This window comes from Tachyglossus aculeatus, unplaced genomic scaffold (assembly GCF_015852505.1).
Source record: "Tachyglossus aculeatus isolate mTacAcu1 unplaced genomic scaffold, mTacAcu1.pri scaffold_114_arrow_ctg1, whole genome shotgun sequence".
In the NCBI taxonomy this organism is placed as follows: domain Eukaryota; kingdom Metazoa; phylum Chordata; class Mammalia; order Monotremata; family Tachyglossidae; genus Tachyglossus; species Tachyglossus aculeatus.
In genome coordinates this window covers 1,662,804-1,798,171 of record NW_024044846.1, presented here as the reverse complement: position 1 = coordinate 1,798,171, position 135,368 = coordinate 1,662,804, and the positions used below count along the sequence as shown (strand labels likewise).

Sequence of the window (135,368 nt, the reverse complement as noted above, 5' to 3'; positions counted from 1 at the left end):
ATTTTAACACCCACTTATCTATGGTTTTCCATTATCCTTATCTCATAATGGTAAATACATTTGAATCATTTTCTCCTTGTAGTAAAAAGTCCTTAATGACAGAGATAGTGTCTTTTACCCCTGTTGTACTCTGGCAAGTGATTGGTACAAGGACGTTATTCACAATAGGCATTTGATCGATTGATTGTTATGATTATTGTTATTATTCTCTCCTTCTACTGCCCAGCCCGCACCCTCCGCTCCTCCACCACTAATCTCCTCACTGTACCTCGCTCTCGCCTGTCCCGCCATCGACCCCCGGCCCACGTCATCCCCCAGGCCTGGAATGCCCTCCCTCTGCCCATCCGCCAAGCTAGCTCTCTTCCTCCCTTCAAGGCCCTGCTGAGAGCTCACCTCCTCCAGGAGGCCTTCCCAGACTGAGCCCCTTCTTTTCTCTCCCCCTCGTCCCCCTCTCCATCCCCCCATCTTACCTCCTTCCCTTCCCCACAGCACCTGTATATATGTATATATGGTTGTACATATTTATTACTCTATTTATTTATTTATTTATTTATTTTACTTGTACATTTCTATCCTACTTATTTTATTTTGTTGGTATGTTTGGTTCTGTTCTCTGTCTCCCCCTTTTAGACTGTGAGCCCACTGTTGGGTAGGGACTGTCTCTATGTGATGCCAATTTGTACTTCCCAAGCGCTTAGTACAGTGCTCTGCACATAGTAAGCGCTCAATAAATACGATTGATTGATTGATTGATTGATTATTAATATAATTTATTTTGCAATTGTGTGTGAAAAATGACTAAATGTTGAGAAGCAGCATGGCCTAGTGGATAGAGCATTGTACTGGAGTCAGAAAGACCTGGGTTCTAATACCAGCTCTGCCACTTGTCTGCTTTGTGACCTTGGGCAAGTCACTTAAATTCTCTGTGCCTCGCTGTTCTCATCAGTAAAACAGGGAAAAAGACTGTGATTCCCATGTGGACATAGACTGTGTCCAACCTGATTATCTTGTATCAAACCCAGCACTTAGTACAGTATCTGACACATGGTAGCTGCTGAACAAATACCATAAAAAAATATGGGTGAGAATTACCTCTCAAGAGGGTCACAATCTAGAAATAAAGGGGGAAAAAGGACTGGCTCTTGACACATAAGGAGAAAATAGGACAATCAAAAACCGCACATTCAATATAAAAGACAAGAACTGGGAAAAGTACAGGATTAAACAAAAGTTGTAAGGTGTTTAGCTAGAAGAGCAGAGTTTCTGTCCTCACAGCTAAGAGTTTTATTCAGTGATGGCCCCAGCAGAGGCTTTCCCAACATTAATTCATTCACTCATTCAATCATATTTCATTCATTCAATCATATTTATTGAGCGCTTACTGTGTGCAGAGCACTGTACCAAGCACTTGGGAAGTACAAATCAGCAACATATAGAAACGGTCCCTGCTCCCTGCTCCGTGGAGACAGCCTGCTGCTGCTGTTACTGCTTCTTTTCCTCCCACCAAAATGGAGCAAGTCAGCTTGGAAAGGAGTCCCTGGAATGGTAGATGGGGTGTGGGGCAGCACATGTTCCCAGGGCAGCGGCTCACCTATCAGGTTGTTTGGGAGGCTGACATGCTTGCCACTTCTGCTTATCTTTTTGTAAACTCTTCTCAATCAGTGATATGTACTGAGCACTTACTGTATGCAAAGTACTTTACTAATTGTTATAAGCTATAAACTTCTGTATTCTTCTCTGTAGATTCTAAGCTCCTTGCAGGCAGGGATTATGTCTATAAACTCTATTGTACTGTATTAAAACTTTAGCTTGTTATGGGACAGGGACTGTGTCCAACACGATTTGCTTGTATCCTGCCTGGCATGTAGTAAGTGCCTAACAAATACCACAGTTATGATTATTATTATTTTCCCAAGCACTGAGTACAATGCTCTGCACACAGTAGGTTCTCAATAAATATAATTGACTGATTAGTTGATTGATTTCTTGTCTTTGCTTAATTTTGACTATTAAAACCCTGCCCCTTCCCAGTTCTGACTCACATCTCACTGAGTTAGGGTGGGGGTGAGACCAACATACGTACGGGAACTTCTGGGGTTAAGGTTCGTGAGAAATAGAACCACCTGAAGTATCTGACATAGTGGACAGGCTCGGTAGCAATCATAAAATTAGTCATTCAGTTAATTGTATTTATTGAGAGCTTACTGTGTGCAGAGCACTGTACTAAGCACTTGGGAGAGTACAATATAACAATAAACAGACACATTCCCTGCCCACAGTGAGATTACAGTTTAGAGGATGTGAGTTTATTAATAATAATAATAATAATAATAATAATAATAATAATAATGGCATTTATTAAGCACTTACTGTGTGCAAAGCACTGTTCTAAGCGCTGGGGAGGTTACAAGGTGATCGGATTGTCCCATGGGGGGCTTGCAGTCTTAATCCACATTTTACAGATGAGGTAACTGAGGCACAGAGAAGTTAAGTGACTTGCCCAAAGTCACACAGCTGACAATTGGTGAAGCTGGGATTTGAACCCATCACCTCTGACTTGAAAGCCCGTGCTATTTCCACTGGGTCATGCTGCTTCACAGATTTAGTGTTTACAGTCTAAATATCTGATTAACATGGACAGTGCTGGCACAGGCAACTTCTGAGTTGGCTACCCTGGATACCTGTTCTATCGCACAGCATAGCATTGTTTGCCAGGTTCCACCATACTCTCCACAACATATTACAACCCTACATATTACACAACAGCTAGGGACAAAGGTGTGTGGTAGGCACTGATGATGAGGATTATGGTACTTGTTAAGCACTTACTATATGCCAAGCAATGTTTTACTATGTAGATACGAGCTCTGCTCACAGTAAGCCCTCAGTGAATGCGATTGAATGAATAAATGAATATTATAGACAGTGTCTGTCCGACTTCCAGTCTAACTGCCCATTTTACAGATGAGGTACCTGAGGCCTAGGAGAAGGGAAGTTACTGGCCCAAAGTCACATAGCAGACATGTGGCACAGCTGGGATTAGAACCCATGACCTTCTGACTCCCAGGTCCGTGCTCTATCCACTAAGGCACACTGCTTCTCAAACCTGTACACAAAAACCAATGCACAAACTACCAGCATTCTATTCAATTACTTCTTGTTTCACAGTCCCTCTAGATTGTAAGCTCGTTGTGGATGGGGAACAAGTCTGTACTATTGTTATATTGTACTCTGACAAGCGTTTAGTACAGTGCTCTGCTCACAGTGAACAGTCAATAAATATGATTGACTGACTTACTGACAGTCCCTAAATAATCATATTACACAATTGTACTCTGCCAAATGTTTTGTGCAGTTCTCTGCACACAGTAAGTGCACAATAAATACCTTTATCAGATGGCTTACATTCCCTGTCCCACAAAGACCTCAAAGTCTGATTAAGTGTGGAGAACATGAATTTACTTCCCCATTTTACAGATAAGGAAATTAAGCCATGGAGAAATTAAGTAACTTGGCCAAAATCACAGAGCAGGTTAATGGTGGACCTGGGATTAGAATACAAATTCCTTGATTCCTAAACCCATGCTTTAACCACTACCCCACACTTTATGACCAGATTGAAATAATTCTGTCACTTGAGACAGGAGACTTGGCCATCTTCAATACTCTGGAGGTCTCGGCGCTGCTCCCTGAGCTTCTCTTGTACGTGATGTGCTGCAAAGACTCCTTGTGACCCCTAATCTTTCTTCTCCCTTGGGTTGAGTGTGCCACATGAAAATACATGAAACAATGCCCCTAACAGAGTTTGACCACCAGAATTCTACTTAATCCAATTTGAGTCTTTGCATGCATGAGGAGATATGGAAGAAAATTCCAGGGGAATTAGATGACTCGAGAATTAGAAAATAGGAAACTTTCTTTTAAAAGAGGATTTTCTTTTTTTAAAAAAAAGATGATTATGTGAAAGTAAGTTGAGGATAAATTCATAAAGATCTTCAAGTTTGCAAAAGTTTAGTAAAAACAAGACTGGAAACAACTTCAACTCTATGGAAAATATACGCATAAAAAAGAGCTTAAATGCATCAAGACAATTCTAGTTGGCAATATTTCTTGAAAAAATAGGTTATTTAAGGACAGAAACATGTCAGTTCATCTTCTTGAAAAGTACTTTTAACAGCCTTCCAGGCTTAACTGTTTAAGTACATTCTGGAAAAACAAATTTGTTGCATACCAAATTTTTTTTGCCCAACATAGAGCTCCAAGAGATTCAGTCCCCTGATGTCCCCAGCCCCAAATACTAACACCTCTGGTACATCTCTATTTAAACTCCAGTAATTCCTTTGTGGCCTTGAGGTACTCTTTTCCTCATTCAAAGGTGAGTGTTATGCTTGCAAGGAAATAATTGATACAAATTATGGTGGTTTATATTTTAAACCATAAAATGAACACAGGACATATCCAAAATTTTAATAAGGTGATCCTCAAAAAAGGGCAAATCAATAGTATTTACTGATCGCTTAGTGTGTGAAGAGCACTATGCTAAGCACTTGGGAGACACAATCTCTACCCTGACCAGGACCTGAAAATTCAATGGGATGGTGGGGGAGTTAAGGACTTAGAACAGTGTTTTGCACAAAGTAAGTGCTCAATAAATAACATTGAATGAATGAATATGAATTTCAGAGTAAAGGCCTTGTTCATGCCATGTGAGCACATATATCCGCTAAAATGCTACTGGTGGTGCATATGATTCAGCACAAAGGTAATTTCATATGTCACAGTGGTGCATTAGAAAAATATATTGTTTTTGCTTTTATTGGCATGGCTGGGATGACTTTATAGCCTGCATGAAGCTTTTTCTTAAAGTCTCGTGTTTTACTGATGTCTTTAAAAGGTTGCTTTAGTTACAATTTGGGGGATATTTTACAGCTTTGCATTTCTATGGCCTAAAAGAAAGAACACTGTACTCGGAATCCTCACTGTACCATTTGAATGTTGTGTCACTTTAGAGGAGTCACTTAGCTTTTCTATGCATATGCAAAATGGGGATAAAATTTCCATTCTCCCTCCCTCTTAGATTGTGAGCCCAATGTGTGACAGGGACTCTGTCCAATCTGATTATCATTTATCTATGCCAGTGTTTAGCACACTGTTTATCATACAGCAAACACTTGACAGGTACCATCACCATTACTATCACTAAATTCAGTTTGTTTTCATTAGTTATAGTTTTTATTGGTATAGATTTTTTACATTTAGGATTTATGTTTCTGTATTTTTCCTTTGTTTCTTACCCTTATTTTTAGCTTATTAGACTATGCACACTTTTTTCCTCCCTGCACTTATTCCGCTGACATTTTTATTGAAGGCCTCAAATTTCAGGATGATCTTGTGAATGAATGTTGGTTCTGGTGAACATCATCAGATTTTATTACTTAGGGAATGCGACTCAGGCATCCCTGCCCTTTGACCTTGATCTTTGGGTCATTGTCGTCTGGCAGATGATAGCCCTAATTACATCAGTCAACCAATCAGTGTCATTTAGTGAGTGCTTACTCTGTGCAAAGCACTGCACATTTGGGAAAGCACAACATAACTTGTAGACATGATCTCTGCCCTCAAGAAACATAGTTTAGGGGGATTTTACCATTTATTCTCCCTGTCCATCTGAGATGCTTGTCGGACTGCAGAATGAATCATTCAGCTTAACATACCAGACTCAGCTAGACTCCAAAAGCAAATCCAGCATACACAGCTTTGAAAGAGCAGTAAGAAACAGCCCCAAAACTCTCAGAGAATAACTGGCCCAAATATTGAGAAACTGTTTGCAGTGTTTATTTCTACCAATCCAGAACCAAAATCTGTAGAATTATAATTTGTTCCATTAATCTTTAACCTAATTCATTTCCCAAAAATTGTTTCATTATTTGTACAGGCTTGTTTCAGGCTCCAAAGTGCTAACTTTCCTTTAAAACATGGTTGTACTGAGAACAGAACAGAACTGTGAACAGAACTGTACTGAGAAGCAGTGTGGCTTAGTGGAAAGAGCACAGGCTTGGGAGTCAGAGGATGTGAGTTCTAATTCATTCATTCATTCAATCGCTGAGTGCTTACTGTGTGCAGAACACTGTAATAAGCCCCTGGAAAGTACAATTAATCCCGGCTCTGCCACCTGTCTGTTGCCTGACCTTGGAGAAGCCACATAACGTCTCTGTGCCTCAGTTACTTCATCTACAAAGTGGGAATTAAGACTGTGAGCCCCAAGTGGGACAACCTGATTACCTTGTATCTACTACAGTGCTTAGAACAGTCCTTGGCACTTAGTAAGTGCTTAACAAATACCATAGTTATTATTATCATTATTATTATTAGTAGTAGTAGTAATAATAATGATGATGTTTATTAAGTGCTTACTATGTGCTGAGCACTGTTCTAAAGCACTGGAGTAGTATTAATAGTTGTATTGTAGCAAAGGTTTTCCCATAGATTAATTTGTTATAAATTGGAGTCCATTCCAGAACTGCTGAAAAAGCAATGACATTCCCGTTTGTACTATAGATTGCTCATTTGTCATGAAATTTTAGTGAATCTTTGAGAGTGCAGAATTAGACCCGTTTTCTGCTGTATCAATGGTTTTTCAACTTTTTCAACTTCTTTGGTTTTTAAACCAGTTTCTAGAAATCTAACACTTTCTGAATACTCCTCTGTTCCCCTGGGGACACCACACTCTAATAGTCATAAATTCAGTCATATTTATCAATTCATCATCTTTCTGGAAAATTGCTACAAAATGTTTTAATCTGAAACAGTTTTGCTGTTGATGGGGAAGCCTTAACTCCATCTCTTCCATGCCTCAAAAACCTGACAGCGCATGTAGGCAAAGCTTTAACCAATAACCATTGACTGTGGAGTCCTTAATCTTAGCCCAGGGAGGATCAGTGTAGGTTAGCGAAAAGAGTCCAGGGTTGGGAGTCAGAAGTCTTGGGTTCTAACCCCTCTTCTGCCACTTAGCTGTGTGACTTTCAGTGAGTCACTTACCTTCTCTGGGCCTCAGTTCCCTCATCTGTAAAATGCGGATGAAGTCCATGAGCCCTATGTGGGACTCCCTGATTAACTTGCATGTACCACAGTGCTTAGAACAGTGATTTTCACATAGTAATTGCTTAACAAATGCCGTCATCATTATTATTGTTATTGTCAGCTATCTTCATGGGTAAGGCATCAAATAATATAGGTTGGACCCCAGGGGTGGTGAATTACTTGTAAACAGAAATGGGCCTGTGTAAAGATTTGTTGAAAATTACTGTCAAACATGGCTTAATGTACCTATTTTCTGGGACCACAAGCTCACTGCCTAGTGGAAAACCTGATGGTGTTCTCCTAATAGAAAGAGGCATCATGGCCTAATGGGTAAAGCACAAGCCTAAAAGTCAGATGGACCTAGTTTCTAATTCCACCCTTGCCACTTAGCTGCTGCATGACCTGGAGCAAGCCACTTAATTTCTCTGTGCCTCAAGTTAACTCATCTGTAAATGGTTGTTTTGGGACATGCACTGTGTCCAACCTGATTAGTTTGTATATACCCCAGTACTTAGTATAGTGGCTAGCACATAGTAAGTACTTAACAAATACTATTAAAAAAATGAAACCCATTTTCTATGTCTAGCTTCTTTACAGGGAACTCGGGTTGGAACTACTGCTCTCCATACCTGGAAAGGAAATAGCTCTTTGTTCCCTCTGCTGCTCTGGGAATTCTCTCATTTCTGCAAAGCCCCTCTGGGTTCAATTCAAGCACAGAGCATCAGAGCACTAGGGAGAAAGAGAAGAGGCACAGGGAGGAGTCAAGGAAAGAAAAAACTTCATGGAGAGGTAAGACTCTCAGCATCCAGGGAAGCGTTGAAGAGTTGTACGCACTGAGACCATGAATAAGTAAAGCTTTGTGAGTGAAGGTTTGTGACTTACATTCTGTGTTGTAGAAATTTTGTTGTTAAATGAAAGAATATAGTCTATGATGGCCGCCTGAGAAGCAGCAAGGCTTCTGGATAGAGCACAGGCCTGGGAGTCAGAAGGCATAGGTTCTAATTCCGGCTCTGCCCCTTGTCTGCTTTGTGACTTTAGGCAAGTCACTTCACTTCTCTGTGCCTCAGTTATCTCATTTGTAAAATGGGGATTGAAACTGTGAGCCCTACGTGGGACAGGGACTGTATCCAACCCGATTACTTGTATCCACCCTATTGCTTAGTACAGTGCCTGACACATAGTAAGCTCTTAACAAATACCATGATTATTATGTATGAATATGTCTATTCCTCATTAGTTTCTTTCCATCACAGAAACTTAAAACCCTGCCTCTGACCCCGATTTTCTCATCACTGTAGACAGCACCACCATCCTTTCATGTGCCTGTATCCTGAACCTGTAACCTTGACATATCCTTGACCCATCTCTCATTCAACCCACATATTCAGTCTTTCACTAAATTCTGTCTGTTCCTATCACTAAATTTTATCCGTTCCCCTCCATCTAAACTGCTACCATGTTACTCCAAGCAATTATCTTATCCTGTCTTGATTACTGTATCAGTCTCCTTGTTGACCTCCCTTCCTGCTTTCTCTCCCCACTCCAGTCCATACTTCACTCAGCTGTGTGGATCATTTTTCTACAAAAGCACCCAGCCCATGTTTCCACTCCTTGAGAATCTTCAGTGACTGCCTATCCACCTGACCATCAAACAGAAACGCCTTACCATTGACTTTAAAGCACTCAGTCACTTTGCCCATCCTAGTTAATCTCACTGCTCTCCAACCCAGCCCACACACATCTTCTCTTGCCAATCTACTCTCTGTAACTTGATCTTGTCTATGTAATCTCTGACATCTTGTCCTGCCTTTTGCCTGGCACATCCTCCCTCTTTAAATCTAACAGTGAAGCAGCATAGCCTAGGCAAAAAAGAACAGTCTCGGGAGTCAGAAGACTTGGATTCTAATCCCGGCTCTGCTAATTGCTCTTTCAGTTTGCTAGCTGTGTGACCTTGAGTAAATCACTTACCTTCACTGTGCCTCAGTTTCCTCAACTGTAAAATGGGGATTCAATGCCAGTTCACCCTCCCCCTTAAGATTGTGATCCCCATGAGGAACAGAGACTGTGTCCAACCTAATTGACTTGTACCTACCCTAGCACTTAGAACAAAGTTTTACACATAATGAGTACTTAACGAGAACCATAAAAACAAAAAAAGATTACTCTCCAAACCTTCATAGCCTTATTGAAGGCATAGCTTCTCCTAGAGGCCTTCCCTGACTAAGCCTTTATTTCCTCTTTTCCCACTCCCTTCTGTGTCACCCTGATTTGCTCCCTTTATTCACTCTCCTCCAGACCCACAGAACTTTAGTACATATCTGTAATTTATTTATTTACACTAATGTCTGCCCTGCCCTTTAGACTGCAAGCCCACTGTGGGCAGCAAATGCAACTACCAACTCTGTTTTATTGTATTCTCCCAAGAGCCCTGCACACAGTAAGTGCTCAGTGAATACAATTGACAATGAATACAGAATACAATGAATACAGAAAGATACTGAAATTGATTGACTCATTGTCTTTCTGTGAAACGTGTTCTTTCCTGCCTAGATGAACATTAAGTTTGGATATAATTGCATGAGACATGACTACTAGTCTTACTACAATATACATGCAATTATGGTCTCAAAGTCAATATCCATATTAATGCAAATCATGCTAGTCAGTTTGAATGGGGAGGAAACTAGTACCTGTAATAGGCTTAATTCACCCTCAATCAATAATTCACAATGGGCTGTACTAAATATGGGAGAATGTATACTTTTCCATTTTATTTATTTTTCTAAAATCCATCTTTTTTAAAAACAGATACATCGTCGTGAGATAATGGCCGATGGAAATGACACTTCAGTGTCAGAGTTTATTATTTGGGATTAACACAATTTCATCCTCTGTATCTTCCTCTTCATGTTCTTTCTAGTGGTTTATGTTGTCACTGTACTGGGCAGTTTCAGTATTATACATTAATTGCGGTAAGTTCCCAACATCATACATCAGTGTACCATATTCTGAGCCATTTAGGATGCTCCCGAGCTTCTTGGTGGAGAGAAGCGCAATATCCTTTGCTAGCTGAGCTGCCAAGTTCTGTTCTGTCATTGTCTTTGGGACCTCAGTGGGAATCTTGCTGGCTATGATGGCATATGGCTGTTATGTGGCCATCTGTAATCCCCTGCTCTATGCCATCTCTGTGTCCAATAGGGTCTGCATCCAGCTCATAGCTGCTTCCTATTTTGGGGGCTGTTTGTATGGCATGCTATTAACCTCTTTTTATTTAGTTAAGCCTTCTGTGGACTCAATGAAATCAGTCATTTCTGTTGCAATGTTCCCATCTTAATGGAACATTTGCTCTTACATTCACCTCATACAAATTATTTCTTCCATCTTTGCTGCCATCATTATATTGAGCACTGTCCTAAACGTAGTCTTACATATTAATTACCATCATGAGAATCCAGGAAAGTGATGGGAAACAGAAAGCTTTCTCTACCTGAACCTCCTACCTGACAGTCGTTATTCTGTATTATGGAACCCTCGCATTCACTTACATGCAGCCCAGTTCCAGCTACTCTTTGGAGCAGAATAAAGTTGTTTCTCTGTTCTATGCAGTAGTGATCTCCATGCTGAACCCTCTAATCTACACGCTGAAGAACAAGAATGTGAAAGGGGTAGTGATTACGATAATGGGAAAAAATGTTTATTCTTTGTAATACTAGATAATGACATTTTGATAATGAAACTGGGTTAGTACGCATTGTGTGACATTTTGGGATTTGGGGTCTGTTTTCAACCATAAATTGCTTTTGTGAGTTGTGGGTAGGGAACGTGTCTACCAACTATATTCAGTCAATCAATCAATAGTGTTAATTGAGCACTTAATATGTGCAGGACATTGTACTAAGGGCTTGGGAGAGTACAACACAATATTATAACAGACAAATTCCCTGCCCATAACAAGCATACAGTCTAAAGAGGGAGACAGACATTAATATAAACAAATTATTGGTATGTACATAAGTGCTGTCGGGCAGGGGGTTTATAATTGAAACAAGTAAGGTAGATGTAAACAGAAGTGGGAGAAAAGTAAGAGCTCAGTCAGGGAAGATCTCTTGGACGAGATGTGCCTTTAGTAAGGCTTTGAAGTGAGGGGAGAGTATTTGTCCTTAGAATAGGAAAAGGGAAGGTGTTCCAAGCCAGAGACAGAGCATGGGCAAAGGAGTGGTGGTGAGATTGATGAGATGGAGGTACACTGAGTAGTTGGGTGCTACAGGAGCAAAGTGTGAAGGCTGGTCTATGTAGGAGAGTAGCGAGATGAGGCAGAAGGGAGCAAGGTGACTGAATGTTTTAAAGGCGATGGTAAGAGGTTTCTATTTGAGGCAGAAGTGGATGGGCAACCACTGGAGGTTCTAACCCAGTGCTAAGTACAATGCCTGACACCTGGTAAGAACTTAACAAATACCATAAAAAATACTAATATACTGATTTGTGTTAAGGCAGTGTTTCACTCAGCTCAGTGTTCTGTTCCTCACATGGACTCCAGGATTCTTGGAGGATTCATATGAAAGTGGCCCTCCTTAACTATAGAGCCTAGGAGGATACCATCCAGTATTCATAGCTTTCATCGCTAAAACCCATTTCGTTTCCTGTTCCAATGCATTATCCAACCCCCTCTGATATTTTTTGGCCTATATAAATTCCTATCATAATTAATTTCTTATGCCTACTATCCCAGGTGTGAAGAATTTTTCCTTTTGTTCACTGTGAATGTCCCACTTTCAAATTTAATGTCTTGTTATCATGGAATTTAGTGAACAACACATTTCTTTTGTGCCCAAATCCTGCAGGTTTCAGTAAATTTGCATCATATTCATGCCCAATCTTTTTCTAGACAGAAGAGTCCTATTATTTTCCATTTCTTCTCAAGCAGATCAATCAAACCATCAGTGGTATTTATTGAACACTTTCTGTGCACAAGCATTGTACTATGTTCTTGTGAGAGGATAGGATGAAGGTTGGTGATGATGATGATGATGATGATGATGATGATGATGATAATAATAATAATAACAACAATGGCATTTGCTAGGCACTTACTATGTGCCAAGAACTGTTCTAAGGGCTGAGATAATCAGGTCATTCCATGTGATACTCACAGGCTTCCTCCCCATTTTGCAGATGAGGTATCTGAGGCCCAGAGAAGTTAAGTGACTTGCCCAAAGTCACACAGCTGACAAGTGGTAGAGGCATGATTAGAATCCATGACTTCTAACTCCCAAGTCTGTGCTCTTTCCACTAAGCCATGCTGCTTCTCCATATAGACTTGGTCTCTGCCTAGGCCGACCTTCAGATACTTCCACATCTTCCTCACAGCAGTCACCTCTATTGCCCTCTCTGTTCTATCTCCAGCTGCTTTATATTGTTTCTAAGGTATAGCATGCAGAACCATCCACAGATTTCCAGGTGCAGACAAATCATGCTTTTACAGAGGAGCAAAACTCATTCAACTCCTGCATTTTGAATCTCCTTTTTGAAACCTGGTCCTTGTTTTGTTTTTGGTTTTTTTGGCTGCTTCTGTATACAATATTAATGATTTAATACATGCAGCTATCATATCTCTCAGAGATCCCTGTTGATAGACCCCCACACTGGGTCTATCTGCCCCTTTCACACTGCCCAACCCATTTTCCACTCCCCAGTCCCCTATCCTCAATAGCTCAGCCCCCGGTAAGATGAAACAGTGGCCCTGCTGGAGCTTGTTGATTCTGTTTATAGTCACTTTTCCATCCATAGAAACCATTTAATTAACACCCCCCGTCCCCCACCAGGTTATCCAGCCTACCTTCCCATACATTCTGTTAGGTAATAGAGGCTGATCACGTGGAGCTTGTTCTCAAAGCTATAGCAACCAAAAATTCCCTTAATCAGAGCCAGTAGAGAAGAGAGAATTATTTGTTTTACTCTCCTCCACCCCTCCAAAAGAACTCTGAGGGCGTGGTTCTATCCAGGATCACTCTATACTGTGGTAAATGGTATGGGTAGTACAAAATGTTAATTGATCAGGGCCTTTGATTCCTGGGTAATGCGGTTTCTCCTTTCCACCTCAATGAATCTCTTACCTACTTTCAACAGGACTGTTGGCAGAATATTTTGAAATCACAGCTAGCACCCAACACTGAATTTGCTGTACAATCTAACAGGTGTGAAGAAGGCTGATACTTACTGCCAGTCTTGGCTATCACTTACACACAGATTCAGATTTCTGGGGCAAGAGTTACAGATTTCTGGGGCAAGAGTAATGAAGGTGGAGCTGATAATAATGGGAAAGATAAGAAGAGGAAAAGGTTTAAGAGGGAGGAAAGATGAGCAGTTAACCTCAAAGTGACAGCAGGTTACCATTTGGAGGTGTTCTGGAGGCAGGAAGAGACATGAGATCAGAAAGCAATTGAAAGTCCAGGACTGCAGAGGAATTAACGTTTCCTGAGGCAACACTTTCTGAATAAGAGTAGATGGGAGATGGGACAGTAGTTGAAGACAAACAGGATGGAGTCTAATTGTGGTCAAATGAGAGGCACAAGTGTTGAAGACTTTTCTTTGTCCCTCAGATGATTTTAGGCTGAGACTGGGCAACAGGATATATAAGAAAAAGCTACTGGGTTCCCCAGAGTGGATAGAATTGTAAGGGGCTCTAAAGGTAAAGGAATTATTTAAGTGAGAAGAGTAGGTGGGCCAGAAAAGGCGTTCATAGAGTATGTTAATGGAACCATTTTTGCCAGTCTGCCACTGGGGCTATGTGAAACCTGACTCAATCTTCTACAACTCATAGAATAGAAAACCTTTACTAACATCAGGCTTTTAGATGTCCCACATTAACTGTAATTCTCTAGACATAAGGATATATTTGTATTATCGGTTGACATGAGGTTCGATTCATAGGACAATTCTTCATTGACAGTTGCATCTCAAACACAGTTCACAAAAACATTTGCAGCTCACTAAGGTCTGTAACTGAAGCATGTTTCATTTTCCCAGGATTCTACAGATTGTGCTGTTCCTCCTTATTCTTCTCAGGATTGTGGCAATGACAGTGGTGATGAGAAGAGCTTAAGGTTCAGAGATATTTGGGAGCATTTTCAATGTTATTAAAATCGGACTTTTTCTATAACTTCATGGTTTGAAGCTCTACTTGATTTTAAATAAGTTCTAGGCCTTCATTGGGGATAGGAGGGAGATATGAAGTGACATTCTAATAAATATTAATGATTAAAAAGCTAATCAGCTAAAGTCAATAAAACAACACTGGAAACTTGTCTTCTTTATGAATCCCTCATTATAACAATGTCAGTGCATCATTATAGTTAAGGAAATCCTTTTCTTATCAGTCACCTGTTTAGGGGCCTCTTGAACATCCTTGTTCCTCAGGCTATAGATCAGAGGATTGAACATTGGGATCATAATTGTAGAACACAGACACCACTTTGTCCTGCTCTATGGAGTAACTGGATTTGGGCATCACATGAATGAAAGTGATGGTCCCATAGTACAGTGTGACAGCAGTGAGGTGGGAGGTGCATGTGGAGAAAGCTTTGTGCCTCCCTTCCTTTGAGTTCATCCTCAGGATTTTCAAGATAATATATACATAAGAAATGACTATGACAAGCATGGTGAACACTATTATTGATCCTGAGGAGACGGAAGGAATGATTCTAATAACCGAAATGTCCAAGCAATAAAGTTTCACTAAAGGAGACTAATCACAGAAAAAGTGGTTTATCTGATTAGGCCCACAGAAATTTATATTTAATAAGCAACTGGTAAATGTCCAAGCATTCACAAAACCACCTATGTAGGAATCAACTACCAGAAGGACACAGAATTTGTCGGACATTTTGACAGAGTAGAGCAGTGGGCTACACACAGCTTTGTATCGGTCATAAGCCATAGCAGCCAGCAAGAAGCACTCAGCCGTTCCAAATGTCACTATGTAAAATACCTGAACAACATAGCCAGCCAAAGGCGTGGTGTAGCCATGAGCCAAGAAGTCTCCAATCATTGCTGGTGTCACAGAGGAGGACTATCCAATATCAACTGCAGCCAAATGGTTGAGGAAGAAGTACATTGGGGTATAAAGTTTGGAACTGACCCTAATTAACATGATGATGCTGAGATTTCCCAGTAAGGTCACCATATAGATCCGGAGGAATGTCACAAAGAAGACGGCTCAAAGGGTGGCATCACTGGTTAACCCCAAAGAAATGAATTCTGTCATGGTGCTGTGGTTTCTGCCAGCCATGAGGTATTCTAGAAATAGATTCTGTTGAGACAAAAGGGGACTTTTCATTCAATGAGAAATCAGCGTGGTAATTTTTTGACTAATTCCCTTAAAAATGTCTCTCTACTGAAAGGTGTGTTAATTAGATTCAGGGAGATTGATCCTGACTAAGAGCCCTTTTCCTTGTCTCCCACTTCCTTCTGCATCACCCTGACTTGCTCCCTTCATTCTTCCCCCCTACCAGCCCCACCGAATTTATGTACATACCTGAAATTTATTTATTTATATTAAAGTCCATCTCCCCACCTCTAGACTCTAAGTTTTCTGTGGGCAGGGAATGTATCTGTATACTGTTGTATTGTACTCCCCCAAGAGCTCAGTAAAGTGCTCTGCACACGGTAAGCACTAAATAAATACGATTGAGTGAATGAATCATATTAGTTGTAGAGCAGCGTGGCAAAGTGGTTAGACCATGGGCCTGGGAGTCAGAAGGCCATGCGTTCTAATCCCAGCTCTGCCAATTGTCTGCTGTGTGACTTTGGCCTAGTCAGTTCACTTCTCTGTGCCTCAGTTGCTTCATCTGTAAAATATTGATTAAAACTCTGAGCCCTATTTGGGACTGTGACCAACCCAACTATTTCGTATCTACCCCAGTAATTAGAAGAGTGTCTGGCACATATTAAGTGTTTAACAAATACAATAAATATCATTATTATTCTCAGTATTATTAATACTTGAACACTTACTGTGTGCATTGTATTGAACTAAGTGCTTGGGAGAGTACAGTACAACAATATAACGGGCACATTTCCTACTCACCACAAGCTTACACACTAGAGAGAAATATGGAAAGAACCTGAATCAGTTCCAAAAAGCTCATGCATGTACTATGAAAGATGTCTGAAAACAAGATGAACTAGAGTTTATAATGAGGGATGGAGCCTAAAACAGACATTTGTGTGCCCAGGGCTCTTCCTGGTAGCTGAAGCGCTCAATAAATATGACTGGTGATGAAGACCCATAGGACAGAGTGACTGTGTTCAAATGAGAGGCACAGGGGTTGAAAGATTTTTCAACCCCTCAAATAATTTTATTCTGAGATTGGCCAAAAGCATCTATAAGAAAAAGCAACTGGGTTCCCCAAAGTGGGTAGAATTATAAGGGCCTCTAAAGCCAAAGGAATTATTTTAGTAAATGTCTTGCAAGAGCAGGGAAGCTTCAGTAAGGTGGGGAAATCACAGAAATAAATGATGATAATATTGGGTCTACTGAAGATTAATATAAATAAATAAAATTTATAAAATATAAATAAATAATGTGGTGTTCTGTGCATAGCAGGCACTTAATAAATATGATTAATTGATTGATTAAAAAATTTCCTAAATAGAGGCCTACTAGCCCAAGGACATGCAATCTCATAGACGTAGTCTTTGGATAAGCCAGCAGGCACAGATGACTACGTATTGATTACATGCCGTCATGGTCAAAAGAGAGCACTTAGTTGGTCCAAAGATAGTAGTGATAAAGAATTAGACAGCACACTCCATATATGAAATACTTTTCTTCTCCATAAGTTTGTTCTCAAGTAACTTAGAAGTGGTGGTTGAAGGACTTACCCACATCTGTGAAGGACAAGTGGCTAAGAGAAAAATAATGTTCCTCGAAAGGGTGACCATGTAAGTCTCTAGAAACAGCCCAAAGAGGGTGATTTGGGCCAGTAGATCATTTGTCAATCGAAAAAGAATGAATTCCATGACAGCAGTTTGATTTCCACCAGTCATTTATCAGCCATTTCTGTTTTGGGAGATAAAATTGGAGAATAAATTAGAACACAGCTGTACAGAAGGATATCCACGATTCACAGGAAAGGTTCTAGAAAGAATTCTGATTTTTAAAAAAGGAGACATTGTAGTAGAAAAAAAATCATTAAGATTAAGGTAACAATAATGACTTTAGAAAGAGAGATAAAGTTACAATCAATTAATGGCATTTATTGAGTGCAGTCCCTGTACGAAGTGCTTGGGAGAGTACACTGGAATGGGTATACATGATCCCAACCCTCAACACTTGTCTTATGCCGTCAAGTCATTTTCGACCCATAATAACACCACGGACACATCTCTTCCAGAATGCCCCGCTCTCCATTTGCAATCGTTCTGGTAGTGTATCCATACAGTTTTGTTGGTAAAAACACAGAAGTGGTTTACCATTGCCACCTTCCATGCAGTAAACTTGAGTCTCCTCCCTCGACTCTCTCCCATTCCACTGCTGCCCAGCAAGGGTGAGTTTTGATTTGTACCACTCATTCATTCATTCGATCGTATTTATTGAGCACTTACTTATGTGCAGAGCACTGTACTAAGCGCTTGGGAAATACAAGTCGGCAACATATAGAGACAGTCCCCACCCAACAATGGGCTCACAGTCTAGAAGGGGGAGACAGACAACAAAACAAAACAAGTAGACAGCTGTCAAAACCATCAGAATAAATAGAATCATAGCTATATGCACATCATTAATAATAATAATGGCATTTATTAAGCACTTACTATGTGCAAAGCACTGTTCTAAGCACTGGGGAGGCTACGAGGTGATCAGTTTGTCCCACGGGGGGCTCGCAGTCTTAATCCCCATTTGACAGATGAGGTAACTGAGGAAGAGAGAAGTTAAATGAGAAGCAGCATAGCTCAGTGGAAAGAGCACGGACTTTGGAGTCAGAGGTCATGGGTTCAAATGCCGGCTCTGCCAATTGTCAGCTGTGTTACTTTGGGCAAGTCACTTAACTTATCTGTGCCTCAGTTACCTCATCTGTAAAATGGGGATTAAGACTGTGAGCCCCACGTGGGACAACCTGATCACCCTGTAACCTCCCCAGCGCTTAGAACAGTACTTTGCACATAGTAAGAGCTTAATAAATGTCATCATTATTATTAATTGACTTGCCCAAAGTCACACAGCTGACAATTGGTGGAGCTGGGATTTGAACCCATGACCTCTGACTCCAAAGCCCGGGCTCTTTCCACTGAGCCATGCTGCTTCTAAGTGGCAGATTGCCTTCCACTTACTAGCCACTGCCCAAGCTAGGAATTGAATGTGTAGGCCTCTACTTGACTCTTCCTCCCGTAGCCAAGACAGCTGGAGTACTGGAAACTCTCCAGGTGCTTCCCTGAGAGGGGAACCCTCATCAGTGGCCCCAACAAAATACCCTTCGTGATTACCAGTTTAAATTTCCTGATGGTACTTATGCATTACATAAGTGGACAATTTCTCCCCACTGGAAGTATTTAACAATAGCATCAATTACTTTCTGTCAGGGATAGTTTTAAGTGAGAACTTGCATTAAGTCAGAGGAACAAATTAAGTAACATATTCAGCTTCCTGATTCCATAAATACGTTTCTTACATTTCAGTAATAATTACTGACATGAAATAAATTCCAGTTTTTCCAAGTAAAGTCTTAGAGGAGTAGAACGACTTTGAATATTTACGGTTCCTGCATCCGTGCATTCCAATGTCCATATCTCTTATTGGAGAAGCAGCGTGGCTCAGTGGAAAGAGCTCAGGCTTTGGAGTCGGAGTTCATGGGTTCAAATCCCGACTCTGCCACTTGTTAGCTCTGTGACTTTGGGCAAGTCACTTAACTTCTCTGGGCCTCAGTTCCCTCATCTGTAAAATGGGGATTAAGACTGTGAGCCCCCGTGGGACAACCTGATCACCTTGTAGCCTCCCCAGCGCTTAGAACAGTCCTTTGCCCATAGTAAGTGCTTAATAAATGCCATTATTATTATTATTATTTCCTGTACCATATTTCCTTTTTCTTTCCCATTTCTTTGGTTCCCAAAATCCCTTAGTTAATCCAATTCTCACTGTGGAATTTATCAGCTTTGCCTCCAGGTTCAGTGGAATTGAATTGCCTCAGCATTGCATAATTCAACTCACTAAATTTGTAGATATTTCGTTGAAATAAATGAAAAGCCCATGGACAATCATGTATACTCCCTGCTTTGGTAAACAAGATTAAGGCAACTTGCAATCAACACGATGGGAGCATTGACCTTTGAATTCATCCCCTTGACTGCCCTATTTATTAATAGATTCCCAAACCTGTCTAGCACACAGTCAGCATTTCTATTCATTTGATTTATGCAGGTATTAGTTATTGGAGAAACTTAACCTAATGGATCAATTAGGCACCTTAAACAATAAATAAACCTAAGAGATCAATTTCTGGGAATTTACAGAGCCTGCCTGAGTCATTGCAAGGCAGCATGGAATATTGGAGAAAGCACAAGCCTGGAAGTCAAAAGGTCATGGGTTCTAATTCCAGTTCTGTCACTTGTCAGCTGTGTGACCTTGGGCAAGTCACTTCACTTCTCTGTGTCTCAGTTATCTCATCTTTAAAATGGGGATTGAAAGTGTGAGCCCTATTTGGGACAGGGACTGTGTCAACCCGATTTACTTGTATCCACCCCAGCATCTAGTACAATGCCTGGCACATATAAATGCTTAACAAATATTCATTTATTTACTCATTCATTCAAGTGTATTTATTAAGTACTTACTGTATGCAGAGCAGTACACTAAGCACTTGGAAAGTACAATTCAGCAATTAATAAATACAATCCCCGTCCAACAAATGGCTCACAATCAAGAAGGGGGGGGAGACATAAAACACAACAAAACAAAGCAATTAGACAGGCAATATGGTAATTATTATTATTCCAGTCCCAGCTCCATCACTGATCTGCTGTGTGACCTTGGGTAAGTCACTTCACTTAGCTGTGGCTCAGTTACCTCATCTGTAAAATGGGGATTAAGACTGTGAGCCTTCCATGGGACAGAGACTGTGTCCCCAGCACTTAGTTCAGTGCCTGACACATAGTAAGGGCTTAACAAATACCATTATTATCATTAATATTTTATTTCACCTCAAGTTCTAAGAAGATTGAAAGAGAACCATTCAGACATGGGTATATTAGGTTCAGTGTTGCACTGGGACTGAATCCCAAAAACATAATGCTATCCCCAGTGTTATTCCCAGAATTAACAATAAAATGAATATCCTTAAGATCATGGAAAGGATGGGAATAAGCATCCTGAAAACGCTATGATATTTTTAACTGGTAACCAAGAAGATTATTTGCACAGGATATGAGAGGAAAGTATACTTCAATTTTGGTTAGAATGCTGGCATGCATTTAATCACCTTTAGCTCCTGGGCAGGCTGCTAGCTGTTTGTGCTTGTGTTTGGATCAATCAGTTTCCATGTCCGTGTCTTCTCCCAACTTAGATTGCAACCTCCTTTAAATAAGCAACCATGTCTGCTGATTTTCATTGTGTCTATCCCACTCCGAGGTGGAAGGTGCTCAAAGGAGGTACAGCTATGAAAGATATGAACAGTTTTATGAAGAGTATTACAAATAGTTTATTAGGTTCAATTTGAGAAATCCAATTTCAAGCAGCGCTCTGAATGTTGTAGGCACCCAATTAAACATCATCAATCAATTGATTGATTTTCCTTTCAAATCTTAGCAAGTCCTAAAAACCTGGGCTCCCAAACCAAGAGCAAAATGGAAATTTCTCACTGTTATCAGCCAATCTACTACTAATATTATTTCAATTTTTCTTTAAAAATATGTCATGGATCTGCACTTTCATCTCTACTTATACAAAATTTTCAAAGCTATTGTCAGAGATTCTATGAAAAATAATAAACTATATTAGTGAGCCCAGTATTGGGTAGGGATTGTCTCTATTTGTTGCCAACTTGTACTTCCCAAGCGCTTAGTACAGTGCTCCACACACAGTAAGTGTCCAATAAATACGATTGATTGATTGATATTAGGACAACAATTTTATATCATTCATTTTTATGAAGACTAACTAAAATATCTTTGTTCCTCAGGCTATGAATCAAGGAGTTCAACAATGGGATCATAGCCACACAGAGCGCAGACATCATCTTGCTTTGGGCTCTTCAATTATCAGAATTATCAGGTTGGAGGGGACAAGGTGATTGATTTCTTTAAAGCCTATAGAATGGAGTTTTTGTTTGATGCAGAAGTGGATGGGCAGTCACTGGAGGTTCTTGAGAAATGGGGAAACATGGACTGAACATTTTCGTAGAAAAGTGGCCTGGGGGCAGAGTGAAGTATGGAGTGGGCAGGGACAGGCAGCAAGGAGGTCATCAAGGAGGCTGATGAAGTAATCAAGGCAAAATAGGATAAATGCTTGGATTAACATGGTAGCAGTTTGGATGGAAAGGAAAGGGTGGATATTAGTGATGTTGTGAAGATTGAACTGATAGGATTTGGGGACACATTGAATACATGGGTGAATGAAAGAGATGAGGTTACAGGCTCATGAGACAGGGTAGATGGTGGTGCTAGCTACAGTGATGGGAAAGTCATGGGGAGGACAGGGATTGGCGAGAAAATAAGGATTTCTGTTGTGGACATGTTAAGTTTGAGGAATAGGTGGAACATCCAAGTAAAGAGATTCTGAGTGCAGGAGGACGTATGAGACTGCAGAGAAAGAGAAAAATCATGATTTAAAAAATACCATAATTAATATTATTCTTGGTAGCTCTCCCAACTGTGAGTGTTGACCTAATAACTCTGCTCATGAGGCCAATGAAATGGAATCAGTGTCATAAATCAGCAACATTTCCAATTCTAATATGGAGATTTCTTTCCATGAAAAGTAAAATAACATCTTTCCTAACAGAACTTCTTATAGATTGAGAGTTGAGACATCAAGAAACTAAGAGGTTGTTCTGCAAATTAATTTTAATTCATTTGAATCTCTTTGAGATAGGACTCCCCTATAAATCCCTTTATTACACCTCATCTATTATTCCTGACAATCAAAATCCCAATCAAACCCCTTCTTACCTCTGGTAAGAAGAGGAAAGAACTCCAGATGGATTGCAACAGGATGCAGCCAGTTGTATTTCATTTGCTACACTTAGGTATGCAATATTTGAAGCTCAGCTGCATTCCCAGGGCCACCTGAGTCACAAGCATATAAAGTCCCTTTTAGACTTTAGAAGAGCTGGGAATGATGTCATTTAAATTTTGTGTTTATTTGGCTTGCCAATATTTGATTGCAGTTTTAATTAAGCCTGAAATCAAAAGTTAAAAAAATACAAATTATTATTAACATGAAAAATATATTTGGTCATCAAGATAATTTGGTGCTGTGGTCTTTATCAGATGAACTTATATTTATTTATTTTGAGGGTTAGATAGGGAAGCGACACATGTTAGAATCAGTTATCCAGGTGGATTTTGGAGAATAATATCATTGGGGTTACAGCCAGCTAGAGCCTTTCCAAATTACCTTATTTTCCTGCATGGAGGAGGGAGGTGAGGCAAGTATATATATATAAGTGGACAAAGAATGCCTACCTTTCTAATACCCATTAACTATCAAACAAGAGCGTGGCTGCAATTCGAGTTCGGGGTAATTTCTTGCCCTGTTGGGCAACCCAGACTGGATGGGAGAACAGAAGGAGAGTGAAGGAAGCCAATTCTCCCCTCACACTCTAGAGTTACAAACATTTCTCCTTAACTCAGGGAAGCAAAATAAACTCCACTGGTGTGGCAAACATAGAGGCTGCTTCAGATATAATGACAGAGTGAGTGAAAGGAGCGGTGGGGAAGGGAAGACTATAAAACGAACTCCTTTGTGGAATGAGTATATTTTGGATACGTTCATTCATTCATTCATTCATTCCATCACATTTTCTGAACACTTACTGTGTGCCGAACATTGTACTAAGTTCTCAGAAAGTACAATACAGCAATAAAGAAAAACAATCCCTGCCCGCAATGGGTTACAGTTGCAGGTTAAGGCTTACAGTCGAGCTGGGGGAAACAGACATCAAAAAAAGTAAACAAGCATCAATATAAATACATAGAATTATGGATATATACATGTATACATAATTTCTTTGGGGCAGTAAGTGGAGAAGAGCAAAGGGAATGAGTCGAGGTGACGCAAAAGAGAAGGGGAACTGAGAAGAAGGGGGCTTAGTCTGGGAAGGCCTCTTGGAGAAGGTGTGCCTTCAGTAGAGCTTTGAAGCCAAAAAGAGTGATTGGTGGATTTTGAGGAGGAAGGGTGTTCCAGGCCAGAGGTAGGACTTGGGCCAGGGGTTGGTGGCGGAACTGGTGAGAACGAGGAACAGTGAGAAGGTTAGCACAAGAGGAGCAGAGTGTGTGGGCTGGGATGTATAAGAAGAGAAAGGAGATGAGGTATGAATCAATCAATCAATCAATCAATCAATCATCAGTTGTATTCATTGAGCGCTTACTGTGTAGAGAACACTGTACTAAGCGCTTGGGAAGTACAAGCTGGCAACATATAGAGACAGTCCCTACCCAACAGTGGGCTCGCAGTCTAGAAGGGGGAGACAGAGAACAAAAACGAACATACTAACAAAATAAAATAAATAGAATAGATAGGTACAAGTAAAATAAATAAATAAATAGAGTAATAAATATGTACAAACATATATACATATATACAGGTTCTGTGGGGAAGGGAAGGAGGTAAGAAGGGGCAAGGTGATGGAGAGCTTTAAAGGCAATAGTGAGGACTTTTTGTTTAATACGGTGGTGGATAGGCAACCACTGGAAGTTTCTGAGGATGGGGAGTGACATGCCCTGAACGTTTCCTTAGAAAGATAATCCGGCAAGCAGAGTGAAGTATGGACTGAAGTGGAGAGAGGCAGGAAGTTGGGCAGTCAGAAAGGAGGCTGACACAATAATCCAGTCGGGATAGGATGAGAGATTGTACTAATGTGGTATCGGTTTGGATGGATAGGAAAGGGCAGATCTTGGTTGATGTTATGAAGGTTCTCTGTCTCCCCCTTCTAGACTGTGAGCCCACTGTTGGGTAGGGACTGTCTCTATATGTTGCCAACTTGTCCTTTCCAAGCGCTTAGTACAGTGCCCTGCACACAGTAAGTGCTCAATACATAGGATTGATTGATTGATTGATTGATTGAAGCTGAGACTGACAAGATTTGGTGACTGTTGGATATGTGGGGTGAATGAGAGAGAAAAGTCAAGGATGACACCAAGTTATGGGCTTGTGAGATGGGAAGGGTGGTTGTGTCATTTACAGTGTTGGGAAAGTTAGGGAGAGGACTTGGTTTGGGAGGGAAGATAAGGAGCTCTGTCTTGGACATGTTGAGTTTGAGGTGGCAGGAGGACAACCAAGTACAAATGTCCTGAAGGCAGGAGATGTGAGCTTGGAGGAAGGGAGAGAGAACAGGGGAGGAGATTTAGATTTGGGTGCCATCCATATAGAGTTGATAGTTGAAGCCATAGGAGCAAATGAGTTCTCCAAGGGAGTAAGTATGGATGGAGAATATAAGGGGACCAAGAACTGAAACTTGAGGGACCCCTACAGTTAGGGGATGGGAGGGGGAGGAGGAGCCCAGAAAGGAGACTGAGAATGAATGGCCAGAGAGATAAGAGGAGAACCAGGAGAGGATGGAGTCAGTGAAGCCAAGGTTGGATAATGTATTGAGGACAAGGGGATGGTCCACAGTGTCGAAGGCAGCTGAGAGGTCAAGGAGGATTAGTATGGAGTAGAAGCCGTTGGATTTGTCAAGAAGGAGGTTATGGTGACCTTTGAAAGGGTGGTTTTAGTGGAGGAAGGGGACAGAAGCCAGATCAGAGGGGGTCCAGGAGAGAATTTGAGGAAAGGAGTTCGAGGCAGCAAGTGTAGTTGGCTCACTCAAGGAGTTTTGAGAGGAAGGGTAGGAGAGAGATGGGGTTAGATGGTTTCATCTAGATCAGGTCAGTTGTGAGCCCCCTAAGCAAACGAGTGTGAAAAGACTGCTAAAATCTAAACAAAAGGCAGAGCAAGAAGAGTGGTCCCAAATTATCACAGTCTCTCAATAAAGTGGGAAACATCAGAGCTAAGGGAGGACTTGAGAAGGAAATGGGGTCACAAGATTCTCAGAGCCAGTTCCGTAAATATCTATTTGGTGTCATAGATTATTAGTGTTGCCTCCTACGTATTCTGATTGGGAAGGCAATATTTAATATACTTTCCTCTGGGCTATTGCATCAGTTTCTAAAAACTACTTTTTTTAAGGCATTGTAAATCACTACAGTTGAAGAAGGAAATTTTTTAAAATGATATCTTACAACTTTGTCCACTCTCAGAGTCACACCTGGAGAGTTTCCAGTACTCAATCAGTCATGACTATGGGAGGGAGAGTCAAGCAGAGGCATATCCATTCCAATCCTAGCTTGGGCAGTGGCTAACAAGTTGTAAGGCAATCTGCTATAAGTTAACACTAAAGCCTGCTGTGCTGGGCAGCAGCCACATGGGAAAGAGTCGAGGGTGGATACTCAAGTTTACTGCTCAGAAGGAGGCAATGGTAAACTACTTCTGTAGTTTTATCAAGAAAACTCTTTGGGTACACTACCAGAACAATTGCAGATGGAGGTAGGACATGCTGGGAGAGATGTGCCTATTGTGCTGCTATGGGTTGGAGATAATAATAATGGTGGTATTTGTTTAGCGCTTGCTATGTGCAAAGCACTGTTCTAAGCGCTGGGGGCATGCAAGATGATCAGGTTTTCCCACTTGGGGCTCACAGTCTTAATCCCCATTTTACAGATGAGGTAACTGAGGCACAGAGAAGTTAAGTGGCTTGTCCAAGGTCACACAGCTGACAAGTGGTGGAGCCGGGATTCGAACCCATGACCTCTGACTCCCAAGCCCACGCTCTTTCCACTGAGCCACCCTGCTTCGACAGCACAAGACAAACAAGAAATATGTGCATAAGCAAAATAACTAGAGAGATTTGACAGTCACCTGGCAATGTAATATCTGTGTGCTCTGTAAGACACTGAAAAAATGTCTTTCCAACAATTTTAATTATTGGTTTACTTGGTAATTAGCCCCTCAGCAACCTTGTGGCACTCCAAGGCATGTGAGTGATCCTAGAGAAGCAGCGTAGCTTAGTGGAAAAAGCACAGGTTGAGAGTCAGAGTTTGTGGGTTCTAATTCCAGCTCTGCCATTTCTCAGCTGTGTGACTTTGAGCAAGTCACTTAACCTCTCTGTGCCTCAGTTACCTCATCTGTAAAATAAGGATCAAGACTGTGAGCCCAGCGTGGGACAACCTGATTACCTTGTATCTACCCCAGTGTTTAGAACAGTGCTTGGCACATAGTAAGTGCTTAACTAGTACCATCATTAGAATCATTTGTGACTTAGCCCCATGTGGAAACATAATCAACATTGGTATTTATTGAGCACTTACTGTGTGCAAATTGTTGTACTAAGTGCTTGTGTGAGTACAATGCAACAGAATTGATAGACACCTTTCCTGCCCACATCAAACACAACTGTCATAGGCTCTTGTAATTTCATCATTGAGCCAATCATTCTAATTCTGACATAAAGATATATTTGTATGGTTGGTTGACATGAGGTTCGATACATAGCACAATTCTTCATCACTGATAGCTTTATCTCAAACTCAAATTTAGCTTATGAAAACATTGTACTTCCCAAATGCTTTGTACAGTGCTCTGCACACAGTAAGTGCTCAATAAATATGATTGAATGAATTAACAGTTCACTAAAATCTGTAATTAAAGCATGGTTCATGCTACCAGGCTACCACAAGCTATGCTGTTACTCCGTCTTATTCTTCTCAGTACTGTAGCAATGACAGGTGTGGTGAGAAAGGACTGAAGATCCATTATTTTAGATAAATTTCAATGTAATCAAAATATAACTTTTCCTAAAAAATGAATTTTTTTCAAGATCTTGATGTTGAATAAAATTCTACACCAGGGTGGTGAGTGGGTGACAAGGGAGATCTGAAGGGACATTCATATGCATAGGATTGATTTGAAAAGGTCTTTATATAACTTCAATAAACAGACCCTGGGAATATCCCTCATTGTAACACTGCCAAATCGTCATCATAATTAAGAAAACCTTTTCCTGTTAATCACCTTTCTCAGGGCCTCCTTAACGTCCTCATTCCTCAGGCTTTAGATCAGAGGGTTCAACCTCGGGATCGTAATGGTGTAGAACACAGACGCCACTTTATTCTGATTGATTGAGTAACTGGATTTGGTCATCACATATATGAAAGTGATGGTCCCATAATACAGAGTGACAGCAGTGAGGTAGGAGGTACAAGTGGAGAAAGCTTTGTGTTTCCTGTCCCTTGAGTTCATCCTCATTATTGTCAAGATGATGTGTACATAAGAAATTGAAATGACAAATATGATGACCACTATTATTGGCCCCAAGAAGATAGAAGGAATGATTTTAATAACTGAAATGTCTGAACAAGAAAGTTTCAACAGTGGAGCAAGATCACAGAAAAAGTGGATTATCTGATTAGGCCCACAGAAATGTACATTTAATAAACAACTGGTAAGTGTCCAAGCATTCATACAACCATCTATGTAGGAAGTGACTATCATCAGGATGCAGACATTGTCGGACATTTTGCCAGAGTGCAGTACAGGGCTACAGATAGCCACATATCGGTCATAAGCCATAGCAGCCAATAAGAAGCATCCAGTTGTCCCAAGGGTCACCGCAGAACACAGCTGAGCAATACAATTGGCCAAAGGCATTGTGTAGAGATCAGCCAAGAAGCTTCCAAGCATTACTGACGTTACACAGGAGGAATACTCAATTTCAACAGCAGCCAAATGGCTGAGGAAAAACTACATTGGGGTATAAAGCTTGGAACTGACCCTAATTAACGAGATGATACTGAAGTTTTCCATTAAAGTCACAACATAAATCCCAAGGAATATCACAAAGATGATGGCCTGAAGGGTCGCATCTCCAGTTAACCCCCAAATAATGAATTCCATTACAGTGCTCTGGTTTCTTCCAGTCATGAAGTATTCTAGAAATAGTTTCTGTCGAAACAAAAGGGGACCTTTCATTAAACAACAGATCAACGTGGTAATTATTGGACAAATTTTCATAAAAAATATCTCTCTACTGTAAGGTGCATTCATTAGATTCAGGGAAATCAATCAATAGTATTTATTGAGCACTTACTTTGTGCAGGGTATTTTTCCAAGTATTTGGCGAGTAAAATAATACCAATATAACAGACATATTCCCTGCTCACAACGAGCTTACACTCTAGAGGGAAATATGGGAAGAACCTGAATCAGTTTCCAAGAAGTCATGCATGTACTATGAAACATATATAAACTAGATTTCATATTTAGGGATTGAGGTTAAAAGAGTCATTTACAAAGCCACGGCCCTTGCTGCTAGCTGAAGACCCATAGAATAGAGGGACCATGTTCAAATGAGAGGCACAGGTGTTGAAGGATTTTCTTTGTTCTTCGGATGACTTTATTCTGAGACTGGTCAACAGCATCTACAAGAAAAATCAACTGGATTCTCCAGAGTGGGTAGAATTATAAGGGACCCTAAGACTGAAGGAATTACTTTAGTAAACGTCTTGGGAGAGCAAGGAAGTTTCAGTAATGTGGGAAAATCACAGAAATAAATGATGATTACATTGGGTCCACTGAAGGATAATATAAATAAATCAAAACTCCTAAATATGGTGCTCCATGCACAGTAAGCACTTAAGAAAAATGATTGATTCATTTATTAAAATATTTCCTAAATAGGAGCCTACTACCATTAGGGTCTCTTAGACATAGTCGTTGGATAAGCCAGTGGGTGCAGATAGCTATGTATCAGTTACATGCCATCATAGTTAAAAGGGGGCATTTAGCCTGTCCACAGATTTTAGTGATAAGGAATTGGACAGCACAGTCCATATGTGAAATGCTTTTCTTCTCCAAAAGTTTTGTTCTCAAGTAATTTAGAAGTGGTGGTTGAGAACTTACATACATCTGTTGAGGATAAGTGGTTAAGGGAAAAAAAAGTTCCCCAACATGATGAACACATAGGTCATTAGACGCACCCCAAAGAGGATGATCTGGACCACTGAATCATTTGTTAATCCAAGAGGAATGAATTCCATGACCATAGATTGATTTCCACCAGCCATTTATCAGTCACCTCTGTTTTGGGAGATGAAACTGGTGAACACAGCATTAAAGAAGTGTATCTACAACTCATGGGAAAGCTTCCAGAAAGAATACATTTTTTTTAAAAAATGGAGACATTATAGTAGGAAAAAAGCCTCAGTAAAGATTAGATAAGAACAAATGAATTTAGAAAGCAAGATAAAGTTACAATCATTCAATTAATCGATGATATTTATTGAGTGCAGTCCCTTTACTAAGTGCTTAGGAGAGTAATAATAATAATAACGATGGCATTTGTGAAGTGCTATATGCCAAGCACTTTTCTTATGACTCCCAGGCCTGTATTCTTTCCATTAGGCCATGCTGCTTCCCAACATTGTCTAAAGGAAGTGTTATTCGAAGAAAAATTAATTTTGTGGCATCATAATTTCAGTACAGAGCACATCCCTGGGATGTAGACGTTAATTATAATGACTTTTTTCTTAACTAAAATGATACTTTTCTACAAGTTGTACCCAATTTTTCATTTCTTTCAAACTCACAATTAGAATGTGTCATCCAAACAACAATCACGTACTTTTTTTCTGACTGCCCATGAATTATCAATGGATTACCCCAAATTTTATTTAAAAATAATTATTCATACTTGGCCATTATCCTTATCACTGCCCCTTTCACATCCTTGTTCCTCAGAGTATAGATTAGGGGGTTCAGCATGGGGATCACCACTGTGTAGAACAGAGACACAATTTTATTCTGCTCTAAGGTGTGGCTGGAGCTGGGCTGCACATAAGTGAATGCGATGGTTCCGTAATATAGAATAACAGCCGTCAGGTGAGAGGTGCAGGTAGAGAAAGCCTTCTGTCTCCCACCGGTTGACTGGATCCTCGCAATGGCACAGAGGATGTGTATATAAGACACGATTATGGTTAGGACGGTGCTCAAAATAATGATGGCAGCAGAGATAGAAGAAATGATTTGAACCAGGTAAACATCAGAACAAGCAAGTTCTACTAATGGAGGGAAATCACAGAAAAAATGATTGATTTCATTGGATGTACAGAAGGCTAAACAAAGCACACAAATAGTAAATAGCACGCTATTTAAACAACCCCCGACATAGGAGGTAGCTATGAGCTGGACACAGACTTTATTGGACATGGAGATGGTATAGAGCAGGGGATTGCAGATGGCCACAAAACGGTCATATGCCATCATAGCCAATAGGATGCCTTCTGAGGTCCCAAAGACAAAGACAGAACAGAGCTGGGTAACACAGCCAGCAAAGGTTATTGTGTCTCTCTCCACTAAGAAGCCCTTAAGCATCTTTGGCGTGACAGTTGATGAATACCAAAAATCAATGAAAGCCAAATGGCTCAGAAAATGGTACATCGGCATGTGAAGTTGGGAACTGGCCCTGATTAACATGATAATGCTGAGATTACCCATGACTGTGACAACATAAACCACGAGAAACAATGTGAAGAGGAAGATCTGGAGGACAGGATCATCTGTTAATCCCAAAATAACGAACTCTCTCTTAAAAGTGTCATTTCCATCAGCCATTTTGTTCAAGATGAAGTCTCTGGAGGAAAAATATAGATTTTAGAAGCATTCCAGTTGTTCCAGCTCTCGCCTTCATACTTACCTTTCCCCTTCACCCACTACTTGCCAGCCTTAGTCCTACCTGCCAAGTATTGTAACCACTGCTAACTCTCAATCAGTGAGTGGTAATAATTGAGCACATACTGTGTGCAGAGCATTGCACTAAATACTTGTGAGAGCACCAGAAAATTAATAATAATAATAATAACGATATAGTTAGTAGACATGATTTCTGCTCTCAAGGGGTTTACAGTCTTTTGGGTAAGACAGACACTAAAAAAATTACGACCAAGGGAGGCAACAAAGAGTAAGTATCTGTTCATAAGTGCTGAGTGGATGGAGTGCCTAACAAAATGCTTTGAAGGAAAGGACCAAGGTGTAAAGACGAGGCAGGGGGGAAGGAGAATGTGCAGAGGTGGAGCAGCATGATTTAGTGTATAGAGCACAGGCCTGGGAGTCAGAAGGCCCTGGATTCTATTCCTGGACCTGTCACATGTTTGCTGTGTGACCTTAGGCAAGTTACTGGGCCTCAGTTACCTCATCTGTAAAATGGGGATTAAGAGTATGAGCCCCAAATGGGACAGGGAATGTGTCCAAACCGATTAACTTTTATCTACCCCAGTGAGTAGAATAATGTTTGCACATAGTAAGTGCTTAACAAGTATTATTATTATTATTATTATTATTATTATTATTATTATTATTATTATTATTATTATGTCATGGAAGTCCTCCTGGAAAAGAACTGAGGCCTGGGAGTTAGAAGGACATATGTTCTAATCCCAGCTTTGTCACTTGTCTCCTGTGTGGCCTTGGGATAGTCACTTCACATCTCTGTGCCTCAGTTCCCTCATCTGTAAAATGGATATTAAAACTTTGAGCCTCATGTGGGACAGGCTTTGTGTCCAACCTGATTTGCTTGTATCCGCACCTGCATTTAGTACAGTGCCTGGCACATAGTAAACACTTGACAAATACCACAATTAATAGTGCTTTGGTGGCCCGTTGAATATGAGGTGTGGAAGGAATTCCAGTAAAGAAAGAGCATGGGAGCAAAGGGCTGATGGAAAGGAAGACCAGATTGAGGCACAGTAAGTAAGTTGGTATTAGAAAAGCCAAGTGTGTGAGTTGAGCTGTAGTGGGAGAGGAGCAAGAATAGGTGGGAAGGAGAGAACTGTAGTGGACACTTTCTCCAGCTCCCCACCTTTTGCTCATGCCCTTCCCTCTGCCTGAAGCTACATTCCCTTTCCAATCTTTCAGGCCACAGCTCTCCTCAGCCTCAAAATCCTCCTGTTGACCCTCCACCTCCAGGAGGAATTCCTCCATTGGTTTTCTTCTCCCCAAGTTTTCTCTTCCCAACTAATAATCAATCAATCGGATTTAGTGAGTGCTTACTGTGTGCAGAGCACTGTACTACACATTTGGGAGGGAACAACAGAAGAGAGCTGGTAGACATGCTCCCTGCCCACAAGGAGTGTACAGTACAGAGGGCGAGACAGACATTAAAATTCATAAGTGCTGAGGGCCGAGGGTGAGGTGAATGAAGCTTAAAAATCCAAGTGCAAGGACAATGCAGAAGGGAGGGGAAGTAGGGAAAATAAGGGTTTAGTCAAGGAAGAGGTCTCAGGTCTTGGGAACTCAGCTGCTCATAGAATTTTGCACATATCAATCTACATAATTTAAGGACTTATATATTCCATTATCCATCTTTTCATTCTTTTTCTCTTCCTCACTTTAAACAATTTTTCATTCATCTCCCTCTCTATACTGTGATCTACCTGAGGGTGGGGATTGCATCTTTTGCATCCAACGTTCTCTTTCACATGCTTAGTACAGTGTTCCACACACTGTAGGTACTCAGTAAACCTCATAGACAGACTGATATAAATACATTCTTCACCCATTTGTAATATAAAATATATTAAAAATGGAGTTTAGAATTACAAATAATTGAAAAAAATGTATTAGCAGACAACAAAGTAAATGTACTGTTTAGAAATAACAGCTTTGTATTTCCTCTCTAGTAAAACTGACTAGCCTAATTTGGGTAAATACGGAGAGTGCTTTCATTTTTGTATAAAGACCAATAATACTATCTAGAAATTCAGTTGTCAGGCTAGCAGATAAAAGACAGAGAACGTAAGATGCCATTCAGAAAAAGCAGAGATCTTCAAAGTTTTGTCAAATTCTGCTGCAGTATTAACTACAGAATGTCATTCACTAGAGATTCCACACATGCTCTTTCAAACTAGGATTGCCTTCAGATGATAACAAAGAGAGACAGATCACAGAGTGCACTGTCACCAGGATGCAGAAAATGGTGTGGGTGTGGCAGGACAACCTTGCAAAATGCAAGGATTTTCATTTCACAACTTTGAAGAATTGCAATTTTAACATTTGATAATTGGACGATTAAAATTACTAGTAGACCACACATCACTTTTTAATGCTATCATATATACTCTTGAGATGTGCTCAATTGCAATGTTCAAAATGTTTCACAAGACTTCACTGTGCAGCCCTGTTTTCCCTGCATCAAACCCAGAGTGCTTTATACATTGGTAATGCAGCTCCAAAGAGGGTATAGCCAATTCCTTCCAAATTGAAGACAGGAAATGGCCACCCGCCGTAGAATGACATCCCTAATGGTGGCATCCTTAGGGTGGTATCACATGCACCCAGTTACCTACTCAATCACCACAACTCAGCAAAGGTCTCCTGATGGCTGGGAGTCTTTCTTCTCAGAAATGTATCTTCCTCATCCACTTCTCTCTGCCCAATCTTCTACCTGATCAAAACTAAAAGCAACAAGACTGGTGTTATCAAGATTGCCTATCTCTCCTCTATTCTCTGACTCCTTTTGCTAGACACTATCCCAATAGGGCTATTCAGAAGCAAGAGAGTAATGGCAGACAGAAAATGGAGTTGGAAGTTGGGCCAGAAAGCTATGCTTCTTTCTCAGCTACAGGGAGCAGTAATTCTGCCCTGAATGCCCTGTGAATGAGTGAGGTGTGGACAATGTGTTGCCACAGTGTGTCTCAGTGGAAAGAGCATGGGCTTGGGAGTCAGGGGACATGGGTTCAAATCCCAGCTCCACCAGTTGTCTGCGGTGTGACCTTGGGCAAGCAACTTAACTTCTCTGGGTCTCAATTACTTTATCTGTAAAAATGGGGATTGAGACTGTGAGCCCCACTTGGGACAACCTGATTACCTTGTATCTACCCCAGTGCTTAGAACACTGCTCAGTTTGTAGTAAGCACTTAACAAATACCATAATTATTTTTATCATTATTATTATTAGACTGTCCATGAAACAGTGAGTCTTCTGGTTTCCTGGAATATATACTTTAGACTTAGTTGAAATTCACCCACAAAAAATTCCTCCACAAAAGATGGAAAATATTAGTGTATTCACAGAATGTTATTTAGGTCAAGTATATTGGCTGTAATGATAATCTTACCCATTGTGCTCCTTGAGTGGGAGAAATGAGATGGCAAAGAGGCTCCTAATATTAGGTAGGTGACAATAGTTTCCTCACTACCTTCCACTACGGTTTCAGGATTGAGCCCTGTGGTTTATTTCAGACTCTACCTGAGTCAAGTTTGTTAAACCAAATGATTCATTACACAGTTTGACAACAATGAGCTTGACAGAAAGGATAAACGCCATAGAGGCCCCTTGTATGTAATGAAGTCTAATGTGGCAGGTAGTGGGACAAAAAGTGTGTCTGATCTCCTTATCTTGCATAGTTCCCAGAGTTTAGTACAATGCTTGCCATATCATAAGTGCTTAACAAATACCACAATTATATCATGTGGTTATCATTATTATTACTTATTAGACCAGAGTATAAGGACAGGGATACTGTAATGTCAGTCTCAGCAACCGGTCTCACTCACTTAATTTTATAATACTATCACATACTGAGAGAAATGGGCATTTACTGGAGCCAGTAATCGCATTGGTAGCCTGGAGTCCCAGAACCTTTTATAGTAGCTGTCATAGTAACAGGGCTTTCTGAGTTACTGCAATCTAACTGAACATTTACTTCAATAAAAGTCACAGAGACATAAGAGGAGTTAGGGAAGTAAACTAAAAGGAAAGATAGGAAACTAAATATAAAAGTACAACAGTATAAACTAGGATATTGTGTCAAAAATTGGAACTATCTGTTGCATTCGTGGTACTAAAGACTACTGGAGCTCCAGAAAGTATCTTATATTTAATGATATGAACCATAGAAGTCAAAGAAAACTATAATGATTGTATGATGCTCGGCATACAGTAAGTGCTCAATAAATATGATAGATTCATTGATAGATACTGTTATCAAAGAAGTTCATAAACTCTATAATTCATTTCAGATGTGCAGAAAATACTAAAGCAGTGGATTTTTCTAAAGCACACTCACTTGGTGACATTAACTGCTTTTGAACTGTACAAGATCCACTATCTCTATTATTTTTGCCACCGTTTGTGAGAATTCAATTCTGGAAATTAGTTCTCTAATCTGAAATCCAAATAGTCCCTTATAACCTAAGAAAGTCTTTAGAATTTTCATATTCTTGTCCTTTTTTATCACTTCATTAAAATCTGGGAAGACTGTGAGGGGCTGTGCCCAACCTGACCATCTTGTATTTACAACTAGTGCTTAGTACAGTGCATGGCACATAGTAAACACTAACAAGTGTCACAATAATAATAAAGTCTGCTACAGTGTTATGGCTTTAAAATCTAAAATCAACACTACTGAAAATAATTATTTAAAATCTCTTTGAAGTATGACACTCACCTTTGGAGCAGGAAAGAAACATCCCTGGATCACAAAGGGATTATTGGAGTATAAATAGCGCTTTATCATGTGTGCCATGAGCTTAGGGCATTTGGGAAATGTATCCCTTGGAGCTACAAGCCAGGGTTACATCTCTCAGTAGGACATCAAAAATGTCCTTTTTTCATATGTGGTAAAATTGAATGAAACTTAACACTGATGATTTGAGAGTTGGGGGCTAATCTATTTTGGTGATCATTCCTGGATCTTGCAAGAAGGTGAATTCAGGTCTTAGTTTAAGATGGTTTGGGGCCATTTCTGCTGAAGAAGGAAAAGAACAGATAAAAAATGCCAGCAAAATTAATTGTGAATGTTAGCTCAACTCTACCTCTAGAAACCTCATTGCTTTTTAAGGTTTTTGTTTTTCATTTCATTTTCCCAAAAGAAGCAAAAAATTATTCAATTGAAAGATTTTGAGACTAGAAGTCAAGTTCTAATCCCAGCCCTGCCACTGACCTGCTTTGTAACTTAAGAAAGAAAGCATTTAATCTCTGTAGATCTTAGTTTCCTTAACTGTAAAATGGGAATCAAATATCTGCCTTCCCTTCCTCTTAGTTTGTTACCTCTGAAAGGGACAATGACTGTGACCCCAACACTTTGTTCAGAGTATCCATCAGTGGTATTGAGCAATTTCTGTGTGCAGAACACTGTACTAAGCACTTGGAAGAGTACAGTATAAGAGAGTTGGTAGCTATGTTCCCTGGTCTAAAGGAGTTTCGAGTCTAGAGAGGAGCTTACAGGGACATAATAAATAAACTAAGTATTTACTCTTGCAGAAATGGAAATAAAAACTACCCATCTAGGCATAGGAGACTAAGTTAATATTTTTCCCATTATTCAAGTCTATCCACTAACCTGTTCCCATGTCAGGAATTCTCTCATACCCAATGTAAAGTCATCAATATATCTCCTCCCAGATAAATCTCTTTTTATCTTAGTGCGTTCCCCATGGTGTTGAATAACACTTATTCCTAGCCTGTCTTTTACTAAACTTTTGAAAATTTAAAGACTTGTTTTAACAGTATTTGTTAATTACAATGTGTCAAACACTGAGATAGACACAAGGTTATCAAATTAGACACAGTCCCTATCCAACATGGGGCTCACAGTCTAAGTAGGTATTGAATCCCCATTTTACAGATGAGGAAACTGAGGAATAAAGAAGTTATGTGACTTTTCCAAGATCACACAACAGGCAAGTGGCAAAACAGGGATTATAACCCAGGTCTTCTTAACTCCAAGGCCCATGCTTTCCCCATTAGGCCAGGCGGCTTTTCAAGACCTTTGTTAATTCATCGTCAACTTTACCTCCTAGTATCCATTTTTAACAACGTTTCCTCATATGTTCAATTTTGTAAACGTTTGCAACACTGACCACCTGCATGCTCTTGGCAATCTGGGTCCCTGTGGGTGGCAGGGGTGACAGTGCAAGAGGTGCTGTACAGACGATTAGCACTATGATCAATTCCTTTCCCACAGGTTCTTTCTCCTTCCTGACATCTCTATTTTTATCCTGGAGAGATACACTTTCCCTTGCCTTTCTGTTCCCCTTGCCTGGGGGAAGAATTGACACCACCAGTTAAAGTCTACGGCTATGTTTGATGGGTTCAGCCTGTAAAGACATAAATGGTAAACCGGGCTGCCCGACAAAGTGTGTTGCCTTAAATCCGGGTCTCATGAGCCTCGGTATGAATAGATCTCTGCCGAGGACTCCGTAAACATTTTCCATAATTTCCCAAGATAATTATTCAGTATGGGATAAGGGATTCAAGAAATGTCTAGGACACAGAATCCTTCCCACCCATGGCACCTCATTAAAAGCAGAACACACCCATAGCTACTGACTTTTTGATGTTCAGAATCTTTGCAGGCAGTGTCCTCAAAATAGCTTTTCCGAGGCTTCAAACCTGAACCTTCTCCCCCTTTTAGACTGTGAGCCCACTGTTGGGTAGGGACTGTCTCTATGTGTTGCCAACTTGTACTTCCCAAGCGCTTAGTACAGTGCTCTGCACATAGTATGCGCTCAATAAATACGATTGATTGATTGATTGATTGATTGATTGAACTGGACAATGAAAAGGAACACCCTCTCTCCTTGCAGCAATGTAAGGTCTTGTGTCTTCCCCTGCACTTAGTACAGTGCTTGACACAAAAGAAGCACTTACCAAATACCACAGTTTATCATCATCATTATTGTTATTAATAATAAGATCCATCAAATTGATGTGAGAGATTTTGTCCTATGATTTCAATTCTATGGTGAGCTACTTCACCAGTTGCTCCCTAAAACAGCCTTGTGGGCTCGATGGTCATTGAATGCTGGGTCTGTGGAATAGTAATTATAATTATGGTACTTGTTAGGAGCATACTATATGCCAAGAACAGTTCTAAGAACTAGGGTGGTGAACAGGTTGGACACAGTCCCTGTCCTAGATGGGGCTCACTCTCTTTACTCCCACTTTACAGATGAGGTCACTGAGGCCCAGAGAAGTGAAGTGACATCCAAAATCACACAGTGGACAAGTGTTGGAGCCGGGATTAGTTTCTATGCTCTATCCATTAAGTCAAGCCGCTTCGCTCTGGACTCTTTTGTCCTGAAGTCGAAGGACCCATGAACACTCATTCATTCAATCAATCAATCAGTGGCATTTATTGAGCACTTACCGATTACAGAGCACTGCTCTTTATGCTTGGGAAGTATAATTCAATACAACAGAGTTGGTAGATTCGTTCCACAAGAAGCTTACAGAATTCAGGGGGAGACAGACATTAAAATGGATTAGGGAAAGGGAAAATAGTAGCATGATAGGGGAAACAGTTGGCCCAACATTGATAGAAGCAGGCCTAGTGGATAGAGGGTGGGCCTGGGAGTCAGAAGGACCTGTGTTCTAATTCTGACTCAGCCACTTGTGACCTTGTGCAAGTCGCTTCACTTCTTTACACCTCATCTGTAAAATGGGGATTTGAGACTGAGTTCCATGTGGGATGTGGATTGGATCCAACCTGAACAAGCTTGTGCTTAGTACAGAGCTTGGCACATAGTAAGCTCTTAGACGCCATTAAAAAAAGTGGGCAACAAGCAGTGATGTCCTCACATGAAGTCAGTTTCCAAGATTTGAAGCAATACTCATCTTAACACGACTTTGTCAGGAGGAACATATGTGAAGAATGGATGGAAATAAGATACCCAGTTGTTGCATGCTGAGCAGTATTGAAGCAAGCAAAATAATGTACGTATGTAGGAAAAGCAACCAAGACAATGTGGTGTCACCAATGAAGACAGGAAAGTTGAAAGCTATTAGACAAGGCTGGTGCATTGCAATTCTTAAAAATAGCTCTTTTTGATGATTCTGACTGGTGCAGCCAACAACAATTGTGACAGCCTGACAAAGGGCTGTGTGTGTGTGACATTCTTCACATATGTTCCTCCTGACAAAGTCGTGTTAAGATGAGTATTGCTTCAAATCTTGGAAACTGACTTCATGTGAGGACATCACTGCTTGTTGCCCACTTTTTTTAATGGCGTCTAAGAGCTTACTATGTGCCAAGCTCTGTACTAAGCACAAGCTTGTTCAGGTTGGATCCAATCCACGTCCCACATGGAACTCAGTCTCAAATCCCCATTTTACAGATGAGGTGTAAAGAAGTGAAGCGACTTGCACAAGGTCACAAGTGGCTGAGTCAGAATTAGAACACAGGTCCTTCTGACTCCCAGGCCCACCCTCTATCCACTAGGCCTGCTTCTATCAATGTTGGGCCAACTGTTTCCCCTATCATGCTACTATTTTCCCTTTCCCTAATCCATTTTAATGTCTGTCTCCCCCTGAATTCTGTAAGCTTCTTGTGGAACGAATCTACCAACTCTGTTGTATTGAATTATACTTCCCAAGCATAAAGAGCAGTGCTCTGTAATCGGTAAGTGCTCAATAAATGCCACTGATTGATTGATTGAATGAATGAGTGTTCATGGGTCCTTCGACTTCAGGACAAAAGAGTCCAGAGCGAAGCGGCTTGACTTAATGGATAGAGCATAGAAACTAATCCCGGCTCCAACACTTGTCCACTGTGTGATTTTGGATGTCACTTCACTTCTCTGGGCCTCAGTGACCTCATCTGTAAAGTGGGAGTAAAGAGAGTGAGCCCCATCTAGGACAGGGACTGTGTCCAACCTGTTCATCACCCTAGTTCTTAGAACTGTTCTTGGCATATAGTATGCTCCTAACAAGTACCATAATTATAATTACTATTCCACAGACCCAGCATTCAATGACCATCGAGCCCACAAGGCTGTTTTAGGGAGCAACTGGTGAAGTAGCTCACCATAGAATTGAAATCATAGGACAAAATCTCTCACATCAATTTGATGGATCTTATTATTAATAACAATAATGATGATGATAAACTGTGGTATTTGGTAAGTGCTTCTTTTGTGTCAAGCACTGTACTAAGTGCAGGGGAAGACACAAGACCTTACATTGCTGCAAGGAGAGAGGGTGTTCCTTTTCATTGTCCAGTTCAATCAATCAATCAATCAATCAATCAATCGTATTTATTGAGCGCATACTATGTGCAGAGCACTGTACTAAGCGCTTGGGAAGTACAAGTTGGCAACACATAGAGACAGTCCCTACCCAACAGTGGGCTCACAGTCTAAAAGGGGGAGAAGGTTCAGGTTTGAAGCCTCGGAAAAGCTATTTTGAGGACACTGCCTGCAAAGATTCTGAACATCAAAAAGTCAGTAGCTATGGGTGTGTTCTGCTTTTAATGAGGTGCCATGGGTGGGAAGGATTCTGTGTCCTAGACATTTCTTGAATCCCTTATCCCATACTGAATAATTATCTTGGGAAATTATGGAAAATGTTTACGGAGTCCTCGGCAGAGATCTATTCATACCGAGGCTCATGAGACCCGGATTTAAGGCAACACACTTTGTCGGGCAGCCCGGTTTACCATTTATGTCTTTACAGGCTGAACCCATCAAACATAGCCGTAGACTTTAACTGGTGGTGTCAATTCTTCCCCCAGGCAAGGGGAACAGAAAGGCAAGGGAAAGTGTATCTCTCCAGGATAAAAATAGAGATGTCAGGAAGGAGAAAGAACCTGTGGGAAAGGAATTGATCATAGTGCTAATCGTCTGTACAGCACCTCTTGCACTGTCACCCCTGCCACCCACAGGGACCCAGATTGCCAAGAGCATGCAGGTGGTCAGTGTTGCAAACGTTTACAAAATTGAACATATGAGGAAACGTTGTTAAAAATGGATACTAGGAGGTAAAGTTGACGATGAATTAACAAAGGTCTTGAAAAGCCGCCTGGCCTAATGGGGAAAGCATGGGCCTTGGAGTTAAGAAGACCTGGGTTATAATCCCTGTTTTGCCACTTGCCTGTTGTGTGATCTTGGAAAAGTCACATAACTTCTTTATTCCTCAGTTTCCTCATCTGTAAAATGGGGATTCAATACCTACTTAGACTGTGAGCCCCATGTTGGATAGGGACTGTGTCTAATTTGATAACCTTGTGTCTATCTCAGTGTTTGACACATTGTAATTAACAAATACTGTTAAAACAAGTCTTTAAATTTTCAAAAGTTTAGTAAAAGACAGGCTAGGAATAAGTGTTATTCAACACCATGGGGAACGCACTAAGATAAAAAGAGATTTATCTGGGAGGAGATATATTGATGACTTTACATTGGGTATGAGAGAATTCCTGACATGGGAACAGGTTAGTGGATAGACTTGAATAATGGGAAAAATATTAACTTAGTCTCCTATGCCTAGATGGGTAGTTTTTATTTCCATTTCTGCAAGAGTAAATACTTAGTTTATTTATTATGTCCCTGTAAGCTCCTCTCTAGACTCGAAACTCCTTTAGACCAGGGAACATAGCTACCAACTCTCTTATACTGTACTCTTCCAAGTGCTTAGTACAGTGTTCTGCACACAGAAATTGCTCAATACCACTGATGGATACTCTGAACAAAGTGTTGGGGTCACAGTCATTGTCCCTTTCAGAGGTAACAAACTAAGAGGAAGGGAAGGCAGATATTTGATTCCCATTTTACAGTTAAGGAAACTAAGATCTACAGAGATTAAATGCTTTCTTTCTTAAGTTACAAAGCAGGTCAGTGGCAGGGCTGGGATTAGAACTTGACTTCTAGTCTCAAAATCTTTCAATTGAATAATTTTTTGCTTCTTTTGGGAAAATGAAATGAAAAACAAAAACCTTAAAAAGCAATGAGGTTTCTAGAGGTAGAGTTGAGCTAACATTCACAATTAATTTTGCTGGCATTTTTTATCTGTTCTTTTCCTTCTTCAGCAGAAATGGCCCCAAACCATCTTAAACTAAGACCTGAATTCACCTTCTTGCAAGATCCAGGAATGATCACCAAAATAGATTAGCCCCCAACTCTCAAATCATCAGTGTTAAGTTTCATTCAATTTTACCACATATGAAAAAAGGACATTTTTGATGTCCTACTGAGAGATGTAACCCTGGCTTGTAGCTCCAAGGGATACATTTCCCAAATGCCCTAAGCTCATGGCACACATGATAAAGCGCTATTTATACTCCAATAATCCCTTTGTGATCCAGGGATGTTTCTTTCCTGCTCCAAAGGTGAGTGTCATACTTCAAAGAGATTTTAAATAATTATTTTCAGTAGTGTTGATTTTAGATTTTAAAGCCATAACACTGTAGCAGACTTTATTATTATTGTGACACTTGTTAGTGTTTACTATGTGCCATGCACTGTACTAAGCACTAGTTGTAAATACAAGATGGTCAGGTTGGGCACAGCCCCTCACAGTCTTCCCAGATTTTAATGAAGTGATAAAAAAGGACAAGAATATGAAAATTCTAAAGACTTTCTTAGGTTATAAGGGACTATTTGGATTTCAGATTAGAGAACTAATTTCCAGAATTGAATTCTCACAAACGGTGGCAAAAATAATAGAGATAGTGGATCTTGTACAGTTCAAAAGCAGTTAATGTCACCAAGTGAGTGTGCTTTAGAAAAATCCACTGCTTTAGTATTTTCTGCACATCTGAAATGAATTATAGAGTTTATGAACTTCTTTGATAACAGTATCTATCAATGAATCTATCATATTTATTGAGCACTTACTGTATGCCGAGCATCATACAATCATTATAGTTTTCTTTGACTTCTATGGTTCATATCATTAAATATAAGATACTTTCTGGAGCTCCAGTAGTCTTTAGTACCACGAATGCAACAGATAGTTCCAATTTTTGACACAATATCCTAGTTTATACTGTTGTACTTTTATATTTAGTTTCCTATCTTTCCTTTTAGTTTACTTCCCTAACTCCTCTTATGTCTCTGTGACTTTTATTGAAGTAAATGTTCAGTTAGATTGCAGTAACTCAGAAAGCCCTGTTACTATGACAGCTACTATAAAAGGTTCTGGGACTCCAGGCTACCAATGCGATTACTGGCTCCAGTAAATGCCCATTTCTCTCAGTATGTGATAGTATTATAAAATTAAGTGAGTGAGACCGGTTGCTGAGACTGACATTACAGTATCCCTGTCCTTATACTCTGGTCTAATAAGTAATAATAATGATAACCACATGATATAATTGTGGTATTTGTTAAGCACTTATGATATGGCAAGCATTGTACTAAACTCTGGGAACTATGCAAGATAAGGAGATCAGACACACTTTTTGTCCCACTACCTGCCACATTAGACTTCATTACATACAAGGGGCCTCTATGGCGTTTATCCTTTCTGTCAAGCTCATTGTTGTCAAACTGTGTAATGAATCATTTGGTTTAACAAACTTGACTCAGGTAGAGTCTGAAATAAACCACAGGGCTCAATCCTGAAACCGTAGTGGAAGGTAGTGAGGAAACTATTGTCACCTACCTAATATTAGGAGCCTCTTTGCCATCTCATTTCTCCCACTCAAGGAGCACAATGGGTAAGATTATCATTACAGCCAATATACTTGACCTAAATAACATTCTGTGAATACACTAATATTTTCCATCTTTTGTGGAGGAATTTTTTGTGGGTGAATTTCAACTAAGTCTAAAGTATATATTCCAGGAAACCAGAAGACTCACTGTTTCATGGACAGTCTAATAATAATAATGATAAAAATAATTATGGTATTTGTTAAGTGCTTACTACAAACTGAGCAGTGTTCTAAGCACTGGGGTAGATACAAGGTAATCAGGTTGTCCCAAGTGGGGCTCACAGTCTCAATCCCCATTTTTACAGATAAAGTAATTGAGACCCAGAGAAGTTAAGTTGCTTGCCCAAGGTCACACCGCAGACAACTGGTGGAGCTGGGATTTGAACCCATGTCCCCTGACTCCCAAGCCCATGCTCTTTCCACTGAGACACACTGTGGCAACACATTGTCCACACCTCACTCATTCACAGGGCATTCAGGGCAGAATTACTGCTCCCTGTAGCTGAGAAAGAAGCATAGCTTTCTGGCCCAACTTCCAACTCCATTTTCTGTCTGCCATTACTCTCTTGCTTCTGAATAGCCCTATTGGGATAGTGTCTAGCAAAAGGAGTCAGAGAATAGAGGAGAGATAGGCAATCTTGATAACACCAGTCTTGTTGCTTTTAGTTTTGATCAGGTAGAAGATTGGGCAGAGAGAAGTGGATGAGGAAGATACATTTCTGAGAAGAAAGACTCCCAGCCATCAGGAGACCTTTGCTGAGTTGTGGTGATTGAGTAGGTAACTGGGTGCATGTGATACCACCCTAAGGATGCCACCATTAGGGATGTCATTCTACGGCGGGTGGCCATTTCCTGTCTTCAATTTGGAAGGAATTGGCTATACCCTCTTTGGAGCTGCATTACCAATGTATAAAGCACTCTGGGTTTGATGCAGGGAAAACAGGGCTGCACAGTGAAGTCTTGTGAAACATTTTGAACATTGCAATTGAGCACATCTCAAGAGTATATATGATAGCATTAAAAAGTGATGTGTGGTCTACTAGTAATTTTAATCGTCCAATTATCAAATGTTAAAATTGCAATTCTTCAAAGTTGTGAAATGAAAATCCTTGCATTTTGCAAGGTTGTCCTGCCACACCCACACCATTTTCTGCATCCTGGTGACAGTGCACTCTGTGATCTGTCTCTCTTTGTTATCATCTGAAGGCAATCCTAGTTTGAAAGAGCATGTGTGGAATCTCTAGTGAATGACATTCTGTAGTTAATACTGCAGCAGAATTTGACAAAACTTTGAAGATCTCTGCTTTTTCTGAATGGCATCTTACGTTCTCTGTCTTTTATCTGCTAGCCTGACAACTGAATTTCTAGATAGTATTATTGGTCTTTATACAAAAATGAAAGCACTCTCCGTATTTACCCAAATTAGGCTAGTCAGTTTTACTAGAGAGGAAATACAAAGCTGTTATTTCTAAACAGTACATTTACTTTGTTGTCTGCTAATACATTTTTTTCAATTATTTGTAATTCTAAACTCCATTTTTAATATATTTTATATTACAAATGGGTGAAGAATGTATTTATATCAGTCTGTCTATGAGGTTTACTGAGTACCTACAGTGTGTGGAACACTGTACTAAGCATGTGAAAGAGAACGTTGGATGCAAAAGATGCAATCCCCACCCTCAGGTAGATCACAGTATAGAGAGGGAGATGAATGAAAAATTGTTTAAAGTGAGGAAGAGAAAAAGAATGAAAAGATGGATAATGGAATATATAAGTCCTTAAATTATGTAGATTGATATGTGCAAAATTCTATGAGCAGCTGAGTTCCCAAGACCTGAGACCTCTTCCTTGACTAAACCCTTATTTTCCCTACTTCCCCTCCCTTCTGCATTGTCCTTGCACTTGGATTTTTAAGCTTCATTCACCTCACCCTCGGCCCTCAGCACTTATGAATTTTAATGTCTGTCTCGCCCTCTGTACTGTACACTCCTTGTGGGCAGGGAGCATGTCTACCAGCTCTCTTCTGTTGTTCCCTCCCAAATGTGTAGTACAGTGCTCTGCACACAGTAAGCACTCACTAAATCCGATTGATTGATTATTAGTTGGGAAGAGAAAACTTGGGGAGAAGAAAACCAATGGAGGAATTCCTCCTGGAGGTGGAGGGTCAACAGGAGGATTTTGAGGCTGAGGAGAGCTGTGGCCTGAAAGATTGGAAAGGGAATGTAGCTTCAGGCAGAGGGAAGGGCATGAGCAAAAGGTGGGGAGCTGGAGAAAGTGTCCACTACAGTTCTCTCCTTCCCACCTATTCTTGCTCCTCTCCCACTACAGCTCAACTCACACACTTGGCTTTTCTAATACCAACTTACTTACTGTGCCTCAATCTGGTCTTCCTTTCCATCAGCCCTTTGCTCCCATGCTCTTTCTTTACTGGAATTCCTTCCACACCTCATATTCAACGGGCCACCAAAGCACTATTAATTGTGGTATTTGTCAAGTGTTTACTATGTGCCAGGCACTGTACTAAATGCAGGTGCGGATACAAGCAAATCAGGTTGGACACAAAGCCTGTCCCACATGAGGCTCAAAGTTTTAATATCCATTTTACAGATGAGGGAACTGAGGCACAGAGATGTGAAGTGACTATCCCAAGGCCACACAGGAGACAAGTGACAAAGCTGGGATTAGAACATATGTCCTTCTAACTCCCAGGCCTCAGTTCTTTTCCAGGAGGACTTCCATGACATAATAATAATAATAATAATAATAATAATAATAATAATAATAATAATAATAATAATACTTGTTAAGCACTTACTATGTGCAAACATTATTCTACTCACTGGGGTAGATAAAAGTTAATCGGTTTGGACACATTCCCTGTCCCATTTGGGGCTCATACTCTTAATCCCCATTTTACAGATGAGGTAACTGAGGCCCAGTAACTTGCCTAAGGTCACACAGCAAACATGTGACAGGTCCAGGAATAGAATCCAGGGCCTTCTGACTCCCAGGCCTGTGCTCTATACACTAAATCATGCTGCTCCACCTCTGCACATTCTCCTTCCCCCCTGCCTCGTCTTTACACCTTGGTCCTTTCCTTCAAAGCATTTTGTTAGGCACTCCATCCACTCAGCACTTATGAACAGATACTTACTCTTTGTTGCCTCCCTTGGTCGTAATTTTTTTAGTGTCTGTCTTACCCAAAAGACTGTAAACCCCTTGAGAGCAGAAATCATGTCTACTAACTATATCGTTATTATTATTATTATTAATTTTCTGGTGCTCTCACAAGTATTTAGTGCAATGCTCTGCACACAGTATGTGCTCAATTATTACCACTCACTGATTGAGAGTTAGCAGTGGTTACAATACTTGGCAGGTAGGACTAAGGCTGGCAAGTAGTGGGTGAAGGGGAAAGGTAAGTATGAAGGCGAGAGCTGGAACAACTGGAATGCTTCTAAAATCTATATTTTTCCTCCAGAGACTTCATCTTGAACAAAATGGCTGATGGAAATGACACTTTTAAGAGAGAGTTCGTTATTTTGGGATTAACAGATGATCCTGTCCTCCAGATCTTCCTCTTCACATTGTTTCTCGTGGTTTATGTTGTCACAGTCATGGGTAATCTCAGCATTATCATGTTAATCAGGGCCAGTTCCCAACTTCACATGCCGATGTACCATTTTCTGAGCCATTTGGCTTTCATTGATTTTTGGTATTCATCAACTGTCACGCCAAAGATGCTTAAGGGCTTCTTAGTGGAGAGAGACACAATAACCTTTGCTGGCTGTGTTACCCAGCTCTGTTCTGTCTTTGTCTTTGGGACCTCAGAAGGCATCCTATTGGCTATGATGGCATATGACCGTTTTGTGGCCATCTGCAATCCCCTGCTCTATACCATCTCCATGTCCAATAAAGTCTGTGTCCAGCTCATAGCTACCTCCTATGTCGGGGGTTGTTTAAATAGCGTGCTATTTACTATTTGTGTGCTTTGTTTAGCCTTCTGTACATCCAATGAAATCAATCATTTTTTCTGTGATTTCCCTCCATTAGTAGAACTTGCTTGTTCTGATGTTTACCTGGTTCAAATCATTTCTTCTATCTCTGCTGCCATCATTATTTTGAGCACCGTCCTAACCATAATCGTGTCTTATATACACATCCTCTGTGCCATTGCGAGGATCCAGTCAACCGGTGGGAGACAGAAGGCTTTCTCTACCTGCACCTCTCACCTGACGGCTGTTATTCTATATTACGGAACCATCGCATTCACTTATGTGCAGCCCAGCTCCAGCCACACCTTAGAGCAGAATAAAATTGTGTCTCTGTTCTACACAGTGGTGATCCCCATGCTGAACCCCCTAATCTATACTCTGAGGAACAAGGATGTGAAAGGGGCAGTGATAAGGATAATGGCCAAGTATGAATAATTATTTTTAAATAAAATTTGGGGTAATCCATTGATAATTCATGGGCAGTCAGAAAAAAAGTACGTGATTGTTGTTTGGATGACACATTCTAATTGTGAGTTTGAAAGAAATGAAAAATTGGGTACAACTTGTAGAAAAGTATCATTTTAGTTAAGAAAAAAGTCATTATAATTAACGTCTACATCCCAGGGATGTGCTCTGTACTGAAATTATGATGCCACAAAATTAATTTTTCTTCGAATAACACTTCCTTTAGACAATGTTGGGAAGCAGCATGGCCTAATGGAAAGAATACAGGCCTGGGAGTCATAAGAAAAGTGCTTGGCATATAGCACTTCACAAATGCCATCGTTATTATTATTATTACTCTCCTAAGCACTTAGTAAAGGGACTGCACTCAATAAATATCATCGATTAATTGAATGATTGTAACTTTATCTTGCTTTCTAAATTCATTTGTTCTTATCTAATCTTTACTGAGGCTTTTTTCCTACTATAATGTCTCCATTTTTTAAAAAAAATGTATTCTTTCTGGAAGCTTTCCCATGAGTTGTAGATACACTTCTTTAATGCTGTGTTCACCAGTTTCATCTCCCAAAACAGAGGTGACTGATAAATGGCTGGTGGAAATCAATCTATGGTCATGGAATTCATTCCTCTTGGATTAACAAATGATTCAGTGGTCCAGATCATCCTCTTTGGGGTGCGTCTAATGACCTATGTGTTCATCATGTTGGGGAACTTTTTTTTCCCTTAACCACTTATCCTCAACAGATGTATGTAAGTTCTCAACCACCACTTCTAAATTACTTGAGAACAAAACTTTTGGAGAAGAAAAGCATTTCACATATGGACTGTGCTGTCCAATTCCTTATCACTAAAATCTGTGGACAGGCTAAATGCCCCCTTTTAACTATGATGGCATGTAACTGATACATAGCTATCTGCACCCACTGGCTTATCCAACGACTATGTCTAAGAGACCCTAATGGTAGTAGGCTCCTATTTAGGAAATATTTTAATAAATGAATCAATCATTTTTCTTAAGTGCTTACTGTGCATGGAGCACCATATTTAGGAGTTTTGATTTATTTATATTATCCTTCAGTGGACCCAATGTAATCATCATTTATTTCTGTGATTTTCCCACATTACTGAAACTTCCTTGCTCTCCCAAGACGTTTACTAAAGTAATTCCTTCAGTCTTAGGGTCCCTTATAATTCTACCCACTCTGGAGAATCCAGTTGATTTTTCTTGTAGATGCTGTTGACCAGTCTCAGAATAAAGTCATCCGAAGAACAAAGAAAATCCTTCAACACCTGTGCCTCTCATTTGAACATGGTCCCTCTATTCTATGGGTCTTCAGCTAGCAGCAAGGGCCGTGGCTTTGTAAATGACTCTTTTAACCTCAATCCCTAAATATGAAATCTAGTTTATATATGTTTCATAGTACATGCATGACTTCTTGGAAACTGATTCAGGTTCTTCCCATATTTCCCTCTAGAGTGTAAGCTCGTTGTGAGCAGGGAATATGTCTGTTATATTGGTATTATTTTACTCGCCAAATACTTGGAAAAATACCCTGCACAAAGTAAGTGCTCAATAAATACTATTGATTGATTTCCCTGAATCTAATGAATGCACCTTACAGTAGAGAGATATTTTTTATGAAAATTTGTCCAATAATTACCACGTTGATCTGTTGTTTAATGAAAGGTCCCCCTTTTGTTTCGACAGAAACTATTTCTAGAATACTTCATGACTGGAAGAAACCAGAGCACTGTAATGGAATTCATTATTTGGGGGTTAACTGGAGATGCGACCCTTCAGGCCATCATCTTTGTGATATTCCTTGGGATTTATGTTGTGACTTTAATGGAAAACTTCAGTATCATCTCGTTAATTAGGGTCAGTTCCAAGCTTTATACCCCAATGTAGTTTTTCCTCAGCCATTTGGCTGCTGTTGAAATTGAGTATTCCTCCTGTGTAACGTCAGTAATGCTTGGAAGCTTCTTGGCTGATCTCTACACAATGCCTTTGGCCAATTGTATTGCTCAGCTGTGTTCTGCGGTGACCCTTGGGACAACTGGATGCTTCTTATTGGCTGCTATGGCTTATGACCGATATGTGGCTATCTGTAGCCCTGTACTGCACTCTGGCAAAATGTCCGACAATGTCTGCATCCTGATGATAGTCACTTCCTACATAGATGGTTGTATGAATGCTTGGACACTTACCAGTTGTTTATTAAATGTACATTTCTGTGGGCCTAATCAGATAATCCACTTTTTCTGTGATCTTGCTCCACTGTTGAAACTTTCTTGTTCAGACATTTCAGTTATTAAAATCATTCCTTCTATCTTCTTGGGGCCAATAATAGTGGTCATCATATTTGTCATTTCAATTTCTTATGTACACATCATCTTGACAATAATGAGGATGAACTCAAGGGACAGGAAACACAAAGCTTTCTCCACTTGTACCTCCTACCTCACTGCTGTCACTCTGTATTATGGGACCATCACTTTCATATATGTGATGACCAAATCCAGTTACTCAATCAATCAGAATAAAGTGGCGTCTGTGTTCTACACCATTACGATCCCGAGGTTGAACCCTCTGATCTAAAGCCTGAGGAATGAGGACGTTAAGGAGGCCCTGAGAAAGGTGATTAACAGGAAAAGGTTTTCTTAATTATGATGACGATTTGGCAGTGTTACAATGAGGGATATTCCCAGGGTCTGTTTATTGAAGTTATATAAAGACCTTTTCAAATCAATCCTATGCATATGAATGTCCCTTCAGATCTCCCTTGTCACCCACTCACCACCCTGGTGTAGAATTTTATTCAACATCAAGATCTTGAAAAAAATTCATTTTTTAGGAAAAGTTATATTTTGATTACATTGAAATTTATCTAAAATAATGGATCTTCAGTCCTTTCTCACCACACCTGTCATTGCTACAGTACTGAGAAGAATAAGACGGAGTAACAGCATAGCTTGTGGTAGCCTGGTAGCATGAACCATGCTTTAATTACAGATTTTAGTGAACTGTTAATTCATTCAATCATATTTATTGAGCACTTACTGTGTGCAGAGCACTGTACAAAGCATTTGGGAAGTGCATCTAATATTGTTAATTGATTACATTCCTTCCGAAAGGGAAGTTCAATCCATTGCGCCTAAACAATTAAATAATTGAATTTGCCTCGCGGAATAAGTTTTATATGAAACTTTGGCTTTCTGTCCCCGGCTTCTCTCTCTCTCTCTCTCTCTCTCTCTCTCTCTCTCTCTCTCTCTCTCTCTCTCTCTCTCTCCCCGCGCCGATTACTGATTGTACCCATCCCCAGGCGACAGGTGACACTTGGTCACACCCTCGACCTCATCATTTCTTATCACTGCATTATCTCCACCTTCACCAACTCTGAAATCCCTCTATCTGAACATAACTTTCTCACCTGCCTCCTCTCTCTAACTTCTCCCCACTGTAAATCTGTATTACTACCCAACAGAGACCTCGGCTCTCTCGACCCCAACCATCTGTCTCAGCGCACTCATTCATTCATTCAATCGTATTTATTGAGCGCTTATTGTGTGCAGAGCACTGTACTAAGCGCTTGGAAAGTACAAGTTGGCAACATATAGAGACGGTCCCTACCCAACAACGGGCTCACGGTCTAGAAGGGGGAGACAGACAACAAAACAAAACATGTGGACAGCTGTCAAGTCGTCAGACCAAATAGAATTAAAGCTAAATGCACATCATTAGCAAAATAAATAGAATAATAAATATGTACAAGTAAAATAAACAGAGTAATAAATCTGTACAAGCATATATACAGGTGCTGTGGGAGGGGAAGGAGGTAGGGTGGGGGATAGGGAGGAGGAGAGGAAAAGGGGGCTCAGTCTGGGAATGTCTCTTGGAGGAGGTGAGCTCTCAGTAGGACTTCGAAGGGAAGAAGAGAGCTAGCTTGGCGGATGTTTGGAGGGAGGGCATTCCAGGGTAAGGGGAAGACGTGGGCCGCGGGTTGATAGCGGAACAGGCAAGAACTAGGTACAATGAGGAGGTTAGTGGCAGAGGAGCGGAGGGTGCGGGATGGGCTGTAGAAGGAGAGAAGGGAGGTGTGGTAGGAGGGGGCAAGGTGATGGAGAACATTGAAGCTGAGAGTGAGGAGTTTTTGCTTGATGCATACGTTGACAAAGAGCCACTGGAAATTTTTGAGGAGGGGAGTAACATGCCCAGAGCGTTTCTGCACAAAGATGATCCGGGCAGCAGTGTGAAGTATAGACTGAAGTGGGGAGAGACAGGAGGAAGTACCACCTCCTACAGGAGGCCTTTTCCAATTAATTTATATTCTCACCATGTCATTTCCTCCGAAAGGGTATTTCATCACTTCAGTGTCATCTAAGCATTTGGGGAACTCAAAGTCCCAGTTGCATTTGTGTACGTGTCTTTGAACTCCACTTTTTTCGGATAATTTATTTTAGAGTCTGTCCCCCTAGCTAAACTGTGAGATTGCTGATTGCAGGGATTATGCTTGGGAGTCAGAGGTCATGGGTTGTAATCCCGGCTCTACCACTTGTCAGCTGTGTGACTTTGGGTAAGTCACTTAACTTCTCTGTGCCTCAGTTCCCTCATCTCTAAAATGGGGATTAAGACTGTGAGCCCCACGTGAGACAACCTCATCACCTTGTATCCACCCAGCGCTTAGAACAGTGCTTCACACATAGTAAGTGCTTAACAAATGCCATTATTATTATCATTATTATTATTATTATTATTTCTATATTGTACCCTCCCAACTACTTCATATAGTGTTCTACATAAAATAGATGCTCAGTAAATACTATTAATTAATTGATTCATAAGGTGCTCTATCGTTCTTAGTGTGACCTGTGTGACAACAATATTTCAAATTTCCATTGGCTGTTTACTACATATTCTTCATCATCATCATCATCAATCGTATTTATTGAGCGCTTACTATATGCAGAGCACTGTACTAAGCGCTTGGGAAGTACAAATTGGCAACATATAGAGACAGTCCCTACCCAACAGTGGGCTCACAGTCTAAAAGGGGGAGACAGAGAACAAAACCAAACATACTAACAAAATAAAATAAATAGAATAGATATGTACAAATAAAATAAATAAATAAATACATAAATAGAGTAATAAATATGAACAAACATATATACATATATACAGGTGCTGTGGGGAAGGGAAGGAGGTAAGATGGGGGGATGGAGAGGGGGACGAGAGGGAGAGGAAGGAAGGGGCTCAGTCTGGGAAGGCCTCCTGGAGGAGGTGAGCTCTCAGCAGGGCCTTGAAGGGAGGAAGAGAGCTAGCTTGGCGAATGGGCAGAGGGAGGGCATTCCAGGCCCGGGGGATGACGTGGGCCAGGGGTCGATGGCGGGACAGGCGAGAGCGAGGTACGGTGAGGAGATCAGCGGTGGAGGAGCGGAGGGTGCGGACTGGGCTGTAGAAGGAGAGAAGGGAGGTGAGGTAGGAGGGGGCGAGGTGATGGAGAGCCTTGAAGCCCAGGGTGAGGAGTTTCTGCCTGATGCACAGATTGATTGGTAGCCACTGGAGATTTTTGAGGAGGGGAGTGATATGCCCAGAGCGTTTCTGGACAAAGATAATCCGGGCAGCAGCATGAAGTATGGATTGAAGTGGAGAGAGACACGAGAATGGGAGATCAGAGAGAAGGCTGATGCAGTAGTCCAGACGGGATAGGATGAGAGCTTGAATGAGCAGGGTAGCGGTTGGGATGGAGAGGAAAGGGCGGATCTTGGCAATGTTGTGGAGCTGAGACCGGCAGGTTTTGGTGACAGCTTGGATGTGAGGGGTGAATGAGAGAGCGGAGTCGAGGATGACACCAAGGTTGCGGACTTGTGAGACGGGAAGGATGGTCGTGCCGTCAACAGAGATGGGAAAGTCAGGGAGAGGGCAAGGTTTGGGAGGGAAGACAAGGAGTTCAGTACATATTCTTTTGCTCCCTTGCTTCTTAAGCTTGTGGAATATGAAATGCTTGCTTCTATTTCTCTCTTTATTGGGCTTTGATATTATTTCAGGAGTACAATGAATTTAATGGAACAGCACCTTCGGAAATTTGGGAATGGGTGGACCTATATGGTTGAAATGATAGAAAACTCGGCTGTTTGTGACTAGTCAAAACCAACAAAGAAAATATGAACACACAACTTTACTTCCTTCCTCCCTGCAAAAACACTAATGACTGATTTTCAGATGCTAAGAGCAATGAATACAATCTTTTTTTTAAAAATGGTATTTATTAAGCACTTGCAATGTGTCAGGCACTGTACTAAGCACTGGGGTAAGCACAAAATAATCAGGTTGGACACAGTCTCTATCCTGCATAGGACCCACAGTATTAATCCCTACTTTACAAATGAGATAACAGTGCAAAGAGATGTTAAGTGCCTTACCTGAGATACCACAGTAAACAAATGGTGGAGCCGTTATGAGGCCCCAGGTCCTTCTGACTCCCAGGTCCGTGCACTATCCACTGGGTCATGCTGTTTTTCCACTATGCCATGCTGCTTGAGTGTGAAGCTGAGAATCTCCAAATATAAAATACTGTAAGGGTTAGTAATTCCTTTAAATCAGGTTTTAGGTAAATAAATGTGAATAAATGTTCAAAAACACATTCACTCACTTTCTTTTCATTTTATTTCTATCCCTAAGCACTAACTTAGAGCAGAGTAAAGTGGCTTTCTGGCTCTCACCTTAGTTCACATGTCTGGGCAGGATAAAGCTCCTAATAGCTAAAAAAATGAAAGTGGGGAGGAGAGACAGACAGGAAGGGAATGAACTTGACAGTCCTCCAAATTGGAAGGAAATAATTTTGCCTCTTTAAGATCTTTGAGGTAATGACAATGGAGATGATTAGTTAACTGGGCAAGATCCAATTTTCCAACCTGGATTGTCCACCTACATTGTCCTTATTTTTTTAATGGAATTTGTTAAGCATTTACTATGTGCCAGGCACTGCGTTAAGTGCTGGGGTAGATATAAGCAAATCAAGTTGGACATAGCCCATGTAATCCACATTTTTCAGATGAGGTAATTGAGTACAGAGATAGGCCAAAGTCATACAGCAGAAACGTTTCTGAGCCGAGATCAGAACCCAGATCCTCTGGCTCCCAGGACTGTTCTCTTCCCACTAAGCCTGCTGCTTTTCCCTTGTCCTTTCCTTTCCCAACTCTCCCATCCCACAGTACTGAGATCTTTAGCCCAGGGTAGGTAGGACCACTGACTGGAACCTGCTATAGAGTGGAGCAGATGGCTGGGGTAGAAAGGAATAAAGAAGGTTTGTTGCTCCCAATCCAACAATTCAACTAGGCCCTTTCAATACACATACAAGACTACTGAAGCCATCTGAGAGTCCGTGTCTTTACTGACACTGATATTTCCTCAACATCCATCTCGTCTTCCCTTCTGGGTCCCTGTTAACCATCTCCTCCCGCATTCTTTTATCCCTACTGACAATTAACTCTGGGGAAGGGGACTTAGAAAAGAGAAGGAGATAGGTGTTCACTGAACAGAGTTTTCCATGTTTGCTTTTTTGAAATGAAATATTCTTTTGTACATTTTTTCTTCTAAAATTAAAGTTTTATATTGTATCTTAGTGTTCCACAGAGAAAATCCACAAGAAGAGCTTTTATATTTCGAAACTGTAGCACTTCCTCTTGCATTAAATCCTGTGGTGTTCTCCCCATCCCAGCAGGAAGCAGTATTTACAGACTCTACCCCTTGTTTCCCATCCAAACTGCCACCACCTTGGTCCATACATTTGTCATAACCTGATTTTATTATTCATTCATTCATTCAATCAATCAATCATATTTATTGAGCTCTTACTGTGTGCAGAGCACCGTACTAAGCGCTTGGGAAGTACCAGTTGGCAAAATGTAGAGATGGTCCCTACCCAACAGCAGGTTCACAGTCATCAGCTTCCTCCCAGATCCCACAGCCTCTAGTCTCTCCCCTTAGAAAGTCCATATTTCATTCTGTTGCCCAGGTCCCTTTTCAACATTATTCTGGGTATATCTCCCCACTCCTTTTAAGCCTCCTGTGACTACCCATTCCTCTTGGCTAAAAGTCACTCAACTAGCGCTCCCACCCCTGCTTATCCTTGTTCTCTCACAACATACTAGTTTGCTTATTTTGCTGTTCTCAAGCCAATCTATGCACTGTGCTTCCTACTTGTCTCAAGTGAATCTTCACTTCTGCCCTCTGCTCAGCCTGCAATTCCCTCCTGCCTTCAATTTATGACAGATTACTGATTTTTTTTTAATTTTCAAAAGCCCCCTAAAATCGTACTTTCTCCAGAAGATCTTCCCTAATCGATTTTTCATCTCCCTGCCCTATATCCCCCCTCTCAGGGTCACACTTGGAGAGTTTCCAGGTAATACTGTACCAGTCTCAGTTATGAGAGGGAGAGTCAAGCAGAGACCTATCCATTCCATTCCTAGCTTGGGGAGAGGCTAGTGAGTGGAACGTAATCTGCTACAAGTCAAAACTCACTCATGCTGGGCAGCAGTGGCATGAGAGAGAGTCGAGGGTGGAGACTCAATTTTACTGCATGGAAGGCGGCAATTGTAAACCACTTCCATATTTTTACTAAGTAAACTCTACGAATATACTATCAGAATGATTGAAGATGGAGAGTGGTGTGTTCTGGGAGAGATGTGTCCATGGTGTTGCTATGGGTCAGAAATGACATGACAGCATAAGAAAAGCCAAGCCCTATAACCCCCTCAAATATTACTTCAGATCTTCCACAGCAATTAAACACTTGGGTCCTCACAGCCTCCATTGCACTGATGAATTTTAGACTCTATTGTACTTTAAATTCTATTGCTTCCTTCTACCTATAATTTGTATTAGAGTCTATCTTCCCAAGTAAATTGTAAAGACCTTGAGGTCAGAGATCAGATCTTAGTACAGTGCTCTGCACAGAGTAAGCACTCGGTAAATATATTGACATATTCATTTTAAAAAGATATTTATGTGGCCATAAATATTTCAGGGAATTTACAATTAATATGAAAAATAGTAAGTGGATTGAGAACAGTCATATACATGTGATATACATGAACAAACAGGAAATAAATAGGAAATTTTTAATGTACTTGAATAACACTGAATATGTATTCTCAGAGACTGTAATATTATTGGATCCCAGAATGAAAAAAAAATAGTTCTTTATTTAGTAGGTTGCAATATCCTTTACCTGGTAAGAAGTAGTAAAGGAAACCACATGACTCAACAATTCATTACCACTAAAATGCTTAAATTAAAATAGGGACAATTTCCAGCCTAGAGTCTTTTTCAGGGCCTCTTTCACCTCTTTGTTACTCAGACTATAGATCAAGGGATTCAACATGGGGATCACCAAAGAATAAAACATGGACATTACTTTTATCTGGTATGCCGATAGGCTGGAGATGGGACATATGTACATGAAAATCAAAGTCCCACATAGAATGGACACAGCCATTAGATGGGAAGCACAAGTGGAAAAGGCTTTGCGTCTCCATTCAGTGGAATGGATCCTCAGGATGGCAGCCGCGATGTGTGCATAGGACAGGAAAATGGCCAGGATGGTGTTTACGATAATGATGGTGGCAAAGACGAAATGGACCGACGCTGCCATGTGGGTATCCGAGGAGGAGATGGCGTGGAGAGGAGGGATGTCACAGAAAAAGTGATTGATAATATTGGAGCCACAGAAGGACAACCTGAACAAGACACTGGTGTGTGCTATTGCATTGACAGAAGCACAGAAATATGAGCTGGCTATCAAAAGGATGCAGCTTTTCTTGGACATCAAAGTAGTATAAAGCAATGGTTTACAAATGGCAACAAACCTATCATAGGCCATTACAGCCAACAGGTAAAGTTCAGCACTAGCAGCTAGGGAGAACAAGAAAAACTGGGTTACGCATTCTGCAAACGATATCACCTTTTTAGCCAGAAGGTAGTTGACCATCATTTTAGGGGCAATGATAGAAGAATAACTGACATCTAAGAGAGACAGATTACTGAGGAAAAAATACATGGGGGTGTGAAGCTGGGAACTCATTTTGATCAACAAGACAATGGTTAGATTCCCCCACCACAGTGAAGAGATAAATGGCCCAAAATAACAGAAATATGACAAACTGTAAGTCTGGGTGGTCCATAAATCCCAAAAGAATAAACTCAGTCACTGGTGCAGTTCTTCTCTTCCATTTATTCTGTCACGCCCCTTGGAACTAGGAAGAAGCAGTTTATCATTAGAATGGAACCAAATCAGCCAGAGTTTACCCTAATGAAGCTGCCTGTGAGCTCTCATTGGTGTTAACAGAATGTCCTTGCTGAGGTTATGCATCTCCCCTGAAAATCATATCAGCAACTGTATGCTTTAAGAAACAAGAATTGTGTTTGATTCATATGATTTAACCATATGCAGGCTGGTATCTTCCTGCCTGCTCTCTTCGGTATCAGCTATCCTCCACAATTACTGTCTTTGGACCTTTCTTTGCCTCAAAGGAAAACTATATTTAGAATAAATACCTAGCTTGCATTGCAAAACCTCTAGGGAATAATTGAGACTTTACTGTACTCCCAGATACTCTTGTAAGGCATCTTATGAAAAATAGCTGGAACCTGGGATCTGACCCACAGCAAGTGACAGAGAGCAGGAGGAGGGAAATACAAGCTGCTAGTGTCTGCTACTGTCACTACAAACCCAGCCATCAGAATTGGGAAAGCACATTCTGGAGTGGCAGGGGAAGACTTGGCTATTGTGAGCACCAACTGCACTAATAATAATAATAATTGTAGTATTTGTTAAGTGCTTACTATGTGCCAGGCACTGTTCTAAGCGCTGGGGTGGGTACAAGCAAATTGGGTTGGACATGGTCCCTTTCCCATGTGGGGCTCACAGTCTCATCCCCATTTTTCAGATGAAGTAACTGAAGCACAGAAAAGTTAAGTGATTTGCTCAAGACCACACAGTAGACAAGTGACAGAGCTGGGATTAGAACCCATGACCTTCTGACTCCTGGACCCAAGCTCTATCCACTACCCCATGCCACAGTGTCTGCAGCATAAAGCAGGAGGGAAGGAGGCAGGGAAGTACAGTGTTCTATATACAGTAAGCACTCAATAAATACAACTGAATGAATGAATGAATGAAAGGAAGCTCTCCGCGTGCAGCTCAAAACCATGATCTCCAAATAAAAGTAATCCCAAAAGTAGGATTGGAGAGATCTGCTGGCTGAGAGACAGAGCCTGGCTACAAAGCTTGAAGACACACTTACACACTTACACACACACAAAGAGAGAGAGAGAGAGAGAGAGAGAGAGAGAGAGAAAATAAACTCAGTCCTGTCATAATGGAGGGAGGTTGCTTTCTTGCAAACTCTGGGTTAAGGAAAACTCAAATTGTAGTATTTACTGTGGCAGGCACTGCGTGGGGCACATTTTCTTCCAGCACCATGGTATGCTGAATTTAACAGACTCACATTGTTGGAAGAACATTTTCTAGTTCCTTAGCAATGTTCTAGGCAAAACACACAGTGAAAACGTGCTGTAGCAGAAATGAGTGCAAAGAAAAACACCCAAATGCACAAAGAAAAAGTTAAAAAAAAAACATGAACAAACACCCAGAGAGAGAAAAACATGTGGACACACAAGAATGTGCAAATACCCAATGACAGATGCACAGAGATACAAACAGAAAAGCACACAAAAAGATACATGGACACCCACCCACAGGAGAACAAACATGGACACAAAAACCAAGAGAGAGACACGTTTAAAATTCACAGGGAGAGGCTCACACATTAAACAATCTATGGAGAGATGCTGAGAAATGTCCAAGGACATGCATGAACACACACAGGTAGACGTACTTAAGCACACACAGAGATACACACATTCGTAACTGTGGGGAAATGCATATATCTCCATCCCACCCCACTACTCCCAGGAAAACACATAAGGACACACAAAACCACAAATAGGGTTGGCAACCAACAGACTCAAAAACATATAAAAATACAAATGTAGGGTAAATTATCAGGAAGCCAAAGAAAATCCCCAGTTCCAACACCTTCCTTCTTCAAACTTTTTTCTCCCTCTCATAATTAAACATAAATCAAATGCTGGAAGACATGGAGAAAGTGCAGGGGGAGAACTCATATCATGGAATATATATAAATATTCCAATCTCCTGAGGATATTGACCTCCTAGTTTAAAAATATGGATAAGGCATTAACTCTAAAGGAAGTTTCTTCACCCAAAGAGCTTGTACTTCTCTTTAAACAAACAGGGATTCCTACTCCACCTCACCAAATCCAACAAAATTCTATATACAAATATTATACACCGGACACCTTCTATTTATCAACATAAAAAATTGTTATAACTTTATCCTCACATGATCTGAATCCAGGAGGTAACTTGGTCCAAATAGATCCAAGCAGGCTTCAATTGCAATGGAGGAAAATTGAAACTAAAGGGATAAAAAAGCAATGGAGGTCCAATTCACAGATGGAAATGGAAGGATGTTCATTGCACTTCCGTTGGACATACGATGGTTTCCTCAAACTCAATAGGAAGATGATTCCTGCTTTATGCTCTGATTGGTGGAATTTTGTCACCAGGAGGAGCGGGAGGGAGTAAGTCCCTAAGGTAGCTCTGTACTCCAGATCTCATTCCAGGAACTCTTTAGAGTACCAGTTGTCCTTTGGGAGGATGGGAAAATGATTTACCTCTGATTTGCCATCTCATGAGATATGCTTGTATGTGGAAATGGGTTTTCTGAAGATCCCCCTTTTCCTTCTTTTAAATCAATCAACACAGCCAGAAAGCTAAAAGTATCTGAAAGCCTTACAGGAAACATAGCATTTGCAAGAAGATAGAATTAATGTAATATATAGTAATAATTATATAATATCAATTTAATATACCATAATTCTTTGTGATATAACTCTGATTAATTCAGAATCACCATTTTAGAGATTATGGAGGAAAAGAAAGAAGAGAAGGCAATTGTTTTGATAGTTTAAAAGCAAAATATACATACCAATTTCCCCTAAGTCAATCATCATCGTTTGTCAGGGTCAGGGTAGGCTTGGAGACACTTAGGTCTTCAAACACCACTAGAATTTCCCCCTGGCATGTCAGGGGTTCATGTCCAAGGTGCTGGATCTATATGCATATTCCACTCTGAAATCTTAAGCAAAGGTTTTTAACCCGAGAAGCAGGGTTGTGGCAGGAAATCTCTGTGTTCAGTAATCTGGATAATCTGCACTCCCCAAAGACCACTTTTGACAGCAAACATAGCATGGAAGAAAAATTTGACTTTTTTATTGATTTTTACAGTTCCTTGCAACTCCTTTCCCTATGAAACCTTCATATTGGAGTAAGACAAATGGGACCCAATGTTCACTTCAGAAGTTAATTTGTCTGCTCTGTGAACTAGTGCAAGTCATTTAATTTCTCTGCCTCACTTTCCATAACTGTAAAATAGGGATGAAGTATTGTTCTCCTTCCCTCTTAGATCAATCAATTATATTCATTGTGGTCTTACTTTAACAAAGTAAATGTTCAATAAATATGATTGATTGATTGATTGACTTAGGGAAAGCCTCTTGGAGGAGATGTGATTTTAATAAGACTTTGCAGGTGGGGAGAGTGTTGGTCTCTGGGTAATTAAAGTGGAGGGAGTTCCAAGCCAGAGGATGCAAACCCGGGTGCAAAGATCAGAGAGGCAACTTTACTGAAGGGTGAAAGGGAGAAAAGCCAGAATTAGGGATGGGAAAACAAGAATGAACAAATCATTATGGGAAAGTCAGTAAAGTCAGAGGCTGACATGGGGAACAAAGCAAGCCTTTATATTTAGTTTTATTGCTGGGCCTGTTCTAAAAACCAGTGCGCAAGTCTCTGTGGTTTCTCCTCTCCTCACTTCAGTTTCTGGTAATGGTTCAGGGTCTCAGAAATCTCCCTGAATGCTCAGAATGGAATGACTCCCATTCTCCCTAGAATTCTCTTGTTCTCTAAGAACTGATCATATGATTTTAAAATCAAAAGGACAAACTGATCATATTGCATCGACTCCAGTACTTAGCACAGTGCTAGGGACAGTAACTGGTAATTATTCTAAATAATAATATTAATAGTTATGGTATTTGTTAAGTACTTACTATGAGCAAAGTACTGTTCTGAGTGCTGGGGTAGATACAAGGTAATCAGGTTGGACACAGTCCCTGTCACACATGGGGTTCACAGTCTTAATCCCCATTTAAAATATGAGGAAACTGAGGCACAGAGAAGTTAAATGATTTGCCTAAGGTGGAGACAAGTGGTGGAGTCAGGATTAGAACCCATGTCTTCTGACTCCCAAGCCCATGCTCTTGCCAAGAGGCCATACTGCTTCCCTAGGCTGTGCTGCTTCCTCAAGAGCTAAGCAATTCTGTGGAGAGTACCATTACAGAAATGCAAACTTTCCGTATTAAAGGGCTAAATAGTATATTAGTGTTCAATCAACGTGGGTATCAATCAGTGATATTTATTGAATATGTGTTGTGTGCAGAGCATTGTACTAAACACTAGATACAGTACAATATAGGAGAGTAAAATGGAGAAGATAACCCACAGTTATCTTTTTGAAAAAGAATATTACTGATAACATTCAATGACTGAAGATTTTCCCGACGTTTGTCTTTTTCAAGGCTTCTTTAACTTCTTTGTTCCTCAGACTGTAGATCAGAGGGTTGCATATGGGGATCACCAGGGTGTAAAATACGGCCACCATCTTACCCTGTTCCACAGAGTTGGTGGAGGTGAGCCTGAAGTACGTGAAGAACAGGGTCCTGTACAATATTGAGACCACAGTGATATGAGATGTACAAGTGGAGAATACTTTGCATCTCCCTTCAGCAGAATGGATCCTCAGGATGGTAACCACAATGTAGACATAGGAAAGGAGAATGGATACGATGGTGATTATTTAAACCAATACAGAAAAGACACAATGGACCAAGTCAGCGATGTAGGTGTCAGAGCAGGAGATTGTATGGAGGGGAGGAATGTCACAGAAAAAAATGGTTGATGATATTAGAGCTTCCAAAGGACAAGCTGGTTAAAGAGCTAGTGTGCACAGCTGCACTCACACAGGAAAGCCGGTATGAGCTGGCAGCCAAAAGAATGCAGACTTCCTTAGAAGTCATCACCGTGTAAAGCAATGGGTGACAGATGGCAATGAACTGATCGTATGCCATTGCAGCTAAAAGGAACAATTCAGTATTTTCACAGAGAGAGAGAAAGAAAAACTGAACCACACACTCACCAAATGAAATGACCTTGGTTTCCAATACGTAGTTGATCAGAACATTGGAGACAATGCCAGAGGAATAGACTGCATCTAAGAGAGACAGGTTCCTGAGGAAAACGTACATGGGGCTGTGAAGCTGGGTACTGCTCACACAGATTTGGAGAAACATCAGAAACACAACGAGCTTCAATTCTGGCTGGTCTGTTAATCCCAAGAGAATGAACTGGGATGCCATGGTGCAGTTTCTCTCCTCAATTTCTGGGACTTTCATTTCCTGGAAATTCAAGAAAAAATAATTTACAGATAGTAGTCAAAATAAGAGCAATAATAATAATGAACTGTGGTTCTTCATAAGGACTTCCTATGTGCCAAGCACTGCGCTAAGCACTGGGGTAGATACAATTTAATCAGGTCAGACACAGTCCCTATCTCCCATAAAGTTCACAATCTAATATCTAAGAAGGAGGGAAAACAGGTATTTCATCTCTATTTAACAGTTGAGGGAACTGAGGCCCTGAGAAGTTAAGTGATTTGCCCAAGGTCACACAGCAGGCAAGTGACAGAGCTGGGATTAGATCCCAGGTCCCCTGACTGGAAATTGTCCATTGATGCAGTCACCATTCAATCAATCAATCAATCAATTTTGTATTTAATGAACGCTTACTATGTGTACTGGGGTAGAAACTATGTGCAGAGCACTGTATTAAGTACTTGGGAGAGCACAATACAACAGAATTAGCAGTATGTTCCCTGCCAGTCATTTATTTCAGCATTGAGAGCGATATCCCTAGCTAGGATCTGCTAGAATGAGCATCTAGAAATGAGAACAAATGAGCACCTAAGAGTGCAGCTTGTAATTAGTCAAGCAATCATTTGCATTTATTGAGCACCTACTCTGTGCAGAGCACTGTATTAAGTGCCTGGAAGAGTACAACACAGGAGAATTAGGGGATATGGTTCTGGCCCTTAAGGAGTTAACAGGTTCAAAAAGTCCTTGCTGTGCATTAGGGTTGTTCCAAGGAAATGAATCTTAATTTTCTAAATCGAAAATAGGCCTGCAGTAAAATGGAATGCATTCTGACTCTTTCTGTTATGTTGTTGGAAATGAAAAACAGTCTAAATATGAATGGGATTGAGGATACCAAGTTATTCCATTCTGATTATCTAATAGTGTAGGATAAAAGAGGAAGTCAGTTATATATAAAAGAGATAGAAAAGCAAAAAAAGAAATCCAATGAGTGCATGAAAACAGAATATTGTTCTCAAAAAAAATAATCACAGAGTGTTTCAGTGGAAAAATCTAAAAGGCTAAATAATCTGTCATTCAGGAAGTGGGGACCTGGTAGCTTCAAGCCCCTTAGCTTAGTGCTTGATCCCACGTAATATCCCAGATGAGCTTACCACACTTCATCCAATTAATCAATTGAGCAACAGTATTTATTGAGCATTTACTCTGCACAGAGTATTATACTAAACACTTGAGAAAGTACAATAGATTTGGTGGACCCAGTTTCTGCCCTCACTAACAATGATAACTGTGGTATTTGTTGAATGCTTACAACGTGTCACGAAGAGTACTAAGTGGTGAAGTAGACAAACACAAGATAGTCTAGTCAAACATAGTCCCTGTCCCACATGGAGATCACAGCCTAAGTAAGGAGAACAAGTATTGATTGCCTAGTTGGCAGATGAGGAAACTGACGCACAAAGAAGTGAAGTGATTTGCCCAATGTCAGAAAGCAGGCAACTGGCAAAGCCAGGATTAGAACTCAGGTTCTCTGACTCCAAGACCACTGCTCTTTCCACTAGGACATGCTTCTTGCTCAAGGTGTTCATAATCTAGTATACACTAGGCATTTTCAGTCACATTCACATTCTACTCAGATCCATGACAGTAATGTTTTTTTTTCCTGATTTAAATTTTTTTATGGTATTTGTTAAGTGCTTACTATGTGGCAAACACTGTTCTAAACCCTGGGATTGATATAAATTAATTAGGTCAAATTCAGTCCTTGACTCACAAGGTGCTCAGAGGCAAGTGGGAGGGAGACCAGGTATTGAATCCCAGTTTTACAGTTGAGGGAACTGAAGCATAGATGATTTAAGTGACTTGCCCAAGGTATTAGGGCAAGTAAGTGGTAGAATCAGGATTAGAACCCAGGTCCCCTGGCTCCCTGATCTGCGATTTATCCACTAGGCCATACTGCTTCCCAATTTGAGATGGGGTTGAGATTTTACAGTCCCAGGAACTCTGATAGACTCTTAGTTCATTGTGAACAGGGAATGTGTCTATCATACTGTACTCTCCCAGGTGCTTAGTTCAGTGCTCTGCACAAAGTAAGCACTCACTAAATAAAATTGAATGCATGAATTTAATTAATTATACCAGATAAAACCCAGGGTTTAGTGGCTGAGCCCCACCTGTCAAGAGAGAAATTTTATCCGGAGCCTATTATAGATAGTTTGATTAATCTTTATCCTTGTACCTACAATGGATCACCTATTTGCACATAAAGATCTTCACTCATTTCCTAAATTTCCTCTGGCTTTGCCCTTTCCTAGAAGGCAAAGACTGTGACAGCTGACTACAAGGAAGTACACTGTAAAAAACGATGCCCTTCACTGCCCTCCTTTTTCTACACAATCTCTCTACTTCTTTTGCCAAGAATAAAGTAGGGTTGCTCAATACTTCTGAGTCTGGCATTTTAAAGTCAATAGGGCTAATTTGCCCTTATTAACTGAGGTGAGAGGTTAAACTTTCTGTTCCACCAGTTTTGTTTCAGATCTTTCAAATTTTTTTATTGTAAATTGTCTTTGGAGATGGAGGAATGGACTAGATTACCTCACCAGCTCTCTTAAAGTTCTAAGATACCACAGGTGCTGTGTTCTTATCCACCCACTCAGTGGCTAATACCCATCTTTCACTTTTACATTATTACTTATTCTGCAAAGTGAAAACATTTCAAATCCAATAAAGGGGGGAAAATTGCATTTTCAAGGTAAAAATGGAACAAAAGGGAAAAATCATGAAGTTGTCCCACTGCACATACCCAATTTCTTCCTTCTGATCGGTAACTCTTGGTACAGTTGATGTTTGAGTGGAATATAGGCTGTGGTTGTGCTTACATTCATTGAGCAGCACGTGGAGACAAAATCCTTGTTGCATCCCTGTCTAATCCAGGGCCCATATAGGTTACTAAAATGAATGCTTCAAGACTAAATAATTGCATAGAGGTTGTTTTCTCATATTGTGGAAATATCTGGGTGTCATTTCAACTCCTTGCAATTACTCTTAAAATAAAAGCCTTGTTACTCAAGTGAACAGAATAGTAGATGGTGTTTATCAATTATGCTCCTGGGGTCTGAGTTAAACTATGACATTTGTTGGAAAGCAGTTTTTAAATCTAGTTCTAAAGGAATGGTAGCCTGTGGTAAATCAGCTTTCTGTCCATTCCACCCAAGGTAAACATGTACTGGGGAGATAATTTTCCAGTAAAGAGATAATTTTGCCATCTGCTCTATACAAACAAAGTCACTACCTGGTCTCTGTGGCTGTGCCAATTAGACAGAGGCACTTTTGGAACCAGGAGCTACTAGTCCTGCCTCTAGGACTCCAACTTCTACAAGTCACATTGGTTATCAGTGTGTCTGCTCCTCCCTCTTCTTCCCTTGGAAGTTGGTCTTCCCACCCTCTTACACCTTAGGATTCTCAGGGCAGAATTGCTGCTGGGAGAGTTGAAGGGGCATTTTAAATTATTTAGCAGTTATGTTCTGGAAGTATGTTCACTACCAGTTGGAAATGTAGCAGGAAGTGAATCTAACTGCTTTTCAGATGGAAAAATTTTGGTACTGACTTAAATGGCCATTCTGTATCTGAGACACACTTATAGCCCTAGGTAAGTGTCAGATATCCTGTATGTGAACCATACCTTTTGGGCTCTACTCTCCTCTTTATGTCAACACTTAATCTCCTTCTCCAGACCATAAGCTCATTATGGTCAAGGAATATGTCTGCTAATTCTGCTGTATTGTATTCCCCCAAGCACTTAGAACAGTACTCTGCACACAGTAAGAGTTCAATAAATATCATTGATGGATTAATGGACCTTACCTCTGCCCCAGACTTGCCTCAGTCATCCTCCTTTCAGAACTAATAGTAGTAGTAATGATGCTTATTAAGTTCTTAAGTGTGTGCAAACTACTATAACAAGTAATAACATTTATTGAGCACTTATTGTGTATAGAACACTATACTAAGTGCTTGAGAGAGTACAATACTGCAGAATCGATAGGCATGATAGACATAGAGAAGCAGCATGACATAGTGTTTAGAGCACAGGCCTGGGAGTCAGAACGATGTGGATTCTAATCCTGGCTCTGCCACTTGTCTGTTGTGTGATCTTGGTCAAGTAACTTTACTTCTCTGGGCCTCGGTTACATCATCTGTAAACTAGGGATTGAGCCTGTGAGCCCCACGTGGGACAGGGACTGTATCCAACCTGATTTTCTTATATCCATCCCAGGGCTTACTACAGTGCCTGGCGCATAGTAAGTGCTTAACAAATACCATTATTATTATTATGTTCCCTCTGCACACAACGAGCTTACAGTCTATCCCAGGCACTGTACAAAGTGCTGGGAGTTTACAAGTAAATCTTCTTAGACACAGTCCCTGTCCCACATCAGGCTCGTAGTTTCAATCCCCATTTTACAGATGAGGTAACCAAGGCCCAGAGAAGTGAAGTGACTTGCCCAAGGTCACAGAGCAGACAAGTGGCCGAGCTGGGATTAGAAACCATGTCCTTCTGACTCCCAAGGCTTTATCTATCTGCTAGGCAATGGTGCTTCTCACTTAATGTACTTAGTGCTGAGAAAGAATACACCGGTGTAAATTAGACAGGATCTCTACTGCCAGCTGTTTGACTGTAAGAGGGAGAATCAAAGTCTTCGAAGTTTCTTCAGAATAGGGATGGGGTTTCTTTTGTATTGCATGCTCCCAAGCACTTGATACAGCACTCTGCACACAGCAAGTGTTCAATAAATACCATTGCTGGATTGCTTAATGATTAATTAATTAAGGATTGGGATACAAAAAGACATCATCTCCATATTTTATTCATGCAAACATTCTTGCCAGCTATATCAAAAGCTCAAAATTCCAAAAAACGAAGTTAATATTATAGCCTTGGTATTTCCAGGCCCTCTCCAAATTCTCTCTCTGTTTATCATTTAGCGTCTAGACTGTGGCATTGTTTTATTGCTTAAAAAAGTGAAAAATCACTGTTCTCAGTAGGTTTTGTCTGCATGCAAATATTAATACATAGGACTATGAATCTTTTTCAAACCCAAACATGATCCAGTCACTCCACTGATAATCTAAAAGCCACCCTCTCCCACATGTGTATAAATGTGGGAGAGGGGTTGGTGTGCATACTTGCATCTGTGTGTTAGTAAAATGGTTTCATTCTTGCCAACTTCTGTTACACTGAAAGTTTTCTTCAACTAGGAGTGTAGCATTCTGTATTAAAAAATCTCTTGAAGCAGCATCGACTAGTGGCTAGAACACGGACATGGTAAACAGGACTTGGGAGTCAGAAGGACCTGGGTTCTAATTCTGGTTAGGCCACTTGTCTGCTTTGTGATCTTGGGAAAGTCACTTAACATATCTGAGCCTCAATTACCTCACCTGACAAATGGGGATTAAGACTGTGAGACTCATGAAGGACATTGACTCTGTCCATTCTGATTAACAAATACTAAAAAAAGAAAAAGAAAAAGTAATACCCATGGTGGAGGCAAGATCTTGATCTCTGAAGTTTTTTGCATTTTGTTGAGTAGAGGGAAAAATATTTTCAATCATTCAAAGTACATGCTATACAAATAATCACTATTTAAGTATCTTTAATAACAAATATGATTTAATACCATTAAATGTCATTTGAAAAAAACATAACAGTAGATGAAAAATTACTATTAATGAAAATGAGATGTTTCACAGTTGTTACAGTGCAAGGAAAATGGTGTAAATTTGTGGAAAATCACAACAATGAAGATATAGTACAATTAGATGTTTTAATTATGATACAATTCAGATTGCTTAGCTAGTGTCTCACCACAATATAAGCATATTGGAAAGGTGGGCAAGCCACACAGTTGGATCTGGTTTGGGGCAGGGATTGTGCCCACCAACTCTTTTGTATTTTACTCACCAAAGCATCTAGGACAGTGCTGGTGTAGTGGATAGACCACTGGCCTGGGAGTCAAAAAGTCATGAGTTCGAATCCTGACTCCATCACTTGTCTGCTTTGTGACCTTGGTCAAGTCACTTCACTTCTCTAGGCCTCAGTTACCTCATATGTAAAATGGCGATTAAGACTATGAGCCCCAGTTGGGACAGGGACTGCGTCTAACCCTATTTGCTTGTATCCACCCCAGGACTTAATATAGTGCCTGATACACAGTAAGTGCTTAACAAATGCCACAGTTATTATTATTATTATTAATAAATACGACTGACTGATTGGACAAGGGCATCAGGATCATCTTTCCCTCCTAAAAGCCTCTCTCCTTCTAGATTCTTATGGATATTACTTTACATGTAGGCAAGCAAATGACCCAATCTTGGCACTAGAAAGTACATGACAAATATTATTAAAAGTATGCTGTTCCAACAGTATAATATGCTAGCAGGATTTAGCAATTTGTGAAGAAGGCACAGAGTAGAGCACAAGGAACATGCTGCAGGTTAAAAATTACTGGCCACAGGTTCATTTATACCTACTCAAGTCATCTAAATGAATCAGTTTAATGACTGGGCTAAATTTGCGGCTTTTGGTCTGGGATGTGGGCTTCTATAACTAATCTTTCCCATCACCCCAGCTGGAGTCATGAGGTCCATTCATTTGGGTTTGGTGGAGATTGGAGAAGGGGAGATACTGTATTTAATCTTCCAGTGGCAGTTAAGACCTCTATATAATAATTGTGACATTTATTAAGTCCTTACTATGTGCCAAGCACTGTACTAAGTGCTGGGGTAGATACTAGATGATCAGGTCCCACATGGGGCTCACAGCAGACAACTGAAAGAGCTGGATATTAAACCCATTTATTCAATTCAATCGTATTTATTGAGTTCTTACTGTGTGCAGAGCACTGTACAAAGGTCTCAGAAAATATAACTCAGCAATAGAGACAATCCCTGCCCACAGTGGGCTTACAGACTAGTAGGGGGGAGACAGACATCACAACAAGTAAACAGGCATCAATATAAATAAATGTAATTATAGATGTACATGTACATAATAATAATAATAATAATCATGGTATTCATTAAGCGCTTACTATGTGCCAGACACTGTACTAAATGCTGGGGTAGGTACAAGAAAATCAGGTTAGACACAGTCCCTGTCCCACATGAGGCTCACATTATCAATCCTTATTTGCCAGATAAGGTCACTGAAGCCCAGAGAAGAGACGTTACTTGCCCAAGGTCACCCAGCAGACATATGGGTGAACTGGGATTAGAACCCATGACCTTTCGACTCCCAGGTCCATGCTCTATCCACTACACCATGTCACTTCTCTAATAGCATTGGTGCCAAACACTGTTCAAAGCGCTGGGGTAGATATAGTATAATCAGGTTGTCCCACGTGGAGCTCACAGTCTTAATCCCCATTTTACAGACGAGGGAATGGAGGCACAGAGAAGTGAAGTGACTGCCCAAAGTCACACAGCTGATAAGTGGAGGATCGGGATTAGAACCCACGTCCTCTGACTCCCAAGCCCGGGCTCTTTCCACTGAGCCACGCAGGAGGGTAGGTAAAGGGAGAGAGGGTTTACCACAAAAACAAGTAAATGGGCAACAATATGAATAAATTAATAGAATTATAGATATATATGTATATATGTAAGTGCTGAGAGATGAGGAGGTGGGTAAGAACAAAGGGAGCACGTCGAGGTGACATGGAATGGAGGGGGAGCTGAAGAAAAGTGGGGTTAGTCTGGGAAGGCCTCTTGGAGGAGGTGAGCCTTCAGTAGGGCTTTGGAGGTAGGTAGGAGTGATTGGTGGATTTGATGAGCGAGGGCGTTCCAGGCCAGAGGTAGGAGGTGGACCAGGGGTCGACAGTGCCTCAAGAGAGATCAAGACGTCAGAGGAGCAGAGTGTGCGGGCTGGGCTGTAGAAGGAGAGAAGAGAGGTGAGGTAAGAAGAGTCAAGGTGATGGAGAGCTTTGAAGCAATAGTGAAGAGTTGTTATTTGATATGGAGGTTGATGGGCAACCACTGGAGATTTTTGAGGAGGGGGGTGACATGTCCAGAAGGTGTCTATAGAAAGATAATCTGGGCAGCAGAGTGAAGTATGGACTGAAGTGGTGAGAGACAGGAGGATGGAAGGTTGGAAAGGAGGCTGATGCAGTAATTCAGTCGGGATAGGATGAATGATTGTACTAACATGGTACAAACCCATGACCTTCTGACTCCCAGGGCCAGGCACTATCCACCATGCCATGTTTCTTCCCTTGCCCATATCCCTGCCTGGCTTGCTGTTTGGTGAAAGCAGCAGCAGTAATAATCCCAGACCAGGCCCAATAATAAGAGAGGGTTAGAGGGAAAGTCTTATCCCCGCCTCAGCTGGAAAGAATCATTTATACCCAATTGCCTCACACAAAAAGGGAAGATTCTACCCAAAAACCAATTTTAAAGCCTTAGGGTACCACAGCTAACCTCAGTTCCCTGAATTGTGTGAAGATCAAAAAAGCTTCTTGTTCACTGAATCAACCCGCCAGGATATCTTTTAAGAACCAAATAATCTTCTCAGAGCTTCCTTCACATCCTTAGTCCTCAGGCTGTAAATCAGGAGGTACAGTATGGGGATCACCACAATGTAGAACACAGGCACGACTTTCTTCTGATCCATCGGGTACCTGGGGTTTGGCTGCAGAGTCCCATAGAACAGCATGATGGCAATCAAATGAGAGGCACAGGTGGAGATTGTCTCCCCTCAGTGGAGGAGATTCTCAGAATTGCAGAGAGGATACACAGATAAGAGATGAGAATCGTGACTGAAATTATGAGAATCAAAGTGAAAGAATTCAAGATTTGAGCCACTCGGGGTTGGAACAGGCAAGCTCCAGCAAAGGAGGCAAATCACAAGAGAAGTGACCGATTTCATTCGGCCCACAGAAGAACAAACTAAACAATGAACTTTCGAAAATCACAGCATTGACACAGCTGCCTACATAGAAAGCCACGACCAGCTGGACACTCCTTGTTGGACATGATGAGCGGGTAGAGCAGAGGCCTGCAGATGGCAAAGTAGTGATAAAACGCCATCACTGCTAGTAAGAATCAATCAATCAATCAATCAATCGTATTTATTGAGCGCTTACTATGTGCAGAGCACTGTACTAAGCGCTTGGGAAGTACAAATTGGCATCACATAGAGACAGTCCCTACCCAACAGTGGGCTCACAGTCTAAAAGGGGGAGACAGAGAACAGAACCAAACATACCAACAAAATAAAATAAGTAGGATAGAAATGTACAAGTAAAATAAATAAATAAATAAATAAATAAATAGAGTAATAAATATGTACAACCATATATACATATATACAGGTGCTGTGGGGAAGGGAAGGAGGTAAGACGGGGGGATGGAGAGGGGGGACGAGGGGGAGAGGAAAGATGGGGCTCAGTCTGGGAAGGCCTCCTGGAGGAGGTGAGCTCTCAGCAGGGCCTTGAAGGGAGGAAGAGAGCTAGCTTGGCGGAGGGGCAGAGGGAGGGCATTCCAGGCCCGGGGGATGACGTGGGCCGGGGGTCGATGGCGGGACAGGCGAGAGCGAGGTACAGTGAGGAGATTACTGGTGGAGGAGCGGAGGGTGCGGGCTGGGCAGTAGAAGGAGAGAAGGGAGGTGAGGTAGGAGGGGGCGAGGTGATGGAGAGCCTTGAAGCCCAGGGTGAGGAGTTTCTGCTTGATGTGCAGATTGATCGGTAGCCATTGGAGGTTTTTGAGGAGGGGAGTAATATGTCCAGAGCGTTTCTGGACAAAGATAATCCGGGCAGCAGCATGAAGTATGGATTGAAGTGGAGAGAGACACGAGGATGGGAGATCAGAGAGAAGGCTAGTGCAGTAGTCCAGACGGGATAGGATGAGAGCTTGAATTAGCAGGGTAGCGGTTTGGATGGAGAGGAAAGGGCGGATCCTGGCAATGTTGCGGAGCTGAGACCGGCAGGTTTTGGTGACGGCTTGGATGTGAGGGGTGAATGAGAGAGCGGAGTCGAGGATGACACCAAGGTTGCGGGCTTGTGAGACGGGAAGGATGGTAGTGCCGTCAACAGAGATGGGAAAGTCAGGGAGAGGACAAGGTTTGGGAGGGAAGACAAGGAGCTCAGTCTTCGACATGTTGAGCTTTAGGTGGCGGGCGGACATCCAGATGGAGATGTCCTGAAGGCAGGAGGAGATGCGAGCCTGGAGGGAGGGGGAGAGAGCGGGGGCAGAGATGTAGATCTGGGTGTCATCAGCGTAGAGATGATAGCTGAAGCCGTGGGAGCGAATGAGGTCACCAAGGGAGTGAGTGTAGATTGAGAACAGAAGGGGACCAAGCACTGAACCTTGGGGAACCCCCACAGTAAGAGGATGGGAGGGGGAGGAGGAGCCTGCAAAAGAGACTGAGAAAGAACGACCGGAGAGATAAGAGGAGAACCAGGAGAGGACGGAGTCTGTGAAGCCAAGGTCAGATAGTGTGTTGAGGAGAAGGGGGTGGTCCACAGTGTCAAAGGCAGCTGAGAGGTCGAGGAGGATTAGGACAGAGTAGGAGCCGTTGGATTTGGCAAGCAGGAGGTCGTTGGTTCCAAAGGTTACAGTCACAGTAAACTGAACAGCACAACCCCCAAAAGACATGGTTCTCGTCTCCTGCAGGAGGTTCTCCAGTATTTTGGAGTGACCCACGACGAATAGCACATGTCAGAGAGAGACAAGTGGCTGAGGAAATAGTACATAGGGGTATGTAATTGGGGGCTGGCCTGAATTAACATAATTATACCAAGGTTGCCCATCAAGGTGATCATGTAGATCAAAAAGGATGGCTTGTAAGTTTTGGTCATCAGTGAATCAAAAGAGAATGAATTCTGTTACCAAAGTGCCATTTCCAGCCACCGTTAGTGTCTTGTCTTTCATCTGTTGCAAGTGGAGAGTGGAGTTGCTGTCCTACCAGACTGGTAGCACAGTGATGACTATTTAAAAACGGGGAGAGAACCTGGAGTCAAAACAATTAAAAGTGTAATAGCCAGGTTCTCCACCACAGTAACAATATAGATGATCAGATTTTCAGTGACACTGGTCAGAATTAGACGGAAAGGGGTCGAATGAATTAATTTCATATTTTTCAGAAGAAAGGTCCCAGGCTTCATTAAGATCAAATACACATCACATCTGCGAATACCTAAACCACAAGTCTTTGAATCTTGCACTCCACTAATCCTAGTCTCAGGCACCCTACCCATTCCCATGACTACCATGAAAGAAGAAGTCTGAGATGACCAAAAGGAAAGGAAAACCTTACCCAATCATGAAAGTATTTTTTTATGGATTCTGAGAAAGTCCTTGAGAATTAAATACTAGGTGGCATTTGGGAACTGGATTGCTAGATAACTTGATACTTTTTTTTAACCTGGAAACCACAGAGAATCATTAAAGTGTTCTTATTATCTTGGGATTAAGTGTAATAAGAAAAACAAGAGGTAGGTAGGGGGTAGATATTGCTATTTCTATGCTGTGGAGTTGAAAAACTGAATCAGAGCAGGTGTTTATCATGACTTAGCTGGGAGTATTTCGTTTTCTCACGAAGTCCCCTAAATTCATTCATGACTTTTGCAATAAACCTCAGCTACATTGGTCTGAGAGGCAGACCTTGAATTATTTTGAGTTTACCTATCAGAGTTTTACTCTGTGCATAATCATCTTTATTTTAGCTCTCTTGTCCTGTATGGTCCTGAGGGGCCTGGGTAGGTGATCATTGCAGATTTTTCTATCCTTCCACTCTAGGTAGCCATTTACCCTTCTCCATTCTTCCATCTTACTTTTTCTCTTGGGTCTTCCCCTAATCCTGATCCCACTCACAGTGGTCTTCTATAAATCAGTCAATCAATCAATCCATTGCATGTCTTGAACATTTACTGTGTACTGAGCACTGTAGTAAGTGCTTGGGAAAGTACAGTACAATAGAGTACATAGACACGACCCCTGCTGTCTCTTCTCTCTTGGCCCATTCTATTTTGCTCAATCTCAACTCCTCTGGTTAATTCATTAGAACTTCCAAAAAGATCAATGTCAGCATACTTGCCTAACTGAATAAAATACCAACTAATTACCATTTGAACCCACTTTTCTCTATATTTTAAGCCATCCTACAGAGCAGACATCAAATCCTTCAAAGATGAGGTGAGAGAAGTGTTTGGAGATTGTTACAGTATATCAGTAATATTTCTTGAGCACCTATGAAGGTCAAAGTGCTGTACTAAGCACTTAGGAGAGGACTAAAGAATAGTACAATATTCGCTATGAACAAGTGTGTGTAGTTATGTAAGAACAATGAGAAGAAGCATGGCATAGTGGATAGAGCCTGGGTCTGAGAGTCAGACTATCATGGATTCTAATCCCAGCACCGCCATTGTCTGCTGTGTGATCTTGGGCAAGTCACTTGTTTCTCTGTGCTTCAGTTACCTCATCTGTAAAATGGGGATTGAGACTGTGAACCCCACATGGGGCACAGACTGTGTCCAACCTGATTTTCCTGAATCCAACCCAGCGCTTAGTACAGTGCCTGACACATAGTAATATCATCATCAAGTGTCATCTAGTCATTTCCAATTCATAGCAACTCTATGGATATATTTCCTCCAGAACTTCTTGACTTCTGTCTTAATCTGTAACCTTTCTAACGGTTCTTACATTATTATTGTTATGGTCTCTATCCATCTAGCTGCTAGTCTGCCTCTTCCACATTTTCTCTGGACTGTTCCTAGCATTAGTGTCTTCTCCAGAGAAGTCGTCCTCCTGAGTACTTGTCCAAAATATGCTAATCTAAGTTGAGCCATTTGGCTTTCCAAAGACCACTTTGGCTTAATTTGCTCCAAAATCCATTTGTTTGCTGTTTGGACAGTCCATGGCATTCACAAAAGCCTTCTCCAGCACCTTTTTCAACATAATTGATGCTCTCTCTATCCTGTTTTTTCACTGTCCAGCTTTTGGATCCTTACATTGTCATTGGAAACTCCATAAAATTAACAATTTGTATTTTCGTGGCAATTGTTCCACCAGCACATTTTGTGACTTTTTCCAGGCTCTTCATAGCATGTCTTTATTATTGATTACTCATCCCAGGAGAGAAAAATCGTCAAATATTTCAATCTCTCTATCCAGTGCAGATATATTAAAACTTCCAGTTGTCATGATCTCTGTTTTTTTTTGTAATTCAAATATAGGTCCATCTTTTTGCTCTGTTCCTTAATTTATAATAATAAGCCCTTGAAAACTTCATCACTTTCTGCTAGTAGGGTAGTATCATCAGCATAACGAAGGTGGTTTATATTCCTTCCTCCAATCTTTTCTCTCCATTCATCTTCATCCAGCCCAGCTACTCTCATTATGTATTTGGTATAGAAGACGAATAGATACGGTGATAAAATACATCCTTGTCTTACACCCTTACTAATGTGAAACCAATATTTTACTCCTTATTTTGTTCTTATTGTAGCCTGCTGTATGGATTACAGGTTCCATACTAATGCAATTAAATGATCCAGCATCCCCATTTTCCTTAATGTTCTCTAGGGTTTCTAGTGATCCACACAGTCGAAGGTCAGATAATAAATACAGTAATTATTATTAATCAGGTATCAGGTGTGATGAAACAATCACATAATCTGATTGAATTTTGATAGTTAAAGTGGTCCAAGTGGGGTGAAACTGTCCAGAGCAGATCGAAGTAACCAAGAGACAGTAGATGGTAGAGCACTTATTAAAGCCTCCAGCGCCAGAAGAGGCTCTTTCTTTCCACTTGAGGTTGGCTGTTGAGAAAAACACTAGGCCATTAATCTCCTCTGCAGCTCAGCATGAAGGCTAGATGATTCCTGGACTGTAAAAGCTCCTTCTGTAATCTGTAAACTCCTTGTGGGCAAGGAACATGTCTACCAACCCCTGTTCTATTGTTTTCTCTCAAGAACTTAGTACAGTGCTCTGCTTCAGTTCATCAATAAATCATATTTATTGAGCACTTACTTTGTGCAGAACACTGTACTAAGCGCTTGGGTGAGTACAGCTATACAATATAATAGGCACATTCCCTGCCCACAGTGAGCTTACAGTCTAGAGGGGGAGACAGACATTCATTTAAATGAATAAATGACAAATGTGTACATATGTGCTATGGGGCTGGGTGGGAATGAATAAAGGGTGGAAATCAGTGCAATGCAGAAGGGACTGGGAGAATAGGAAATGAGCGTTTAGACTGGGAAGCTCTTTTTGAAGAGATGTGACTATAATATTGCTTGAAGTCATGGAGATTAATTGTCTGTTGGACACGAAGAGGGTGGCCTTTCCAGGCCAAAGCCAGGAGGTGGGCGAGAGGTCAGTGACAAAATGAGGGAGACCGAGGTTCAGTAAATAGGTTGGCATTAGAGGAGTAAAGTGTGAGGACAGTAGCTAGGAGAGGTACGAAGGGGTATTGTGATTGAGTGGTTTCAAGCCTATGGTAAAGAGCTTCTGTTTGATGTGGAGATGGATGGGCAACTGCTAGAGGTTCTTGGCAGGGGTGAAACATGGACTGAGCATTTTTGTAGAAAAATGATCTGGACAGCAGAGTGAAGTATGGACTGGAATGGGGAGAGGCTGGATCCGAGGAGTTCAATGAGGAGGCTGATGTAGTAATCAAGATGGGATAAGAGAAGTGCTTGGATTAACGTGGTAACAGTTTGGATGGAGAGGAAAGGGCAGACTTCAGCGATTCTGTGAAGTATTGATTAATTTGACTGCATGGATGTGGCTAGAGCAGGGACCTGGGAATCAGAATGATCTGAGTTTTAATCCTGACTCTGCCCTTTGTCTGCTTTGTGACCTTGGGCAAAACACCTAACTTCTCTGTGCTCAGTTACTTCATTTGTACAATGGGGGTTAAGACTATGAGCCCCATGTGGAACATGGTTTGTGTCCATCCTGATTAACTTGTATCTACCCCAGCACATAGTAGAGTCCCTGGTACATAGCAAATACCATAAAAAAGTGATACCCATGGTGGAGACAAGGTCTTGATAATCTAGACTTCAGTGAGTACTTTTGCATTTTGTTGGGTAGAAGTAAAAATATTTTTAGTCATTCAAAAGATGCGGTGTACAAGTCATCACTATTTAAGTAGCCTTTAATAAAAAATACCATTTAATACCATTAAATACCATTTGAAAAAAGAAATAATAGATGAAAAATTCCCATTCATAAAAAATGAGATATTTCACAGTTGTTACGGTTAAATGTTGTATATCTGGGTTGAAATCACAACAATGAAACTATAGTACAATTAGATGTTTTAATTATATTAAAACAGTAAAACAGTATATCATACAGATTGCATAGATAGCATCTCACTGCTGTATAAGCACATTGGAAGGGTGAGCAAGCCCCACAGTAGGAGCTTGTTTTGGGCAGGAATCGTGTCTACCAACTCTATTGTCTTTTACTTACGCAGGCGTTTAGTACAGTGCTCTGCACACAGTAAGTACTCAATAAATACCAATGATTGATTGATTAGATAAAGGAATCAGAATAATCTTTTCCTCTTAAATGCCTCTCTCCTTCTAGATTCTTGTGGATCTTACTCTACATGTAGACTAGCAATGACCCAATCTTGGCAGTAGAAAGTGCATGACAAATATAATTGAAAGTGTGACATTACAGTGAGACAATACATTAACAGAATACTGTAATTTCAGAAGAAGACAGAAAGTAGAGCACAGGGCACGAGCTGCAGGGAAAAAAATGCTGGCCACAGGTTCACTTAGAAATACTCAAGTCATCCAAATGAATCAGTTTAATGACTGGGCTAAATTTGGGATTCTTTGTCTGAGATGTAAGGTTGTTCTGGTTCTTCTATACCTAATCTTCCTCATCACCCCAGCTGCAGTCATGACGGCAGTTCATTTGGGTTTGGTGGAGACTGGATAAGGGGAAGTACTGTGTTTACTATTCCAGTGTCTAGTAAGACCTTCATAATAATAACTGATAGTTGTTCAATGCTTACATAATAGAACCAATCACTTACAGACGTTCATATAAGCGCTGCGGCATTTGTTTAGCACTTACAGGGCCAAGCACTGTACTACGTGCTGTGGTATATACAAGATAAACAGGTCTCACGTGGAGCTCACTGACTAAGTAGGAGAGAGATCAGGTATTGCCTGGATTACCTTTCTACAGAAACGCTCTGGGCATATCATGCCCTTCCTCAAAAATCTCCAGCTGTTGCCTATCAACCTTTGCATGAAACAAAAACTCCTCACTATTGGTTTCAAGTCTCTCCATCACCTTGACCCCTTCTACCTCACCTCCCTGTTCTCCTTCTACAGCCAGCCCACACACTCCACTCCTCTGCTGCTAACCTCCTTACTATGCCTCTTTCTCACCTATTGCGCCATCGGCCCCTGGCCCGTGTCCTACCTCTGGCCTTGGAATGCCCTCCCTCCTCACATCTGCCCAACTAGCTCTCTTCCCCCCTTCAAAGCCCTACTGAGAGCTCACCTCCTCCAGGATGCCTTCCCAGACTGAGCCCCCCTTTTCCTCTGCTCCTCCTCCCCTCCCCATCACCCTTAATCCATCCTTCTGTGCTACCCCTTCCCCTCCTCACAACACTTGTGTGTATTTGTACATATTTATTATTCTACTCATTTTATTAATGTGTATATATCTATAATTCTATTTATCTGTTTTGATGCTATTGATGACTATCTACTTGTTTTGTTTTGTTGTCTGTTTCCCCCTTCTAGAATGTGAGCCTGTTGTTGGGTAGGGATTGTCTCTATCTGTTGCCGAATTGTACTTTCCAAGTGCTTAGTACAGTGCTCTGCACACAGTAAGCACTCAAAAAATATGATTGAATGAATGAACGAATGAATCCCCATTTTACAGAATAAAGCACAGAGAAGTTAAATTATTTGTGTAAGGTCACACAGCAGGTTATGTGGCTGAGATTAAAAGCCGGATTCTCTGGCCCCCAGGTCCATCTGCTATCCATTAGGCCATGCTGCTTCTGCATAATGGCATTAGAAACAGCAACCTAAGCTCCTTTAAGGGTTAATGGGATTGCTTTGATCACTTGGTGCGTCAAGTCTCTGGATCTCCCAGAGCTGAGCCTCAGAAGTGCTTGGGAGAAGATAATGCAAAGAGTTGGTAGACACATCCTGTACCAACACACTTGGCTGGCTTGCTGGTCAGTGAAATCGGCAGCAGTAATAATCCCAGACCAGACCCGGCATTAAGAGAGATTCTGAAAAAGTCAGAGGGAAGGTTTTATCCCATTCTCACCTGGAAATAATTATTTATACCCAGTTTCCTCACATACAAAGGGAAAAATCTTATGCATTATTGATTTTAAGGCCTTAGAGTACCAAAGCTAACCTCAGTTCCCTTAATTGTGTGAGGATCAAAAAACTTCTTCATTGCATCAATCAATCAGGACATCTTTTAAGAACCAATTTTCTTCTGAGAGCTTCCTTCACATCCTTGTTTCTCAGGTTGTAAATCAGAAGGTTCAACATGGGGATTACAACCATGTAGAACACAGACACCACTTTTTTTCTGATCCATTGAGTACCTGGAGTTTTGTTGCATATTAATAACCAATGCAGTCCTATAGAGCAGTGTGACAGTGGTCAGATGAGAAAGGGGGTCAGGTGGAGAAAGCCTTGTGTCTCTCCTCAGTGGAGGGGATTCTCAGAATTGCAGAGAGAATACACGGATAGGAGATGGCTATGAAGAGAATCTTGACCAAAATAATGAAAGTCGTAATGACAGGATTCAAGATTTGAGCCACTCAGGTGTCAGAACAGGAAAGGTTCAGCAAAAGGGGGAAATCACAGAAGAAGTGATTGATTTCATTCGGCTTACAAAAGGACAAACTGAACACTGAACTTTCAGAAACCATGGCATCGACAAAGCTCCCTCAATAGGAAGCCACGACCAGCTGGAAATGCACCTTGATGGACATGATGAGCAGGTAGATCAGGGGCCTGCAATCAATCAATCAATCAATCAATTGTATTTATTGAGCGCTTACTGTGTGCAGAGCACTGTACTAAGCGCTTGGGAAGTACAAGCTGGCAACATATAGAGACAGTCCCTACCCAACAGTGGGTTCACAGTCTAGAAGGGGGAGACAGAGAACAAAACCAAACATACTAACAAAATAAAATAAATAGAATAGATAGGTACAAGTAAAATAAATAAATAAATAGAGTAATAAATATGTACACACATATATACATATATACAGGTGATATGGGGAAGGGAAGGAGGTAAGATGCGGGGGATGGAGAGGGGGACGAGGGGGAGAGGAAGGAAGGGGCTTAGTTTGGGAAGGCCTCCTGGAGGAGATGAGCTCTCAGTAGGGCCTTGAAGGGAGGAAGAGAGCTAGCTTGGCAGATGGGCAGAGGGAGGGCATTCCAGGACTGGGGAAGGATGTGGACCTGGGGTCGATGGAGGGACAGGAGGGCAGAGTAGGTGCGAATGAGGTTGTCGTTAATGTAACTTGGTGATAACAAGGGCCTTTTCCCCGGGATGGCGGGGGGGAGAGTCAGTCAGGACCGGACCGTGAAGGGTGGTTGGGGGGCACTATAAGGAAGGTCGCTTAAGTGGGGGGGGGCGGTGTGGAAGCAAGGGGCGTCTATGGCGGCGCTCTGAGGAGAGGCGCCTTCTGGGAGCAGCGGGATCCATGTGGTGTGATGGCGGGCCTCTCGGGAACGGAGTCCCGGGCGTCTATGGGGGCGCTCTGAGGAGAGGAGAGGATCATTCCTGGCGCAGCGGGGGCCACGCGGTGTGATGGCGGGCGGGCGGGCGTACCTCTCAGGAATGGAGTCCCGGGCGTCCACGGCGGCGCGCTCTGAGGAGAGGATCCTTCCGAGAGCGGCAAGGCCGCGCGGTGTGATGGCGGGAGGGCCTCTCGGGAACGGAGTCCCGGGCGTCTATGGCGGCGCTCTGAGGAGAGGATCCTTCCGGGAGCAGCAAGGCCGCGCGGTGGGATGGCGGGCCTCTCGGGAACGGAGTCCCGGGCGTCTGCAGATGGCAGAGTAGCGATCAAACACCATCACTGTTAGTAAGAAGCACTCGCTAGTCCCAAAGATTGCAGCTAAAGCTAACTGAACAGCACACCCCCAAAAAGAAATGGTTCTCTTCCCCTGCAGGAGGTTTTTCAGCATCTTTGGAGTGACCGATGATGAATAGTACATGACAGAGAGACAAGTGGCTGAGGAAATCAATCAATCAATCAATCAATCGTATTTATTGAGTGCTTACTATGTGCACAGCACTGTACTAAGCGCTTGGGAAGTACAAATTGGCAACATATAGAGACAGTCCCTACCCAACAGTGGGCTCACAGTCTAAAAGGGGGAGACATAGGAAAGGAAATAGTACATAGTACATAGTACATAGTACTTAGCTTTGAAATACAAATTCCTTTTTTCCTTGCATTTTCAATCCTATTATCACCTACCTTTACCTCTGTTTGCCTGATTGCCTCCATCTTTGATAAACTGATGACTGAGTCTCTGATGGAACCTCCCGTAGTACATAGTACATAGTAAAAGGAAATAGTACATAGGGGTGTGTAATTGGGGGCTGGTCCGAATTAACATAATTATGCCAAGATTGTCCATCATGGTGGTCATGTAGGTCACTAGAAAGAGTCCAAAAAGGATGTCTTGTAAGTTTTGGTGATCGGTGAATCCAAAGAGAATGAATTCTATTACCAAAGTACCATTTCCAACTGCCATTACAATCTTGCCTTCCATCTGCTGCGAGTGGAGAGTAGAGTTGCTGTCCTTCCAGACTGGCAGCAGTGGCAACAACTCTTAAGAGGGGAGAGAACCGGACTTAAAATGATTATGTGTATAATGACCAGGTTCCCCACCACAGTAACAATATAGATGATCAGAAAAAGCACGAAAATGACCTGTAGCTCCCAGTCTTTGGTTAATCCTAACAGAATGAACATGGGAGCTATTCTTGTTTGCCATTTAATTCAAAAGGGTCATCTGCTAAAATAGAACTGAAGATGGAACACGTCTTAGCAACATGGAATCACTAGAATGAATAAAAAACCAAACCAAAACAGAGAAACCCGAACAATCCCACTCAGTTGATTGAAGCATGCTAAGGAATCAAATCCTTACGATTTGAAACCCTTACCATTCTTACACTCTGGCCTCAGATTCCACTTTATGCTTAATTGACTAACTCTGCCAGAATTACAGGGATTTTATTTGGCTTAGGAAAGTTTGGAGGTATGTTTTTCAAAGTAGTTCAACTGAGGCAACTGAGTGAAAATAAAGTATCCTAAATCAATATACCGAAATACTGAAAATAATGTCCTCTTTGAAATTCAGGAAAATATTTGAAATGAAATACATTTTTAAAAACTTAGCTTTGAAATACAAATTCCTTTTTTCCTTGCATTTTCAATCCTATTATCACCTACCCTTACCTCTGTTTGCCTGATTGCCTCCATCTTTGATAAACTGATGATTGAGTCTCTGATGGAGCCTCCCATCAGGAAACACAGGTGAATCTCAGTCTTGAGGATTCCAAATAATTGTTGGTTAATCCACTGGTTATAGCAGTGAATGAGCCAGAAGCAGTAAGAGAAGTATTGGTGCATCATTACCAAAGCGTAGAAATCATAGGTAGAGCTTGAAGAATACTGGTAAATTGAGTCTCAAATGTTTGTATGAGACAAGAGCTCATAAAACCATACAGATACACCAACAATTAATCCATACAGGAAATAACATTCTTTATTTTCTATGACTTAAAGTAAAATCCATAACAGAAATCTTGATAAATGTCTCCTCATATAATCACCTCGTGATGCTTGCTAAAGTAAACTAAGACACCCTAGTCTTTTCTCTGTCCATAGGTGGTAAGCATCAAATTATTTTCAATGACAATTTGTCAGAATTGGATTGAAAGAGGTTGAATTAATTTCATGTTTTTCAGAAGAAATAAAGGTCCCTAGTTTAATTTAGATCAAATACACATCACACATGGGAGTACATAACACAAGCCAAAAAATCTTGCAACCCACTAATCCTATTCACAGGCACCCTCCCAGTTCCCATGACCACCATGACAGAAGAAGTCTGAGATGATCAAATGGAAAGGAAAACCTTACCCAATCAGGAAAGTATTGTTTTTATTGATTCTGAGAGAGTCTTTGAAAATTAACATACTATATACTATTCTAGGTGGCATTTGGAGACTGAATCCCAAGATAATTTAATTATTTTTTTTATCCTGGAACCTGTAGAGAATCATTAAAGTATTCTTATTATCTTGGGATTAACTGTAATAAGAAAAACGAGGTAGGTGAGGGGTAGTTTTTTTTCTACTTCTATGTTGTAAAGTAGAAAAATGAATCATAGCAGATGTTTATCATCCTTCAGTCATCCTTCAGACGCCCGGGACTCCGTTCCCAAGAGGCCCGCCCACCCGCCATCACACCTAGTGGCCCCCGCTGCTCCCGGAAGGATCCTCTACCCAGAGCGCCCCCATAGATGCCCGGGACTCCGTTCCCGAGAGGCCCGCCCGCCCGCCATCACACCAAGTGGCCCCCGCTGCTCCCGGAAGGATCCTCTCCTCAGAGCGCCCCCATAGACGCCCGGGACTCCGTTCCCGAGAGGCCCGTCCGCCATCACACCTAGTGCCCTCCGCTGCTCCCGGAAGGATCCTCTCCTCAGAGCGCCGCCATAGACGCCCGGGACACCGTTCCCGAGAAGCCCGCCCGCCATCACACCGCGTGGCCCCCGCTGCTGCAGGAAGGATCCTCTCCTCCGAGCGCAGCCATAGACGCCCCCTGCTTCCACCCCAAGTTATCACCAAGTTACATTAATGACAACCTCATTCGCACCTACTCAGCCTTCCTGTCCCGCCATCGACCCCCGGCCCACGTCCTACCCCGGGCCTGAAATGCCCTCCCTCTGCCCCTCCGCCAAGCTAGCTCTCTTCCTCCCTTCAAGGCCCTACTGAGAGCTCATCTCCTCCAGGAGGCCTTCCCACACTGAGCCCCTTCCTCCTCTCCCCCTCGTCCCCCTTTCCATCCCCCGCATCTTACCTCCTTCCCTTCCCCACATCACCTGTATATATGTATATATATTTGTACATATTTATTACTCTATTTATTTATTTTACTTGTCCCTATCCATTCTATTTATTTTATTTTGTTAGTATGTTCGGTTTTATTCTCTGTCTCCCCCTTCTAGACTGTGAGCCCACTATTGGGTAGGGACTGTCTCTATATGTTGCCAGCTTGTACTTCCCAAGCGCTTAGTACAGTGCTCTGCACACAGTAAGCGCTCAATAACTACGATTGATTGATTGATTGATTGAGTACTTCGTTTTCTCATAAAGTCCCCTGAGTTCATTCTTGACTTTTGCAATAAACCTCAGATGCATTGGTCAATGAGGAAGATCTTGAATTTTCTTGAGTTTACCTATCAGAGTTTCACTTTGTGCATTATCATCTTTCTCTTAACTTTCCTGTCCTGTATAGTTCTACGGGGCCTGGGGAGGTGCTCAGTGCAGAGTTTTCTATCCTTCCAGTCTGTGGATATTCATTTACCCTCCTCCATTCTTCCATCTTTTTCTTTTGGGTCTTCCTCTAATCCTGATCTCCCTCACAGTGGTCTTCTATAAATCAGTGGATCAATCAATTGTATATCTTCAGCATTTATTGTGTACTGAGCACTGTAATAAGTACTTGGGAAAGTACAAGACAACAGCATAGATAGACATGACCCATGCTCTCTCTTCTTTCTTTTCTAATTCTATTATTCTCAATCTTTTTTTCCTGGTTAATTCATTAGAACCTCCAGAAAGATTGATGTCAAAATAACTGAATACAATTTGAACCCAAATTTCTCTATATTTTAAGCCACCCTGCAGAGCAGACATCACACCCTTCCAAGGTGTTGTGAGGGGAGAAGGTTCTTGAGATTTTTTATAATAAATCAATGGTATTTATTGAGCACATAGGAAGTTCAAAGTACTGTACCAAGCACCGGGGAGAGTATACAAGAAGAGTACAATATTAACTCTAAGCAAGTGTGGGAAGATGCATTAGAACCTTGAGCCCCAGGTATCAGGTGTGATGAAGCAATCACATCTGATTGAATTTTGATAGTTAAAGTGGTCGAGGTAGAGTAGACCTGCCCAAAGCAGATCTAAGCGGGCTCTCAATCACTTCGCCCCCTCCTACCTCACCTCCCTTCTCTCCTTCTACAGCCCAGCCCGCACCCTCCACTCCTCTGCCACTAATCTCACCGTGCCTCGTTCTCCCCTGTCCCGCCATCGACCCCCGGCCCACAAAAGCCCCCTGGCCTGGAATGCCCTCCCTCCCCACATCCGCCAAGCTAGCTCTCTTCCTCCCTTCAAGGCCCTACTGAGAGCTCACCTCCTCCAGGAGGCCTTCCCAGACTGAACCCCCTCCTTCCTCTCCCCCTCCTCCCCCTCTCCACCCCCACCGCCTTACCTCCTTCCCTTCCCCACAGCACCTGTATATATGTATATAGGTTTGTACATATTTATTACTCTATTCATTTTACTTGTACATATCTATTCTGTTTATTTTATTTTGTTAATATGTTTTGTTTTGTTCTCTGTCTCCCCCTTCTAGACTGTGAGCCCACTGTTGGGTAGGGACCATCTCTATATGTTGCCAACTTGTACTTCCCAAGCGCTTAGTACAGTGCTCTGCACACAGTAAGCACTCAATAAATATGATTGATTGATTGATTGTTTGATCTAAGTAACCAAGAGGCAGCAGATGGTAGAGCACCTATGAAAGCCTCCAGGGACAGAAGAGGCTCTTTTTTTCCACTGGGATAGTGGCTGTCGAGAAAAGCACTAGGCCATTTAGTTCCTCTGCAGCTCAGCGTGAAGGCTGGATGATGTTGGGAGGTTTCCTTCCTGGACTGTAATGGCTCCTCCTCTATTTTGTAAGCTCCTTGTGGACAGGGAACATTTCTACCAACTCCGGGTTGTATTTTTTTCTCTCAAGCACTTAGAACAGAGATCTGCACATGGTAAGTGCTCAATGAATAGAGAAGCAGAATGACATAGTGGATACAGCGTAAACCGGGGAGTCAGAAGGTCATGGGTTCTAAACCCGGCTCCGCCACTTGTCTGCTGTGTGATGTTGGGCAAGTCACTTCATTTCTCTGGGCCTCAGTTACCTCATCTGTAAAATCAGATTAAAACTGTGAGCCCCATGTCCAACCTGATTACCTTGTATCTACCCCAGTGCTGAGAACAATGCCTGACACATAGTAAGCACTTAACGAATACCATCATCATTATTATTATTTAAATATGATTGATTGGTTTGTGTATTTTCAATCTATCAATCAATCGTATTTATTGAGCATTTACTATGTGCAGAGCACTGTACTCCACGCTTTGTAGAATACAATATAACAAATGCATTCTCTGTCCACAATGAGATTACAGTCTAGAGGGGGAGACAGACATTCACATAGAATGAATTAATTACAGATATCTACATAAGTACTGTGGACCTGGGTGATGATGAATAAAGGGAGTGAGTCAGGACAATTCAGAAGGGAGTGGGAGAAAAGGAAATGAGGATTTAGGGAAGATCTTTTCTAAGTGATGTGCCTTCATTCAAGATTCAGGATGGAAAGTGGGGAGATTAATTGTCTATTGGAGGTGATGAGGGAGGGCATTGCAGGCCAGAGGCAGGATGTGGGCAAGAAGTCAGGAGTGAAAGGGGCAAGATTGAGGTACAGTGAGTAGGTTGGCATTAGAGAGTAAAGTGTGCATGTTGGTTTGTAGTAGGAGAGTATCAAGGTGAGGTAAGAGGGGGCATAGTGATTGAATGCTTTCAAGCCTATGGTAAAGATCTTCTGTTTGATGTAGAGATGCATTGACAACCACTCGGGGTTCTGGAGGAGAGGGGAATCATGGATTGAGCATTTTTGTATATAAATGATATGGACAGTAGAGTGAAGTATGGACTGAACAATAATAATAATAATAATAATAATAATAATGGTATTTTTTAAGCACTTACTATGTGCAGAGAACTGTTCAAAGCTCTGGGGAGGATACAAGGTGATCAGGTAACCCGCAACCTTGGTGTCATCCTTGACTCCGCTCTCTCGTTCACCCCTCACATCTAAGCCATAACCAAAACCTGCCAGTCTCAACTCCGCAACATTGCCAAGATCCGCCCTTTCCTCTCCATCCAAACCGCTACCGTGCTAGTTCAAGCTCTCATCCTATCCCGTTGGGACTACTGTATCAGCCTCCTCTCCGATCTCCCATCCTCCTGTCTCTCCCCACTTCAATCCATACTTCACGCCGCTGCCCGGATTGTCTCTGTCCAGAAACGCTCTAGGCATGTTACTCCCCTCCTCAAAAATCTCCAGTGGCTACCAATCAACCTACGCATCAGGCAGAAACTCCTCAACCTCGGCTTCAAGGCTCTCCATCACCTCGCCCCCTCCTACCTCACCTCCCTTCTCTCCTTCTACAGCCCAGCCCGCACCCTCTGCTCCTCTGGTGCTAATCTCCTCTCTGTGCCTCGTTCTCGCCTATCCCGCCGTCGACCCCCAGCCCATGTCATCCCACTGGCCTGGAATGACCTCCCTCCCCACATCCGCCAAGCTAGCTCTCTTCCTCCCTTCAAGGCCCTACTGAGAGCTCACCTGCTCCAGGAGGCAATCCCAGACTGAGCCCCCTCCTTCCCTTCCCCTTCCTCCCCCTCTCCACCCGCACCGCCTTACCTCCTTCCCTTGCCCACAGCACCTGTATATGTGTATATATGTTTGTACATATTTAATACTCTATTTATTTTACTTGTACATATCTATTCTATTGTGTTTTGTTAATATGTTTTGTTTTGTTCTCTGTCTCCCCCTTCTAGACTGTGAGCCCACTGTTGGGTAGGGACCGTCTCTATGTGTTACCAACTTGTACTTCTCAAACGCTTAGTACAGTGCTCCACACACAGTAAGCACTCAATAAATACGATTGATTGATTGCTCAGGTTGTTCTACGTGGGGCTCACAGCCTTAATCCCCATTTTCCAGATGAGGGAACTGAGGCCCAGAGAAGTCAAGTGGCTTGCCCAAAGTCACACAGCTGACAGGTGGCAGAGCTGGGATTAGAACCCATGACCTCTGACTCCCAAGCCTGTGCTCTTTCTACTGAGGTATGCTGCTGGGGAGAGACAAGAGACAAGGAGTTCAGTGAAGATACTGATGTAGTAATCAAGATGGGTTAGGAGAAGTGCTTGGATTAACGTAGTAACAGATTAGATGGAGAGAAAAGGGTGAATTTTAGTGACTTTGTGAAGGATTGATTGATTGGATTGGCTGGCTGGGGAGCAGCCTGGCCTAGTGGCTAGAGCACAGACCTGGGAATCAGGGCAACCTGAGTTCTAATCATGGTTCTGCACTTTGCTTTGTGATCTGGGGAAGACATTTAACTTCTCTATGCCTTGTTGCCTCATTTGTAAAATGGGGGGGTTAAGATTGTGAGCCCCACATGGGACATGGAATGTGTCCATCCTGACTAAATTGTACCTACCCAAGTGCATAGTACAGTGCCTGGAACATAGCAAGTACCAAAAAAAGTGAAAAAGTGATAGCCATGGCAGAGACAAGGTCTTGCTAATCTAGACTTCAGTGAGGTTTGTAATCGTGGTATTTGTTCAGTGCTAACTGTGTGCCAAGCATAGAACAAAGCACTTACAAACCTGTTTATAAAAACTGTTGCATTTGTTCAGCACTTACAGTGACAAGCACTGTACTAAAATAAACAGGTCTCACCTGGAGCTCACAGACTAAGAAGGAGGGACACCAAGTACTATATCCCCATTCTGAAGATGAGTGCATAGAGAAGTTAAGCAAATTGTCCAAGATCACCCAGCAGGGTATATGACTGAGATTAGAAACCAGATTCTCTGGCCTCCAGGCCCTTGAACTGTACACTAGGCAATGCTCCTTCCAAATAATGACATTGGATAAAGCCAGGCCTAACTCATTTAAGGGTTATGGGATTGCCTGGATCACTTTGTGTGTGAGCCTGCTCCCGGGAGTGCCCAGAGCTGAGCCACAGAATTATTCAATTGATCAATTTTAGTTTTTGAGTGCTTATTGTGTACAGAACAAATTAAGCCCTGATTATATGCTCATAATAAATCAATGGAATTTACTGAGCACTTCCTGTGTGCAGATCACTTTACTAAGCACTTACGAGAGATAAGTACAAAGACTTTGTAGACACATCCTCTGTCCTGGCTGGCTTGCTGGTCAGTGAAAGCAGCAGCATCAGTAATCCCATACCAGACCCAACATTAAGAGACTATGAGAAGGTCAGAGGGAAGGTCTTCTCTTCTCTTCACCTGGAAAGAATGTCCCACACGAAAAGGGAAGTATTTACAACCTTATTGATTTAGGGTGCCACAGCTAGCCTCAGTTCCATTAATTGTGTGAGGATCAAAAAATCTTCTTGTTCACTGCATAAATCAGTCAGGAAATCTTTTGAGTCAATATTCGTCTCAGCACTTCCTTCACATCCTTGTTCCTTAGGCTGTAAATCAGAGGGTTCAGCACGGGGATCACCACCATGTAGAACACAGACATCACTTTCTACTTATCCATTGAGTACCTGGAGTTTGGCTGCATATAAATTAACATCAGAGTCCCATAGAACAGTGTGATGGCGGTCAGATGAACAGCACAGGTGGAGAAAGCCTTGTGTTTACCCTCAGTGAAGGGGATTCTGAGAATTTCAGAGAGTATACGCAGATAAGAGATGGCTGTGATGGGAATCGTGACCAAAATGATGAAACTCGAAGTGATAGCTTTCAAGATATGAGCCACTCGGGGGTCAGAACAGGCAAGCTTTAGCAAAGAAGACAAATCACAGTAGAAATGATTGATTTCATTTGGCCCACAGAGGGACAAACTAAACACAGAACTTTCAAAAATCATGGCCTTGGCACAGCTTCCTACATAGGAGGCCACGACCGGCTGGAAATGCACCTTGTTGGACATGATGAGCGGATAGAGCAGAGGCCAGCAGATGGCAGAGTAACGATCAAAAGCCATCACTGCTAGTTAGAAGTATTAGTTGGTCCCAAAGGTTGCAGTCACAGCGGACTGAACAGCACAACCCCCAAAAGAAATGGTTCTCTTCCCTTGCAGGAGGTTCTCCAGCATCTTTGGAGTGACTGACGTCAGAGAGAGACAAGTAGCTGAGGAAACAGTACATAGGGATGGGCAACTGTGGGGCTGGCCTGAATTAACATTATTATGCCAAGGTTGCCCATCAAGGTGATCATGTAGATCATTAGAAAAAGCCCAAATAGGATGGCTTGTAAGTTTTGGTCATCAGTGAACCCAAAGAGAATGAATTCTGTTACCAAAGTGCCATTTCCAGCCTCCATTAGAGTCTTCCCTTTCATCTGTTGTGAAAGGAGAATGTAGTTGCTGTCCTTCCTTAGTGGTAGTGTGGCAAAGACTATTTAAAAGAGGGGAGAGACCTGGCATGAAAATAATTAATAGTGTAATGACCAGGTTCTCCCTTATGGTAACAATATAGATATGCAGAAAAGGCACAGAAATGACCTGCAGCTCCCTGTCTACGGTTAATCCTAACAGAAAGAATGTGAGAGCTATTGTTGTCTGCTATTTAATCCAAAAGGTTTATCTGAGATTATGAGAGGCAGAATGGCTTATTGGAAAGAGCACGGGCTTGGGAGTCAGAGGTTTGTGGGTTCTAATCCCGACTCCTCTACTTGTCAGTCACAACTTCTCTGTTCCTCAGTTTCCTCATCTGTAAAATGAGGATGAAGAATGTGAGCCCCACATGGGACTGCCTGATTACCTTGTATCTAACCCAGCGCTTAGAACAGAGCTTGGCCCATAGTAAGAGCTGAACAAATGCCACCATTATTATAATTTTTGTCTCCTAAAATAGAGCTGAAGATGGAACAAGTCTTATCCACATGCATGGAGTCACCAGAATGATTAAAAAAAAAAAAAAAACACAACAGAGAGACCCAAACAATCCCACTCGATTGACTGAAACGTTTTGAAGAATCAAATCCTTGCAATTCAAAATCCTTGCAATTCTTACACTCTGGCTTCAGATTCCACTTTATTCTTAACCAGCTAACTGTGCCAGAATTGCAGTGATTTTCCTTTAGCCTAGGAAAGTTTAGAGGAATGTTTTTCAAAGTAGCTCAGCTGAGGCAAGTGAATGAAAAGAAAATGTCCTGAGTCAAGATCTGTGTAATGCTGAAAATAATGTCCTGTTTGGAATTAAGGAAAATATTTGAAATGAAATACATTTTTTAAAACTTAGCTTTGAAATACAAATTCCTTTTTTCCATGCATTTCCCATCCTATTCTCACCTACTCTTACCTCTGTTTACCTGATTTCCTCCATCTTTGATAAACTGATTATGGAGTCTCTGATGCAGCCTCCCATCAAGATAAACAGATGAATCTCAGTCTTCAGACTTCGAAATAATTGTTGGTGAATCAACTGGTTATAGCAGTGAGTGAGCAAGAAGCAGTAAGAGAAGCAATGGTGCACCGTTGCTAAAATATATAACGTAGGTAGAGCATGAAAAATAATGGTAATGTAACTCTCACAGGTTTGTGTGAGAACAGAGCTCCTATGAACCTGAAGGTACACATCAAATTGATTCCTAAAGGAAATAACATTCTCTATTGTCTACAACTAAAGTTAAAATCCATAACAGAAATCCTGTTAAACATCTTGACCATGTAATCTCCTCGGGATGTTTGCTAAAGTCTCCCCTCTCTGCAGAAGTGGTGAACTTCCAATCACTTTCAGAGACATTGGTCACAATTATATGGAAAGGAATTGAATACATTTCATACTCTTCAGAAGAAAGAAAGGACCCAAACTCCATTTAGATCAAACACTCATCATACCCGGGAGTACATAAACCACAAGCTGTTGAATCTTGCACACCACTAATCCTATTCACAGACACCCTACCTATTCCCATGAATACCATGAAAGCAGAAGTCTGAGATGACCAAATGGAAAGGAAAATGTTACCCAGTCATCAAAGTATTGTTTTTATGGATTCTGAGAAAGTCTGAGAATTGAAGATATTTATACATACTCTACCAGGTGGCATTAGGGGATTGAATTCCTAGATATTTTGATAGTTTTTTTTTTGTCCTGCAAACCATAGAGAATCTTTAATTTGCTTTCATTATCTTGGGATTAAGTGTAATAAGAAAAACAAGAGGTAGGTATGGGAAGGATATTGCTATTCACATGTTGTGGAGTAGAAAAATGAAGCAGAGTAGGTGTTTAGCACCCATTAGTTAGGCATACTTCATTTTCTCACAACATACCTTGAGTTTATTCTTGACTTTGTAATAAACCTCAGGTACATTAATCAGTGAGGCAGAGCTTGAATTCTCTTGAGTTTACCTATCAAAGTTTCACTTCGTGCATTATCATCTTCCTCTTAGACCACTTTTTATGTATGGTTCTGAGGGGCCTGGGAAGGTGCTCAGTGCAGGTTTTTCCATCCTTCCCCTCTGTGGATATTCATTTACACATCAATTCTTCCATCTTACTCTTTCCCTTGGTTTTTCCTCTAATACTGATCCCCCTCACAGTGGTCTTTTATCAGTCTATCAATCAATCTATCAGTTGTATGTATTGAGCATTTACTGTGTACTGAGCACTGTAGTACGTTTTTGGGAAAATACAAGACAATAAAGTACATAGATAGGACCCCTGTCATCTCTTCTTTATTTGCATATTTTATTATGTTCAATTTCTTTTCCTCTGGTTAATTCATTTGAACCTCCAGAAAGCTTGTCAGAATAGTTGCCAAACTGAATAAAACTCCAACTACCATTTGAACCCAATTTTCTCTATAAGCAGTCCTACAGGACAGACATCACATCCTTCAAATGTGGGGTGAGAGAACGGTCATTAATTAATTATTATTATAATTAATAATGGTATTTATTGAGCACCTAGGAAGTTCAAAGTGCCATACCAAGCACTTGGAAAAGTATACAAAAAGAGTACAATATTAATTCTAAGTAAGTAAGAGCTGTGCTAGAACCTTGAGACGCGGGTATCAGGTGCAATGAAGCAATCGCATAATCTGATTGAATTTTGTTGGTTAAGGTGGTCAGGTGGGGTGAACCTGTCCAGAGCAGATCCATGTAACCAAGAGGCAGCAGATAATATAGTACCAATTAAATCCTCCAGGGTTAGAAGCGGTTCTTTTTTTCCTCTAGGGAGGTGGCTTTTGAGAAAAGCACTAGGCCATTAAGCCCCTTTCAGAGGTCAGCATGAAGGCTAGATGATGTTGGGAGGTTCCCTTCATGGACCGTAAAAGCTTCTCCTCTAGTCTGTAAACTCCTTGTTGTCAGAGAACATGTCTACCAATTCCTGTTGTATTGTTTTTTCTGAAGTGCAACATGGCTCAGTGGAAAGAGCACGGACCTTGGAGTCAGAGGTCATGAGTTCAAATCCCTGCTCTGCCAATTGTCAGCTGTGTGACCTTGGGCAAGTCACTTAACTTCTTTGTGCCTCAGTTACCTCGTCTGTAAAATGGGGATGAAAACTGTGAGCCCCACGTGAGACAACCCGATCACCTTGTAACCTCCCCAGCGCTTAGAACAGTGCATTGGACATAGTAAGAGCACTGAATAAATACCATCGTTATTACAGTGCTTTGCACACAGTAACTGCTTAATAAATAGAGAAACAGAATGGCATAGTGGATAGAGCATGGGCCAGGGAGTCAGAAGGTCATGGATTCTAATCCCAGTACCACCAGTTGTCTTCTGTGTGACCATGGGCAAGTCACATCCAAGCCGTGACCAAAACCTGCCGGTCTCAGCTCCACAACATTGCCAAGATCTGCCCTTCCCTCTCAATCCCAACCGCTACCCTGCTCATTCAAGCTCTCATCCTATCCCGTCTGGACTACTGCATCAGCCTTCTCTCTGATCTCCCATCCTCGTGTCTCTCTCCACTTCAATCCATACTTCATGCTGCTGCCCGGATTATCTTTGTCCAGAAACGCTCTGGGCATATCACTCCCCTCCTCAAAAATCTCCAGTGGCTACCAATCAATCTGCGCATGAGGCAGAAACTCCTCACCCTGGGCTTCAAGGCTCTCCATCACCTCGCCCCCTCCTACGTCACCTCCCTTCTCTCCTTCTACAGCCTAGTCCGCACCCTCTGCTCCTTCACCGCTGATCTCCTCACCGTACCTCGCTCTCGCCTGTCTCGCCATCGACCCCCGGCCCACGTCATCCCCCTGGCCTGGAATGCCCTCCCTCTGCCCATCCGCCAAGCTAGCTCTCTTCCTCCCTTCAAGGCCCTGCTGAGAGCTCACCTCCTCCAGGAGGCCTTCCCAGACTGAGCCCCTTCCTTCCCTTCCCCACAGCACCTGTATATATGTATATATGTTTGTACATATTTATTACTCTATTTATTTATTTATTTATTTTATTTGTACATATCTATTCTATTTATTTTATTTTGTTAGTATGTTTGGTTTTGTTCTCTGTCTCTCCCTTTTAGACTGTGAGCCCACTGTTGGGTAGGGACTGTCTCTATATGTTGCCAATTTGTACTTCCCAAGCGCTTAGCACAGTGCTCTGCACATAGTAAGCGCTCAATAAATACGATTGATGATAATGATGATGACTTCACTTCTCTGGGCCTCAGTTGCCTCATCTGTAAAATGGAGATTAAGACTGTGAGCCCCATGTGGGACAGGGACTGTGCCCAACCTGATTACCTTGTATCTACCCCAGTGCTTAGAACAATGCCTTACATATAATAAGTGCTTGATAGATACCATCATCATTATTATTATATAAGTGAAATTGATTGATTTATGCATTTTCAATCCATCAATCAATTGTATTTATTGAGCAGTTACTGTGTGCAAAGCATTGTACTATGCACTTAGGCGAGTATGACTGAACAATATAACAGACACAGTCCCTGCCCACATTGACATTACAGTCCAGAGGGGGAGGCCGACATTCATATAAATGAATAAATTACAGATTGTATATAAGTGCTGTGGGGGTATTTGGGGGTGAATAAAAAGAGCAAGTCAGGGCAATACAGAAGGGAGGGGGAGAAAATCAAATGAGGGTTTAGCCAGGAAAGATATTTTTGAAGAGATGTGCAATCAGTAAGGCCTGAAGGTGGGGAGATTAATTGCCTGTTGGTTATGAAGAGGGAGGACATTCCAGGCTAGAGGCAGTTCGTGAGCAAGAGGTCGATGGTAAAATGGGCAAGATAGAGTTACAGTTAGTAGGTTGGTACTAGAGAAGCAAAGTGTGCATGGTGGATTGTAGTAGGAGAGTAGCAAGGTGAGGTAGAAGACTATGGTGAAGAGCTCTGTTTGATGCACGGTGAATGGGCTGTCACTGGGGGTTCCTGAGGAGTGGGAAAACATGGATTTGTAGAAAAATGATCTGGGCAAGTGGAGTGAAGTATGGACTGAAATGGGGAGAGACAGGAACCCAGGAGGACAATGAGGAATCTGATGTGGTAATCAAGACGGGATAAGATAAGTGCTAAGATTAAGATAGTAACAGTTTGAGTCCAGAGGAAAGTATGGATTTTAGTGATGTTATGAAGGATTGATTGATTGGATTGCATGGGTGTGGAGCAGCCTGGCCTAGTGACTAGAACACGGACCTGGGAGTCAGAACGACCTGAGTTTTAATCCTGGCTCCTCTCTTTGTCTGCTTTGTAATCTTGGGCAAGACACTTAACTTCTCTGTGCCTCAGTTACCTCATTCATAAAATGGGGCTTAAGAATGTGAGCCCCATGTGGGGCATGGATTGTGTCCATACTGATTAACTTGTATTTACACCAGAGCATATAGTACAGTCCCCAGAACATAGCAAATACCACAAAAAATGAAAAAGCGAAACACATGGTGGAAATGAGATCTTGCTAATCTAGACTGCACTGAGGTTTTTGCATATTGTTCGGTGGAAGGAAAAATATTTTTAGTCATTCAAAAGACATGATGTATAAGTAAATCATTATTTAAGTTTTCTTTATTAACAAATACCATTTAATACCAATACCATTTTCCAAAACAGAGATAACAATAGATGAAAATTACCTATTAGTAAAAAATTAGATCTTTGACCGTTGTTACTGTTTAATGTCGTATATCTGGGTGGAAATCACATCAGTGAAAATATAGTATAAATAGATGTTTTAATGACAAAAACATTACATTATATTTATTGTCTAGCTAGTGTCTCACCACAATATAAGCACATGGAAAGGGTGAGCAGGCCCCACAGTTGGAGCTCGTTTGGAGCAGGAATCATGTTTACCAACTCTACTGTCTTTTACTCACCCAAGCGTTTAGTGCAGTGTTCTGCCCACTGTAAGAACTCAATAAATACTATTAATTGATTAGACAAAGTAATCAGAATCATCTTTTCCTCTTAAATATTTTTTTCCTTCTAGATTCTTATGGTTCTTGCTCTACATGTAGGCTAGCAATGACCCATTCTTGACATTAGAATGTGCATGACAAATATTCCTAAATATTACTAAAACTATGCTGTTCCAGTGGGGCAATACATTATTAGGATATAATAATTTCTGAAGAAGACAGAAAGCAGAGCACAGGGCACAAGCTGCAGGGAAAAAAATGCTGGCCACACGTTTACTTATAAAATACTCAAGTTCACAACGGATTTACAGTCTAGAGGCAGGGAGAGAGACAGCAATACAAATAAATAAATTACAGATATGTACATAAGTGCTGTGAGGCTGGGAGGGGTGAAGAACAAAGGGACCAAGTCAAGGTGATGCAGAAGGGAGTAGGAGAAAAGGAAAGAGGGGCTTAGTCTAGGAAGGCCTCTTGGAGGAGATGTGCCTTCAATACATGCTTCATACAGTGCTCTTCACATAGTAAGCGCTCAATAAATACGACTGAATAAATACAATTGAATGAATAAGGCACTGAAGGGTGGGGAGAGCAATTGATTGCCGGATTTGAGGAGGGAGGGTTTTTCAGGTCAGAGGCAGGATGTGGGCTAGGAATTGGAGGCAAGGTAAGTGAAACTGAGTCACAGTGAAAAGGTTAACGTTAGAGGAGTGAAGTGTCTGGACTGGGTTGTACATGGAGAGTAGTGAGGCGTATTGCATTTATTAGGCTCTGTCTTTTTCTCTTTGGTAATAGAACCTTCTCTCAATTTAGAGGCAATGAGGCCCAGTTCTAGCACTTGACATAATATCAATTGACCTCCTCTTATTGGACAACATGCCAACTCTGATAAATAGATCCCTGCATAGGGACCATACTTGATGTGACATTCCTAGTGTCGCCCAAATCTCCTCTTCTTGATAAACTCCTCTTCTTAAGAATCCTATCTCATTATTGACTTCCTTAATTTAGCTCTCCTAAGATTTGCATTGTTCATTTTTCACATCATTGGGATCTGCTTAGTCCCATCCTAAGATTTCCACATATGAGAAGATAAACATATAGCTACATTTATGGACTTTATGAAGTTTGGAAGAAGTCTTTCTAAGGTCTTTCCACCTTAACTGAAATATGATTAGGTGATTCCTAACAACAATGTTTATACAGCCTAATGAGAAATTCCTTAGGGGAATTCTATAAGAAATGCTGTAAAGGCATCTCAAAAGAAATATCATCTCTCACTCATCTGCTGATAAAGAGGACGTGATACCAAGAGCTATTATTCATGAATACAGGTTTTTTCTAATGCCATCAACAATGCTGCAGCATGTGCCAATGAAGTTTTGGAAGGGTAACTGGGAGTCTCTTTATATTGGGTAAGATCATTAATGCAACAGGGAAATTGTGAGGAAATCGCCTCTGAATTCAGATGTGCAAGTGACTATTTTCAGTAGAGGATTTGGTGTAAGAGACTGATTTTTCCCTGTAAATTCAAATTCCCTTTAGGAGACAGCTTCTCCTGGGACAGCACGGCCGGCAGCCCCTGGGCCGAGAAAGGAGGGGTTAGAGAAGACTTCCAAAGGATGAGGGCTCTCCGGCAATCTGTGGTGTGAATTCTGTGGGCGAGGAAATTTCAGGCTGATTCCATAACAGGGCTTTAACCACTGCCTTGGGTCTTCCCCTTCAAAACCTGCCTAGAGGTCATTTTTAGCCTCCAGCTAGAAAGCGGACCCAGACGTCCCCACGTCCAGGAAGAATGAGGCGAAGACACAGGCCGAGAGAGAGGGAGCTTCCGTGACTGGCGATGGGGTCGTGCGATTGTGTCTGCATCCGTGGCCGGTGGCCATCTCTGCAGCCCCATATTGCAGGGGGGCAGTAGAGGTGGCACAGTGAGCGAAGTGTGTAGGAAGAGGTGGGGTGTGGTTCTGAACTCCCTGCAGCACTGCCACTAAGTGTTCCCTGACTCTTCTGAGGGAGAGATTGCAGGGGGATGGTGACAGTCACGGGGAGGGATGGTCAGGGAGGAGGGCAATGTTTGGGGGCTCTTTCTCCCCCTGCTCCCCTCCCCCCACCCTCATGCCCTTTCCCTCCTTTGACTTCATCTCCTCTCACTACTCCCACACTGCCCCCTCCCCAAAATGAAGCCAGTGGTAGATAGAGCAGCAACTTCACAATTGTGGAGCACAGGCCTGTAGCCTGCCAGCTGGACCACCTTCCTCTGGAATTCTCTGGCAGCCATCCTGCAACACACTGGACTTGCCATTCCCCAACAGCCTTAGCTAAGACCACCCAAGCCACCATCACAGAATGTCCACCAGGGCCCTGGGTCCCTCTGGTCTCATACACATGGGGAAGAATGAATAAAAATGTCTTAGCCCCAGTCTCAGGCCTGTTGGTGGTCTTTTGTTTGTGGATTGGGTCTGTGCTGTCCTAACGGGTGGAGTCTGCTGATGGACAGGTCAGAAGCTCCTTTCACAACGAAGATTTAGGCAAGCCAATGAATGAGTCTACTACATTCTTCCTTGTAGCTGGCCAAGGGCTCTGCAGAGCAGGTAGACCTGAACCCCTAACCCTTTAAAGAAGTAGTAGGGCCTAGGAGATAAAATGAGGGCCTGGATTCTGATCCCAGCTCTGCCATTCCGCTGCTGCGTGGCCTTGGGCAATTCACTTCACTTCTCATCAGTTACCTCATCTTTGAAATGGAGATTAAGACTATGAACGCCATGTGGAAGAGGTACTGCATCCACCATGATCAGCTCGCATCTACCCCAGCGCTTACTACAGTACCTGGCACATAGTAAACACTTAAATATCAGCCATACAGATGTACACAGAGAATATGGTTCTGGACCCCAAGACCCTCCAACGGCTGCCCATCCACCCCCGCATCCAGCAGAAACTCCTCTCCTCTGAGCACCTGCCTGGCTTCATGTCATGAGCCTCATATTTGAGTCCGCCCGTTTGGGTCTTCATGGCCCAGTCAGGGGGAAGAATAATAAGAACAGGGTGACATACCCCGAAGGAGTGGGTCTGTCTGTGGGCACTTGGATCCAGCCCCAGAAAAATGAAACACACAAATGCATCGAGTCTTTCTACAAAACCTAGAACTTGAATGCATAAACATACAAAAGCTATGGCTTTAATGCAGAAAACATATACAAACTGTGAACACTGCAACCCAGGTGTTTAGTATGGTGCTAAATAGCTCAGGTATCAATACGTTTTTGCTCTTTTTAATGTTTACGTCAATTAAATGGCCATCAGGTGTGCACACCACACGAGTAGTATTCAAGAGCAGTAGAGTATTTTACTGCGCACCCATGGGGTGAGATGTACTGAACTGAGCATCTGAAGTAAAAAAAAAAGTGACACGTTCCTAAGATCAAAAGAGCTTCCATGCTGATGGGGGAGACTGACGTAAAAATATTTTCAAGTTATGGAGCTTAACCACTGAAAGCACAATGGGCTAAACATGTATACAAAAGAGCTGGGCCAAGCTCGTCAGACTCTGGGCTTCTAGAACATGTCATAACGGGCATAATCTAGGGGCAGAATGCATTTGATCTTTTCATTCATTCCTTCAATCGTATTTATTGAGTGCTTACTGTGTGCAGAGCACTGTACTAAGCACTTGGGATGTACATGTTGGCAATATATAGAGACAGTCCCTACCTAAAAGCGGGCTCACAGTCTAGAAGGGGGAGACAGACAACAAAACAAAACATATTAACAAAATAAAATAAATAGAATAAATTTATACAAATAAGATAAATAGAGTAATAAATATGTACAAACATATATACATATATACAGGTGCTGTGGGGAGGGGAAGGAGGTAAGGCAGGGGGGATGGGGAGGGGGAGGAAGGGGAGAGGAAGGAGGGGGCTCAGTCTGGAAAGGCCTCCTGGAGGAGGTGAGGTCTCAGTAGGGCTTTGAAGGGAGGAAGAGAGCTAGCTTGGCTTTTCCTAAAACTTTGGTTTAGGCAGTATGACCAAGTGGGAAGAGTCCGGACCTGGGAGTCAGAGGGCCTGGGCTTGAATCTCAGGTCTGTCACTTGCCTGCTGTGTGAACTAACTCCAACTCTAACCTTCGCTCTTGGATTTGGACCTGTTATTCACGCCACTCTCACTCCAACATTTATGATAAACATATACCATAAACCTCATCCTAATACTAGCCCTAGCCCTGGGAGTCAGAGGACCTGCATTTTAATCCCAGCTGTTCTTTACCTGCTATCTGACTTAAATCTAACCCCAGACTAGACTCCCTTTTGGGAGTTTGATAATGTTTGGGAATTTTGACCCTTCCCTTTCAGAGAAATGGCATGACTTAGTGGACAGAACAAGGACCGGGAGTCAGAAGACCATGTGTTCTAATCCGATCTCTGCCACTTGTCTGCTGGCTGACTTTAGGCAAGTTGCTTCACTTCTCTGGGCTTAAATTCCCTCATCTATAAAAGGGGAATTGAGACTGTGAGCCTTACATGGGACAGGGAGTGTGTTCAACCCAATTTTCTTGTTTCCACTCCAGCACTTCGTACGGTGCCTGGAACATTGGCCCTGAAGACCCAATGATGGAGTCAAATCTGAGGTTCACAGTATGAAGCCAGTGCCTCCCTTTTGTTGGCATATTTTTATTGTACATTCCGATGTCCCAGCCATCAAAAGACCCAAATGAAACTGCTCAAATCTGGAGTTTATGGCATGAAGCCAGATTCCCTTTTGCTGGCACTCAAATTTTTAAATTATTCTCCCCAGTGCACAGGTCATGAAGACCTAAATGGGAAGACTCAAATCTGGGGTTAATGGTATGAAGCCACAACCCTCTTTTGCCGGCACTCAAATTTTTAAATTATTTTCTTTGAAGCCCAGGCCATGAAGACCCAAATGGGAATACTCAAATCTGGGGGTTTTAGCCTGAGACCAGTCCCTACTATCTTTATTGTTGTTCCCAGTGCCTGGGCCACGAAGACCCAAATGGGAAAGTTCATATCTGGGATTCACGGCATAAAGACAAGACCCTTTAGCCAACATCCACATTTTATCTCTCCCCCTGGTACCTGGGCCATGAAGACTCAATAGGGGACTGAAATCTGGCGTGTATGGCATGGAGCCACACCGTCTTTTGCCAGCACTCATTTTTTTGTTTTTCCCAGTGCCCGGAACATGAAGACCCAAATGGGAAGACGTAAGTCTGGGGTTTGTGCCATGAAGCCAGTCCCCACTTTTGCCAGCATCCATGTTTTCATTGTTTTTCCTGGCACCTTGTCCATGAAGACCCAAATTGGAAAATTTAAATCTAGGGTTCATGGTATGAAACAAGTTTCCCCTTTGCTGGCAGCCATATTTTTTATTGTTGTTCCCAGCACGTGGTCCATGAAGACCCAATTGGAAAACTCAAATTGGGGCTTTGTGGCACGAAGCCAGTCCCCCCTTTTGTCGGCATCCATATTTTCACTGTTTTTCTTGGCACCAGGGTCATGAGGACCCAAATGGGAAGACTCAAACTGGGAGTTTGTGGAATAGAGCCAGCACCCTCTTTGGCCAGGATACATGCCATTATTGTTCTTCCCAGCGCCTGGGTCATGAAGACCCACATGGGAAGACTCAAATATAGGGTTTGTGGCATGAAGTGAGTTTCCCCTTTTGCCAGTTCCCATAATTGTAATTACTATTCCCAATGCCTGGGCCGTGAAGACCTAAATGGGAAGACTCAAATATGGGGTTTGCATCATGAAGCCAGTACCCATTTTGCTGGCATCCATATTTTTAGTCTTCCTCCTTGCACCTGGGCCATGAAAACCCAAATGGGAAGACTCATATCTGAGGCTTGTGGCATGAAACCAACCCCGTTTTCCCAGCACCCATACCTTTTTCACTCTTCCCAGAGCCTGGGCCATGAAGAACCAAATCCGGGATTTGTGGCATGAAGCCAGCTCTCCCTTTTCCCAGCACCCGATTTTAATTGTTCTTCCAGGCAGCAGGACACAAAGACCTAAATGGGAAGACTAATATGGGGTTTGTGGCATAAAGGCTGCTCCCTTTTTTAGTCATTCTGCCGAATGACCAGAGCTTGAAGGCTCACAGGGTCAGACAGACACATTGTCCGGCACAGCGGCCTTGCCCCTCGGTGCAGTGTGGAGGCTCAAGGGCCAGACAGGCACAACATTAGGCGGCACTGCCCCAGGGGAGCGCTCACAGTGTCACACAGGCACAACATCGCAGCAGCCCTCAGGGGCTTGGAGAGTCAGACAGGCCCATTGTCAGTCATGATGGTCCTGCCCCTTGGTGCTGTGCGAGGAGGTCACAATGTCACAAGGCACAGCATTGCCTGGCTCTGCCCCAGGGGGGCTCTCAGAGTGTCAGACAGGCACAGAATCATGGAAGCCCTGCCCCCAGGGGTCTCAGAGTGGCAGATGATCCCAGTATCAGTTGTGGTGGCCCTTCCCCTCAGTGTGGTGCAGGGGGCTCACAGTTCCAGACAGGTACAACGTTGCAGCAACTCTGCCCCAGGGGGATGCTCAGAATGTCAGATGGGAACAACATCCTGGTATCCCTTCCCTCAGGTGGCTCATAGAATCAGACAGGCCCATTGTCAGTGAAGGCGGGGCCCTGCCTTCGGTGTTGTGTTGGGGGCTCATGGTATCACACAGGCACAACTTCACTCTGGCCTAACCCTAACCCTAATCCTGCCCCCCAGGGAACTCACAATGTCAAATACTCATTCATTCATTCAATCGTATTTATTGGGTGCTTATTGTGTGCAGATCGTTGTACTAAGCACTTGGGAGAGTACAATGTAACAATAAGCAGAAGCATTCCCTGCCCACAATGAATTTACAGTCTAGAGATAAGATTACAGTGCCAGTGACAGATAGGTCTAACAACCTGACAGCCATGCCCCAGGCGGGTGCTCAGAGTGTCAGACAGGCATGACATCACTGCAGTCCTACCCCCAGGGAGCTCAGAGAGGCAGACAATCCCATTGTCAGTCTCAGCGGCCCTGCCTTTCGGTGTGGTGCTGGGGTGCGAGGGTGGGGGTGGTGGAGGGGTCACAGTGTCAGATAGACACAACCTTGAGGTGGGGTTCACAGTGTCAGAGAGGCGCATGGTTCCGAGGCATGAAGCCAGCCCCCTTTTGCTGACTCTAGTATTTTTAGCGTGCTCCCTGGCACCCGGACCAGGAAGATCCAAATGGGTACCATCAAAACCTGGGCATATGGCATGAAAGTACTCCTGCCTTTTGTCAGCACTCATGCTATTATTGTTCTTCCTGGTGCCTGGGCCATGAAGACCCAAATGGCAAGACTCAAATCTGGGGTTCTTAGCACTAAGTCACTACCCCCTTTTTCTGGCACCCAAATTTTAAAATTGTTATCTCTGTTGCCCATGGGAAGACTCAAATTTGGGGTTGATGGCATGAAGCCATTCCCTCCTTTTGCTGGCACCCCTATCCTTATTGTAGTTCTCTGTGCCTGGGCCATGAAGACCTAAATGGGAATATTCAAATCTGAAGTCCATGTCATGAAGCCAATACCCCCATCTTTATTGTTGTTCCCAATACCTGAGCCATGAAGACCCAAATGGGAAGACTTAAATCTGGGGTTCATGTAATGAAGCCAGTTCCCCCTTTTGCTGGCACCCATACCTTTATTGGTATTCCCAGTGCCTGGTCCATGAAGTCCCAAATGGGAAGATTCAAGTCTGGGGACTGTAGCATGAAGCTAATACCCCCTTATGCTGGCACCCATGACGTTACTATTCTTCCCAGAACATGGGACAAGAAGACTCAAATGGAAAGATTAAAATCTGGGGTTTGGGGCATCAAGCCACTACCCACTTTTGCTGGCACCAAAATTTTTAAATTATTCTCCCCAGTTCTGAGACCATGAAGATCCAAATGGGAAGACTCAAATCTGGGGTTCATGGCATGAAGCCACTACCCATTTTTGCTGGCACTAAATTTTTTAATTACTTTCCCTGCTGCCCAGGCCATGAAGACCCAAAAGGGATGACTCACATCTGGAGTTTGTAGCATGAATCCAATCCCCCATTTTGCTGGCATCCCTATCTTTATGGTTCCCAGTGCCTGAGTCATGAAGAACTAAATGGGAAGACTCAAAACCGGGGTTCTTGGCTTGAAGCCAGTCCTCCCAAACTTTTGCCGGCATTCATATTTTCATTGTTTTTCCAAACGCCTGGGCCATGAAGACGAAAATGGGAAGACACAAATCTGGGGGGTTTGGCATGAAGCCAGTTCCCCACTTTTCTGGCACCCATATTTTTAATTACTCTCCCCAGAATCCAGGCAGTGAAGACCCAAAAGGGAACACTGAAATTTGAGGTTCTTGGCATGAAGCCCGTCCTTTTCTTTTACTGGCACCCATATTTTCAGTGTTCTTCTCAGCACCTGAGCCATGAAGACCCAAATGGAAAAACTCAAATCTGTGGTTCTTGGCATGAAGTCAGTATCCCCATTTTTGCTGGCATTCATATTTTCGTTGTTCTTCCCAACACCTGAACCATGAAGGCCCAAACAGGAAGATACAAATCTGGGGGGTTTGGCATGAAGCCAGTCCCCCACTATTGCTGGCACTCATATTTTCATTGTCCTTCCTGGCACTTGGGTCTTGAAGACCCTAATGGGAAAGTTAAAATCTGTGGTTCTTGGCATGAACCCAGTTCCCACTTTTGCTGGCACTTGTATTTTCACTGTTCCTCCTGGCACCTGGGCCAAGAAGACCCGAATGGGAACATTGAAATCTGGGGTTTCAGGCGTGAATCCATTCCCCCCTTTAGCCGGAACCCATATTTTTATCATTCTTCCCGACACCTGGGACATGAAGAACGAAATGGGAACATTGAAATCTGGGGTTCATAGCATGAAGCCACTCCCGATTTTTGCTGGCACCCATATTTTCATCATTATTCCTAGAGCCTGGGCCATGAAGACAGAAAATGGGAAGACTTTAATGTGGGGTTTGGGATATGAAGCCAGTCCCCATTTTTGAGGGCACCCATGTTGTTGTTCTTCCTGAGTCCCGGGATGGGAACACCCAAATCTGGGGGTCATGACATCAAGCCAACCCCTTTTTTTCTGGCATCCAGATTTTTGATTGTTCTTCCCAGGGCACGGGACAAGAACATCCAAATTGGAAGACTAATCTGGGGTTTGTGACATAAGGCCAGCTCTTTTTTGCCACTACACATATTTTTAATCATTCTTCCCAGCACCTAGGCTCTAAAGGCTTAGAGTGTTACAAAGGCTATGGCCTTGCCCTCGAGGGATCACAGTGTCACACAGGAACAACGTCACAGTGACTCTGCTCTGGATGGGCTCATAGTGTCACCCGGGCAGAATATTTCTGTGGTAGTGCCGTCGGGGGCTACTCACAGTATCCGATGGGTCTGAAGTTGCAGCAGCCCTGGCCTGGGGGGCTACCAGTGTCACCAAGACACAATGTCACGGCGTCTCTGCCCTGGATGGGTTCACAGCTTCAGACCACTCCACAGTTGTGGCAGCCTTGCCCTCAGTAGTGGCGGGTGGGGAGGGTGCTGACAGCCACATTCACAGCCGGCCACCCTGCCCTCAGTGGCCCTGCCCTAAGGGGGTTCTCCATGTCTGATGGGTCCCAGGTTGTGGTGGTCCACCCTTAAGAGGGTTCACTGTGTGCAACGGGGAGCCTAGAACACTGGAGTGAGCACAATTGTACATTAAGAGTATTTAATAAGTGCAGTTGTGTGCTAAACCTTTGGGAGGATTCAGCACAAACACACACCATCACTATGCTTCATGAGTTTACAAGCAATCTGAACACAGAAAGTGTCTTGCCACTAAGCCAAGCTGCTTCTCCGAATACAGTGTTCTGAACACAGTAAGTGCCCAATATATACTATTGATTGACAAATGCAGAGGTGGATGGGCAACCACTGGAGGAGTGGGGAAACATGGACTGAATCCTTATTTTAGAATAATGATCCGAGCAGCAGAGTGAAGTATGGATTGGAGTGGAGAGAGGCAGCAGGCAGGAGGTCAGCAAGGAGGTTAAAGCAGTAGTCAAGGTGGGATAGGTTAAGGAATTGATAAAACATGTTAAGCATGTTGGATAGAGAAGAAGGGGTGGATTTTAGTGATGCTGTGAAGAGTGAACTGACAGGATATGATGACAGATTGAATAGGTGCATTCACTTATAAATGATTTATTTATATTGATGTCTGTCTCTCCCTCTAGACTGTAAGTTCATTGTGGGTAGGGTTCTTGTGTATCATTTCTGTTGTAATGTACTCTCTAGAGCGCTTAGTATAGTGCTCTGCCCACAGTAAGCATTCACTAAATACCACTTTTGGTGATGATGATGACAATGATGATGACTGAATGAGTGAGATGAGTTGTAGATAATGTCAAGGTTATGGGCTTGTGGGACAGGTGCTGTAGACAACATAATCATCTTCCCCATTCCACAAGCCCTCAACCTTGGCATTATTCTTGACTCCTCTTTCTCTTTGAAAAATTATGTTTAATTTGTCAGTTCTTGCTACCTAGTATTTCCAGAATCCAACCATTCCTCTGTATCTGAGGCACAGTGTCGCCTAGTGGAAGGAGCTCAGTACTGGCAGTCTGAGGACGTGGGTTCTAATCCCAGGTCATCCATTTGTCTGTCATGTGACCCTGGACAAGTCACTTCACAGTTTAGAGAAACAGCAAAGCCTAATGGAAAGAGCCCAGGGCTGGAAATCAGAGGACCTGGGTAATTATCCCAGCCCCGCCACTTGTCTGATGTGTAATCTTGGGTGAGTCAGTTGATTTCTCTGTGCCTCATTCCACTTTTGTAAATGAGGGTATAAAGGATTGAAAATGGGAATTCTCCCTCCTACTTAGACTTTAAGCCCCATGTGGTATGGGGCTGTGCCCTAGCTGATTATCTGCTTAACAAAGACTTCAGTCAGTACAATTAAATGGGTGGCACATAGGTGCCTGGTACATAGTAAACACTTAACAAATACAATAGAAAGGGGGGAGTAGACACTTCCACTATGGGGATAGGAAGTGGAAGATTCCACTGTGGCTTCCACTGAGAAGCAGTGTGTCCTAGCAGAAAGAGACCACAGTTGGGAATCAGAGGACCTGAGTTCCAATCCCAGCCCCATCCCTTGTCTTATGGGCAACGTTGGACAAGTCCCTTCATATCTCTTAGAGAAGCAGTGCAGCCTAACAGAAACAGCCCAGATTGGGAGACAGAGGACCTGGGTTCTAGTCCCACTTCCACCACTGCTATGTCTGCTATGTGACCTTTGGCAAACCATTTCACTTTCTGTGCCTTAATTTCCTAATCTGCAAAATGGGAACTCAGTCCCTGTTCTTCCTTTTGTTTAGACTATGAACACCCTGGACCTATTGGCCTTGTATTTAGCTCAGCACTTTGCATATAGCAAGCACTTAAAAAACACACTATTAGTAGTAGTAGTTGCAGTATTACAGTTTGAAGAGGTGGTCGGTGGGGCCTAGGAAAACTGCTGGAAATGCTGGGGGCGTGGGAAAGGATGAGGTAAGAATGAGGGGGAGTTGGGAGGGGAGGCCTTCAGCGATTGGTCAGGACGGGAAAGGCAGCCTGGTTGGGTGGAATGGAAGTGGTGACCTGCAACAATTGGATGGGTTGGGAGGGGCAGCCTACAGCGATTGGACTGGGTAGCCTTCAGTGATTGGACAGGGCGTTTGGGGGTGGCCTGCGGCAGATTGGTCAGCTCAGAAGTTTGCCTGCAGTGATTGGACGGAGCAGGCCAGGTGGCCGGAATGTCCAGGTGGTCCAGGGTAGATGAAGAGCTACTAACCCAGAGTTATGCTGGGCCAGTATAAGACAGGGGTAGGGCACGTGACCCTGCAGGGTGGTACCTGGCTGGTTTTCCTGGCTGGTGGGCTCAGGTCTGCTGGATGCTGGAGGTCCTGGGAAACACTAGGGATTGTGTCCAACAGCTAACCCGCAGGGTTTGAGAAGGGGGTGGGAGGACCCTATCTAGCATTCCATGGAATTTACTGAGTGCTTACTGTGTGTGGAGCACTGAATTGAGTGCTTTGTATAACAAAGGAGGTAGACATGTGCCCTGCCCCCAAAATCAATCAATTCACCCATCAATGGTATTTGTTGAGCTCTTACTGTGTGCAGAGCACTGTACTAAGCATTTGAGACAGTTCAGTAAAACAGAATCGATAGGCTTTTCCCTGCCAACAGAATCAATTAATCAGTCAATCAGTAGAATTTATTGTGTGGAGCACTCTACTAAGTGTTTGGGACAGGACAGCTTAACAGAGTGGGTAGACCTGTTCCCTACCCACAAGGAGCTGACAATCAATCAATCGTATTGATGGCACACCAATCGTGCACAGAGCACTGCGGAGCACTGTGCGAAGTACTTGGGAAAGGACAGCAATATAACTGACACATTCCCTGCCCACAACAGTCTATTGGGTGCAGAGCAATGTACTACTAGGGAGAGCACAAAAAAGTTAGTCAGTCAATAGTATTTATTGAATGCTTACTGTGTGCAGAGCACCATACTAAGTGACAGGGAAAGTACAATACAAGAATTAACAGGCACATTCCCTGCCCACAACGATCTTACAGTCTAGGGTGAGTAGACAAGATTCCTGCCCTTAGGGAGTTGACAATCTTCTGAGGGCAGAACACTGTGCTGAGCTCTTGGGAGAGGACAATAGAGTTAGTACATAGGATCCCTGCCCTCATGGAGCTAACAGTCTAGAAGGGAAGGTAGAAATTAAAAATGGATACGTGGATAAGTGCTGTGGGGCTGAGGGTGGGGTGAATGAAAAGGGTATAAATCTAAGTGCAAGGGTGACACAGAAGCGAGTAGGAGAAGAGGAAATCAGGCCATCAATCATATTTATTGAGTGCTTCCTATGTGCAGGGCAATTTACTAACCTCTTGGGAGAATATAACACAACAATATAACAGACACATTCCCTGACCATAACGAGCTTACAGATTGAGTGAGAGACAGACAGTGTTGTAAATAAATAAATCTCGGATATGTACATAAGTGCTTTGTACACTGGGATGTGGGATGAGTAAAGGGAGCAAGTCAGGGTGACCCAGAATGGAGAGGAAGAAAAGGGAAAGAAGGCATAGTTAGGGAAGGCCTCCTGGAGGACATGTGTCATCAATATAACTTTGAAGGGGCGAAAGTAATTGCCTGTTGGATATGAAGAGGGAGGATGTTCCAGCTCAGAGGTGGATGTGAGTAAGAGGCTGGCGGCAAGATAGACGAGATTAAGGTACAGTGAATAGGTTAGCAATAGGGGAGAAGAGTGTGTAGGCTGGGTTGCAGTAGGGGAGTTGTGAGGTGAGGTAGAAGGTGTCATTGAGTGCTCTAAAGCTGATGGTAAGGAGTTTTGGTCTGATGCGGAGGTAAATAAATGATGGTATTTGTTAAGCACTTACTGTGTGCCAGGCACTGTACTTAGTGCTGAGGTGGATAAAAACAAATCGAGTTATACACAGTCCCTGTTTCATGTGGGGCTCACAGTTTCAATCCTCATTTTACAGATGAGGAAACTGAGGCCCAGAGAAATGAAGAGACTTGTCCAAGGTCACACAGCAGACAGGTGGCAGAGCCAGGATTAGAACCTATAGCCTTCTGACCTCCAGGCCCATGCTGTATCCACTACACCACACTGGGCAACTTCTGGAGGTTCTTGAGGAATCGGGAGATGTGGACTGAATGTTTCTTTAGAAAAATGATCCAGGCACCTGAGTGAAGTATTAGCTAGAATGGGGAGAGACAGGAGGCAGGCAGGTCAGCAAGGAGACTGATACAGTAATTAAGGAAGAGGAAGAGGAACATCTCACTCTGCTCTGATGGGAAAATCTGACATGTAAGGTGCTGCAAAAGCATTCTTAGGGAAAACTTTTAGTTTTTGGGTTGGTCTGGATTATATTAAGCAATAATAATAATGAGTTCATAATGATTGTGTCAGTTAAAATAAAACCTTTATCATAATGTTTGTTGTTAAAACATCATCATGCCGTCCAAGAACAGTTGGGATCCACACTACTTCAAAACACACACTTTCCTTCATACCAGTTTTGCTGTCCCAGAGCTCCTGTGCTTTTGCCCACCACTGGTAGAATGAGAGGATAAAGATGAAAACTCTTGCAGGAACTAATTGTAAGGGGAATATGCATGAAGATTTTTCATCTGCTTGTATCCCAAACTCACTTGAGTAGGCTGGCTTTGAGACCCAGTTGAACATTAAAATGGGAAATATTGCATGCAGCAAACGTCTCCTTTTCCACCTCAAATACTCTGTAATCACTCAGGAAAAAGTGGAGGATGTTGCATGAAGCAAAGTTCTCCATTTCTTCTCTGCTATCTCAAAGAATTGGGAGGCCTTGAAAACCACAAGAGTATGAAGCAAATCACTTCTTTTATGCCGCAAATATGTCTTCCCCTCACTTGAGGAATTAGGTCTTAAAGACCCAGGAGAGAATTAAGTTCATTCAATTCATTTATTCAGTAGTATTTATGAGTGCTTACCATGTGCAAAGCACCGTCCTAAGCATTTGGAAAGTACAATTCAGCAACTGAGACAATTCCTACTCAACAACGGGTTCACAGTCTACAAGCTGGCGGGGGGGGCGGGGAGACAGACAACAAAACAAAACAAGTAGACAGACATCAATAGCATCAATAGAAATAAGTAGAATTATAGATATATACACATCATTAATAAAATAAATAGAATATTAAATATGTACATATATACACAAGTGCTGTGGGGCAGGGAGGGGTGTAGAACAGAGGGAGGGAGTTGAGGCATTGAGGAGGGGAGGAAGTGTGAGGTATTGCATAAAGCAAAATTCCCTTTTCCCCTTCTAACATTCTCTCTGCTTTCTTGAGTTAGGCCATGAAGACCTAGAAGTAGAATTACAGAGGAGATAGTGTAAGACGCAAAAATCTCTCCTTTTTCTCTTCTAACATTCTCTGCTTCCTTGAGGTGTTGAGGACCCAGGAGACAAGTTAGGGGAAGATATCACATGAAACAAATATGCTACCTTTTCCACATCAAAAATTCTTTGCTCACTTGAGTTAGGAAAAAATTTAGTAAACATTGCATAAAGGGCAACTCTGTTTTAACTCCCCAAATATTTTCTCCACTCTCAAGGAGATAGGCCCTAAGGACCAAGATAGAATTAAGATAGATATTTCATAAATCAAATCTTTCATTTTGCCCCTCAACTATTCTCTCTGTTCTCTTGAGGAGTTTGGCATTATGGACCCAATACAGAATTCAGAGTCAGATATGGAGTTAAACGAATCTCTCCTTTTCCTCAAATATTCTCACTGCTTGCTCAAGCCTTAAAGACCCAGAGGAGATGATTGAATGAATGAATGAATGAATGAGACACAAAACAACCTCTACCTTTATACCTGAAATATTCTCTCTGCACAGATTTCGTCCTAAAGAACCAACAGAAAATTTAGTAGATGATATTGCATGAAGCAAATCTCTCGTTTTCCTTCTCAAATGTTCTTTGCTTGTTTGAGGAGTTAGGTCTTAAAGACCCAGTGGGAGAACTGAGTTGGAGATGGAGCAGATGTTTTCTTATCCTTCTCTAAAATTCTCTCTGCTTGCTCAGCTATAAAACCAAGGAGAGAATTAAACGGGAGACATTGCATAAAGCAAATCTCTCCTTGTCCACCACAAATATTCTCCACGCTCTGGAGGAGTTAGGCCTTAAAAACCAAAGAGAACATTAAGACGTTAATATTGCACAAAGCAAATCCCTCCTTTTCCTCCCCAAATATTCTTGCCCTAAGAGTATAAGACAAATGAAGATGAAGGGGAGTTTGCTCTCGATGGAGCTAGGGAGAAGGGGGAGGGAGGGGTGTTCTTTAAGCTGCATCTTCTTATTCATTCATTCAATCGTATTTATTGAGCACTTACTGTATGCAGAGCACTGTATGAAGTGCTTGGGAAGTACAAATATTTATTTTACTTCTAACAACTAGTCAGCCCCACACCAACATTGCCTCTCCCTTCTCGACCATTTTCCCATACAGAGTGGAAAGGGTTAGTGTGTGAGATTACTAACTACTATGTGTAGATTATCTGTGATGATGTTCCCTTCCATTAAGAGGAACACTTAAACAGAAAGATAATAAGCTCTAAAATGTGTACCTGCTTATACCAAGAAAGGAGCATTTCACCATCAATGGTATGTGTTGAACCCTTACTTTGTGTAGAACATTGTACAGTCTGAAAGAGAATATTACAAGCACATTTGTCCTGTGAATGATCAGTGAGCAAATGAATAATATATTTGTTTATATTAATCATTCATTCATTCACTCAGTTGTATTTATTGAGTGCTTACTGTGTGTAGAGCACTGTACTAAGCGCTTAAGCACTGTCTAAGCACTGTCTCCCCTTCTAGACTGGAATCTCTTTGTGGCCAGGGAATGTGTCTATCTACTGTGCTGTACCTTACTCTCCCAAGTGGTTAGTACAGTGTTCTGTGCACAGGGTAAACACTCATGATTGATTGACTGATTGATTGAGTGAAGTCCAAATCTTGCTTCTCGCTTAATTCATTCAATCATTTACTTATTCATTCAATCATAATCATTGAGTGCTTACTGTGTGCACAGCACTGTACTAAGCTCTTGAGAGAGTACAATACAACAATAAACAGACATATTCCCTGCCCACAATGAGCTTACTGTCTAGGAGCAGGAGGAGGCAGACATTAATATCAGTAAATTACAGATATGTACATAAGTGCCGTGGGGCTAGGAGTGGGGAATAACAAAGGGAATAAGTCAGGGAGACGCAGAAGGTAGTGGGAAAAGAGGAAAGGGGGGTTTAGTCAGGGAAGGCCTCTGAGGGGAGATGTGCCTACAAGATGTGCCTCTTCTTCTCCCATTCCCCCAGACTCACCGGAAAAGGAGGAGGTGTCGGTTTCCTTCTCGTCCCCCAATGTCGCTTTCGCACTATCTCTCCTCCCCCTTCCCTTTCCTTCCCATCCTTTGAAGCCCACATTATTCGCCTCTACCACCCCCTCCAGATTCTTGTAGCGGTCATCTACCGCCCTCCCGGCCCCACTTCCAACTTCTTTAACGACTTTGACCCATTCCTCACCTTCCTTCTCTCCTTCTCCATGCCCACTCTGATCCTCGGAGACTTCAATATCCACATGGATATCCCTACCGACTCCTCTGCCGCCCGCCTTCTATCTCTCCTTGACGTTGCCAACCTCTTCCTCCACCCCACCTCACCCACTCACCAACTTGGTCATACCCTCGACCTCATCATCTCCTACCACTGCACTGTGTCCACCCTCACCAACTCTGTAATCCCTCTCTCTGATCATAATCTTCTCACCTGCCTCCTCACTCACACTCCTTTCCCCTGTAAATCCGTATTACTCCCTCACACAGATCTCTGCTCTCTGGACCCCACCCATCTTTCGGAGCACCTCACACCCCACCTCGCCGCCCTCTCCTCTCTACCCAGTCTTGATGATCAGATTACTGCTCTCAACTCTACCCTTTCTACTCAGCTAGACTCACTCGCTCCCCTTTCCCTTCGCCGCTCTCGCACAACTAACCCACAGCCCTGGATCACTGCCACTGTCCGCCTCCTTCGCTCTTATGCTCGAGCTGCCGAACGCTGCTGGCGAAAGTCTAAACACCATGCCAACCTCGTTCACTTCAAGTTTATCCTTTCCTGCCTTAACTCAGCCCTCTCCTCTGCCAGACAAAACTATTTCTCCTCCCTTATTGACACCCATGCCCATCACCTCCGCCAGCTCTTCCGTACACTCAACTCCCTTCTCAGGCCCCCGGTTCCTCCCCCTCCTCCTTCCCTCACCCCCAACGATCTGGCCTCCTACTTCATTAACAAAATTAAATCCATCAGGTCCGACCTCCCCAAAGTCTCTTCCCCCCTTTCTCCATCCCCCCGGCTCTCAACACTCTCTGCTACTCTCCCATCCTTCCCAGCAGTGTCTTCAGAGGAGCTCTCCTCCCTCCTTTCAAGTGCTACTCCGGCCACCTGTGCTTCTGACCCCATTCCCTCTCATCTCATTAAATCTCTCGCTCCATCCCTTCTCCCCTCCTTAACTTCCATCTTCAACCGCTCACTCTCCACTGGTTCCTTCCCCTCTGCCTTCAAACATGCCCATGTCTCTCCCATCCTAAAAAAACCCTCTCTTGACCCCACCTCACCTTCTAGTTATTGTCCCATATCCCTCCTACCATTCCTTTCCAAACTCCTTGAACGAGTTGTTTACACTCGCTGACTAGAATTCCTCAATAACAACTCTCTCCTCGACCTCCTCCAGTCTGGCTTCCGTCCCCTACATTCCACGGAAACTGCCCTCTCAAAGGTCACCAATGATCTCCTGCTTGCCAAATCCAACGGCTCCTACTCTGTCCTAATCCTCCTCGACCTCTCAGCTGCCTTTGACACTGTGGACCACCCCCTTCTTCTCAACACGCTATCTGACCTTGGATTCACAGACTCCGTCCTCTCCTGGTTCTCCTCCTACCTCTCCGGTCATTCTTTCTCAGTCTCTTTTGCAGGCTCCTCCTCCCCCTCCCATTCTCTCACTGTGGGGGTTCCCCAAGGTTCAGTGCTTGGTCCCCTTCTGTTCTCGATCTACACGCACTCCCTTGGTGACCTCATTCGCTCCCACGGCTTCAACTATCATCTCTACTCTGATGACACCCAGATCTACATCTCTGTCCCTGCTCTCTCCCCCTCTCTCCAGGCTCACATCTCATCCTGCCTTCAGGACATCTCCATTTGGATGTCTGCCCGCCACCTAAAGCTCAACATGTCGAAGACTGAACTCCTTGTCTTCCCTCCCAAACCTTGCCCTCTCCCTGACTTTCCCATCTCTGTTGACGGCACTACCATCCCTCCCGTCTCACAAGCCCGCAACCTTGGTGTCATCCTCGACTCCGCTCTCTCATTCACCCCTCACATCCAAGCCGTCACCAAAACCTGCTGGTCTCAGCTCCACAACATTGCCAAGATCCGTCCTTTCCTCTCCATCCATACTGCTACCCTGCTCATTCAAGCTGTCATCCTAACCCGTCTGGACTACTGCATCAGCCTTCTCTCTGATCTCCCATCCTCGTGTCTCTCTCCACTTCAATCCATACTTCATGCTGCTGCCCGGATTATCTTTGTCCAGAAAGGCTCTGGGCATATCACTCCCCTCCTCAAAAATCTCCAGTGGCTACCAATCAATCTGTGCATCAGGCAGAAACTCCTCACCCCCGGCTTCAAGGCTGTCCATCACCTCGCCCCCTCCTACCTCACCTCCCTTGTCTCCTTCTACAGCCCAGTCCGCACCCTCCGCTCCTCCACCGCTAATCTCCTCACCGTACCTCGCTCTCACCTGTCCCGCCATTGACCCCCTGCCCACGTCATCCCCCTGGTCTGGAATGCCCTCCCTCTGCCCATCTGCCAAGCTAGCTCTCTTCCTCCCTTCAAGGCCCTGCTGAGAGCTCACCTCCTCCAGGAGGCCTTCCCAGACTGAGCCCCTTCCTTCCTCTCCCCCTAGTCCCCCTCTCCATCTCCCCATCTTACCTCCCTCCCTTCCCCACAGCACCTGTATATATGTATATATGTTTGTACATATTTTTTTACTCAATTTATTTATTTATTTAATTTATTTGTACATATCTATTCTATTTATTTTATTTTGTTAGTATGTTTGGTTTTGTTCTCTGTCTCCCCCTTTTAGACTGTGAGCCCACTGTTGGGTAGGGACTGTCTCTATATGTTGCCAATTTGTACTTCCCAAGCGCTTAGTACAGTGCTCTGCACATAGTAAGCACTCAATAAATACGATTGATGATGATGATGAATAAGGCTTTGAAGTGGTGGAAGAGTGATTGTTTGTTGCATTTTAAAAGGAAGGGCATTCCAGGCCAGAAGCAGAACGTGGAGGAGGGATTGGCAGTGAAAGTGAAGTAGATTGACATAAGTACTAAGAACCAGCAGTTCAAAATTAACCATTGAATAAATGCATTCAGTGCTTGTTACAATGCTTGGTGTAAAGTGAGAGCTTAACGAATACCATAATTATTATTAGAGGCTTCTTCTCTCCCTCTCATCTTAATGGACATCAATCAGCCAATCAACCAATTGTATTTACTGAACATTTACTGTGTGCAGGACACTTGTTAGAGTTAAAACACAACAACATAACAGACACATTCCCTCCTAAGTCTTCTCTTGTAGAAATGAGGCGTGTGTGAAAATGCATACATTTCTCCAGTATCTAAGGAGACCTTCCCAAGCCCCAGGCTCCAGAGTTCCAAGAGTAGAGGAATCCAGGGCTGCACAGTTCTGAGCTTCTCCTTGCTTACTTCTCCTGCTTTTGTGATTCCTCCAAGCCTTGTATTCCTGTCCTGAGAAGGTCCAGGAAGAATAGTTATCATTGATAATGACAAAATAATGAGATGGGGTAACTGTACTGTATAGCAAGAGACTGGTCATTTTTCTATTGCTTTTGAGATATTCAGTCAATCAATCATATTTATTGAGGGTTTTCCACGTGCAGAACACTGTAAAGTGCTTGGGAGAGTATAATATGAATCACTAAGTACTTGAGAACAATGACCTTCTCCCTCTGTTGCTACCTCCATACCAGATCCACAGCACTTATTTCCATGTCTGACATTTATTTGTCTGTATTGATGGTGGTCTGACCCCTCTAGACTGTAAGCTCTTTTTGGGCAGGGAATGTGTCTGTTTATTGTTGTGTTGTACTTTCCTAAGCGCTTACTACAGTGCTCTGAACTTGGTAAGCTCTCAATAAATATGATTGAATGAATGAATGAATGAAAATAAGAGGGTTGGTAAACAAGTTCCCCATTTACAACAAGTTTTCATTCCAGATTAGTTAATTCACTATGGGTGAGTTAGAAGGAATTTAAATACTTTCTGATCATTGAAAACCAGAACATGGATCAGTTTTAAAACACTTATTTTGTTAATGTGAGTTGTGGTTAGTTAATATTAACGAATATTATGGCATTTGTTAAGTGTTTACAATGTTTTAGGCACTGGGGTGGATATAATAGAATCAGGTCAGATACCAGTCCATGTCCAAAATGGAGTTCAATGTCTAAAGCAATGAAAGAATAGGTATTTAATTCTCATTATACAAATGAGAAAACTGAGTCAAAGAGAAGTTAAGTGACTTGCCCAATGTCATCCAGCAGATAAGTGATGGCACTGAGATTAGAACCCAGGTCTCCCGACTCCAAAATCTGTGTTAGAGTCAAAGCTTCCATCCTTCCAAAGCACCTGTAAGGAGTCTACTGCTCCTTACATGTTTCATCACTGAAAATATTTCTCTAAAACATTTTTAAAAGCATCTTTCACATCGTTGTTCCTTAGAATGTAAATTACTGGATTCATCATAGGAATCACAATGGTATAAAATAGAGACATAACCATGCCATGCTCCAGATTGTAGCTTGAACTGGGTCTGACGTATGTGGCAAGTATTGTACTGTGATATATGGTCACTCCAGAGAGGTGGGAGGCACAGGTTGGAAAAGCCTGTGTCTCCCTTGAACAGAGTGGATCCTCAGGATGGCAGCCAGGATGTAGCTGTAGGAGGTGATCACAATCAGAGCGGTGAGCACCTCAATAGCGCTCACAAAATTGAAGAGTAACAGTTCGTTGATGTGTGTATCAGAACAGGAGAGGGATAAGAGTGGGGGGATATCACAGAAACAATGTCTGATTTCATTGGAGCCACAGAAGGATAAACTGAAGGTGGCAGCGGTATGTAAGATGCTATTTAGGAGGCCACCAATATAGGAGCAAATGATGAGTGACACATAGATTCTGGATGAAATAATGGCCATGTAGAGCAGAGGATTATAAATGACCATATAGCTATCATAAGCCATGGCAGCCAGAAGAAGACTCAGTGGTTCCAAAAGTTAGGAAGAAAAGCATTTGTGTGGCACAGCCAGAAAAAGAGATGGATTTATTTCCCAATAACAAATTCAGCAACATCTTGGGGTTGACAACTGAGGAGTAGCAGGCATCCAGAAAAGATAAGACACTCAGGAAATAGTACATGGGGTTGTGAAGCCGGGAGTCCATTCTAACCAGCCCAACTATTCCCAGGTTCCCCACAAAGTGAAAAGATCTATGGCTAGAAACAGCAAGAACATAATGATCTGTAGCTCCTAAGGATCTGGGAATCCCATCAGAACAAACTCAATTATAGTAGAGTCATTATGCATGCTCACTGCTACCATGTCCAATCTGTAAATTGTGCAGAATATTGAAATTGAGCTAAAATGAAATGATCATTTTATCATTTGTAAAATGATTTAGCCTTACATAGACATTTATCAACATTTATCAATGAAGTCAGTGTATTTATTCAAAGTATCAAATCTCTATTCTCTTCATAATCCTTCAGTGAAAATGACCCAATTCAGTAGACAGTTTTAGAGTAAACTATGGACTGGATTTCCTTGAAAGCACTATTTTGTCTAAATTTCAAGATGTTTTGCTAATTTCACCTTGACTTCAAACTTTCTTTGCTTAAACATTCCTTCTTCTTATCTATTCTCCACAAGCACAGAGAAATGGAAGCATAAGTAACCTAGGTGAGTTTGAATCCTAGAAAATTTAGATAAATGAGAATTTGAAAAAAATCACACAACTCCATTCCTTTCACAATAGATTTTGCACCTGAATGCTGCTTCTCTCCCTTAAGCCTCTCCAGGTTTTCCTTCATACAGTTGACATATCACCTTTTCTAAGTGGCATATGTAAGATATCATTCTCATCCTTCCAAATCACCGATATCTACCTATTTCTTCTTACATGAAAGAAAGCCCTCAGCATTTTCCTTCAAGGTTCTCCATCAGTTTATTCACTATCCACTCTTCTCCTGATACTCTGTCACTAATCTCCTCACCGTACCTCGTTCTCGCCTGTCCCGCCATCAACCCCCGGCCCACGTCATCCCCCGGGCCTGGAATGCTCTCCCTCTGCCCATCAGCCAAGCTACCTCTCTTCCTCCCTTCAAGGCCTTACTGAGAGCTCACCTCCTCCAGGAGGCCTTCCCAGACGGAGCCCCTTCCTTCCTCTCCCCCTTGTCCCCCTCTCCATTCCCCCCATCTTACCTCCTTCCCTTTCCCACAGCACCTGTCTATATGTATATATGTTTGTACATATTTATTACTCTATTTATTTATTTATTTATTTTAATTGTACATATCTATTCTGTTTATTTTATTTTGTTAGTATGTTTGGTTTTGTTCTCTGTCTCCCCCTTTTAGACTGTGAGCCCACTGTTGGGTAGGGACTGTCTCTATATGTTGCCAACTTGTACTTCCCAAATACTTAGTACAGTGCTCTGCACACAGTAAGCGCTCAATAAATACGATTGATTGATTGATACCCAGAAGCTAGTACTCTTCATTTTGTGACTATGAGAAACAGGATGTCTATGAGAAACAGTGTGGCTTAGTGGAAAGAGCATGGGCTTTTGGGTCAAAGGATGTGGGTTCAAATCCCACTCCGCCACTTGCCTGCTGTGTGGCTCAGTTACCTCATCTGTAAAATGGGGATTAAGACTGTGAAACCCACATGGAACAACCTGATTACCTTGTATCTACCCCAGCACTTATAACAGTGCTTGGCAAATGATAATGATAATAATAATAACAATAATGGTATTTGTTAAGCCATGCACAGTTCCAAGTGCTGGGGTAGATACAAGGTAATCAGGTTGTCCCATGTAACTGAGGCATGGAGAAACTAAGCGACTTGCCAAAAGTCACACAGCTGGTAAGTGGCAGAGCTGGGATTAGAACCCACGACCTCTGACTCCCAAGCCCGGGCTCTTTCCACTAAACCATGCTGCTTCTCGTAAGTGCTTAACAAATACCATTATTATGATGATGATTATTATCATCATTATTGTTATGTAATGCTCTAACTGTGCCTTGCTCACTCCTCTCTCACATCTGCCGCTCAAACCTTCCCTTCTTATTCATACTCCTCCTCCTGCAAATCCACTAAACCATGTATCTCCCTCTTGAAAAGTCACCGTTTATGGGAGACTTTACCAATATTCACCATCTAACTGGGAATGCCACCTCAATTCTAATGAATTAACATGACTATTATTATGTATCCATAATGTATCCATACATTATGTATGCAGTTATTTAATGGCTTTTGTTTTCTAATTTTACATCAATGTTCTTTACTCTTTTCCTGAATGTAATTTGACAATATGTGTCTGCTCATCTCCCATGGTTTGTAAGCTTCTCAAGGTCAGGAAATGTCTTTAAAGCCTATTGTATTTTCTCAAACACTTCGTTCAGTGCCAGTAAATGCTGAAGCTATCCTTATATTGCTACTGGTAATAATGATAATGATGATAATATCAATTTAACACTCTACCTCACTTAGCCCATGTGGACATAGTCTTGGCCAGACACTTCCTCTATACACTCCCAAAATACAAATATTACCGGAATCTGAAGTTTCCTAACCTCATCAAATCTGATCAATCAATCAATCAATCAATCGTATTTATTGAGCGCTTACTATGTGCAGAGCACTGTACTAAGCGCTTGGGAAGTACAAATTGGCATCACATAGAGACAGTCCCTACCCGATAGTGGGCTCACAGTCTAAAAGGGGGAGACAGAGAACAGAACCAAACATACCAACAAAATAAAATAAGTAGGATAGAAATGTACAAGTAAAATAAATAAATAAATAAATAAACAGAGTAATAAATATGTACAACCATATATACATATATACAGGTGCTGTGGGGAAGGGAAGGAGGAAAGACGGGGATGGAGAGGGGGACGAGGGGGAGAGGAAAGAAGGGGCTCAGTCTGGGAAGGCCTCCTGGAGGAGGTGAGCTCTCAGCAGGGCCTTGAAGGGAGGAAGAGAGCTAGCTTGGCGGATGGGCAGAGGGAGGACATTCCAGGCCCGGGGGATGACGTGGGCCGGGGGTCGATGGCGGGACAGGCGAGAGCGAGGTACAGTGAGGAGATTAGTGGTGGAGGAGCGGAGGGTGCGGGCTGGGCAGTAGAAGGAGAGAAGGGAGGTGAGGTAGGAGGGGGCGAGGTGATGGAGAGCCTTGAAGCCCAGGGTGAGGAGTTTCTGCCTGATGCGCAGATTGATCGGTAGCCATTGGAGGTTTTTGAGGAGGGGAGTGATATGTCCAGAGCGTTTCTGGACAAAGATAATCCGGGCAGCAGCATGAAGTATGGATTGAAGTGAAGAGAGACACGAGGATGGGAGATCAGAGAGAAGGCTAGTGCAGTAGTCCAGACGGGATAGGATGAGAGCTTGAATGAGCAGGGTAGCGGTTTGGATGGAGAGGAAAGGGCGGATCTTGGCAATGTTGTGGAGCTGAGACCAGCAGGTTTTGGTGACGGCTTGGATGTGAGGGGTGAATGAGAGAGCGGAGTCGAGGATGACACCAAGGTTGCGGGCTTGTGAGACGGGAGGGATGGTAGTGCCGTCAACAGAGATGGGAAAGTCAGGGAGAGGACAAGGTTTGGGAGGGAAGACAAGGAGCTCAGTCTTCGACATGTTGAGCTTTAGGTGGCGAGCGGACATCCAGATGGAGATGTCCTGTAGGCAGGAGGAGATGCGAGCCTGGAGGGAGGGGGAGAGAGCAGGGGCAGAGATGTAGATCTGGGTGTCATCAGCATAGAGGTGATAGTTGAAGCCGTGGGAGCGAATGAGGTCACCAAGGGAGTGAGTGTAGATTGAGAACAGAAGGGGACCAAGCACTGAACCTTGGGGAACCCCCACAGTAAGAGGATGGGAGGGGGAGGAGGAGCCTGCAAAAGAGACTGAGAAAGAACGACCGGAGAGATAAGAGGAGAACCAGGAGAGGACGGAGTCTGTGAAGCCAAGGTCCGATAGCGTGTTGAGGAGAAGGGGGTGGTCCACAGTGTCAAAGGCAGCTGAGAGGTCGAGGAGGATTAGGACAGAGTATGAGCCATTGGATTTGGCAAGCAGGAGGTCATTGGTGACCTTTGAGAGCGCAGTTTCCGTGGAATGAAGGGGACGGAAGCCAGACTGGAGGGGGGTCGAGGAGAGAGTTGTTGTTGAGGAATTCTAGGCAGCGCGTGTAGACAACTCGTTCAAGGAGTTTGGAAAGGAATGGTAGGAGGGATATGGGACGATAACTAGAAGGTGAGGTGGGGTCAAGAGAGGGGTTTTTTAGGATGGGAGAGACATGGGCATGTTTGAAGGCAGAGGGGAAGGAACCAGTGGAGAGTGAGTGGTTGAAGATGGAAGTTAAGGAGGGGAGAAGGGATGGAGCGAGAGATTTCATAAGATGAGAGGGAATGGGGTCAGAAGCACAGGTGGCCGGAGTAGCACTTGAGAGGAGGGAGGAGAGTTCCTCTGAGGATACCGCTGGGAAGGATGGGAGAGTAGCAGAGAATGTTGAGAGTCGGGGGGTTGGAGAAAGGGGGGAAGAGACTTTGGGGAGGTCGGACCTGATGGATTTAATTTTGTTAATGAAGTAGGAGGCCAGATCGTTGGGGGTGAGGGAAGGAGGAGGGGGAGGAACCGGGGGCCTGAGAAGGGAGTTGAATGTACGGAAGAGCTGGCGGGGCTGATGGGCATGGGTGTCAATAAGGGAGGAGAAATAGTTTTGTCTGGCAGAAGAGAGGGCTGAGTTAAGGCAGGAAAGGATAAACTTGAAGTGAACGAGGTTGGCATGGTGTTTAGACTTTCGCCAGCAGTGTTCGGCAGCTCGAGCATAAGAGCGAAGGAGGCGGACAGTGGCAGTGATCCAGGGCTGTGGGTTAGTTGTGCGAGAGCGGCGAAGGGAAAGGGGAGCGAGTGAGTCTAGCTGAGTAGAAAGGGTAGAGTTGAGAGCAGTAATCTGATCATCAAGACTGGGTAGAGAGGAGAGGGCGGCGAGGTGGGGTGTGAGGCGTTCCGAAAGATGGGTGGGGTCCAGAGAGCGGAGATCTCTGTGAGGGAGTAATACGGATTTACAGGGGAAAGGAGTGTGAGTGAGGAGGCAGGTGAGAAGATTATGATCAGAGAGAGGGATCACAGAGTTGGTGAGGGTGGACACAGTGCAGTGGTAGGAGATGATGAGGTCGAGGGTATGACCAAGTTGGTGAGTCGGTGAGGTGGGGTGGAGGAAGAGGTTGGCAGCATCAAGGAGAGATAGAAGGCGGGCGGCAGAGGAGTCGTTAGGGATATCCATGTGGATATTGAAGTCTCCGAGGATCAGAATGGGCATGGAGAAGGAGAGAAGGAATGTGAGGAAGGGGTCAAAGTCGTTAAAGAAGTTGGAAGTGGGGCCCGGAGGGCGGTAGATGACGGCTACAAGAATCTGGAGGGGGTGGTAGAGGCGAATAATGTGGGCTTCAAAGGAGGGGAAGGAAAGGGAAGGGGGAGGAGGGATAGTGCGAAAGCGACATTGGGGGGCGAGAAGGAAACCGACACCTCCTCCTTTTCCAGTGAGTCTGGGGGAGTGGGAGAAGAAGAGGCCTGCACTGCAGAGAGCAACAGAAGAGACCGTGTCGTCCGGCGACAGCCATGTTTCAGTTAGGGCGAGGAGGAGTAGAGAACTGGAAAGGAAAAGGTCCAGGATGAAAGGAATCTTACTTAAAACGGAGCGGGGGTTCCAGAGGCCACACTTGGCATCAGCTGTCGAGGGTGGGGAGGGAGGGGGAAGGGTGCGAGGGGTGGGGAGGGTTTGGATTGGGATGAGTTGGCGCGGGCCTGGGCGGGGAGAGTGGGAAGGGGGGTGGCGATGGGAAAGGAGAACTGGGATGGGGTGGGGGCGGGGAGAAGGGGAGGAGGGGGGCCGGGAGGGAGAAGCAGAGGACCTGCGCTGGTACAGAGGAATCCTTGGTAGGGGTTGAGGGGGAGCTGTCTTGGTGGGTGAGAGGGAGGGAAACAGCTGGGTGGGAGAGGGGAAGGGGAAGGTGAGGAATGGGAATGGCAGTCGGGAGCAAGGGAACTGAAAGTTCATGGTGAGGTCAGCAGGGCAAGTGACAGTACAGTGGGGGGTTAACAATTGAGATGCAGAAGCAATAAAACAGTAGCAATGATAAAAGTAGGCGATGGCATCACAGGGTGTAGTTGAGCAATCAATATGCTATGGCAATAATAGAATTGGCAAACAATGATGCCACAGAGAGCAGATACAAACTATTAAGAGCTGGAGTAGGGTGGGCCAGTTAAGGGGGGTCAGGGAGCAGAGATACCTGGGGAGGGGAGCGAACAGTCAACTAGCATGGGAGGGCTGAGGCGGTGTGAATGAGGTTGTCGTTAATGTAACATGTAACATGGTGCTAACAAGGTGCTATCAAGGGCTTTTTACCTGGGGGCGGGCGGGGGGGAGAGTCAGTCAGGACCGGACCGGGAAGGTGGGGGGATGAGGGGCACTTTACGGAAGGCCTCCGAAGTGGGGGGGTGGAAGCAGGGGGGGCGTCCGTGGGGGCGCTGAGATGGCGGGAGGGTGGGCGGCCGGGCCTCTCGGGAACGGAGTCCCGGGCGTCAATGGCGGCGCTCTGAGGAGAGGAGCCTTCCGGGAGCAGCAAGTCCTCGCGGGGTGATGACGGGCGGGCGGGCCTCTCGGGAACGGAGTCCCGGGCGTCTATGGCGGCGCTCTGAGGAGAGGATCCTTCCGGGAGCAGCAAGGCCTCGCGGTGTGATGGCGGGCGAGCCTCTCGGGAACGGAGTCCCGGGCGTCTCGCGGTGTGATGGCGGGCGGGCCTCTCGGGAACGGAGTCCCGGGCGTCGGCGGGGACGGTGGCCACGTCGGCTCCGGGCTGGGAGTAACACATTAACATTAATATTCATGCACAATCACACTAACTGCTTAATAAATTATATTATTACTACAACTACTACCACAATAAAAAATACCATAGAGGAATCATGGGAATGATCACAACCATTTATAAAAATCTCATCCTCGGCTCATAGCTCAATCAAATCTTCCAGATATTTGTTCATTCCTAAAACAAATCCGATTTACAAATCTTGCACTAGGCAAGTGTCATACCAATAAGGATACATGTTATCAACCTGAAAATCCATACAACCACACATAGCCTTGCTAAAGGATAATAATAATAATAGTATTTGTTAAGCCCTTACTATGGGCAAAGCACTGTTCTAAGCCCTGGGGAGGTTACAAGGTGATCAGGTTGTCCCACAGGGGACTCAGAGTTTTACTCCCCATTTTACCGATGAGGTAACTGAGGCCCAGAGAAGTTAAGTAACTTGCCCAAATTCACACAGTTGACAGTTGGCGGAGCTGAGATTTGAACCCATGACCTCTGACTCCAAAGCCCATGCTCTTTTCACTGAGCCATGCTGTGCCTTTCCTGGTAGCTAGGGAGAAACGTTGAGTACACACTGCCAATTTTTCTCTCCTTTGGCCTCTTTGCAGAGCTAGGTGTGGATGGAATAGCCTCATGTAGGAGAATAAAGGAAAAATGAATTGATATTTTCTGAATCCTGAGCCGAATAATGGTGTATGGGGCCTTTCAGTTTATGTGTAGCCCCCAAAATATGGGCCTAGAACCACCTCCACTAAGAGACTATTACTTTAACCTTCCCCACTTCTTTCTGTCCTTGATCTTTTCAGGCTCAGTGTCTTGGTGAAAACCCCTCCTCCCTCATCCACCTATTTCCTTCCCCTTTTTCCCCATAGTGGAGTGGAACTAGGAGACAGGGTTTGTTTGTTCCACGTTCAGGACTGGCAGGTGACCCCTTTCCCTGCTCTCAGGATCCTGAAGTCATTCTTTACTATTTCTTTTCCCCAGGTTTGAGCAGTTTCATGCCCCACAGTCTTTCAGGATCCAGTGCCGAGCCAAACACAGCATCTGATGCTCCCAGTGTTCAAATCAATCTGATTCTAAAATGTGAGATGTGAAGAAATCAGAATTTCCACTCAGAGTTATCTCTGGGGCTACATTTACTTTTTCTATGAGCTATAATAGGAAATGGTCTTATTCTCTGCTAAGAAATTCACCAACATTTTAGGGGCAATGGCTGTGGAATTACCTCGATTGACGAAAGCCATATGCCAGAGGAAAAAATACACTGGAGATTTTAGTCGGGAATCTATATTGGTAATCATGATTTTCCCAAGATTTTCTCTTGTTGTAATAAGATAGATGATTACAAACACCAGGAAGAGAGGAATCTGCCATTCTGGATGGTTTGAGATTCTTAAGAGAACAAACCCAGTCACATAGGTCAGGTTTCTTTCTGCCATATATTCTGTCTGCATCAGCTGCTTGAGAAAGAAAACAGAGGTGTCAGTACGCAAGTGTCTTCTGAGCAGGGTGATAGTTGTTTTTTAATGGTATTTATTAAGAGCTTACTATGTACTATTTGATAGTTCTACCATCAAATAATTATCAATTTCATTGGAGTAGAATAGTACTCTCCCATGTGTTTATTGATACTCTGGTCAAGTGCTTATCATAAAATATTTAATGTTAATATTGTATGAAATATCTGCATTTTCCCCCAGGATGAATGTTCCAATGCTTATCTGTATTTACATGTACGTAATATGTATATTTTGTATTGCATACATATCACATATTAGAGAAGCAAAATGGTCTTGTAGAAAGAGTAGGGGCCTGGGAGTCAGAGGACCTGAGTTCTAATCCCAGCTCTACCAATTGCCTGCTGTGTGAATTTGGGCAAGTCACTTAACTTCTCTGTGCCTGTTTCAACTGTTCTCCCTCCTAGACTGTGAGCCCCATGCAGGAAAGGAACTGTGTCCAACCTGATTAACTTGTATCTACCTCAACACGTAGTATCATTGTTGATACATAGTAAGTACTAAACAAATACCATAATTATTTATTGTATTTTTTTATTATGGTTACTCTACAACTTGATTAATCACTAAATTATGGGGAGTTTTGGAAAGAGTAGACTCTCCAACTCTAATACAGGAACTAGTTTCTATTCATAACATTGTTCCAGAAGAAAATTGAGAAGTAGCATGTTTTAGTGGAAACAGCACTAGAGTCAGAGGACCTGGTTCTAATCCTAGCTCTGTCAGTTGCTTGTTGTGTGACCTTTAGCAAGGCACTTCACTTCTTGGTGCCTCAATTTCCTCAACTGTAAAATCAGGATGAAATACTCATTTTCTCTCCTACTTAGAATGTGAGCCACATCCATTCATTCGTTCAATTGTAGTTTTTGAGCTTACCGTGTGCGAAGCACTGAACTAAGTGCTTGGGAGACTACAATATAACAACAGACACATTCCTGCCCACAATGAGCTCACAGTCTAAAGGGAGAAACAGACATTAATATAAATAAATTGATGGATAAATAAATCAATAAATAAAATAAAATAAGTCCCATGTGGGACATGGGCTGTATCCCACCTGATTAACTTGTATCTATCTCAGCCACTTAGAACAGTGTTTGACATACAGCAAGTGCTTAATAAATGTCATTTAAAAATTTGGTTCTGACACATTATTATGGCTTGAAGCACAAGTTTCAGGGACCAATTGATCAGTAAGTCTGAGGACTGCCAGCTCCACCTAAATCACCTGGATTTGTCCCAGTCAGTTCTAAGCAGAATTCAGTTCTAAGCAGAATGAAGTAGCACAATTAGCACTGGTCGAGGAGTCAGAGCACATGGGTTCTAATCCCAGCTCTGGCTCTTGCCTGCTGTGCTACCCACGGCAAGTCACTTCACTTTTTAGTGCCTCAGTTTGGGGCAAGAGTCACAGAACAGACAAGTGGTGGAGCTTGAATTAAAATCCAAGACCTGATTCCCAGGCTGGTGCTCTATCCACATTCTCTATAGTATTAAAGATACAAATTACTCAAAACCAGCAAGAATGTTCTTGGTTAATGTTGAATGAAGTATCTCCCTAAATGAACAACCAAAATGGTAACTTGGATAACTTTCTGGTTATCACAGGTTTTTTCTGAATTAAGTGAGTTGGTTTAGTGTGGAAAATAAGCCCAGTGGTCTAACCTACCTGTGGAGGAAAATCTGCTGTTCTTCACTCAGGTGGTTCTCATTGAAATGTTTCTGAGGGTTTTGTTTGCTCCCATTTCCCATGGGTTACACAGAATGCAAAGGATCTCAAGATGCAAAGAATCCTTTAAATGAGTGTCATCTCCAGAGGGAAGATGGAAATTGTTTCCAGAGGTCAGGTGGGACACCTCCCCTTCTCCCCGCAACCTCCCACCCTCCACCAGGAGGGAGGAGATGCAGCTCATCAGTGTGCAGGGCCTGTTTTTCTTCACTCAATCAATCAATCAATCGTATTTATTGAGCACTTACTGTGTGCAGAGCATGTATTAAGCGCTTGGGAAGTACAAGTTGGCAACATATAGAGACAGTCCCTACCCAACAGTGGGCTCACAGTCTAAAAGAAACGAGTCCTTCGAGCCGGAATCGAACCAGCGACCTAAGGATGACCGCGAAACAACCGCTACAGTCCTCTGCTCTACCAGCTGAGCTATCGAAGGCTTAAGGTAGCTCTCATTGAAATGTTGTTGGGGTTTTTGTTTGTTCCCATTTCCCATGGGATACACAGAATGCAAAGGATCTCAAGATGTAAAGAATCCTTTAAAGGAATGTCATCTCCAGAGGGAAGATGGAAATTGTTTCCTATTTAGACAATACTGCCCTGTAATATCCCAGCAAAAAAGATTCATAATCACTTAAAAGTTGTGCACCAGAGAATAATATTTTTGTGCTTTTTCAAGAAATTCCAAAGTACAAGGCCAAGTTGGAGAAAGGAGGGGGATTCAAGGGCAGTTTGGACAGTTGAGGCAATATCCCTTCTGGTGAGAAAAAAGTGGTTTCTTAGTCTGAATAGCTATTAACATAGAACAAATTAAGTCAACTATTGCTCAATTTTTGAATGTACATGTGTTGAGTTTAATATTTAAAGCAAATGGGTGTTATTGCCTTTGTTTTTTATGAGTTCAATAGTAATTGATAATAAATTATGATGATCCAGAGAAAGTGATGACTATGGGCCAACAAACTGAATAATTTGGATCAATAAATATTCCTTTTCCTCAATAACAAGTATGGTATTTTGGTTCCTTAATTAGTAACAATAATTTCATTATTTGTTAAGCCCTTACTATCTGCCAAGCACTGTATTAAGCCCTAGGGTAATTTCAAGATAATGAGGTCTCACATGGGGCTCAAAGTCTAAGTAGGAGTGGGAACAGGTATTGAATCCTCATCTTATAGATGAGGAAACTACAGCACAGAGAAATTAAGTGACCTGCCCAAAGTCTCACATCCGGTAAATGGTGGAGTCAGGTTAGGAATACAGGTCCTCTGACTCATAGGCTCATGCTCTTTCAACTAGGCCATGCTTGTCCCTTCTTCATTATGCTAGAAATTGGTTCAGCTTTACATTTCTCAAGTATGGGCACAGTCTACATTGACTAATTTGTTTGGGTGTCACATTCTGTTTGTGAAAAAGATAAGAAAAGTAAATGGCCTTCTGCAATGGATCAGTTTGAAATTTGGTTTCACTTTCAGATGAAATACCTGGCATTTCATATCTTAATGGGACAAAACAAACCTTCAGCTCCAAAGAAAGGTTTTGGGGTACGGTTCTATACAGAAAGAGGGGTATTGTGGGGACCTGCAGGGTTGTTCAGAGCATAGAAATTGGAAACCTATTAAATAAAGTTAATGGAGATTGGTCAAGTGCCATATTATGCAGTTTGTTATAGCTGTGACTTTTCTGCAGGGATTTGACAGGTAATAAAGTCCAAAATGGGAGTACTTGGCTGTAACCAAGGAGATATCCTGCAATGTTATTCATGATTTCTCTAACTAGGTACACAATTTTAGGTCAGTATTCCCCTGGAATTCATTTCTGAGGATTGCATAGAGTAAAGGTTTTGGAAATATGTATACTTTGGTTGGCCTAGTATAATCAATTAATTACAATCAATTAATCAGTGATAATTATTGAACCCTTGCTATGTGCAGAGCACTTGACAAAAGCTCTTGGGAAAGTTCACTCAATAAACTCATTCTTGTGTCTGTTCATTGTTATATTGTATTCTCCCTAGCACTTAGTACAGTAATCTGTACACAGTAAGTGCCCAATAAATACGATTGATTGAATTAATGGACTAAGCCCTCCTTTCCTCTTCTTCCACTCCCTTCTGTATCACCTGACCTACTCCCTTTATTCATTCTCCGCTCCCAGTCCCACAGCACTTGAGAAGCAGGGTGGCTTAGTGGAAAGAGCAAGGGCTTGGGAGTCAAAGGTAATCGGTTCTAATCCTGGCTCCGTCACTTGTCAGCTGGGTGACTTTGGGCAAGTCACTTAACTTCTCTGTGCCTCAGTTACCTCATCTGTAAAATGGAGGTGAAGACTGTGAGCCCCACGTGGGACACCTCATTACTCTGTATTTAACCTGTGCTTAGAGCAGTGCTTGGCCTATAGTAAGTGCTTAACAAATACCATCATTATTTATTATTTATTTATATACATATCTATAATTTATTCATTTATATTAATGTCTGTCTCCCCCTCTAGACTGTAAGCTCATTGTAAGCAGGGACTAAATCTGTTTATTGTTGTATTGTACTCTCCCAAGCACTGGGTATAGTGCTCTGCATAGAGAAAGCACTCAACAAATAGGACTGACTGATGGACTGACTGCTAAACATGCTCCATGCCCACAAGGAGCTTAGAGGCTATAGGAGGAGCTTACAGTCTGCCACTCTCATTGTCTCAGGCTACCACCCCTTAGGCACTTGAAATTCACTTTGCCCCAGCTCCACAGCACTTAGGTACACATCCATCAGTAATGCATTTTATTGCTTGTTGTCCCCTCTAGTTCATAAGCTCCTTGTGGGTAGGGACCATCCATACCTACTCTTTTGTATTATACTCCTCCAACCACTTAGGACAGTGCTCTGGATACAGTAGGCACTAAATAAATACCACTGAAACCCATTTGGTAATTCTGTTGTATTTTCCTCTCCCAAGCGCTTAGCACAGTGCTCTGCACATACTAAATGCTCCATAAATTTGACGGATTGATTGAATGATTGATTAAACTAAGGCCTGGGGGTCAGAGGCCAATGCAAAGATGTTGCTCTTATGCCCCATCTTTCTAAGCCTGTAGTCACTGCCCTAGTATAACCACATCTAATGGAAACAGTGTAATATAATAAGATATGAGAAAATTATTTATTGGTAATTATAATAATGGTGGTGGTTTTGAAGCACTTACTATATGGTAAGCACTGTTCTAAGTGCTGGGTTAAGTTAGATGCATTCAGATCAGATGAAGTCCTTGTCCCACATGAGGCTCACAGTCTAAGAGGGAGAGAGAACAGGTATTAAATCGCCCTTTTACAGATGAGGTAACTGAAACACAGAGATGTTAAGGGAATCTGTGTCCAAGGTCACAGAGAGGGCAAATGGCAGAACTGGCATTAGAACTCAGGTCTCCCCCCTTCCAGGCCTATAAGCTTTCCACTCTGCCTTCATTGACCATCCAGAAATACATTGTATTTCTGTCCCATTTGTATTTGTTCCCAAAGATAACTGGGATCCTCATTGGGTTATATTCCCCTGAGGCATTTATGTGTATTGATCCCCCAGAGCTAGTAAAGTAAATTCATTCATTCATTGTCACACTTAGGTCACACTTAGTGAGCACTTACTGTGTGCAGAGCACTGTACTAAGTGCTTGGGAAGTACAAGTTAGCAACATAATCTAAGTGATGTAGACACAAACCACCCTTCCTTGCCCTGTGATTTTTGGATCCTCTTTTCTACAGGTAGACTGGGCAATTGTAGATTTTGTGGAAAGTGAGATATATACTATCTAAATGACTGACCAAATTTATCATTCGGAATTCCACTTATAAAAAAGATTAGCATTTTGGAATATATGAGTGTATGTCTCTACATGAAGGGGTTTTTTATTCTCATTGATAGCTACTTACCTCAAATCCTCAAATCTCAACTGGTATTGAAAGCATAATGATGTCAATCTGGACTCCCTGAAATGTTACTTTGTGTTGTATGATAGATAGAATAAGTGGAAAGTGATTGGAAGTGATTTGCCCAAGGTCATACAGCAGACAAGTAGTAGAGACATGCTGCTTCTCCATCAGTTCAGTAGAATTGTTCCCATGTACGGGCCAGAGATAACAATGACCCATACTGGCCTAGCTATTAGAGAATGGGTCTGAGAGTCAGAAAGACCTTGGTTCTAATTCCACCTCCATTACCTGTCTGCTGTATGACCCTGGGAAAGTCATTTAACATTCCTGTGCCTCAGTTACCTCATTTGTAAAATGGGAAGTAAGACTGTCAACTTCATGTGGGACATGGACTGTGTCCAATCTAATTAGTATGTATCTAAGCCAGTGCTTAGTACAGGGCCTGGCACTTAGTAAGTGCTTAACAAATACCATTAAAAAAACCTAAAAAAAATCAGCTTTATAACCATTTTGCCTGCTGCTCTGGGCAGCCGGTTTCTTACTGTTCGGCTCTCATTCCAGTATTTTTTTAAATTTTTTCCTCTAGGTAAACAATGCTGAAATGGTGAGGGACAATCACACTGCAATGACAGGCTTCGTTCTTGTGGGATTGACTTCCCACACCCATAGCTTCGGGTTGCCCTGTTTGTGCTATTCCTAGCTATTAATGCCTTTACTCTCATGGGAAACCTGGGGATGGTATTATTAATCTGGATCGATGTCCATCTCCACACTCCCATGTACTTTTTTCTCAGCAATTTGTCCTTCTTAGACATTTGCTATTCCACTGTGACCATGGCCTAAAATGCTAACAAACCTTTTATTAGAGAAGAAGGTCATTTTTTTTGCTGGATGTGCAGCCCAGATGTATTTCTGTATAGCTCTGGGAACAGCTGAAGGTTTTCTTCTGACAGCAATGTCCTATGACTGTTTTGTGGCCATCTGTAATCCATTAATGTATACAATTATTATGTCCCCAAAA

The 135,368-nt window shown here is 42.5% G+C and overlaps 3 protein-coding genes, 1 non-coding gene and 5 pseudogenes across 4 annotated transcripts; 2 read left to right on the top strand and 7 right to left on the bottom strand.

Moving 5' to 3' along the window:
• Nucleotides 1–14,415: 14,415 nt before the first annotated feature.
• On the bottom strand, nucleotides 14,416–15,379 carry LOC119922611 (annotated as a pseudogene).
• An 11,931-nt stretch (nucleotides 15,380–27,310) lies between these two features.
• Nucleotides 27,311–28,264, bottom strand: LOC119922614 (annotated as a pseudogene).
• Nucleotides 28,265–30,004: 1,740 nt separating this feature from the next.
• Nucleotides 30,005–30,934, bottom strand: LOC119922613 (olfactory receptor 478-like). Its single transcript, XM_038742341.1, has one exon. The coding sequence runs from the start codon at nucleotides 30,932–30,934 to the stop codon at nucleotides 30,005–30,007; it is 930 nt and encodes a 309-aa protein (XP_038598269.1).
• A 16,321-nt stretch (nucleotides 30,935–47,255) lies between these two features.
• Nucleotides 47,256–48,185, top strand: LOC119922612 (olfactory receptor 478-like). The gene has a single exon (XM_038742339.1). The coding sequence runs from the start codon at nucleotides 47,256–47,258 to the stop codon at nucleotides 48,183–48,185; it is 930 nt and encodes a 309-aa protein (XP_038598267.1).
• A 1,741-nt stretch (nucleotides 48,186–49,926) lies between these two features.
• On the top strand, nucleotides 49,927–50,880 carry LOC119922615 (annotated as a pseudogene).
• A 4,726-nt stretch (nucleotides 50,881–55,606) lies between these two features.
• Nucleotides 55,607–58,300, bottom strand: LOC119922610 (olfactory receptor 1019-like). The gene is made up of 2 exons (XM_038742338.1): nucleotides 57,563–58,300; nucleotides 55,607–55,720 (listed from the first exon to the last, which is right to left on the bottom strand). The coding sequence occupies exons 1-2, from the start codon at nucleotides 58,298–58,300 to the stop codon at nucleotides 55,607–55,609; spliced, it is 852 nt and encodes a 283-aa protein (XP_038598266.1).
• A 4,600-nt stretch (nucleotides 58,301–62,900) lies between these two features.
• On the bottom strand, nucleotides 62,901–91,161 carry LOC119922608 (annotated as a pseudogene).
• Nucleotides 91,162–119,697: 28,536 nt separating this feature from the next.
• LOC119922607 lies at nucleotides 119,698–120,620 on the bottom strand (annotated as a pseudogene).
• Nucleotides 120,621–130,783: 10,163 nt separating this feature from the next.
• TRNAY-GUA lies at nucleotides 130,784–130,872 on the bottom strand. The gene is given in 2 exon segments: nucleotides 130,784–130,819; nucleotides 130,836–130,872. It is a non-coding gene; the product is annotated as a tRNA-Tyr (tRNA).
• Nucleotides 130,873–135,368: the final 4,496 nt, after the last annotated feature.

Excerpts from the sequence above, each read along its gene's own strand:
- LOC119922613 (XM_038742341.1), bottom strand. The coding sequence starts at position 30,934 with ATGGCTGATGGAAATGACACTTTTAAGAGAGAGTTCGTTATTTTGGGA.
- LOC119922612 (XM_038742339.1), top strand. The coding sequence starts at position 47,256 with ATGGCTGATGGAAATGACACTTTTAAGAGAGAGTTCGTTATTTTGGGA.
- LOC119922610 (XM_038742338.1), bottom strand. The coding sequence starts at position 58,300 with ATGAGTTCCCAGCTTCACACCCCCATGTATTTTTTCCTCAGTAATCTG. Across the intron at positions 55,721-57,562 it reads ATAGTCTGAGTAACAAAGAG|TCCCCTTCCCCAGAGTTAAT; the intron begins GTGAAAGAGGCC and ends CTCTTTTCTAAG.